At 37.9% G+C, this 144,179-nt stretch overlaps 6 protein-coding genes across 8 annotated transcripts in view; 4 read left to right on the plus strand and 2 right to left on the minus strand.

Moving 5' to 3' along the window:
- Positions 1-25,779: 25,779 nt before the first annotated feature.
- Positions 25,780-29,946, plus strand: arl1 (ADP-ribosylation factor-like 1). The gene is made up of 6 exons (XM_007252723.4): positions 25,780-25,888; positions 28,403-28,540; positions 28,634-28,715; positions 28,838-28,949; positions 29,039-29,217; positions 29,307-29,946. Exons 1-6 carry the CDS (start codon positions 25,885-25,887, stop codon positions 29,335-29,337), a joined length of 546 nt encoding a protein of 181 aa, XP_007252785.1. The 5' UTR covers positions 25,780-25,884; the 3' UTR covers positions 29,338-29,946.
- A 14-nt stretch (positions 29,947-29,960) lies between these two features.
- On the minus strand, positions 29,961-75,506 carry utp20 (UTP20 small subunit processome component). Its single transcript, XM_007252722.4, has 62 exons — positions 75,320-75,506; positions 74,954-75,034; positions 73,874-73,940; positions 73,638-73,770; positions 72,929-73,117; positions 71,762-71,843; positions 71,501-71,638; positions 70,510-70,665; positions 70,241-70,387; positions 68,634-68,768; positions 67,420-67,497; positions 66,519-66,697; positions 66,270-66,401; positions 64,611-64,699; positions 64,357-64,462; positions 64,082-64,232; positions 63,905-63,967; positions 63,248-63,406; positions 61,880-61,956; positions 61,672-61,751; positions 61,251-61,524; positions 60,664-60,858; positions 60,419-60,509; positions 58,073-58,158; positions 55,668-55,793; positions 55,393-55,559; positions 54,576-54,784; positions 53,471-53,614; positions 52,846-52,925; positions 50,634-50,857; positions 49,287-49,431; positions 49,089-49,173; positions 48,048-48,191; positions 47,901-47,954; positions 45,700-45,852; positions 45,332-45,487; positions 44,984-45,124; positions 44,723-44,860; positions 43,775-43,914; positions 43,594-43,682; positions 42,630-42,961; positions 41,859-41,998; positions 40,080-40,236; positions 39,898-39,996; positions 39,639-39,806; positions 38,920-39,086; positions 38,605-38,746; positions 37,975-38,091; positions 37,720-37,890; positions 36,837-36,965; positions 36,554-36,664; positions 35,812-35,891; positions 35,623-35,692; positions 35,332-35,514; positions 35,090-35,221; positions 33,743-33,875; positions 33,428-33,615; positions 32,535-32,606; positions 31,618-31,896; positions 31,113-31,239; positions 30,849-30,994; positions 29,961-30,408 (listed from the first exon to the last, which is right to left on the minus strand). The coding sequence occupies exons 1-62, from the start codon at positions 75,368-75,370 to the stop codon at positions 30,253-30,255; spliced, it is 8,433 nt and encodes a 2,810-aa protein (XP_007252784.3). The 5' UTR covers positions 75,371-75,506; the 3' UTR covers positions 29,961-30,252.
- Positions 75,507-76,799: 1,293 nt separating this feature from the next.
- Positions 76,800-86,882, plus strand: slc5a8 (solute carrier family 5 member 8). Its single transcript, XM_007252735.4, has 15 exons — positions 76,800-77,618; positions 78,825-78,890; positions 79,003-79,054; positions 79,502-79,569; positions 81,925-82,079; positions 82,657-82,797; positions 82,894-83,023; positions 84,084-84,172; positions 84,317-84,426; positions 84,520-84,587; positions 84,677-84,763; positions 85,548-85,762; positions 85,838-85,941; positions 86,280-86,368; positions 86,449-86,882. The coding sequence occupies exons 1-15, from the start codon at positions 77,259-77,261 to the stop codon at positions 86,575-86,577; spliced, it is 1,863 nt and encodes a 620-aa protein (XP_007252797.2). The 5' UTR covers positions 76,800-77,258; the 3' UTR covers positions 86,578-86,882.
- Positions 86,883-92,857: 5,975 nt separating this feature from the next.
- On the minus strand, positions 92,858-94,739 carry lyrm5a (LYR motif containing 5a). The gene is made up of 3 exons (XM_015606730.3): positions 94,638-94,739; positions 94,290-94,371; positions 92,858-93,471 (listed from the first exon to the last, which is right to left on the minus strand). The coding sequence occupies exons 2-3, from the start codon at positions 94,332-94,334 to the stop codon at positions 93,259-93,261; spliced, it is 258 nt and encodes an 85-aa protein (XP_015462216.1). The 5' UTR covers positions 94,335-94,371; positions 94,638-94,739; the 3' UTR covers positions 92,858-93,258.
- Positions 94,740-96,097: 1,358 nt separating this feature from the next.
- Positions 96,098-106,676, plus strand: tmem209 (transmembrane protein 209). The gene is made up of 15 exons (XM_007252724.4): positions 96,098-96,345; positions 98,193-98,339; positions 98,424-98,482; positions 98,566-98,697; positions 99,114-99,340; positions 99,433-99,637; positions 101,008-101,183; positions 101,955-102,026; positions 102,133-102,229; positions 102,315-102,440; positions 102,719-102,816; positions 103,604-103,718; positions 104,378-104,475; positions 104,578-104,651; positions 104,796-106,676. The coding sequence occupies exons 2-15, from the start codon at positions 98,203-98,205 to the stop codon at positions 104,848-104,850; spliced, it is 1,671 nt and encodes a 556-aa protein (XP_007252786.3). The 5' UTR covers positions 96,098-96,345; positions 98,193-98,202; the 3' UTR covers positions 104,851-106,676.
- Positions 106,677-108,703: 2,027 nt separating this feature from the next.
- Positions 108,704-144,179, plus strand: part of ahcyl2b (adenosylhomocysteinase like 2b) — a 51,637-nt gene continuing 16,161 nt past the window's right edge. The window contains exons 1-3 of one of the 3 annotated variants that reach the window (XM_007252727.4): positions 108,704-109,087; positions 141,669-141,777; positions 142,044-142,187. In XM_007252727.4, coding sequence (XP_007252789.1) covers positions 108,767-109,087; positions 141,669-141,777; positions 142,044-142,187 — 574 coding nt within the window. In that variant the 5' untranslated portion in view covers positions 108,704-108,766. Of the gene's footprint in view, positions 109,088-134,157; positions 134,446-141,668; positions 141,778-142,043; positions 142,188-144,179 lie in introns of those variants that run through there. The other 2 variants (XM_007252726.4, XM_022671289.2) reach the window with 2 other exon arrangements.

Below are 144,179 nucleotides of genomic sequence, written 5' to 3' on the forward strand. Positions count from 1 at the left end.
CTACTGTCTGTTTGCACAGACAATTCTAACAAGACACTGCTGGTCAAAAACCTTTCTATCCATTGTACTGTCCACTGCAAGTGGTAATGCCTTCTGTGAAATATTCACGTAAACATGTGGCACTATAGATCGAGAAATGTTCAATGTTACATCCATCTGTCACTCAAAACCAGGCCTTACCCGTACACCTGTATAATACACATTCCCTTGCCATGAGCATGCTGGCAAAAGTGTTCAACCTCACTACTTATACAGTCATCCCATGAGGCACCACTTTATGATCTGTTGGCATGTCTGTTGGCGTGTCACTGGAGGCTGACACGCCTTTGCCTGGTTCTTTGCCTGTGTAAATAGTTTTTCACACCTTAAACCTGAAACCTTTAGTATGTGGTTTTGAACAGCAACAAATAAGAGTTCCACTGTTGTTACAGGTCAAAGAAGGCATTTTGTTAAGAGTGTAGATAGATAGAAAGAGAGGAGATGAACTGTACTGAGATGTCTGGACTCCTCTCCTGTAATCCTGTTAGGACTACATGCTGGCTTGGCGTGTGAGGTCACTCAGCACTGCCCTCTGCATTCCTCATAACTGCTGACCCCGAAATATGGGTTATGCAGACTGTGACACCACTAGCTCAATATGGTTATGGGATACGTGCACATGTTTTCTTAACCCAGAAGTATTACTCTCACATAAATAAATATTAGCTAAAATACTTTAGAATCTGCAAAAGTGAACTGGTAAAACATAAAGTGCAGTTTTCACATTCAATATAATGACATATACTGTATTTAATACGCATGTAAATCTTTTAATAAGCTGAGAAGTTGCCGAAAGTTATGGGACAGGAGCTAGTACGTATCACACCCCATAACTTTTGCCATGTCCAGTAAAGGCTAAAGAATGCTGCACTAAACTGCGGAGATACGAGTATTGGATCTCCTGCATTAAATATGAAGGTGATTTCTAGCAGAGTTACTTATATATGTTCACATGGACAATTCTAATTAGACATGGGTAAAGTTTAGATTCTCTGCCCAGACCCGACCTGACTCGAGGCCGGACCCGAAATCGGGTCGGTTCGGGCTGAGATTTTCCACCACATTCCTCGGGCCGGGTCAGGTCGGGCTCCAGAAAATAGTCTGAGATGTAGGAATCTGTTTTTTAATTATATTTTTATTTTTAAATAAAGCTCTGGTGTAATAAGCACAATGTTGCTAAGCAACCAATGATTATTGTTAACGAAAACGAACCAAATAACGAAAACTGAAAGTGAAAAAAACGAATTTATTTTAAAGCGCTGTTTTCACTACCCCAGTTCTACAGCGGGGGGTGTTGTGCCGATTCTGTCCGCGAAGCGGGAGTCGGATTCGGCACAACAGCGGCGGCACCTCGTGGTCCGCGGTGTTAGTTGTAAGCGCTCGCGCTAGCCGCAAAATACGACAGCTGCAGAATTATGTATGAGACTAGAATATGAGCACGAGGAGATAAAAGAGAAACAGGAGATACAGTATGTGAGAACCTTTACCTGTGAGTAGCTCATACACCACAACACGCAAATCTCTCTCTCTCTCTCTCTCTCTCTCTCTCTGTGTCTCTCTCTCTGTGTCTCTCTCTCTCTCTCGCACGTGAACTCCTCTGCGTTTGACTTGCAGCACTGTGTGTAGCAGTTCTTAAAAATCATTTTAATTAAATAATAGTTCTATGCTTTTATGTTACAGTGTTATTTAACATATATCTGATCATATTTCGCTCATTCAAACAGCCCGAAAACAGGCAGTTTATGGGGCGGGGCGGGTCGGGCTCGGGTTCATAATGATAGTTTATGGTTCGGGTCGGGTCGGGCTCGGGCAAACGTGCACAGGCTCGGGCTGGGTCGGGTCAGATTTTTTGGGCCCAATCTAACCTCTAGACATGGGTCACAATTATTTCTTCCCACTGCTCTGTCCACTGTGTGTGGTAATCCCCTCTAATGTCTTTTTTTTTTTGGTGCAAATTGATGCTGCGGATCTAGTAAACGTCTGCACAATTTTGGTAATGAAATGTCCCATCCACCCCACACCCATTTTCTGGCCTCACTCCAAATTTGATAATTCCAAACATACTACATAGATAATTATTTGACTCTGTTACTCTAACTTTTTGAAGGCAAAAATGGCAGAAACAATGTAGCAAGAAATTATGTGATACTGATAAAATAATGTCTCTTTTAAGAATCTAAAAGAATCTGCACTTTCCACAAAACCTGTTGCACTTTTTAAGTGTGAAATAAGTAAACAAACCAATATAAACTAATAGGAATATTCAATTGTTGTTATTATTGATTAATGCATCGTATTCATTTATATGAGTCGTGAAGGGCTCAGGGGCTGCTGACTGTCTCTACCAGACAGGCAGAGAGGGGGTGTGTTTGTGTGTGTCTGGCCAGCACCCCTCTTGAGATCATCTCATGGCTGGAGAGGAGGAGTAGGAAGTGCTGAGAGCGGCGAATAGGGACAAGACAAGGCTTTCGGTGTCATCTATGATTGGTCAAGGGTGAGCGGCGCCTCACCTCCGGCTGAACCCTGTCCCCTGTGCTGATTGGACGAGGTCTAGCAGAGTCTCACTTGCGGCTGAACCCTGTGGTCGGTGAGACTGTCCAAAGCGTCCAGCCAGCCACCCTTATGCCAGCACTTTGGGTCTGGAGATCGTGGAGAGCTTCTTCATCAGCACATCGCTGTGATAGCACTCCACACAAGTGTAGCAGACCCCCCCCCCCCTCTACCCCACCCCCTGGAGCTGGCCCACCGTCAATGAGCCAATTCACATCTCCCTCCCTGTTATTAAGCAATAGGACATCTGAGCGTGAATTGTGGGATTTTGAGACCATGCCCTTTGTAAAATTTTTAGCGAATGGTCAACCTTCATTCTGGTCAAACTTAAAATGTGACCCTCAGTCGGGGGGATTACCGATGTTTTTCATAGGTTAATTTCAAAGGTTCTTTGAGCACTGGAATAGAATATGGATGTGTCACTTATCTCTTCTCATGGACACTGCTGGTCATAATCATTACCAGCCACTGAGCTGTCCACTGTGCGTGGTAATGCCATCTGTGTATTCTCAGTACATATGTGGTACTGTGGGTTAAGGCCTCACCAGGCCTTGAAATGAACATGCTGGCCAGTGTTCAGTCTCATTCACAAGATAACACCTCAAAACTTATACACGAGTGCAAGATGGCCTATTCCCAAGCCATTCCCTATAGAAACACTTCATCATGAATGTATTGGATACTGCTATCCCATGATTTCTGGCATGTCAGTGTAGCTCAGTCAAACAAAGTGCAGCTTCTTAATGTTCAAATTTATGATGAGGAGTTAAAAAATGTTTTTTATGCTAAAGGAGAGAACATCCCAGCAACATTTTTGCCACATTTCTGTTAATACGTACCACTGAAATCAAATTAAATATAAAACCACACTGAAAGCAAACGACAATAATCTGACCATCAATAAGAAACGCTCAAATGCTCAAATTCTTATTTTGATCACTAATTTAAAACCATCAGACACGTACAAGGATCTATCAGTATATTCCTCACTCATGGTGATGAAGTATATTATGTATATTATATTATTTTACTGCTATGCCATTTTTCTTGATGTCATCTTAAAAAATGATCTAAATAACTGTTTTCCACATACATTCTTCACTGCTGCCCACAGACTTCCCACAGCTTTGGTTAAATTTTATATTAACTGTGATTGCACAATAATCAGACCACAGACATTTTGTATCAACAACAATTCTCCAAAATTACAAAATCAATTCTTGTTAAATGAACTGAAAGTTATAAAGGCCTTTACCATCTCTTCCCAACCTTCTTCAGAGATTTGAGGTTTCATTAGACAGCATTATCATTGCTGACAAACAAAAATCTTATTTCTCCACAATGGCAACTTTACAGGAGAACGAAAAACATGTCTGTATTTCTATTGGCCAATTCAACATTAAAATACAATGTAATTGGTAGTAACCAGATTATTTAAAAAAAAGTAAGAACTGGAAAAAATGGAAATAAAGTGTGACAGCAACAATAATTAAATACAAAAGTACAAAGTTCAGGCATTACTTTTTACTTTTAAAATGTAATTACCAAAGATCTTTATGTATCTTTATGTTTTATATATTTTTCTTTAATTGTGCTTGTCATGCATACAAAATAATAAAAAGAACTGTCCTGTACATTGTTTAAAACAGTACTAATGGACCAAAAGGAAGTGTTCAAAATGACTTTCAATAAAACTATTTCATTTATTATAAAATTTGGACACAATTTAAAGGACAACTGCCAAATTCACATTATGTAAAAAAGTAAAAAAAAATAATAATAATAAAAAATAAAATAAATAAAAAAAAGTGGTGAGTAAATACTGAAGCTGTACTACTGTAGCCTGACTATAACAGTTAATAAATCACTGCAGTGACTCCACATTTGGTATATTAACTGTGAACATGTAATTGTACATATATATAGTTCATATAAAAACTGTAATGTAGGTATTTTTCCACACCATCCTCCAGGTTCCTAATGGCATTTTAATCTGGTGAGTGTTTGACATCACCTGAACTTCCTCATTCCTCAGCCTCTCACTCTTTATATAACTTTATTATATACTCAATAACTGATATACTTCTTCTGCATTTTGTTATTAGTTTAAGGGATGTTTGTATTTATTCAAGAGAAAAGAGGGGTAGATACCTCAAACTCATCTAGTACAGCTGCTGAAATTCAGTGTAGGATGTGTGAAATTGAGCTGAGCAATTTGTTACGTGTCAATTTTATTTACATTACATTTCTAATAAATCTATCATCTGCTGTACCTCAGCTGACCACCAGAGGTCACTTTTTCAAGTTTACACTATGTTTACTGTAAATAAAACAGGCAGTTATATTGTGATATTAAATACTTAATGCTTATCCTCCATAAACACACATTGTTAACAACTATAAACAACTATAAGACCGAATAAGTTAAACATAAATAAGAACTGACAATAAAAATTGTTTTAGTATTATAAACATACTATAGAGTATGTGCTAAAGATTATGTAATCAAATTTGCACTTTAAGCCAAAAGACTTTGAGAAAACAGTGACAGAGTTGTACACAGGATGCCAGTATATCCAAATATCCAGTATATCCACCTACATACAGCTCTAGAAAAAAAAATCAGTTATAATCTTTTTTTTTCTGATTTTGCTATTTTTAGGTATATGTTTGAGTCAAATTTACATTGTTGTTTTATTCTTTAAACTACGGACAACATTTTTCCCAAATTCCAAATAAAAATATTGCCATTTAGAGCATTTATTTGCAAAAAATGAGAAATGGCTGAAATAACAAAAAAAAGGATGCAGAGCTTTCAGACCTCAAATAATGCAAAGAAAGACAAGTTTTATATTTATTAAGTTTTAAGAGTTCTGAAATTAATATTTGGTGGAATAACCCTGTTTTTTTATGGAATAATCTCAGTTTTCATGCATCTTGGCAGGTTCTCCTCCACCAGTTTTACACACTGCTTTTGGATAACTTTATGCCTTTACTCCTGGTGCAAAAATTCAAGCAGTTCAGCTTGGTTTGATGGCTAATGATCATCCATCTTCCTCTTAATTATATTCCAGAGGTTTTCAGTTTGGTAAAATTAAAGAAAGTCATCATTTTTAGGAGTTCTCTTATTTTTTCCAGAGCTGTAAATATGTGCAAATCTGCATTTCCATAATAAGGCTTAAGAATAATAGTACCTGCTGTTGTGTGTGTGTGTGTTTGTGAGAGAGAGAGAGAGAGAGAGAGAGAGAGAGAGAGAGAGAGAGAGAAAGAGAGAGAGATTTCGTTAAGAATGGGAGGGTGTGAGGAAATTGTGTAATAATGCACTCGGCCAGGCTGATTCTCTTTATGGCACACGGCACCTCCTCTGCCCACGCCAAAACCCAGCTGCCACACGTCTCCTCCGGTTCACACGGTTCCCCCTCCAGCTCTACACACAGCCCCTTGCTCTGCACTCCACACACTGTGTGTTGTTGTACTGACACTTCTGTTGGGTGCATAAGGGATGTGTAGTTTAATATGGGTGGGGCAGGGGGTCTGCAGGACTGGAGTTTGGCACAATAAATGATATAATTGAATAAACTTGGGGAGGTGGTATTTATTAAGTCCTCAAAATAGTCTCAAATTGTGCTTATGTATCTGTTTGATCATAATATATGTTAGAAACGAAGAAATGACATATTGAAAGTTCCTAGTTTCCCTAAACACAATGTAAAAGTGTCAACGAGTGATGTGCAGAATGGGGTTTGATTATTGAAATGCTGATGAATTAAGAATATAGTTTTTTTTATTTGTGTTTTTGAAAAAAAAAAAATACCTTTGTCCACAGCAGCAGTGTTTTCACACAGATTCTGTAAATCTGGCTTAGACTAAAAATCCAGTATAGGTCTCTGTAATTCAGTAGTACTGCTTTTCAGTTCTTCTCTGTAAGTCAATCAATACATGTTGATTGTTGTGGATAATTTTTTTTTTAGTTAAATATATATATATATATATTTTAACATATTATAGGTATAGAGGTTGTGATGCATGAAATTACTTAACTTAACTTCAACATGTAATTCTAAACATTTGATTGATTTGATAAAAAATTAACAATAATAACAATAATAACAAAAATACAAAACTTACAAAAAACGTTTTTGATAAGGATGTGAAAGCCTCACATAAGGATCTGTAAGGGTTAAATCTGAAGGTCTAAAATGCTTTCAACACAAAGTTCCAGCACATCTTGCTGTTTCATTGCCTTTCCCACATCCCAATTCCCCTCCTTTTCCCACTTTTACAATAATATTTCTTTCTGTTTTCCAGTCAACCTCGTCTATCACATGTCTGTGGTTTTCCAGAACCACATCAAGCTGATTTAAAATGCCAAGAAAGCATACACAACTTCTGCTTTTACAAAATGTACACTTTAAACCACAATTTAAATAACTGTGTGTTCTTTAACTCTGTGCCTTTTTCGTATACTTCAGACACCCTGATCTTCTCTGTATTATATCTGTTATAATCAATAATAATGTCTGTGGTGTAATTTAATATGTTTAAATATCTGCTGGCGAGTCCGTAAACACGCTGGCTGTTGTTTTGCAAAGTCATGCCCTACGTGTCTCAGCGACAGTCATTCGGGTAGCCGGTCTAAATGCCACGCTCGTTTGTGTTTGCACACCTCCATCCGCACCGAGTGCAAAAGAGACCACATCCTCTCCCAAACAGCCCCCCGTATACATGCAAAAACCCCATGATCAGCACGATGCGTGATGGGTTTCCTGAACATATCAAACAAAATATCTGATGACCCTCAGAAAGAGGAAGTGTCTTTTATTGGAATCTTCTCTAGCTGTGTCATTCTGCGGTTCCTCACACAAAAACAAAAGAAGAATCTCTCACTTACAGAACTCACTGACTCACTGCAGGTGGGGCAGTCGCTGAGAGCTGCACTGATTTATATTACAGGTTAAAACCTAATCAGCAGATCAATACAAGAGAATCCTCATCCCATTCATCACCTGAGAAGCATGAACAAGTGCTGGACTTCAGATTAATTATTATTATCATTGCAATAAACAAGATGAGGAAGAGGAAGATCAATCACCACAACAACAAAAACATCAATAGCAACAATAGACCTAATAATCTCAGTGTCTGGCTTGGTGTTATGGATCTGTGTATATACAGAACATCTCAAAAATGAGGAAACACTTGTAAACAGTTTGGAAATTTAGATACTAGGAAACATGGCCTAATCTAAAAAATAATTATTATTATTATTGTTGTTCTTATGTCTTTTAGTATTATTTTGTTATTAGAGCCTTCAAAGTTCAGTGAAAACTGACATATTTATTTTTAATCATTTGAAACATCCCTGTAATAAATGAAGTATAAAGAAAGAAAGAAAGAAAGAAAGAAATATATAATAATTATGATCATCATCATTATCTTAATTTTTTTTAATCATTTAGGAGTATGTAACATTTTCTGCTCAGCTTAACTAGTGTATTAAATGTTATAACCACCATAAAATTAATTATTTTTATTTTTAGTAGCAGTAATTGTGAGGTTAAACATGATCTGTAATGAAAGAAACAATTGATTTCACTAAATATTATATTAATATATGAAAATAAATCAAGCTTAATATAATGTTTATGTATTAAGTTGCTATTTTTATATTTATGTATTATTGTATTGTTTTGGATCAATAAGCATTATTAAACACAGGTCAGTTTTTTTCTGGGAACATTACTCTTCCATAAAACAAAAATAATAACAGGAGGATTAAACTGGCAGCATATATCTAATATTTCCACTGAATTATTTACATTGTACATACGCTGTAGTTATTCATATAAATCCTTGTTGGAGCAGATAAACAGTGCTGTTGTTATGAGCAGATGAAGGATCTGTATGTAAGTGAGATTGCTATTAGTTATTTAGCAATTAGTTATTTAGTTATTTTACCTTCATTTAGAGCATAATGTATTTAACCCAAATATAAATGTTTGTTTTTCAGTCCTGGAGAGAATATGCAATACCATGCAGAATATTCCCTTGTTATTCATTATGAATGAGAAATGTATATGGATATGTTTATGACAGGAATCGTCTTGAGCTGTTTAATATCATTAGTTTAGCATGTCTAATATCACATTTCATTCAGGAATCTAATTAAACAAACAAACAAATAACTGAATTTGATTTGGTAACCAGAGTACAGCTGGAGGAGCTATAACGTAGTGTTTGGTAAGCATTATCTAAAATGACTGATACAATTAGTGCTCTGGAATGGGAAACGTAATATTTGTAGCCACCGATGAGCTGAAACCAAATCATTTGGTTGAACGAAAGTTACACAGAATTGTCTGTAGAAATGATGCCCAGTGTCTCAGCTACGTCCACCTGTATGCAACCTGTAAGCTCTATTTAATCATATTCTGTTCATAAACTATTTAAATACAGTCTGTTTTAAATAAGTCACTATCAAAATACTGTGTCTGTTTGCCCTGAAGATTTTTCATTCTTTAGACTTCACAGATTTCACAGACTACACAAAAATCATATTTTAAAGCTAAATGACTTTTTTTTAGTCATTAATTGAGCTTGGAAAACAGTTAGCATCGCAAGTTAGCTGTTTTTTGGCTTTATAATAAAACCCCCAGGGCAAAAAATATAAATGAAATGATTTCAATGACTTTATTAACTAAAATAATAAAGAACATCAAGTTTCTTTTTTATTTGGACTTTAATAAGTAAATATTTGACAAAAAATTATATATATACGTATATATATATAGTCAAATATGATTATTTTTTAAATATTTTATATTTTATTCTTTTCTACTTACAATCTCATTTTAAGTGTTTGAAGCAGGGCTGGTATATTTTATTATTACAGAGCAAGCTATTTCAGCTTGCTCTGTAATAATAAAGCTATTCATGTAAAACTGTTTAGAATCACCTGAAAATGACTTCTGGCATATGTGACAGTCTTTCCTATTAGCTTTGTAATGTTTAGGTGAATAAAGGTGAAGCTTTAAAAATTGGTCTAGTGTTATACAAGATTATTAGTCACTTTATAATAAAAAAGGCGTATTATACCAAAATGACAGAGTGGACATCTTGGACACTTTTTAATAGCTAGATTTATATTGCATTTATATAAATTTAATTTTTTAATGAAAATTGCTAAATAAGTAATTGATTTTTCTAAACATTCACAACCATAAGGAAAATATATTTTTGTTCCTGAACAAATTTAGTGTTATTAATCATTAAATCCCTCACTTATTACATGTGATATTAATCTCTTAATTGAAGCAGGCAGCACTTCAGACGTAGCAAAAAAGCAAAAATTAAAACTGTAAAACTGGTAAAAGGTGAACAATCCTCTATAATGCAAATCTCAAAGGAGGTATTGTTAGACAGTGTTTTTATGACATATAAACAGCTATGCTGAGGACACCACATGTTATAACGATATTGAACCTAATTAAAATAAACAAAAAAAATCTGTAGCAATTCAGTGTTAGTAGGGCCAATAGAAACCCCATGATTTGTGAACGTTATGATTATGTCTGATCTGAGTGGGATGACTGTTCTTACCTGTGTGTGGTGATAGATAGGACTGAAGGCTAGCGCTCGTCTCTGCTCACTGACGGATCCTGGTTCTCCTGGTCTCAGCGTTTGCCAGTAAGACGTCAGATATAAAGCTTTATCTGTTTCCTCTTTTCTCTGTCTATGGAACTGAGTGCAAAGGGAAGTTTCTACGCCAACATCTCCTACACTGGCCGACCTAAATATCAGACTTAGAAATCAGCATGTGATCATTTACGATTACATAAGATCGCACTCTATGTCATGATTTTCTGATGTGATGACTTGGTGAGTAATCACTGTATTGGTGAGATGGGAATATGGTGTTAATGGTAGGATATGGTTCAATTAGCTTCCATGTTTAAGCAGGGCACCTGTCTGTTCTGACTTTTCTCTGTATAAATACGTAAGCAATTGTGTTACAACGGCAATAACTCTCTTACTGCAATCTTTTGCCAATAACGTCCAGTACATGCGCCAAATGCACATAGACTCCACAGACTGAAATATGCACTCACTGAGCACTGCGTTCACAGAAAACTGCACTCACAGTTTGGTCAATGTTGACTTGACAGGATTTTTTTTTCTGTTATTGGTGCCAAATCCTACCATATGCTCCTACCATCTGTCAATAAGATTCATCAGAGGAGGCAAGAGTTGTCCAGCCTGATTTTTGGTACAGGCCAATAATGCTATTGCATTGGAACAACAGTATATACAATAGTCTTCAAACTGTTGTGCTGACAAGCTGTCTGGCAATAAAACTCATAGGCCACTGTTTTGACTATATTGGCCTGTTCACCATATTTCCATCTGGCAGGATGCATCTCTTATTATGAATGAAGTTCAACTTATATAGCGCCTTTCTAGAAATCAAGGAAGCTTTACAATTTACACGTTTTACACACAAGCACATTAAACATTAACACTCATCCACAGACCGGTGAGAAGCGGCAGCCAATAGCGCACAGCGTACTCTTAACCGGAAACGACCGTCCACCTGGAGGACTGCATCAGGCATAACAGCAATTACCCAGGACAGAGTCCCAATCCATATCTGGGCACAGTCATACACACACACTTACACAGGCACACCAGATCAATTTCAGAGCATTCAATTTTTCTGGGCAATTTAGAGTATCCAATTTACCTGATCTCCATGTTTGTTATTATGGGAAATATCACCAATTCAAAAAACCTTTGCACTATTCTGCAACTATTGCAGCTGTTGCTTTTATTCTTTTTTTTATTATTATATTTTGTGTAATTTATTTGTACAGAGAGTTTTTACTTTTTAAAAATGTTTGCAATGAAAGATGTTGGGGAAGATAGTCCATATAACACCTTAACCGATTCAGAGCAAACGCATAAATTGGCCTTGAGTCAGTGTCCACTGCAACCTCAGCTTTCTGTTCTTGACTAATAGAAATGTAACCCAGTGGAACTCTTCATCTGTTTTAGTTTATCCACCTTAAGAATGGAAATGTTGTACACAGTGGTTATTTGAGTAACTGTTGCCTTCTTGTCAGATCCAACTAGCCTGACCATTCTATGTTGATCTCTCTTTTTTTTCAACCTTTAATTTTGTAATTAAAAAACGTACGTGGAACGAAGAGTCCATACAATCCAAAAACTAAATAAATCTGACAATACAAAGTGAAACATCACCAACTGTACACAAGAGCAGCATTTGTAAAGAGATGATGCTCTGAAGGGGCACTGCTACAGTTCTCCTCAATGGAGCACTCTTCAGTACACATCTTTAGATTGAGGACATGATTGGCTGAAGGACGGCGTCCACTGTGATTCTCCAAGGCCTTCTTCTCCTGCTTTCATCTGCATAATGACAATAATGATTCATTCCTTCAGTGCCATCAGCATTTGATTTTCCATTTAATGGTAGACAGGAGTGTTTATTCACGACGTCGTGTTATCGTAGAAGTACAGAGTAGGTTGGGTGGCCACTCAGCTCTCACGCATAATGAGGAATAGACAAAGAAACAAACAGACACCCTAAAAATCAAGCTCATCTTCACAGCCATCCTCGGGAAGTGAGGCTCAAAAGCACTTCATTAATCTCTTCACTCTGCAATCTAGTGCTGGAGAGTCTGTGCTGAGAGAGTGATCATAACTCAAGCCTTCTTATAGAGGAGGAGAAGAGAGAAGAAGACAACTGAGCAGGAGAATAGAGAAGAGAGAAGAAAAGACAAGAAGAGAAAAGAACAAAAAGGCAAAAGACAAAAAAGAATAGAATAAGAAAAGAGAAAAGCAAGAATGAAAAGATAAATGAAAAGAAGAGAAAGGCAGAAAATAATAAATGAGAAGGTAATCTAAGAGAAGAAAAGGAAGGAGGAGAGACAATAAGTGAAAAGACAAGAAAAACAAATTAAATAAAGAAAAAAAGGAGAAGAGAAATTAAAAGATGAGCAGAGAGAAGCAAAAACAATAATGAAAGAAAACATAAAAGTGAAAGAACAGAAAGAAAATGCTTGAAGCAATCAGAAAAGAAAGGAAGAGATGAGACAGGAAGAGAAAATAAGTAAAGAGAAAGAAGAGGAATTGATGAGACAGGAGTAAGTGCAGACGGGGAGCCAGCCATCACATCCATGTCTGCGTCTGCTATACTGTCTAGTCTAGGTCAGTGGTGTAGTCGAGGGTGGAGCTTATAGGACATTAGTTTTAACATTGAGAAGGACAGGAAAACATCAACACTGCAGGAGGGAGTTATAGGAAAACCACATATATTGCAACAACATGGAAAATTAAAGCAGATAAAAACATTCAAGAGGAGTGAATTTCTCAAAAACACAAATGTTGAAATGTTGACATGAGCACACAATGTAAAAGCTTATAGGACCACAGGAACAGCGGCTTGATGACCAGAAATAGCTACGTTTTTATAGTGTGAATACACAGATATTGCGCTTGTTTAAAATGAGATGTCTGTTGATGGTACCTTTAGAATTTGTCTTAGACCTATGGGAATTTAGGATCTTTTTACCCCCACCTTGTTTGATGTGGAATTTTCAAACTATTGGACAAAAATAGTAGGTGTTAAAGGTACTGTAGACCATAGTCCAGACCAGTCCAAATTAACTGAGCCATGATGAACTGTCTGGATCGTTGCCAGGCATCTTTTTTTAGATGGTTCAAAGGAAGATAGGCAGTTCATCCTTATCTATTAAACAATTGAAGAAGAAAAAGAATATAACATGAGTATAACATTTTAGGGGGCCACACACTAAATGCTACTGGGCAGAGAAGTGACGCTGTTTACACCCTGACATCCATTTCTCCAAGATTCTCCAAGTATTTAACAATTCATCCCTTCAAACAAATAACCATATAATCAACAATTTCTCCCTTTTGGGAAAATTCCTATTTTTCTTATTTGCCTTTATGAATGAAGAAATATAAGTCTACATTAATAAAACTAAGTCCAGGGCAGCACCACGGCTAAAGAGTGAGAGTCTCTTAGTTTTAGAGGCTTTGTTAGGAGACTAAGGATTTCTAGGATGTTTATTATCTAATACATTCATCTTGTCGATCATCTCCTCACCCATAATCCACACAGATGTACAGAGCTGAGTCAGCCTCTTTTAAATGCCAGGTTTTTGTTTTCAGTTTTGTTTTGGTTTTATTTTACTGTGATAATGAAAACACTGTGTGGTGCCCTCTTGTGAGCAGAGGAACTGATCAATGCTCCTGAAGCACCGGCATGCATCTCCCGTGTGTGCACCTTCATTATAGCGTTTCCCGGTGCGTTTCGTGAGCGGCCTTTCTGGGTTAGAAATGTGATTGACAGCCGGCAGTTACATATGGCAGACTTAAAAATATACAGTGTGCTCTATTCCAGTCTGGATTTCCTGTAGGGTGTCTTGTTTATGATCACAATGGTGTGTCTGATCTGGAGAGAGGAAACAGCAGAACTTCCTTCAGCTCTCAGCCTGAAACCACGTGTTCTGCATGACTCACCAGTGTTTAAAATGCTAAAACACTGTTCATACCAGTGACACCTCTATCTGAACCAGTGTATTCACTTTATGAAAGGCTTCTCTACGTCGCGCTTCTTGTCCTCACACGGCTGTTTCTACGATCCTGTGAGCTCCTAAGACGTGTTCAGATGAATGAATAACCTACTGAATCTGAATTTTTTAGGAATTCACTCCTCCTAAGTTTTATTTTCATAAGGTATGATCTTACCACACTGTGGCATTATTATTAGGTGCTTTCCTATTGCTCATTCAGGCAGTGTTGATATTTTTCATGTCTTCCTCAATTCTACAGAATGCGAGAACAAGGCTGGGCTGCTGAAGGGAGGAGGTAGGGAATAGAAAGGAGGTCAAAGAGAATAAAAATGAAGAGCTCAGATTATTCCATCATTTCCTACTTCAATCCACTATAGTTTGGTATGCGTCATTATGTTTTTTGAGGTGGAGGCCCACTGCACATAGGAAATAAAAAATTGGCTTTTTAAAAGCAAAAAAGAAATAGACAAAATAATTAAAAATCCAAATTGGACGTTGTTTACACCTTGACTCCACATAAAAGTGTAAACGCACTCAAGATGCATTTAAAAGAAACGTACAATTCAATCACTCAAACCATTTCAGGAGCTAACCTAAGACACATTTCAGTCATGTTATATTAGTGTAAACACATCCTTTTCTCCAGAATGTATTTAACAATTCAGCGCTTCTAACAAATAACCATATATCAACAATTTTTCCCTTTTGGGAAAAATCTGTTATTTTCTCTACTTTTTTAAATCATTTTATTTTAAGTGCCTTTGTGAATGAAGACACACAAGTCTACATAAAGATTAATAAGATTAATATTAGCTTATACTAATAGTATCTCCCCAAAAAGGAGTAAGAATCAATACATATTTTTTAATGAAAGGCCTCAATTGAATTTATAACTGGAGTGCTGCTTGCAAATTTGCATAATACACACCACACCACACAGCAATTCATTTCAGTCTAACCAGAGACATGCTTGTCTTCCAAGTGTAAATGCATGTGTTTAAAGTATCATCAGGATACAATCCAGATACTAGTGATCATGAAGTGACCGGGTGTAAACAGAGTCTGTATGATACTGATAAATAACTTGTATGCTAAGTAAAATTGTACCAAAGAAAAACCCTGGCTCATAAGAATGAGGATATTAGTGAAGAAGTGCCTTCATTAATCTAAACATATAAACCTTAAGGTAACACATTAAACAAAGCAAAGGCTATTTTTAAAAAAGATTCTTTAGGGAATCAAATGTGTTTTTCTATGTTATCACTCACACAGGAGCACATTTATTATTAAGAGTGTGTGAGAACAGAAAAGTGCAAACAGAAATAGAACCACATGGCAGTGTCTGTACATGAAGAGATAAGAGACATTCTTTAAAGAACCAATTCACGGAAAGTTTTTTTAGGGAACCCAAAAAATCATTTTGGAGCACCTTATGGAGCACTTTAGGAACCAATAGGAGGTTGTTCCTATAACCATTCAAGCCAATAACCCTTCAAAACACTTATTTTTTATTTTTCAGTCACGCTGTTTAGACTGGCGAAGAGTTTTTGAGGTGGGGTTTGTTCTTAAAAAGAGAAATACCAAAGCTGATGAAATAGATGTGTTTAATGTGTGACGGTGAGAAGCTTAATTTTCAGAAGAAACTTGGTCAAAGAGAAGCAAGCAGCCTCTCTAAAATCAGCAGCCTTTAAACGGCTCTTTAAGCATCACCCTCACCTCCAGCCCGGCGCTTTCCCTTTGTCCGAAAGTTTCAGATAGGACAAACTTCTCGTCACATCTTCAAAACCCTGATCGCTTCGCTTTATTCTGATCGATGTGTTCCATTCACCAGCGCAGTGTCAGGATAGTTGTGAGGGGAGGGGGAGAACAAAAAAAAGGAACGTCTCACTCTTTGAGATGGCAATTGTATGTGGCTCTGTGTCTGCCTTACCTGTGTGTCTTTGATCATAGCAGAGCATGGGGTGGCGTTTGATTTCCAGGGATACTTTGACAGCTCACAGGCTGGCAAAAGCCTCTCGGATGACTGCGGGAAGATCAGAGGAGACAGGGTGGAAGGCAAAAGTCCAGCTGCGAGAAGATCAGAAGAGGCACAACTTCAACCACAGCCATTGTGCGAGAACACAGTCTCTGGCAGAACTTTTTTCCTTTTTTGTGTTAAAAAAAGGGGGGGAAACTTACCCTTCAGAATTTTGAACGGCTCAGTTTAAGGTCTGTGAGGTTTTGTCTAACTTTGACAAAAGAGCCATGTTTTCTCTTTTCCTACAGACATCTCAGGAGGCTTTTTCTTCAACCCACACTGCTTCAGTTCAAGCCCAACCACGAGTGTTCACGGTTGATCCGTGTCTTTGCTTCCCTTTCCACTGCGATTCACTCGAGTATTGCTGAAGTGCATAAAGCTCTACAGAGGAAAGAACTGAGGGATGCTGAAGAAAATGCAGTGCTGGATTAAAGCTTAATGCCGTATGACTTTTTTTCTTAAGACTTTCCTTAAGCCTTATGTGCTTGTTTTATTATGTTGCTCCCTTCATACAGTTCCTGAGGTTTCTTATTTCTGAATTGTACCACTATACCCCTAGCACTAAAGGCCTGTTAGAGTCCTTAGTCACCTTGGTACCAAAGGCTTTGCCTTAGTCAGTGCCCTTAGTAACCTTACAAAAAAGCTGAGAAATGCCCTTAGCTAACTTAGTTAGTGTACTTAGTACCCTTCGCACCAAAGGCTGGTTAATGCCCTTAGTAGCCCTAGCACCACAGGCCTGTTAGTGCCCTTAGTAGCCTTGGCAAAAAAAAAAATAAAATGTTGATGCCAGAGGCCTGTTAGTGCCATTTGCTGCTTTAGCAATAGTTGTGTTTAGTAACCTTAGCACCAAAGGCCTATGGTGCCCTTAGTAAACTTAGCACCCTGGTGGCCTTGGCACCAATGGCCTGTTGATGCGATATACCCTTTGAACTACACAAACTGCCAAAAAAATCCTTTCCTTAAGTTCTTCTTTTATTATGTTGCTTAATTCCTACAGTGTTTGAGGTAGTTCTCCAGTTCAGAACTGTAGACTGTCTTAACATACCCCATACAGTACAGCTACAGCTAAAAATAATGAACTTCCACATATGGGCTGAAATAGTTAAGTATTTTTTTAATATTACATTGTCAATGATGAATGACTCAATCAGTCCAAAATTTGTGGTCTAATCATTTATGCTGAGCTTTATGTAGCTATTAATATTCATTATTTAATTTATCTTGGAATCTTTAAGCAGTAAAGGAATTCAGAACTCCCAGTCGAGGACAGAAAATAATCTGTTGTACTGTGATTGAATGTCTCCCTCTAGTGGCACCTGTCAGTATATTTTAAGGCAGATTTAGAAAATGCATTTATAGACACATTCATCAAATAAAAAATGTACACTATTTACATATCACAAAGCATTTTTTGTAGTATTAGTATTCTAATTTGTTTGGTTCCAATGTTGTCAATGGTTGTTCCAATGTCACAAATAATTTCATACTTTCAACTATGAGCTTAAGAAAAGAAAATGTAACCATTAGCCAATTAGAGAAGATTGGCAACATTTTATAACTATTGTTACTGTAAACAGACACAATGGCAGATTTCAGATAAGGATACTCCTGCCATAGACCCTTTGTACCAAAGCCTATTCGTACCATAGTAGACCTTTAGAACTGTTAAGAAATAGTAAATATTAATATTAAATGTATTCTTTCAGCTGATCATACATAATGACATTCAATCCTAAAACCTTATTATAATTAAGAGAGTGAAGCGTCATATGAGTAATCTTGTTTGTGCTGACCCAAGTGTCTGAAACTAGTGAGTTGTTTCTGGATATTTGACCTGAACTGTGTATGTGGGTGAGTGTGCAAAGGACAGTTAGGCTGACACCTCAAAACTAAATGTCCAGTATGTAGTATAGAAATGCAGAAGTCAGCACCTAAGCAGCAGAGATAAGGCCAGAGAACAGGTAGAAAAAAGTAGTAATTAATAAATGTTTTAACTCAATCAGTTAGAAACAGTTGCTGAGGAACCGCTTAACTGATCTCTGCACAGTATGTTTGTATGGAGGACCAAAACTGCCAAAATTAAAAATAAATAAATAAATAAATAAATAAATAATAACTAGTAAATCACTCAATAAAAGTAATATGGTGGATAAAAACTGTAAAAAATTTAATTAATGTAAAAATAAAAACATATACTTAAAAAGAAATGTCTTAATAAATTGTTATTTATGGATTTCTTTATTAACATTGTTTAATTTTTCTTTAGCTTTATTTGTTTATTTATTTACATGACTATTTATCTCTGCATTCATTTATTTCCCGATTTATTTATTTCTGTATTCATTTATTTCCTGATTTATTTATTTCTGTTTTTCCTTGTGCTTATATTATAATGAGGGAGCTGTCCAGCAATGATGTCACACTGCCCTAGCATTACTATTGGTTGATCGATGTCAGATAAAGATCACTTAGATAGTAATACACACTCTGTATTTATTTTTACATTCATTAAATTTTTTACCGTTTTTATCCACCATATTACTTTTATTGAGTGATTTACTAGTTATTGTTTATTTATTTATTTATTTTTAATTTTGGCAGTTTTGGTCCTCCATATGTTTGGGTGGGGTTTTGGGGATATAAGGTCTTGCAACTGTAAGGATCGTCAAACTTCTTCTACTGAAACTCTGCGTGAGTGGAAGGGGTTCCCAGAGCTCTGTTGTAATAAATTGCTAATTTGCTGAAGATCTAAGTATCCTGTCTCTCTATCAACTCTACTTCGGGCTTCCATCAGAAGAATCAAGGGGAACGCACTGGAGCAGTTGAGGGTAGTGCGGATTTCCCAACAGAACCATCGAATAACTGACACTGCAAAACAACAACTTAACTGAATATCTCTGCTTTAAGGCCTGTGCCCTCAGTAGCCTTTCTACCAAAGGTCTGCTTATACTCTTAGTTATGTAAGGCCTACTAGTGCCCCTGGTCACCTTAGCACCAAAGGTATTGTGGCGGCTCTGGGTTGTGTGTGTGGCTGCCTGTAGGCATGGTTCTGTTCTCCTGTGTTGCGAGGATGACAGGGGTGGGGCATCTCCCTTGGGAGGGGTTATGCAGAGAGGGTGGGCACCACTCTGGATCTGCCATCTGGGAGACACACAGCTGGGTTGGTGGCCTTTGGGCTGTTTGAGCTCTGTGGGGTAATGGTTTTAGCTCTCCTAGTCTTGTTAAAGACTGTAAGTGGCAAGCCTGTTCAATAAAGGAGCTGTTGAGCATTCAGCATGAGTCTCACGGGTCTTCCTTCCTCTTCCACGCCACATTTGGTGTCAGAAGTGACCCTGCTGGAAGATATTGAGTTGCTGGCAGGGGAAATTGAACGGCTGAGGAGGAAGACAGCGGACCAACGGACTAGAGGCAAGGCTCTCCAGCGGAGTGGACTCGGACCTGACGGCGCCAGCGGGCTGTTCGGAGGTCGTGGCCGGGGAGAGGACGACGCGAGCACGGCGGTGCTGGCTCCCAGAGCGGATGGCGCGAGGACGGCGGCGCTGACTGCCAGAACGGATGGCGCGAGGACGGCGGCACTGGCTCACGGAGCAGATGGCGCAAGGACAGCGGCGCCGACTCGCGGAACGGACGGCGCGATGATGGCGGCGCAAGCCTCCGGGATGGCGGGCTTGACGGCTCAACCCCGCCTTACCCCCTACGACGGCAGCGCTGACTGGACAGCCTTCGAAGCTCAGCTTGAGATTGTGGCGGGCGGTGCGGGCTGGACGGACGCCGAGACGGCAGCCAACCTCTGCCTGGCGCTGCGGGGCGATGCGCTGAAGGTACTGATCGAGCTCCCCGCCGAGTGCCGCTGCGAGCTGCATGAACTGACGCGGGCGCTGAGAACACGTTTCAGCTGCCAACCGTCGGAGGCGGCTGCCAAAATGCTAGTGGCAGACAGACGCCGACAGCAGGGAGAGACACTGGGCATGCTGGCATCGGAGATGGCCCTGCTAACCCGCCAAGCTTACCAAAAGTTTCCGCGAGCGGCCCAGAGGAGGCTCGCGTTGGATCACTTTCTGCGCGCCCTCGAGCCGAGCGAGCTGCGCAAACACGTGAGGTTGGCCGACCCGCAGACCCTGGAGTCCGCGGTGGAGGTGTCGGAGCGGTCCGAGCTCATCCTCTCAAGCCATCCTGGACCGTGGGGGGCGTCGCCGGTTGCCCGTGATTCGCAGAGGTGGGGTCGGAGCCGGTCTGATGCCCAACTGGAGTGCTGGCGCTGCGGGGGGCGTGGCCACATGCGAGCGCACTGCAGCCGGCCGGGAAACGGAGCCGGGACCACCCAGTGAGGGTTACGGTGGCCCCAGGAACGCTATGCTTACCCTCGGGATCTGATTCCGGAACTGCCGGACTCAGCGGCTATTTCCTGAAATGCACATTGAATGGAGTGACGGTGAACGCGCTTGTGGACATGGGCTCGTCAGTCTCACTGATACGGCCCGAGCTTAGCGGCCGAGTTTGTGACTGACAACAGCCAGCGCATCGCTCTCTCTTCAGTCACCGGGGATCCTATAGGTCTCCTAGGATTAACGGAGTTGACGATTGATGTTGGCAAGGGGCCCTTTCAACAACAGTTCTGGGTAGGACACATCAACGACCCGTGCATTCTGGGCAAGGACCTGCTCTCACGCGTCGGAGCTATCATTGACTGTGCACGGGGCTCGGTGCTGGTGACTGGACTCCCCGTAGAGATACGCGACGAGTTAGGGGTAAGTGAACTGGTGGGAGGGAATGTGTGTGATTCGGTGCGTGATATGGCGAGGGTCCGCTGGATGCGGGGTTGAGTGTAGATCCGATAGAGGAGATGCTGGAGCGCAGTTGTGTGGGTTTATCAGGTCCCCAACAACTCCGTTTGCGCGAACTGATCGGCCGTTTTCGCACGAGTTTCGCTGTGTCTGGGCGCGAGTGTACTAAAACTAGCCTTGCGGTTCATTCGATAAACACGGTTGACGCCCAGCCCATCAGGCTGAGGCCGCACCGTCTGGCGTTAGCAAAGCGCGTAGCGGCGGAGCAGTTAGTCTGCGAGATGGCGAGTACGGGCATTATTGAGCCTTCGAGCAGCCCGTGGTCGGCCCCGGTGGTCCTTGCGAAACAGAAGGATGGAAATTGGCGCCTTTGCGTGGATTATCGGTGACTTAACGCTGTCACGAAGCTTGACTCCTACCCGCTCCCCAGGATAGACGATACGCTGGACCAGCTGTCTGGCTCAGCCTGGTTCAGCTCGTTAGACCTGAGGAGCGGATATTGGCAGGTGCCTCGCGGCAGGGGATAGGGAGAAAACCGCTTTCTCGCTCGGCTCAGCCCTATGGCATTTCACGGTGCTTCCGTTCGGATTGTGTAACTCGCCGGCTACTTTTGAGCGTCTTATGGAGCGTGTTTTATGCGGGGTTCCGCGGTCGTGCTGCGTCGTTTATTTGGATGATGTCTTGGCGCACGGAACCGACTTCGACTCCGCACTGTCTCACCTTGAAATGGTGCTCGGCGCGATTCAGGCGGCTAACCTGAAGCTCAATCCGGCAAAGTGTAATCTGCTAAGGCAGCGCGTGAGCTTCCTGGGCCACATAGTGAGCGGTGCTGGCGTGGAAACCGATCCCAAAAAGACGGAGGCGGTCCGTGACTGGCCCACGCCGCGAGACGCTAAAATGGTTTGCAGCTTCGTGGGGCTCGCCTCGTATTACAGGCGGTTTATTAGGGGGTTCGCGGACGTGGCAGCGCCGCTTCATGCTCTGACTAAGCCTGACTAATTCCGCTGGTCTGGCGAGGCGGAGCGGGCATTCGAGGAGCTAAAAAGCCGCCTGTGCAACTATTGCGTAACGCGCCGGGAACTACTCGCAGTGGTCGAAAGCCTTAAACATTTCCGAGCGTAGGTGTATGGGGTGCCCTTTCTGCTGCGCACTGACCACGCCTCGCTACAGTGGCTCATGCGTTTCCGCGAGCCCGAGGGCCAACTCGCGCGCTGGTTATCTAGACTGCAGGAGTTTCGTTTTGAGGTTGTGCACCGCCCGGGCCGTGGCCACAGTAACGCGGATGCTTTGTCGCGCCGGCCGTGTGTGGCCGCCGACTGCAAACATGTGCTCGTGCTGAGGAGAAATCTGCTGAGACTGCACGCTGCGCTGCAATCTCCGGGGTTGTTACTGGCGCTGTCGGGGTGGCTCAGGTGTCCGTAGAGCAGCTCCGCGATGCGCAACGGGCGGATCGCGAATTATCGTGGGCAGTACACGCGCTCAGTGCGAACGTCACACCGTCGTGGGGGGAGGTGGTGCCGCTGGGCCCGATTGCTAAGGCGTTGCGCTCCAACTGGGCTAGTTTTAGTTTGTCCGACGGCGTGCTGTGCCATACCTGGGAGGATCCGGCGAACGGGCGGCGCGTGTTTCAGGTGGTGGTACCGCGGGCGCTTAGGGGATCGGTCCTACGGGGAGTTCATGGGTCACCTGGGGCTGGGCACTTTGGTGTCACCAAGACTCTGAAGCACCTGAGGCAACGCTTCTATTGGCCTGGGTGTAGAACCGACGTGGAACTCTTCGTGCACTGCTGTGACGTGTGCGCTGCCAAGAAGGGCCCCTCGAGGACGCCCCGCGCCCCACTTCACCCTTACCAGTGCGGCAGCCCGATGGAGCGGCTGGCCGTGGACGTGCTGGGCCCCTTTCCGGTGACGGACTCTGGAAATCGCTTTGTTCTGGTGCCGGACCAAGGGGCGGTCACTACTGCGGATATCCTGGTGCGGGAGTTCTTTTGCAGATTCGGGGTTCCGGAAGAACTGCACAGCAACCAGGGGAGAAATTTCGAGTCGGAGGTCATGGCGGAGGTCTGCCGCATCCTGGGAATCCATAAGACCAGGACGACGCCCCTTCATCCGCAGAGTGACGGACTGGTGGAACGTTTTAACCGCACGCTGGCGGCGCAGTTGGCCATGGTGTCGGACAAGAACCAGCGTGACTGGGACAGGCACCTGCCGGTAGTGCTGCTGGCCTGTCGCTCCGCTGTGCAGGAGACGACGGGATTCACGCCGGCTCTGCTTATGTTCGGGCGCGAACTGAGGACGCCGGTCTCCCTGGCTTTTGGGGCGCCTCCTGACGGGACAGGTACATTTATTATGCAGTGAAATAAAATAGAATAAATTAGATATGTTTGGAAGTTTTATTACATTAAGCCAGGTTAAAATATGTGCTTATAATAGGTTTCAGTGGAAAAAGGGTTAAGGGTTTAACCTAGCTAGATTAGCTCTGTGGTTCTGGAGTAACTTTGTCCTGCTAGTTTTCCTGCTGTTCCACTCAGCTCTGATTAGTGAGGGCAGATTGTTAGTTGATTAGTTAGTTATTTTAGATTATTTGGATCAGCTATGTAGTAATTAGTATAAACCACTGACCGTAATCAAATATTAAACCCGTGGGGCAGCGCTGCTCCTGAACTGAGAACCACTAAGCAGCTAAAGCTCACTTTCTCTTATTATCTGCCTTTATCTGCCTGTCAGTGGTTAATACTAATTACAACACAGCTGATCCAAATAATTAACTAACAATTAACTAATCAACAAACTATCTGCCCTCACTGAGGGGAGCTGAGTGATGCAGTAGTAAACCTAGCAGGACAGTGTTACTCCAGAACCACAAAGCTAATTTAGCTAATCCAAGAACTCATCAAATCATAACCTGTCTTTATGTACTGAAACAAGGAGACAGAAACACCAAACATCTCTTATTTACTCCACTGCATAAAGAAAGTAAATGGTAAAACGTGCTACCTGGTTCTGGGGTAATTCTGTTCTCCTAGGTTAGTGTTGTCCTGCTGAGACACTCCCAGCTCCAGTAGAATTACAGTATATTTGAAAAACCCTGATTGAAGGTTGTCTGTTTTTTTCATTGAAACCTATGGGAATGGGTGGGGTTATACAGCTTTCTGAAACCGAACAGCAGGGGGCGCCCGACCTGTGGTGGCTTCACTTTTAAGAGACGATGCTCTGTCCAGCTATACACAGTCAATGCTTAAACCACAGAACCTCTAAACAGGAGAATACACACAATATAATCCATTCCCATTTCTTGACCACCAGAGGGCGCTCCTGGGTGAGCCCAAATAGAATAAATTGATATGGAGCAAAAATTTGAGTTTATAAATGTTTAATGTTCTCATTTCATCAACACAGAACAATATCACATGTTTTACTACCGCAGACATATATTTTTAAAGCTTTTAAACTCTAGTTATAAACCGCTTAAAACCTAGGGCTCTCATTGTAACGCCAGCATCAGATCACCAACCAGTCAGCTCATAGTAGCAGTAATGCAACACCTTTACTGCCTAAAATCCATTTACTGTAAAAGAAATATATATATAATAATAAATAAATAAAATATATGGAGGTTTCCTTTGTACATAATTCTAATTTCCAACATTAAAGGAATTTCCTGTTCAAATGGACAGGTGATATGTTTAATTAAAATTTTAGCTCCATTCACCCCATTCATTGAAGACTAACTCGCAGGCTCCCCTAGCAGTTAACAGTCATTTTTTATATGATGTTGGAGACAGAAAGTGGGCATTCTCCCCATAAACCAGCTCTGATATTACAGTTTTATTATCAAACTATTTTTAAGAACGACACCTAAACCATAGAACCTCTAAACAGGAGAATACACACAAAATAATCCATTCCCATTTTTTGACCACCAGAGGGCGCTCCTGGGTGAGCCCAAATAGAAAAAATTGATATGGAGCAAAAAATCTGAGTTTATAAGTGTTTAATGTTCTCATTTCATCAACACAGAACAATATCACATGGTTTAATACTGCAGACATATATATTTGTAAAGCTTTTAAACCATTTAAAACCCAGGGCTCTCATTGTAATGCCAGCATCAGTATAGTAGCAGTAACAGCAGTAGCATTTACTGTAAAAAAAAAAGCACAGCACTACAACAGTTGGGCGACATTGTCTGCACCACTTTAATATGAATTGATTTAAGCACTTTTTTTCAGTTTTAAAGTTATAAAATTATACTGGGCTGTCTAGTGTCTCTGTTTATATATGTTATGAATATGTCTATCAGCAGCAACACTTGCATCTGCATTGTTGTTACAAGGAATATTTATGGCCAGTAATAATGAGGCGTACAAGTGGGGTCATACATAGAAATATGCATATGTGCAAGAATATGTAAAGAAGTATATTTGGCTGTTTATATTTTTGTTATATTCTTACATTATTGTTGTAAAATTATTATTATTTTTTTTTTGCCTTTTAGCTTTTCACCATAAAGAAGTGGTGATTCAAATAATCAGCTTGTTATCCAAATGCCAAAAATTGTTTGAAAAAGTTCCAAAAGAAAAAAATCTCCAAAAAAGTGGTGTTTTTTTCCCAAAAATATAATTAATGCAATAGATCAGAGGTTTTTGTCATTTCATTCACTAAGGAATCGCTTGCAGGCTCCCTTCAGCGTTTTGTAGTTTTTTGCATTTTATTTACAGTCTATGGACTACATTTCCCATCGCCCTCTCCTGCCAGCGAGTCTGCGCAGATCAGTGGCAGCACGCTGACAAACGTGCCGTGGTTTGACACGTCATTTAAAACTTCGAAGACGGAAGCCGATCTCCTGCGCAGCGGCTGAGCTACAGTACAGTACAATGGGTAGGTTACGGGCTCCAGACTGTTTTTATTACATTAGAGCGAGGTGTTGAACCTTTTTCACAGGTTTACTGGGTTTAATACACAGTGTGCGCTGGGGAAACTGATTTGGCTATTTTCTAACGTTGTGTTACCATCAGTACAGCTAGGGGTAGCTTAGCACTCTGGCTAGCTGTTAGCTACAGTGTGCTGCTGAGAGTAAAGTGGGCTGCTATGGGCTTCTTTTAACTTTGAATAAAAAAAAATGAATGTTGCAGGATTTGTATTTAGAAATATATGTAGCTGGAAGCTTCTCTGTATTATTTAACGTTGTGTTGCTGTTAAAGTTTAGGTTAGCTCAGCTTGGCTTACCGTTTCCCTGTGTTGTTGATGCGAGAATGCTGTTTAGCAGAGAAAGCTTGGGTTGGCTTAATTCAGCTTAGTTTAGCTTAGCTTAGTTTATCGTAGCTTAGCTTAGCTAGGTTAACTAATTAGGTAGGTTAGCTATATCTCTGCATAATATAACTAGACTAGCTAAGCTATATTGCAAAAACAGGGGTTTAAAAGTATGGAATAATTTGAATAAGCTTAGCTCTTATTTTATTATCTTATTGTATATAAACTTAGTCTAATTCATGTTCAATGTGTCTGTCTATAGGCTAGGGTCCAGAAACTATGAGCCCCTAAATGATCAATTGTAAATTAATACTAATAAAAATAATAACAATAAGAGACTTTAAAACGTTTTCTTAAAAAAAATCCCTCGGTTTAGAGGAGACTCTTATTGTTAAATCTAATAGAACGTATAGTTATTAACCTAGTTTAACTAAGTCAATCTTTTGAACCTTTGATTCTAAATTCAAAACAAAGAAATGGGTGTAAAATGTTTTTTTTTTTTTTTTTTCGTTTATTTCAGTAAAACAAAAAAGATTGGTTCTGTTTTTTTCCAATTGTCAAGTATTTTACCATGCCTTAAGATCTGAATTTCATAACAATATAATCTGATTTTCTATTTTTGCTTCATCTGAACCTAGTTTTGTTACAAAAGTGGTAAAATTAGAGAAACAATTGTTTTCGCATTACATTTATTCCTGAAATTCAGATCGAGAGGGGCATTAAAACGTTTGTAGGGATTTACCGATGTGAGAATACTGAGTCGAGGCTGATATACAATAATATACTTGTGTACACATTCATAATTTACAGAGATACTAGACATCTCGGTATAACTCGGTAAACTGTGAGTACTATTAGCAAATTAGTAACAGTCTGTTACTAAATTTCAGTTTCTACTCAATCTGGAAAGAGACATCATCTCTAGATGTTGAATAATTTCTGTCAAGATTTGATTTCAGAGAACCACACAATTTCATGGTTCCACAACCCAATGCTAAGGGCCTTTTATATCTATGTGGCTGATACTTGTCTCATGTGCCACTACTTCAGATTGTCCCATTGTTTGTAGGCATTTGTATTTAATCAGAGACATGACAACAAGAGCTTTTGTTTATACTAATTGTGCCCTAAAGCAGACAAATATTTGTAAAAGATATGTGCGAGAGTAAGGAGACCTATATATAGGTATAAAGAAGGTATGAACATTTTTTTAAACCAATGTAAAACTTTTCACACTCACATTTCTGTTACAATCAAATTTCTTTATTGATTTATCACTTAAAGCACAATTTCAGACACTTATTTTTAGGAATGTACCTTAAAGTAAGAGACACCTGAGAACTCTTGATTCTGTTTAAAAATATGAGATAAATAGCTGATGTTGTGTTGATTGATTGATGATTAGTTGATTGTAGGTGTAAGGTTTTATTGGGCAGGTTTTATTAGAAAGACTGGTTTGCTGAGAATGTTGCTCAATGTCTTTTAGGTTTTCAGAGGTTTGCTTTGATTTGGTTCTGACGGGATTAAATTGCAGTTTATGAGTTCCGAACATGGAGGGTGTGAACCTACCTGTCCAGGTGAAAACTGGACTGACTGGAATGCTGGCTGGTCATTGTGTAAACTTATGCGCACAGCTTGCTCAGTTAAGCACACATTGATTCATATGAGTTCACAGGTTTAACTAAAGTGCAAAACCTTATATGGTCTTCATGTAAATGCACCTTTACTAACAACCACTTGGAGTGGATGTGCACAAATTTCCAACAATCCCCTAAAAATGATCATGTTTTTAGGGGCCAATCTTGTGTTTGGTATATCAGCTAATAGTAAGATTTGTTAATGCATGTTTATGTAGGGCTTCAGTACTGTTTTGCATTGTCTTTCAAGATGCATTTAATTTTTTTTAATCAAGCATATTTTAAGAAAAATGTTGAGCATTAGTTGTGAGAACCTTTCTCTTCAGACATTTCGTGTTTTTCACCACTATTGTGAGCAATTTAGAATAGATCCATATGATTTCACATAATGGTAAAGAAACTTGATTTTTTTTTGTAAATTATCAGGTGTTGGACAGCACAACACATGTTTTTATTTAGTAAGCTCTGCTCTTTACTAAAGATGTTTTTTTGTTTCTTAATTCAGGGGGCTTCTTCTCCAGCTTGTTTTCAGGCCTTTTTGGCACAAGAGAGATGAGAATCCTTATCTTGGGCCTGGATGGCGCTGGAAAAACAACCATACTCTACAGACTGCAAGTTGGAGAAGTTGTTACTACAATTCCCAGTATGTTTTAGCCACCCATCTTTCTTTCTCATCAATTGAAATCTAGTAAACATATTTTCTTTTCTAATAAATCTAAATTATTTCCAAACACAGCCATTGGTTTCAACGTTGAGACAGTGACTTATAAGAATCTGAAGTTCCAAGTATGGGATCTTGGTGGACAGACAAGTATCAGGTAAACAACCAGTTGTTTCATCCTTCTGTACTATATTTACTGTAGTCACCGAAGCTTTAGCATGCAGCTTTTTAGCCTTTTTTTTTTTTGACCAAGATTTCTATCACATTTGTTTTCTCTAGACCGTACTGGCGCTGCTACTACTCCAACACAGATGCTGTGATCTACGTTGTGGACAGCAGTGACCGTGATAGGATGGGTATCTCAAAGTCTGAGCTGGTGGCCATGTTGGAGGTAGGGCTAGTAGCTGGTTGGTGTTGCTCTATGAAGGCAGGCACATGCTATGCTGTTTTGACATTGAGGATGTTTACATTTTCCTACAGGAGGAAGAGTTGAAAAAGGCCATCCTAGTGGTGTTTGCCAATAAGCAGGATATGGAGCAGGCTATGACTCCCACAGAGGTGGCCAATTCATTAGGCTTGCCTGCACTTAAAGACAGAAAGTGGCAGATTTTCAAAACATCTGCTACCAAAGGAACAGGTCTAGATGAGGCCATGGAATGGTAAGGAATTTACAAAGAGATATCAGATCTTGTTTTTTCCCCTTTTTAGTTTGCTTTGTGTACATTTATTTATTTTTTTCTTTGTACAGGTTGGTGGAGTCACTGAAGAGCAGGCAGTAATTGCACAAACGTCACCCTGTAAATACTCTTGTCTTCTGAGCCCCTGTTGAAAGACTTGCTGGGTGCCCTTTGGACCAGTGGCTGCATTCTTCCCTACTGTGTGAAAGCTATATTACTTTCCTGGTCCTTCCAGTAAAGAGGAGACACTGCAGCAATGAAACAGACGGGTGGCAGTATGGCCAAATGAACTGAATGGCAGGCAAGAGGTCCCCAGTTCAAATGGAGACCCTGTACAAAAATTGTTAATGTTCTGGTGATTGTCTGTACTGACGCTCGCTTGACCTGTTTTTCTTTCCCTTTCTGTAAGACATATCCACTACATCAGTGTCTTGTAATTTTAGAGTTTTGCTTCTTGTATTTTCTCCTTTTTAAGGCCTGGTATCAGACTTCACCCCCGCCTTACAGTCGCGTCGTCCCCTTTGAATACTAATCAGCTTTGGTATCTGACTTTGGAATTTTAGTGGTTTGTTATTTAAGATGATTTGTCATTTGTATGCGATGGACTTGTCATTGCGTATTTATATACAAGCATGTACAGTGGACAGTACCATTGAGATCAGTTTTAACATTGAAATAAAGCTATGGTCAATAAACAAACTTCTTGTACAATCCATGTAGGTGTGTCGTTTTGTAATGCATCCATATACATTTATTTCCATAAAAAAATGTACATTGTACATTAAACTGCACAATTCCACACAACAACTGTATAGATGCTGGGCAACCTGACACCGACCACAAGTGATATCTTGCTTGCAAAGCATATCCTAGCTTGCCTGATTAGCAGTAAAATGATCAGTTACAGGATATCAGCCAGTTCTTCCCAAATCCATTTTTAGATATACATATACAGTTGCAACATTCATTTGACTGCTAGTTAATAATTCATATTCCATATCAGAAGTACTGGAATTATCACTGCACCATAGCCAAGTCTCTGATGGAGCTGCTTTTGTGCTTCTTTGGTTTGTGTCCTGGCTGCAAAACTGCAATTTTTCTCTTTTTAGCCACATCTTTCTTCTGGTGCTTCTTGATCTTCTTTCTAGCAGCAACGTCAGGATTGGAGACAGCCTGGGGGAACAAAAAGACTGCTTTTAACATCTACCATAATCCAAATTAAAACCAGTGTAATGAGAAGCTTTACAGTCTTCATGGTTTATATTACTATCTTTGGAATAATACAGAACAGTTTTCCTTTTGTCTCTTCTGAATGAATCTGATGCCAAGTTATAAGGCAAGAAGAAGGGTAGATATTTCAATTTACAGTGCATGCAAAGTAATTTCACAGTTAAACAATGCAGTACGTTCTATAATTTCCTGAATGTCTATGATTTCAAATATGTTGTCTATTGGTTAGTTTCACAAAAAACAAAACTGTTGCACAAATCAACCAATTGCAGATGAGGCAGACCCAAAACCCCCCTTACCTTTTATTACCACAAGTATATTAATAGAAACAGAATTTGACAGACTGGCATGTTCAACAACACAGAGGGCTAAGTAACACTCACCTGCAGGGCTCTGTGTTTCTTCCGTGAGGCTCGTCTCTGAGTGGCCTCCTTCTGTACAGCAGCAAAAGCAAGTGAGAAATTCTCCAGACCCACCACCTTCTTCAGCAGCTCGATGAGTTCCTGGGCCAGGTTCTTCAGTGTGGGATCTGCACAGAATTGGGTTAGATTTGATTTGATAAATAAATCAGCCATTTAGGGGTGTTGTGATTTGATAGAAAATGTTTAATCATATTAAACAGACTGAATAAAGGTGTAGGAGATTACCTTGGTCAGCATATGTGCTGTCCAGTTCTCTGAAGAGAGGAGCAAGGATGGTGGTGAGATAAGGACCAAGGCGCTCCTTGCCCAGGTCGACAGCCATGGCCCCCAAGAACTTGAACACGCATGTTCTCTGAGAAGAATGAAAGAAAATTAAGGACACTAAATTAATTACTTATTACTGACGAACACCACCCCGTCATCTCCAAGATGACTTTTTTAATAAATATCAATTTAATCTCTTATGAAAAACTACTTAAAACAGGACTGTCATAAAAAAAAAAAAAAAAATAAACGTCAGCTTAACGCAGATTCCAAGATGGGTTAAAAATATCTAAATATGTGTGGACAGGGCCTAAGTTGAAGATAGAATGTTAAAATATGGAAGCCACCAAAATGTGTAGAAAAGGGGACCTTAAACATAAGGGTTAAATTGGTGCAAACCACCAATTTAAACCACTAGAAAGATTAAGGTGTAAACCTAGTATTGTCCAGATTAACAACAACGCACCTTCAGTGGCACTTTAGGTGTAAGAGCTGCTTCTCTTTTAGCCAACAGCGTCAGCTTCTTCATCACCCAGAGCAGAGAGGGCGGCCGATTCTCATCTTGCTTCTCTGTATCCTGTTCCTGTTGCTGCTCCTCTTCATCTTTCTCATCCTCTTCTTCCTCCTCCTTCTCCCCTTGTTTATCGTCCTCTGTCTCTCCATTCTCTGCCCCATTCACTACAGAATCGGACTCAGGTGAGATAAGGTAGATCACCTTGGCCACGAAGAGCAGGTTCTTCACCACCTGTAGAAAAGATTATATTAAGCATTATCATGGCTGTAATGAAAGGAAAAATTCATATTTTTAAAAAGATAAATGTACAGGAGAAGCTTTCAAAACATGTCGATATGCAAGTGACTGCATGGTGCAATATATGGACACAAGAATGGGGACAATAAAAGTTTAATAGTATTATAAAGAGTTTGTCCTGCTTTTGTTGGAGTAACTGTCTCAACTGTCCAGGAAAGAATTCCTATAAGATTTTGGAGCACTGATGTGAAGATCTAAGAATGTTAATGTGGTCAGGATGTTAATGGTTGGTGGACGTTAGATTATCACCACCCCAATTTATCCACAACTCCCAAACTCCCAATAGTACTGGATGGAGCACCATTATTCCAGAGTACACAGTCAAGTTCCAGCGCTCCCCAGCTCAAAGCTATTCATGCCTGTCATCAGGCAAGATGTCAATAGGTTTATGGTTTTATCTGAATCAAGAGTCCTATTCTACTGGAAAACATTTCTACAAGAACTAGACAAACTGTGTGTGCAGTTCCACATCAGTGTCAACAATGGGTGCAACTTAAATTAGCTGGATACATTCATTAGAAGCAGATTTTTTAGGTGGTTTTTGCCTGCTTACTCTTAGGCACATTTCTTACCTGTTCACCAGCAGCAATGTCTAGATACTTCGACTGCAGCTGGTGACAGAATGACAAGACCAGCTCCCTCATCTGGAAACAGGTGGAAAGAGTGAAGAAAGAATTAAACACTGTTTAGGTTGGCTCAGACTGCACTGCACTTTATATGGGCATGTATTTATTATGTATCAAATCAAAGAGCACATATGGAAAAGTGTCATAAATGACAAAAAAAAAGATTAAATAGACTTTTATGTATTTTATGTATTTTAAAAGATAATAAAATGTGGGCCAAAAGTGAATGTGCATTACAAAAAAATATAAAAATCTTAATGGGTTGTGGAAATCACTGTGTTTATTTAGTAGAGATATTTTATTAATTAATATTTTTAATAATTAAAAATTGTTTAACTGCATTATTATGCTATTGTATATATTAATATATTATTATTTTATCCATGACAGTAAAATTCTTTATTGCAATTATTTTTTGGAACAATTTATTAATTAAAAATATTGTGAGGTATTTAATACAGTTTAAAACAAATTGTACTGTAGAAACATTGCAATTAAAGCATATGTTTAAACTTTTTAAACTGTTTAAACATCTAAAACAATATTATCCACTGCAATTTGCTGGTTCAGTGATATACTATAAAAAAATGTATTTAATTTTTTTTGTTTATTATAAATATATATAGCTCAGAGCCACAGGCAGATATTTACTGTATATATATACACAGCATGCTGTGTTTTGGTATTATATATATAAGTAAACATAGATTTATTAACATTACACTTTGGAAAGTTTTATTTAAAAACTTATAAATCATATTCTGTCATATATTTATCGTATATGTTTTAGCACCCAGCCCTATGCTCCACTTCAGCTCTGTCATGTTAGCATAGCTCACCTTTTTGTCCAGGTTGGTAGCCAGAAAAGAGAAGGCCACAGGCAGCTCAGGTTTAGGGGTCTTCTCATGAGGATGCCACAGAGCCAGCAGCTCCTCAGGTTTCTGTGCTGCAAACACCAGGCCAAAGACCTGAGAAGCGGTTAGCCACACCCAGGAGTGAGGGTGGCGCAGGTGAGCTTCAACATGTCCTGTGAGGAAAACATGAAAATCAACAACAGTACAGATAAAAAGAAATAATTCATTAAATAATTCATTCATTCATTCATTAATGTTCATTGTGTATGTGTATGTATTGATGTGTGAATTCATTTTTACCCCAGATTTTATTCAGCGTGTCGGCAGGTTTGTGGAGCTCCAAGAAGTCGCAGTCCTTAATAAGTTTGGTGATAAGCGTGAGATAACAGAAGAGCAACCTGTCGGCAGCTTTCTCATCTTCCTCTTCCTCGATCTGAACAGGATAATGCCATTAAAAACAAGTCACTTTCAGGAATTTATGAAATACAGCCTGGGAAACTAGCTAAGTCAATGTTATTTGTTGCTTTACTTGAGCCTCTGTATTTTATTTGAGGACAAATCATTTGTTGTACACAAATGATGCATGCAAAGTGTGTGTGAACAATTTCATAAATAAGTCACATCTTCAAAATGGCAACTTTATAGATGAAGGAAAACATGTTCTTAACTTTTAATGGAATTTAATGTGAATTTGGTACAATGTAGAAACAAATAAAAAAATGGAGATACAATATTTTTGCATTCAAGTGACAATATATGGCTTATTACTTTTAAAACATACCCAAACTATGTGCAATAATTTTTAAACTGAGTGCAATAATAATAATAATAATAATAATAATAATAATAATAATAATAATAATAATGTGCAATACCTCTCCTGCTGGACTCTTGTATATTGTATTTTTTAATTTATTTATTTATTTTCCTTGTGTATATTCATTGTTTACTGTAATGATGCTGCTGGAATTTTAATTTCCCTGAGGGAACCCTCCCAAAGGGATCAATAAAGATCTATCTATCTATCTATCTATCTATCTATCTATCTATCTATCTATCTATCTATCTATCTATCTATCTATCTATCAATCATATTATATTATCTACTATATATCTATATTATCTATCTATTTTGATATAATAAAAAACAGGAAAAGAAAACAAAGAAAAAGGAAAGAAACAAAGCTGCATGCACATAAAACGGCTCTGTGTTGATAAGAACCAGGAAACACGCTACGTATCATGATACAATATATCCAATATATATTGCAATACAGTAAGCTAGGTGATACACTGCTATTTTTTAATCGATTTTAATGAAAACATATTCAAAAATATTATTCACTATTTACTACTGTTCATAAAATCTGAGTGATTTTTTTTTTCTTTTGGAACAATCAGAACAGTGGGTCCCAATGACAGTAGAGTACAACACGGCTATCTAGTGGGCGGGGTTTAAGTACAACAAAAGTGAACCACTCTCACACACCAATCTTTACATGTAAACTTAATTTAAAATATGTACTGTGTTTTTAAGAATAGATACAGTATTGCAAAAGGTAATAATGCGATGTGATAAGATATCTGAATGTTTTTATACACTCCTAGCACATAATGACTTATTGTTAACATAAACACAATACTCACATCTTCAAAGTTAGCTGTGTTGATTTCTTTCTCTATGAGAAGAAGTAGGGAATCCAACCTGAGGTTAAATTTCTCTCCTTCCACTTCTACAAAAAGCCCACACACCTGAGCTCCCAGCCTTCTCAGAGCCATCTACACATACACAAACACACAAACACATAATACAATAGAGTGAAAAATAAATTAATAAATTAAATAATATTAACTCCTACACTGACAGTGTGTCCTGTAATTCTGCTCACCTTCTCTCCAGTTAACCAGCTGTTGACCAGAGTAAACATGGAGTTCCGATGCTTCACATCGAGCTTATCCAATAATGTTTTTATGGTGAGGGCGGCCATTTTCTTACAGCGGGCCGAGTCATCGTTGACCATAGCCAACGAGAGGGGCACAAAAAACAGACCACAGTGCTCCAGAAGAAGAGGCTGCCGAACATACAAACAAATTAGAGAACAACATAACATCATTACACCATAACAGTTGTTTGTTATGCTTAATAAATATCAAAAACGTCTCATGAGGAGATAAGATACCTGAGGAAATGTCTGGAAAATGAAGGTCATCATCTCGAGAGCGGACTGTCTTCCAGTATCGTACTCGTAACTGTAGGAATGAGAAAACTCTTGAGTATCTTTCAGACACATTCCAGAGGAAGTATGGCAACGTCTCAATTATAAAACTGTCTCTGTAAAGCTTAATATCTGCAATCTGCCTAAACTTACTTGAGCTGAGCAACAATGAAGTCAAAATGACTCCTCAGCTTCTTCCCCAGAGGATAGTCCATAAGATACTTTAGATAGATCTGAGAAAATAAAGAAAAAAAAAAACACAGTTTATTTAAAAGTGATTTAAAACATTTAAGAATTGATGATTGATTATTATTAACTCCACTTCCAACCAGATTTTGCTATGAATGTATCGTTCTTGTTTAATCTTAAGGTGCTTTCTCATTGACCTAGTTTGGTTCAAAACAAAACAACAGTACATGGTTCTAACTAAATGATCAAAATTTGGTCAGACAAAAAGAGGTTGACAAAAGAGCTGCAAGATAAAAAAAATGTATTTTTTTATTATCTGGTCTACTGTCCCCGTGTACACTGAAACAGAAAGAAATTATGGAAATGATATGTATATCATCACTATCAGTGAAATACAACATTACATTTCCCGATAGTATATACAATCTGTTCTTTCACCTCTAACCATTCTCCGCGACCGGCCAGTATAAGGGAAGCCCAGGAAGGTGCCCACACTCCCCATAGCATCCGCACAAAGACAAGGCTCACAGGTAAGTAACAAATGTGCACCATTTACAATTACATTCACTCACTGACCCCATCACACCGGGTGTGAGCTCACTAGTGTGTGTTCCCGGCACTGATGAGAAAACAAGGATACTAAATTCCACACATGTTCCAATACAAATGGTAAATGTGATCGTGTCCATCTCTGAACGTGACATACCTGTCTGCAGCGTACCCGCACTTCATCAGTTGATCCATTTACTGACAGTTTGGCCACCTTCTTCATCGCCTCCTCCATTTCTGGAACCACCAGTTTCCTGGACAAGATCGCCTAAAAAACAAATTACAACACACACATTCAAAGATATAGTAAACACTGATTAAAATCAGCAGGTTTCTGTATTAAACATGGTTACAGTATAAGCAGAATGTAGTAAGTAAAACTGCTTAAGTAATAATGAACAGTCATCAGTGCAGTGGTTTGAATCAGATGTTAAATCTACCCTAAGCAGTCCAAATGCAGTAGCTCGACGTGAATTATCATAGATGTCCTCCTCTGCATATCCGAGCAGCACTTGCAGCTGTGTGTCAGAGATGGAGTGTTTCACACTCTTCACCAGGACACTTATGGCCTACAAGACAAAAAGACAACATTTTCACAAAGTTAAGCATTCCCTGATGGTGTGAAATGGGGGTAAAATATTTACATTTCTGAGCATCATCTTGAAAATGGTAACATTCTGTAATGATCAGAAAGTTTTAAAACTTGCATCAAATAAAACGTGCCCCAGAACACCAAACCAAAGTTAAATAATCAGTGTTCCATACAAGGAAGTAACAAATACTGTGTGGAAAAAGTATTGGGATACCTTATCATTCATTCTTTTTTTTTTTAATTAAAAGGATTTTTGGGCCGTATCTTACACCCTTTGAAAGCCATGTTGCTATGCTCACTGCTATCTTACATCCCACGAACAGTCTATTTTCACACTCTGCGCCTGTACTGTTAAAACAGCAAAGGCGCTATACAAACAAATAAAAACAAATAAAAACATATCAGATATGGGCGAACGCTGAGTTAAAATACAAAGTCAGACCGCATTTTAAAGGGAATGGCAAGTGACACACTGATTGGTTCATTGCATATTACGCCCAAAACACTACCAAAGCCACACTGGTGCTCTAAATCAAGCTGGGTGTTGCAGTTGACGACTCACCAACAGATGGCTAAAAATAGGGCCCTTAGACTAAAGTAGTTTATCCTCCTTTTAATTAAGTAACCCCACAGACCATTTTCAAACATTTTAATCCTCAAACTCAACTGGACATTCACTAAAGCTTAACTGGCGAGTGATTTATTTAGTATCTATTTACAGTTCTACCAACCTTAAAGCAATTCTGAACAAGTTCAAAGTTCTCTCCTCGTCCTGCGCCTGCTTTAGCATAATCCTTCAGCAGGACAAAGAGCTGCTTGGTGAGCTCATCAGCTTTCTCGTTAATAGAAGGCAGAGGGAACTTCAGGACCCAGATAAAGGCCTGCAGAGCCTCCGTGATCACCTGCGCACACACACACCAAAAATTATTCACTTTAAAATACTGAAATCATTGTTTACTCTTTGATGAATGTTCTAACGCACAGACCTGGACATGCATGGAACTGAGGCAGTCCAGCAGAAGAGCGACAAATGGGTCCAACATCTCCAGAACTGATGAAACCGAGGAGTTGATCTTAGAACTTTTCAGACTAGAGTGGAGCAGCTGGACAAAAAAAAATAAAATAAAAAAAACCTTTGTGTAAGTTACACACACAACAATACGACATAAGCTAACAATCAAATTCTTAAAATACTGAGAAGAAGATAAGGCGAATTGCAACATAATTATTTAATTTTGTTTTTTGCTTTTGGGCTCCCCCTAACAGATGGAAGTATAACTGACTGTCACTCCACTGAAGTAAACACAAATCTGGCATATACAGTGAAATAATTATGTGGACTAAGGCTTTAGAATGATATTACAGGATTTTACACAAATATAATACAAACATGCATTACACAGTATTGCACTGTTATGGTCAAAGGGCTTGTGCAGTTCCACCAAAGTTACACAGTGCAGTAGCATAACATGGTTTCTGCCTAGCGTGACATTAACAGACGAACCATTTTCCCAAATTACAGTCAGTGGAGCAACAACATGATACGGAAACTGACATTTTTGAAGTTAGAACTCAGCAAATCAGTGTCTATGTGGTTAATCAGGTTCTATTCTTACATTAAGTCCAGTGTCCACCAGGATATGCATGTTGGTCTTGCTGCTAACAGCTGCTTTCTCGCCTCCTCTCTTTGGGGTTGGGGGTAACAGTAGACAGCTGGGTGGAGGCAGACGAGGGTCTGGAGGAGGGCGTTGCTTCTTTCTGTAACACAAGGGGTGCCATGTTTATTCAATGATTTTCTGCACTGTAACTTCCCAGAATGAGATCAAGCCTAGTTTTGAACTAAACAGCATTATGATTATATTATAAGATATATTATTATATTATCTTACTTTGTTCTCTATTGTGTGTGTGTGTGTGTGTGTTAAACATACTGGTTCTTGCTGGTGATGAGGGGCAGGCTCTGGCTGACCAGCCCATGGCTCAGCAGCAGAATGGTCTGAGGCGTCATGCTCTGGTTCTGCAGAAGACCTCCAACAATTTTCCTCAAAACACCGTTTACTCGTCTGGACACCTTCAGACTGACTGTTTTCTCCAGCACCTAGCAAACACACACACGGAGAGAAGAGAGAAAGACTTTAGTCCTCAGAGTGAGACTAGGCCTGTCACAACAATTAAAAGTTCCCCAGAACACCAAAAAAAAACCTGATCATTTATTGTTTTGTTTTTTTTAAATCAAAGGAATTCAGCAACATACACTAAATATTCCTTAAAATGTAAATACTCTTAACAAACTAGAAAGTAATTTGTAACTGCTTTATATTAGTTATTTTTCCTTGGGTTTACCTGCTTTGAAAATAACTGTTCTGCAACTGGGTTCAGTAACCCTCTGGACTGGAGAGCAACTTGTCTGTAGCACTCCATACCATTACACTTCATTTTTTAAAACAGATTTTTTTTTTGTGGTCCACCACATAATAGCTTGGAAAGTATCTGGCCCGCAGCCAAACTTAATTGCAGACCCCTCCCTGGTCTAGTGGGTACGCTTTGGCTAATCCTTTGGCCCAGCATGTCACTGACAAGACAATATATTGTCAAAAACTGGTTATTGAGACAGGCCTTACTAGGGCCACCCTTTTGATTGGCTGCTTACCCCTTTGAGTGGCACAATCAGTTTAGTGACATGGTCCTGACTGCAGAACTGGGCCAACAGTTCATAGGAGTCTGAGCTCTTGCTGTGACGGGCCTCCATCACCTTGGAGACAATGCCTCGGACACCTTTCTCCTCAGCAAGAGCACCAAAAAGTTCATTGTGGAAGATCTGAAAAGAGTTTTCTCAGCGTTAGCCAAATCATCACACACATTGACAGTCAATATTATATTTAAAAAGTCTAACAGGGAGTATGGCTTACCTCTGTTAGTATGTCCATGCAAGGATCAAGGTCTCCTGCGTTCAGGGATGGTTTCAGGATCATAAGCAGTTGAAACACAGTGTAGGTCAGCACATGGATCTGTTGAAGAAAAAAATTCTGAGTCACTACACGCCCTAGCAGAAGTTGCAAACTGGCTTATGCACATTTTTGTCCTGCTTTACCTGGTAACCATTTACAAGCACACCCTGCATCTCTTTCAGAAGATACTGCAGGTAGCGATGTCCCAAAGCCTCGATGATCTTGATCAGAGTGTTTCGGGCGACATCACGGATCTCCTGGAATCGGCTCCGGAGGTGGATACACACTTTGAGGAGCACACTGTATCATCAAACAACATGACAGTTAAGAGTGACATCAGTTATTTAAAGCAGGTCAATATAAGGTCATACCAGAGCACTGTGAAGTAAGATACGCAGAAAATCCTATGACATACACAAACACCAAGCACTTTATTAGTAAGATCTGGATGCCCACTCATATAGTGTATTCAAGTATCAGCCAATCACATGTCAGCAGTGCAATGCATACAAATCATGCACATGGGCAATCAGCCTTAGAATATGACATGATATGAAAAATCAAATATCAGTGTTTTTGAGCATGGCATAATTGTTGGTGCCATATGGACTGGTTTGAGTATGTATAGCCAAGCTGGAAAGTTCAGCTCAAGGTTTTATGAGTACAATGGAGTTTTATGAATATATGGAGTCCCCCTCCACTCAACATAATAAATGTTATTCTGCATTATTTAAATATCTGTTTGGAAAATGTATATTGTACTAGCCTGTGCTTCTTAAAGGAAAATAACTGGTCATTCAATATATTGATGGAAACTTTATATTCAAGACTATTTTTTTATTTACTCAAAGCAAAAACCTTTAAAATCACCAGTGCAAATATCAAATCACGCATGTATAAACCATGTGGCCTAACAGATTTTATTAAGCTTTTATTAATGGGTATTAAAATGTAAATTAAATAATCAGTTTTAGAAAAACAGTTTGGAAAATTTTAATTAGATTTTAGTGGTGTCAATCACTTACAAAACAGTTGTTTTAATCACTAAAATATTCTGTGATTAATCATAATTAAAATCATATATATATTTTTAAACATTTTGAAATGCTTGTACTTGCCTGTATTTTGGGAGGGAGACAATAATAATAATAATATAAGTAAATAAACGGCTAGACAGTTTGAGCAGATACAAAACACTCAAACTTGGGATAATCTGAGGGAAATGCAAGATAAAACAATATACGTACTATTATACAAACAACTATTACTAAGCCTATTACAGGTCAAAATGAAAATGCGTCCTTGTTGGAAGGTCTATGTATGTTGGATTTGGTTCTGGTGATGCTGGTCATGTTTAGTGTTGCTGGTCATCTAGCATGGTGATGCTGGTTATTCAGGTTCATCAGCTTGTTCTTGCTGATCATCCAGAACTACTTAACGATTCCAAATAAAAACTATATTAAACAGCTTTATTAGCTTGAGCTGATTAGGCTGTTTTTCCTTCTGGTATTTTTCGCACTGCAGTCTCTAGATTTTACTTTATTAGTATAATAAAGACAACACATCCAGTGAGGGGAGTTTTGCAGATGTAAACACCTTGTTGATTAGAGAGGTAAAAGAAAGCTCACACATGTATCAGAAATGCATCTCACAATTCACCTCAACCAAGAACAGAAAGCTGAGGCTGCAGTGGATACATGCTCATCAATACTGCACAGTTAAAGACATAACCTGTTCTAATAAATTTCAACTTTCCTACTACCTTACTCAATTTTCCTAATATGTTGCTTGGTGAGGGTGGACACATAGATGTGTTCTAAATGTGTTTATTCTCTACCTTTGTGCAAGTTCTGCGTTGATCAGATTCAAAAATATAATTCAGACCCTATACTTCACACACTGCTTCCAAAATGCACACACACCCAGGCAGGTTGGATTCCATGACCTCCACTGGAAGGGACTGCATGACTCGGACCATGGCAAAGGCTATAGGCACTCTAACCACCTCCTCGTCCTTCACGTCCTTCGACTTCACTGATTTATGTTCATCATCTTTCTTCACCTGCACATTAAAAACAGAGTTGCATTTTCAAAAAATGAATTGCTAACATAAGCAAGTCTAAATGCTATTAGGCCATATGTCTGTTCACATTTTAATTCCTCTTATTTATCAGTACATATTACAATGAGATATTTATCTCACAAATATTAACTGAAAAAGATGAACTAGCTAACATGCATTTTGTACATGGAATGTGGTAAGGTTTGACAGGTAAAGTTTTTTCCAATTCCAATGTAAGGCGTTGCTATATGGTTGCAATGATGTTACTAAGTGGTTGCTAGGGTGTTACTGAGTAGTACTTACTATGATGAAGTGGTTACTATGCTCTCCAAGATGGTTGCTACAGTGTTGCTAAGTGGAGAATAGAGGGATGCTACAGAGTAACAAGGTGATTGTCATGATATCCCTAATAACTATTAAGTTCTTGCTTAGTGGTTGCTAGGGTGTTGCTAGGTAGGCAGTTGCTATGACATCTCAGGTGGTTGCTTGTGTGTTGTATTTGTTTCATTTTTACATTTAACGTTTGCACCACATTGCAACAAAATGTCTACTGCGTGAAAACCATGCATCCAATAATTAAGCTGCACAATACACTTTTTCTACATCTAGAAAAAAAAAAGACTTCACTGACTTTGGCTGTGAGGCACTTGTGCAGCTTGGGCAGGACGCTCTGATTGACAGTGTTGTGGATGGTGGAGATGAGAGCCTCCAGATCCTCTTTGCTCTTCGGAAGGCCGCTGTTTGGGACAGGAGGTGCACTCTTTGTCTGACTCTTTTTGTCTTTGTCTTTGTCTTTTTTTGACTTGGCAGATTCAGTACCATCTGTATCCATGGTCTCTGTCTCTTCAACAGCTTTAGCATCAGCATCAGCTTCAGTGGTCTCCATGACATCCTCAGCATCACTCTCATCTGAATCCATGGCTGGATCCTCATCCTCTGCTCCTCCGTCCATAGCACTTGGGTCTGAAAGAGAAAAAAAAAAAAAACACATGAAGTCTGCCATTCCAGAGTACACCATAGAGACCTTAAAATGTCAAAATGTATTTTTCACTGATGGAGGTGTATAATTTTTTATTTTATCAGTTTATTTTTTATCCCATTTTCGCCCCAATTACCCAACCCACTCATTAGGACTCCCCCCGCCCCATCACTAGTGATGCCCCAACACCAGGGGGGTAAAGACTAGCACATGCATCCTCCAATACATGTAAAATCAGCCACCGCCTCTTTTTAAACTGCTGCTGATGCAGCATTGCCGAGTAGCATCACAGCACACTCGGGGGAATGCGCAGCGACTCAGTTCCGATACATCAGCTCACAGACGCCTTGTGCTGACCAACATCACCCTTTGGAGTGATGTAAGGAGAGAATGCCATCTACCCACCCAGAAAGAGAGCAAGGCCAATTGTGCTCTCTCAGGGCTCCGGTAGCCGATAGCAAGCTACATGAACAGGATTTTAACTGGCGATCTCCTGATCATAGTGGACGCTTTAGTCTGCTGGACCACTCGTAGCCCCCGATGGGGGTGAAACAGATGAACATGAATCTCAAACATGGTTTTAAAAAATGCCCAGTGGCATTTCAATATTTCTCACCATCTGCCTTTTTATTCTTTGCTGCCTCGACTTCTTTGCTCAGAGTCGCATGGTCAAAGTGGAAGGCTTCTAGAACAGTCACCAGCAAACTGTGGGGTGAAAAATTACAGCATAGTTTATTATAGAATATTTACACCCAGACAGAACTCATTAGACTCAAAGATATCAGACATGCGCACACCTCACAGCCAGTTTCTGCTCAACTAGACCCATCTGCAGCACATGGATGAAGTATTTGAGGTAGTAGAGGTACTTGGACCAGGTGAGGCGTTTGCACACTGCTCCCACAACATCTATTACTGCGGACACCATGGCTTCATTCTGCAAAATAAAACCAACAATTATTATTACTTTTATTTAAAGACTGCTTATTACCATAACAATAATCATGTTTATGTATACAGACTATGCTTTGATCATGAAGTACAAGATACAGAGCTTTACCCTATAGCTTGTATTTTTTTTATTGCAGCATAAATAGTAAATTACAAAATGCAGTAAAGCTGCAAGCTCTCCTTTTAGGTTCACAACAGGACAAGCTTTACACATACATTTGCTGATAAGCTGGGAGACACAGAGTTCTCATTGACAGTGGAAAAAGCATATGAACTGAGGTAGTAGACTAATCACAGAATTTTACAACATAGAACAGCAGTTATGACAAGATAAATGCATAGCAATGACACCCAGTGACTACAAGAGACAAAGACATCACTTAATATACATATAATTTTTTTATAATTATGCCTTAATGAATATTTATTATAATGGTAAATACATGTTTTTACAAGACTACCCCCAGTCTTAATCTTATGGTGTTGAAAGTATAGGTCTTTAATTAGTTGGTGACTTATTTTTTTTATAACCTATATAATATAGCCTATTATTAAGCACTGTTTCCTGTTGTGCATGTTATAACTAGTGATCACAAGGTTTGCATAAAAGGGTTACAAATCAAAATAATAACAAAAATAATACAGAGCATGACAGAACTAAAAACAAAAATTGCACAGCATTGCCACTTACTTTAAATATTCTGACATTTGATATTGACATGAATGATTAGCCCATGACTAAAACAGACACGTTAAAACTTGCCATTCAAATACATGTACATAAACAGGACTACCTTTAGCAGCTTGGGGTCAAACAGAGCGATCGTGGCATATGGCATGATGTAGTTCTGCATGGAGCGACAGGACATCACCACCGTGCCCTCAGTCAGCTGCTTGGCAATCTTCCGGAGTGCCCGTCCTCTCCTGTGGACCTGCACACCAGAGCAAGGAAGTGATGGTAAAGGGGTGAGATAAGAAAATTAAAAAGACATCATACTCGTTAACTTAAATTTACTTCAAAATCTAAAACAAATGAAGGTTATCTGTGCCTGTACCTGAATGTGCTTCATGTGTTCGAAGAAGTCGGACTCTGGGTCGGTGTAGTTGGTGAGCTGCACCAGCTCCCGGAACTCTGAGCGGGTGGGGAAGGTTTTAACCAGATCAGCCAGAACCGTGGTGTAATCGTTCCTCACACTCTGCAGGAGAAAGGAACAGGGTTACTCAAAGTGTACACATGTGTTTGTGTTTTAATCTCAATCTTAAAATTGGAACAAATAATTGGTTGAATTGTAAACCTTATATATCTTACTCTATTACTTACTCTACTAAAAATTAAAAATCTACTAAAATGCAGATACAAGGTTTTTGCAGGACAGCAATGATAAGATGATGTGTATGTATACCTCTGTCTTGCTTTTCAGCCCCCTCCTCACTGCATCCAGCACAGTCTGATGCACAATCTCCCTGTACTCCTGCTCAGGGCAGCCCACTGCAGCCAGCTGCTTAATTACAGCCGACAGACACAAGGTGGAGGTGTCTGCCAGAGACATGTCCCCAATCTACAGCAAAAAAAATAAAGAACCAAGTAAATAATACAGACTCTAGCAATCATACATAACATTAATTAATTTACAATCATACACACATGATGTTTTGGCACTGTAATGAACTGTCTTCAAACCCACACACACACACACTCATAAAAATAATACTTAAATACATACAAATGTACAAATACATAATACTACATAAAATACTCATTCCTACTCACCTGAAATGAGTGGAAGCAGTTGTGCATGACAGCTGTGAGGTATCTCATGTCCAGCACGCTCATCTGTCCGATGTGTTTAATGGCTTTCTGAAAAGCCAGCAGACGCACATCGAAGTGGATCTCATCCAGGTGACGGCTGTCAAATGAGTTGAGCTGAAAAAGCAGAGAGAGCAAGATCAGAGACAGAGAGAGAGAGAATGAGTTTCACTTTTTTTTTTTTTTACTATGACCATGATCCTATTTTAATACAATAAACAACAATGAACTACTGTATAGATTACAGTAACTATTATAGAGGATACTGTATGGTCATCTTCACATTATCAGCTTAAAATGGTTTCTTAAAAAGACCCAGATCAGATCGGATATTATTAGAGCTATTTGGTGGAAAAACCCTGGTTTTAATCACAATTTTCATGCATCTTGGCATGTTCTCCTCCACCAGTCTTACACACTGCTTTTGGATCATTTTATGCCACTCATGGTGCACAAATTCAAGCAGTTCACAGCTTGGTATGATGGCTTGTGATCATCCATCCTCCTCTTAAGGATTAATATTTTATATTATGTTTTCAATTAGGTAAGATCAAAGCAAAATATAATTTTCGATATCGTTATCGTTAATCAATATGTTTTACTTTATGATCTCTGATACATTTTTTTTGAGTGATTCATATGAAACAACCATGGGTAAAAATTCATATGTGCTGTGTTTACTTTGGCTGAGATGGAGGTTTCAAGACTTCTTCTCTGAGTTGGTAAGAAAAATGTCAATTGAATCAGTATTTTGTGGACCATCTGAGATATATGTGTGAGCTTTACAAGTGCTGACTATGTATCTTAACAGACAGAAGCCTATGGCACCTGTTTTAAGATTAGGGCAGGCTAATCAAACAGGTTGATATCAGTCATCATCTTGGGTCAGGTTGACCTCGAGGGTGTCCACCATTTACTTGTGATTGGTGGTCCGTTAGTTACGGCTAGGCCTGTCACGATAACAGCATTTTCAGGACGATATATTGTCCCAGAAATTATTGTGATAAACGATAAAAGTGTCATTTAAAAGCATCACTATAGAAAATGCTTTTTTTCCTGCTTCGGGGCTCCCAAAGGAGCTTTTAGACAGTCTGTCACAGTAATAATAAACTAGCATAATAATACTATTACACCATTTTTTATTATCAAGAACAGACATTGGGCTTCCAATATAAAAATATTTTAATATCCTAAATAAATAAAACAAATAAAGTACAACCTCTCTGGTACTCTGTGGGTTCTGAAAAAAAACTGCACTAAATATTAAACAGACCTTCATAAAAAAGGAAGTAAAATCAAATAGATAAAAGTAATATTTACATTGATTATTCTTTTCTTTTAACTCTAGATATAACACAAAGGCACTTGCAGATTCTTTTTTCTGATCATATATGCATATACTGTAAAACACACATTAGCTCAAAAATACACGTGTCTATATGACACAGATGGCTCCGCCATAGCTCTTGCTATAAATGTATTTTTAATGTAACTGTCAGACACTCGAATACGTTCGCCAGCTAACACATCTCCACACACTCTCCGCTGTGTGTGCATGTGCGCATGTGCGTAGGCACCGTTACTGGTGCAGCTCTGCGTGCACTACACTTATTAACCGATAGATGTCGCTGTCTGACAGATTTGACTTTGCCTCAGACAGAGTGCCGGCGAGAGAGCAGCACTAGAAATCTAGCGTTCTAATGTAAACAAACTTGTGCGGAGACCCGACGGCTGTTATCGATGTCGGCAAAAATTATCGGGGTTAAAAAAAACTTAATTATCGCGACAGGCCTAGTTCCGGATAAAGACTTGTCCAGAACAGACTGCAGTTTAGGGGGAGGCCGAGATATGTTGACTGAGACCATGGAAATACAGTCTGGTTATCTTGCATAGAATTCTGAAGCCTCACTTGTTTGGCTGTCCTTTTTCCCTTAAACTTTGATTCATTTTTTACAAAAACGTTTTGTCTGGAAGATTCATTGCAGAAACTTGCAAAGCTATTTTTGACTGGGACTCATTATTTGCTTATGTTGTATAACACCAGGCACAACCTAAATCAGGATCTTATTTGACAAAATTTTTCATTGGCATAGCATTTTCCTGTATAATCTAACACCAGTTAAAATGCATGGCTACTCAAAAATTTCTTATACATAATTGCTTACCTCCACCACAACATCGGTAATATACTTCAATTCACCATGCAGCTCTGCTAGAGTCTGTAAAAAATAAAAACAATAAGTGAGTAAATTATACAGGCAGGAGAGTAATTAGAGAGAGCTGTGAGATTAGTGATGAAACACTAAAATGACCTTGAAGATGTCGCACAGGGCCTGGCGGGGCAGCTTGCTGTGGATGACTGAGAAGAGTTTACTCAGAGGCTTCAGGAAGACTATGGGCTCTGAGCATTGCTTCAACAGATTGTGCACCGTGCCCAGGATGTCGATCTGCGTCTCCTGTAGAAAAGAACACGCAAACATACACAGTTCAGGAAACAGCAAAAAATAACTAAATATACGCTAATACAACGTGGCAGCTACGCAAAAAAAAAAATCAAATAATGATGATTTTTAATTATGGACATAACATGAATTTTGTAGCTGTTCTTCATAGAGCTATGGAAAAAATTAAGAGACCACTTCAGTTACTGAATTAGTTTCTCTGATTTTGCTATTTATAGGTACATGTAAATAAGTAAAATAAACATTGTTGTTTCATTCTATAAACTATGGACAATATTTTTCACAAATTTCAAATAAAAATAGTCATTTAGAGCATTCATTTGCAGAAAAAGATGCAAAGCTTTCAGACCTCAAATAATGCAAAGAAAACAAGTTCATATTCATAAAGTTTTAAGAAATCATTCAATAAATCAATATTTGGTGGAACAACCCTGTTTTTTAATCACAGTTTTCATGCATCTTGGCATGTTCTCCTCCACCAGTCTTACACACTGCTTTTGGATAACTTTATGCCATTCCAAAAATTCAAGCAGTTCAGCTTGGTTTGATGGCTTGTGATCATCCATCCTTCTCTTGATTATATTCTAGAGGTTTTGCAAATTTGGCAAAATCAAAGAAACTCAATTTTTAAGTGGTCACTTTTTTTAAGCTATATATAACATAATTTTTGCCACTGTTATAATGCTAGTACAATAGCATTGCATACAATTTTTTTTACTTTTATTAAGAATGTTCAGACACTAGATAAAACATACAAAAAACATAACCACTTTTTCTAAAAGCTGACCTATTGGCTCATTCACATTAATGGGTTCTCCTCGCTATGAAAAACATAATGGGCTGCAACAACATCAACAACAATAATAAAAATACAATGCATGAAGAGTATACCTCAACAATTTGTTTGTAGAGGTACGGGAGCAGCAGGGTGATGAGGGTCGAGCTCTGTTCTTTGTCACTGACAAACCTGCTAATCCTGGAACAGAAAATAATAACACCATGACTTTAGCATAAATCTCACTAGACTCCATTCAGAATCCTCCTGAAGTGTGACGACTGTGTGAGAAATCAAAAAGAAGCTGAACGCACTTGGACAGGATGTTGAGCTCCTTGCTGACTTGGACTCGGAGGTTCTTCTTTTTCATGCGATCCGAGTTCTGCACGGCTCCGCTGAGGTACCGCAGCAGGGTGGGAATGTGCGGTAGGAGCAGCTTCGAACCCACAGTCAAAGAGTCTGAGCACAGAAAACAATTGAGCAATTCAAAAGAAGGACCACTTTTGGTTTTATTCACCAAAATACTGATTTACATCAGATTCTTGATGTGCTCTTAAGCAGAACAACTGATCACAATATAACGATATAGGGCTGAGAGATTCAGCAAATTATATTGATTAACCAAATTACTGTTTTAATGCGATTTTCAAATGGGATAATGAAGATTGTTTATCTTTAGAGAACGTTAGTAACTTAAAAAAGTTAACTAAATGTAAAAACACAGCTTTCACATTACTTGGTGCTTTGGTGCTGTTTGTTTACAAAAGAAAAAAAACAATGAACAAAATCCTAATTGATAATCAATCATATATTTGAAGAATATATATATATATATATATATATATATATATATATATATATATTTATATATATATATATATATATATATATATATATATATATATTTTTTTTTTTTTTTATATATATATATATATTTTTTTTACGATAGCCTTATAAAAATAGATCCTATTGCCCTCATAAAGTCATAAAGTTTAAACTTGACCACTAGATGGAGGTATTTACTCTGGTTTTATAAATGATAGGTGTGTATTATACAATTTATATGACATTTTGCTTTATAGTATAACAATATATTGAAATATTATTAATTATAGAACATACAGTGTAGAACCAAAAATATATTTTGGCATTAAAACCTTTTAAAATTAAACCTTTATATACACTATACTGCCAAACGTATTTGTTCACCAATTTAAAAGCATTAAACTCAGGTTTCAATCAATTCCATGGTCACAGGTGTATACAATTAAGAACCTAGCCATGCTAGGCTAGACTGCTTTTACAAACATTAGTGAAAGAACTGGTGATAGGCTCTATGATAGGATCCGGTACTTGTGCAACAAGTCCAGTAGTGAAATTTACTCACTACCAAATATACTACAGCCAACTGTCAGTGCTATTATAGCAAAAAAAAAGTGGGAGACCATGATTAGGGTCAGCAGATGCTAAGGCACATGGTGCGTAGAGGTTGCCAAGTTTCTGTAAATCACTACAGACATCCATGTGGCATTAAGATTAGCTCAACAACAGTACAGAACAGAAGAAGAATACAGCATAGATACATGCATCTATCTATCCAAAATAAATAAGAATATATTCAAGATTGATCACATTTACTGAAATGCTCTACTTTTCCTTACCTGTTGTGATATCAGACTCTGGGATCACACACTGGTTAACACTCAGCTCTGTCTCAGCCTCAGATGGTACAAAGTCTGGCGTGTTCAGCAAGCTCTCGCAGATGTCCATCACCATAGATGCTGTGCTGGGAGAGACATTCTTGGCAGACAGCAGGGCGAAGACATTGAGCAAAACATCACACTCTGGGTGGTCAGGTCTCTGCTTGGCCAGCAAAGGGAAATATCTAACAGAGAGAAAAAAAAAATGATTATACAGAATTAATAAATAACATTATTAAAATGTTTCTAAATCATGTACAAAATCTACATCAAAGATCATCCATTATGTGATATTCAGGAATCAAGATCATTGTGGATAGGATTAACATTTTTAGCTACAGCACTAGGGCTGTCATGATTCTCTAAATCCTTGATTCGATTTTATTTCGATTTTGATTCGATTTTAGGGTCACGATTCGATTCGATTCTCGATTTTCTTTTTTTTTTTCTTTTACTTTTTTACTATTTTCTTTCTTTATTATATATATATATATATATATATATATATATATATATATATATATATATATATATATATAATATCAGAGTATATTAAAAAAAACAGAGTATAATAAAAAAAAAAACAGAATATAATAAACTCTTGCTTCCACAACTTTACACTGAAACTGTGATTTAGGCTTTACAAATATAGTACATGAACTTACTTGAAACATGCTCTAATATTGTGCTTTTTACCTTTAAATATACACATAAGAGTAGCACGATTTGACAGCGTAGCACAACTCGACAGAACACCTGTTGACTCGGCTCGCCGTGTGGGTGTATCCATGACGTTTTTTTTTTTATTCAAATGAAGCAACAGGTGTAGTCAATCATAAGTTTAAGGTCCGTGTACATTTTGTCAGTTTGATTCTTGAACTGAATAGAGATCTGAAGAAATGAAAAAACGGCTCGTTTTTTCGTTTTTTGGTTTGAACATACAAAAACAGAAACGGGAATTCAGTCCGAATATTGGTTTTCTCCTTTGGATCTACAAAACGAATTTACGGCTCATTATTTGGATTGCGAATTATGGGCGGCTTTAATCGTGCCTCCTACCACATTGGTTAGTCTGAGAGATCACGTGTTCGCAGCCGCTACGTTCCAATATAATAAAAGTCCCGAATTGTCAGACGTCAGTAATTATGACCGCAGGAATATTACCAGTGTCTAGATTTGCGTGCAAAGACTTTCTCCAGTCTGACTGAATTAATTCCGATTACAGAATCTGACTAAAGTGTTTGTACACGGTACTCATCTGAGGAAAAACGATATTTATATGTAACAGGAATGTACGCTGTAAAAGTAATAGAGCCCAAAATGATACACGTGTAGAGTACTACTGATTTTTCTATGTACCTTGAATTCATTATATTATTACATTCATACATTTAAATGTAATATGGTCAAACCATTGTTCATCTTCTGTACTACATACTCATGAACTAGGTACCAGTCCCACCATGCATGACAAAAAAAAACCTTTGGATGAAATTTACGTTTAAGATTTTTAATCAACCTCACTGTGATGTTCTATAATGTGATATAGTTCTATAAATCTGTTTTCAGCTTCTCCTCCGCAGTTGAAAGGCAGCTGTTCTATATGTGAGAGGCTCGTGTGTGTCTCTCTCTCACACACAGCGGAAGTTTTGGTCGGAGGGCGGGGCTGCGCTCATGCAGCCGCTCTCTGTTGAAAAACCCTGGGCTATAGTGTGCTGCGCCATTTGCGTAGCGTGCGCGCTTGCATAGCTTATTGGAGGGATAGTCGATCCTCTTTTTGACTTCGAGGCTCGAGACCATGCCATAATTTCGATCGATCTCGATAAAATATTGAAATCGTGACACCCCTATACAGCACCAGTCAAAGGATTGTGCACACCTTATCACAAATTTTCATCATTGTAAAATTTCCTGCATTGTAGAATAATACTTCAGGTATTCAAACTATGAAGAAAAAGAAATGTAATTATTTAGTAAACAAGATTATTTTAGATTCAAAGTAGCACCTCTTGCTTGTTGTAATTTTCGCAGTCAGCTTTCTGAGGTAGTCACCAGGGATGGCTTTCAGTTATTAGCTGTAAGAAGGTGTGTCTAAACTTTTGACTGGTACAGTATGTGCAAAAAAAAAGAACCTGTAGTGAGTTTTCTTTAGAATTGTATGTGGTAATTTCACCTGGAGTTCTGGCTCCAGACATGTACGAGTCTGAGGAGAGGTGTGGGAGCGTACGGGCTCTCTGTGGGCAAACGGCAAACCTGAAGAACATGAAAAACAAATAAACTTAATAACTGACCAGTAGTATGAGAAATCTAAGCATCTCATAGTAGAGGCGGGCAATAAAACAACAATTTTATCATATAACGATACATTTTCATGATCTATCTGCAGTCCACAGGGTGAGACTAAAATAGCAGAAAACACTTTTGTTTCAGAAACAAATATTGTGGCTTAAAAGATGGTAGTCCTGTTTTGGATACTTTCTATTGCCTATGGCCTTTTGTTTGCCTTTGGTTTCTGAAATAAAAGGTTTTCCTGCTACTCCTGGTGCTGTTTTCTAAGCATATCAAAGAAATAATCCATGACCAAACTGTTCATTTCATTACAAAGATTTGCCATCAATTTAATTGGGTGGATTACAAATATAAAAAGATTATGTTTCTAAGACTAATGACACACTTTAGATGCAATCACTTATTTTATAATATTATATTATAGAATTTACTATCATTTTGCCCTGCACTGTATTACAGTCATATAATAAAATAGATGTATTAAAAAACACACATGCATGTGTTCATACCTGAGGCCAGATCACAGAGTGGAACACAGCATCCAGTTCATCAGCAGTGAAGCTGTAGGAATCAAAGCTGTCAAAGAATTCCTGAATGCGCAGCAGACCCAGTCTTCTTAGGTTCTTCAGCGGGTTTATACAGCCAGCCTTCAGCTACACACACACACATCACAACACAACACAGTTAAAAGCTAAATTTGATAATTGACAAAGGCACATTCACTCTATGGATGAATATAATGGGACAAATAGAGTATTAAAAAGAGTAATTATGGGGCGTGTCTAAAACGGTCTAAAGCGCTGCCACTATGAGCGGGAGGTCGCAGGTTCAAACTGCGGCACTCGGAGGGACTAAAATTCGCCCTGCTCCCTCCAGGTGGGTAGATGGCGCTCTTTCCCCACATCACTCCTAGAGTGATGTCCACAGCACAGGGCATCTGTGAGCTGATGTATCAGAACCGAGTCGCTGCGCTTTCCTCCGAGCGCGCTGTGATGCTGCTCGGCAATACTGCATCAGCAAAAGCTCGAAAAGAAGCGGTATCAGATGTATCACATGTATCAGAGGAAGCATGTTTTCGTCTTCACCCTCCTGGTGTGTTGGGGCATTACTAGTGATAGGGGGAGTCCTAATGAGTGGGTTGGTTAATTGGCTGTGTAAATTGGGGAGAAAATAGAAAACAATTTAAATAAATTATAAAAAAAAAGAGAATTTATCTTGCTTGGATAACTGTCTCTATGGTCCAGGGATGGCTTTCCACTAAATCTAAAGAGAATTGCTGTAAGGATCTGACTGCATTTCAGCCACAAGAACATTAGTGACGTTAGGATATGGAGGCCGAGTCCCAGAAATATTGGATGAGTACCATCACTCCAGAGACACAGCTTCTTAGATCCACAGCTCAAAGCCTATAAGCATGGAGCCAAGATGTTAATGTCTCTTGGCAATAGATCAAGCTGTGTGTGCGTGCATTTGCACATCTGTGTCAGCAATAAACACAACCGAAAGTAGCTGAACCCATTTATTAGAAGGGATGTATAAAAACCCTTGTACATATACTGTATGTTAGGCCTGCATAGCATTATACACCATCTTCTTTACACGGCTGCAGCTCACCTGTTCTCTGTGGTCCAGCAGACAGGAAACGGAGGCAGTCACACACAGCACCATCTGCAGCAGTTTGGGCAGGTAAAAGCGGATGAGGTGGCCCAGTTTTTTGATCACCACGTCGATAACGTTCAGCAGGCCATGCTGGCGACCCAGAGGAAGAACAGCAGAGAGGTCTGTTTCAGCTACAGCCTTTTCTACTGCAGCCAGGCACGCTCCTGCAGAGAGAAATAAAGCAACAGGAGCACAATGAGGACATCCATTAAGTTTTCAAGCTTGTTTTATATACAAGGGTTGGACAATGAAACTGAAACACCTGGTTTTAGACCACAATAATTTATTGTCCCGATGGACAGTTCTGACGGAAACAGCACAGTTGAGGTGCACATTAAATTCTGCCGTGGTTTTATGTTTTTTGGATACAATTACTCTGGATAATGTGGCTCTTGATACATCACAAAGACTTGCTGTCTTGGTCACAGATGCGCCAGCAAGACGTGCACCAACAATTTGTTCTCTTTTGAACTCTGGTATGTCACCCATAATGTTTTGTGCATTGCAATATTTTGAGCAAAACTGTGCTCTTACCCTGCTAATTGAACCTTCACACTCTGCACTTTCTGGTGCAATGTGCAATTAATGAAGATTGGCCAACAGGCTGGTCCAATTTAGCCATAAAACCTCCCACAGTAAAATGGCCGGTGTTTCAGTTTCATTGTCCAACCCCTGTATATATATACACATGTAGAGGTGGGATGAGACCTTGTGCCATGAGATCTTACACTGAAGTATACTGTGAAGGAAAATATATTTTCTGTGCGATTACCTTGGCTGTAGTGGCAGACGGGTTCCAGTAACAGGTCCATAAACATGGCCAGCTCCTCCGGCTGGCAGCCTGCCAGGAAGCGCAGTACGATGGCAGATCGTGTGGCAGCCACAGCTTTACCCTGAAATTTATTACCAGCCTTGGTGCGCATCCGTCCATATAAGATCCTACACCGAACCAACCCACATCCTTCATTAATAACAATCTTAATAAAACACATTTAATTAAAAATATTACATATATTTTAACATAAAGTATTAGACCAGCAAACACACCTCATGAGCATAGGGATGAGTTTGGGGCGGTGTAATTCCAGCACTACTGATCCTTCCTCAGAGATGTTGAACTGAACGATCTCATCTTTGAAATGTCTGTCGTCCAGCAGTCTCTCCAGATTCTCTCTGAAAGAAATAGAAATTTGTAAAGAGTTAGTTCCTATAGTAGCACACATAGCAGATGATAAAACACTGCACTACAGATGTTTGGAAGGTATTAAGGTGTGAGTATTTTCATTAGTAGTATGTGACACTGTTTTGTTCTTGGTGAAGAACTGTAAAATGAGTCATTTTCAAAACCTCAAAACTGTTAATTAATCTGTATCTTCTTGACCAATTATATTTATGCCCCCCAAAATATTCATGGGCTTCTGATGAGGCTTCCTTTATGAATTACACACATGCATGCCATTCCTCTGGAGTGCATGCCATGTTGTGTCAGAGGAAACAATCACCCCAGTTCAGCTTTCTACCTGTTTAGATAACTTCAGTGAACTTACATAATGATTTTCTAAACCCTTCTTATTAGAAGACACTCCTGGGTGTTTAACATCCATGGATGGCCTGGTTGTTCCTGATATGGTTGCAGTTCACTCCACCTTCGTACAATTATTATGTTTACTTTTGCTACAGAACTATGATTAGTCAAGCTCAGACTACACAACATTTTTGTCCCTCACAAGGTTCACTATGTCAGATTAAGCAGTTATGTTCGTTTTGCATCGTTCTCGGGGGCAACATTACACGTTAGTCACCGACCAATCATCGTCCGCATCCTCGCGTGAGTTCGTAGGTCATCGCGGGGGAGAAGCACAGAATCTGAGAATCACGGCTACAGAAGCCCTTTTGTGCTGAAAAAAAAAAAAAAGGGGGAAAAGCGACTGTGGGCTCCTGGGTTCCTGGGTGACCCAAATGGACATTAGATGCTTTTTGTACTCCAGAGAGAACTTAAGGTATGGTAAAGATGAAGGTACTTAGGTTTCAGTGTCTGTAAACAGAATATTTAATGGATGAAGTAGATTATTAGATGATTATTAGATTATTCTTCTCTTTCTCTGCCTAAATCGTGTAGTCTGATCCAGGCATTAGTAAAACTTTGCTGATCTTTTGGTTGCCTTCACCTTTCTTGTGTAAAGAAATGATTTAATTTCTCAGGTCTTGTGACATGTCTTTTCCATGTGGATATTTACTTTTAACTAGTGTAAACAGAACTGCTTAAAAAGACACCTACCTATCTCGATTGTACCTTGCTGGTTGTTTTCCTCCATAGACAAATTCTAACCATTTGTATTTGTACTTAGCTCTGAGTTACTGGGCAAAGCATATAACCCTCTGATGTGTTATTTGCACAAATAACATAGGAATAAACTGCCATGTTGTTCCTAGCGCTGTTAGCTCCTGTCTGACGAGACGTGCCTGGCTGCAGGGCTTCAGCTCTGCCTGTGGGAGGTTTCGAGCCAAGGTAGGCAAGCCATGAATCACGGGTTGACGTAGAAACGAATGCTTTTCCTAATTGACTCGCTTTTCTGAATATTTTCTTTTACTAGCTACTGCAGTCAATGGAGGTTGAGAAAGAGTTTCATGTGCAACATGCACATACAACATAGAGAGACCTATTGTATAATTCACATAGAACAAGAAAAAGTGGATTTTAGCAGAAGGACACCTTTAAGTAATGTCCTTTAATATTTAACAGTTAATGAATAAATAGGTTAAATAGGTTAAATATTAGGTTTTGTAGTAAGTTAATTATAGCTTTGCTCCAAAGCATTTTTTATTGGGGTGTGCTTTTTTCATGAAAAGTAAAACTTTCTTTAAAACAAGTCTAGCTTGCAATCAATAACCCACATTTATGGGAGTATTTAACAATACTGTATCTCAACAAAATAAATTATTCTGAAAGCAAATTATAGATTTGGCAATTCTGTTGAAGTGTACAGTACACTATAAATCAAAAGTAAATTTAACTAATTACTTACTTTATGTAACCAAGTGTGAAATTACATTAAAACCAAAGCATGTTAAGGTTTAAGGTTTTAACAATAAAGTGCACACAAAATTCCTTTGCAGAAATCATATTCCAAGTAAAAGCCTGGAAAATAGGTCAGACTGATGAAACCAAGACGTACAGTAGAATGAGAATGTGAAATAAATCCTATAATAGAGTAATGATGGCTTTTTCCTCTGTCAGACTGCAGCTTTCCATCATTTCTCAGAGTGTACAGAAACATGAGCCACACAGGATGATATAATCAGCATCCGCTCTGGATACAAAGAGCTTTCTTCATGATCCACAGTGCAGTATGATACCCTATAACAGTGTCATTACTGAGCCAGCGGGGAAAGAGCAATGGCAGTGGAAACCGTGATGAAAGGTGAGCTGAGCGCTGAGGTAGTTCACTTACTTGTAAGGGACGATGTCCTGATCTTTGTAGGTCATCATACAGTCCAGGGCTGCTTTCTGGATCTGCTGGTCCTTGTGACACAACAGCTGAACAGAAGAAATGGAAGGTTTTGGTGTTAGTTGCATGCACACTTTAAAATAAGAATGTTACAAATGTTTTTTTCTAAGAACTTTATTTATAGAGTTTAAGGTACCACTTTAAAATAAGACTACCTTTATAAAAGGTTTATAAATGGTTCACAATTAGTTTATTAATGGTTACTAATTAGGTTGTAAATGCCTTAAAAATCATGAATAATCAGTTATAACACATATGTAGAAAGGGCAACAATACAGATGGCTGTAAGTTTACTATTTGGCAAACAAAAGGCCATTGTTGCCCTTTCCACGTACGTGTTATAACTGATTAATTATTTTTAAGGCATTTACAACCTAATTAGTAACCATTAATAAACTAATTATAAATCATTTATAAACCCTTTTTTAAGTGGTACCGAGTTTAATAAACAAGACAAGAAAAATAAGCCCTTAATTTAAAACCCACCCCAAGGTCATGCGCACCTATTCATGTATACATGTACACAGAAATGGATCTAAATACAAATACATATATATATATATATATATATATATATATAATGTATATCATCCGAAAACAAATGGTTACTTCAGAGTGTGGGGAAATCATAGAACAGTAAAAAAAAAAAAAAAAAAAAAAAAAAAAAAAAAAAATCATAATAATTAATAAATAAATAAATAAATAAATAAATAATGTTCCACATCAAGAGAAGGATCTTGATGCCCATCAGCAAATTACCCAGACTGGAAAAACAGTTAGCATCCTAACTAACCCTGATAATCCTGTTATTCTAGGGTTCATATCACAGGTTCAGAATATCCTGCAGACATGATACATGATACACAATCTCAGCAAACAGCCAGACTAACGCCGTCTCCACTGTGCATCCTCAATCAGTGCTCTCAGCACGCCATCAACTTTTTGTGAGTAATCCCGCTCAGAAAAACATGTCAGTATGTGAAACAACCAAAAAAAAAGTTTCACTAAAGCATCACAGCATTAAGAATGACCATCTGAGAATCATCATCCTTATACTAAGATGTATTAGGAAACTAGCTCCTGTTGTTTTTCTTTTTTTATTATTTTAACCCATTTTTCTCCACAAATGTTGCTTTGCCAATTACCCAACCCACTCATTAGAACTCCTCCATCCCTAGAAACACCACCAACACCAGAAGGGTGAAGACTAGCACATGCCTCCTCCAATACATGTGAAGTCATCCACTACCTCTTTTCCAACTGCCGCTGATGCAGCATCACTGGATAGCAGCATATGCACTCAGAGGAAAGCACCAGATCCCCAGCTCTGGCTGTTGATGCCAAGCAGCATGATTGGGATTTAAAGTTTCTGTTGTTAATTTGCATTCTTTTTCTTGTCTGGTGTCTTTGTTGACTTCATTTTGAATGAGAAATGTCCTGCTATGGTCCTGTGCAATTGCTTAATATTTAAGTGAGAAATAACTTGAAATAACTATGGTTTTAATCAAACCTGACGCTTCAAGCCTCTTCCACCTTGTGAGGTATACGATTTTTTCAATTTAACAATAGTCTAGACTTGACATAGCAATATTGCTATTAGAAATGAAAAAGAAAGTTTGGTGTGTCCCTAATACAAGCATGTTTTTTTTATTTGTTTGTTAATAATTTTATTTCTAATTTTTCCCATTTTCTGCCCAATGTACACAGCCAATTACCCAACCCACTCATTAGGACTCCTCCTATCACTAGTGATGCCCCAAAACACTGATGCAGCATTGTCGAGCAGCCAGCATGCTTGGAGGAAAGCGCACAGCTGGGTTTCGATACATCAGCTCACAGATGCCCTGTGCTGCAGACATCACCGTAGGAGTGATGTAGGGAGAGAGCGCCATCTACCCACCCAGAGGGAGCAGGGACAATTGTGTTCCCTCTGAGCGCCGGCAGCTGCATGAGCGGGGGTTCAAACCAGCGACCTCCCGTTCATAGTGGCAGCGCTTTAGACCGCTGGACCCCTCAGCGCCAAATGTTTTTTATGGAAACAAAGATAGTTCTTCCATGGCATCATTCATAAAGCTTTTCCACAAACGTGGAACAGGCTCTGTTCTAGTTTACACACCTAATTTTAACCGTTCTGTGCATTTCTACCAAAAAATATGTTCTAGAACCCAAAGTTCTCTTCCCAACTGGAAACCAAAGAACAGTAGAAAAGAGTAGGTTGGTACAAACTGAGAGCTGTTTTTTTATTGAGTAACATATGAATCAAATGAGCCACAATGTTGGAAAGCTCACCTGTGTGTAAAGATTATGTAGATCTGGTTCCAGGTACAAAGCTCTGGGGTTGGAGAATTTGGAGAAGACCTTCAGGTGTGCGATAAGTTGCCTGAAAAAAACATGCATTAAAACCTATGAGCACAAATTTTGTATTTGTATTGCATTTATTAAGCAAAATGACTTACAATATACTGAATTTTACATATAAAAAATAATAACTATAGGAATATTATAAAAACACCAATAATCAGAAAGAATCTCACTTTGCTGCAGCTCTTCTTGGTATTTTTTTCCGTTGTTTGGACTCCTCCTCCTGTTCTTCCTCATCTTCCTCTTCCTCTTTCATGTGCACATCTTCATTTTCTGCCTCAGGCTGGTCTTTGTCTGATGAAGAGCAGCGCCTCTTCGTCAGGTTTTGAGCAGGAGCCACCAAAAGGTCAGCTGGATAGAACTCATTCCTTAAAAAAATTAATCCCAAGATAGAACATATTAGTTAAACAGATTTATTCTTTTTTACCTTTAAGATTAATCAATAATGAATTGATAAATCAACTAGACTAAATGGGCTGCTTATTTCTACAGCTGAGTATTTTAATTATAAATTATTGAGTTTTCTGAAACTAAAAACCTGGTAGCTAAAAACCGTGCAGTAAAAAGACTTTCACTGGATGTAAGAATGCATGAATCCTGATAAAGGTTATATATATATATATATATATATATATATATATATATATATATATATATATATATATATATGGATAAAGAAGCAAAAGCCTGAACATTACCAGAAAAGGCATCCCATGTCTGCCCCAAATTAGAGCACAGACACACAGAGGTGTTCACACACCTGATAAAGCGAAGCAGCAGGGGGCTGAGGTCTCGGCTACGAGGTTCCACCCTGTCCGGAAACTTGGCCATAGCTTTCCACAGCAGGCTGCGGAAGTTGGTGAAGTCTGTGCGGTCGTTCGGACTGCTCGTCTGCTCCAACTGCTCCAGAAACAGAACTCCTACATCTCCACTCTCTATCACATCCATGCCCTGCTCCCGTGTCCCAAATGAGACTTTACTCTGATCACCAGCCTCATCATCATCCTCCTCATCCTCAGCCTGCAGCTCGTTCTCTGAGACACAGAGAGAAATGGATTTTAGGTCATTTGTAATTTTTGTTTTGTAAAATAGTTATCTACAGTGTACATTTACATCTAAAGTAAATAAGACAATTACTAAATTATGAAATTTGTTATGTGCTTTAATGAGAGAGAGCCCACCTGCCAGTCCAGCAACCAGCTCTAGATGTTCATAGAAGATCTTCCAGAACTCTTTGTTGTCCATGTCTCTGGCATAACTCCTGAACAAAAAAAAAAAAAGTTCATCAGAGAAAAAAGGGGGGGGAAAAAAGAGAGAGAAAAAAAAACAGGTTAAAAATGTTCTAGGATAATTTAAGAACAGGATGTCCTCCAGGTGTGCTAGACTTACGTGATTAGATCAATCACAGCTTCCCATAAAGGTTGAAAATTGATAAACAGCATAGCAATAAGATATCGCAGTGGAACCTGTGGAAAAAAAACAGATAATCATCAGGTAAATATATTTCTAGGGGTGAACCAAAATATCAACGTATATCAAATATGTCAAATGTACCAAACAATAATGTCTGCCAATATGGCTTTGATTCTCAAAAAACAGTATTTGAAACACAATAGATTTAAAAGGATTAGATTTGTTAAGATAGTTGTCATTGTTGTGTTGTGCTCCACCCGCTAGATTGCATTGTTGTACTTCAGCGTCTTCTGATTTTACTGTTCTGATTGTAGTCTTTTCGTTTTCTCATATTTTATGCATATTACTGTGTTTATATACTAGGTTCGAAAATTTGTTTAAAAAAGGTTGCAATTTGCCATCAAGCTGCCGGCGCTCAGAGGGAGCACAATTGGCCCTGCTCCCTCCGGGTGGGTAGATGGCGCTCTCTCCCCACATCAGTGATGTCCCCAGCACAGGGCGTCTGTGAGCTGATGTATCAGAACCGAGTCTCTGCGCTTTCCTCCGAGCGCGCTGTGATGCTACTCGGCAATGCTGCATCAGCAGCAGCTCGAAAAGAAGCGGTGGATGACTTCACATGTATCGGAGGAAGCATGTGTTAGTCTTCACCCTCCTGGTGTGTTGGGGCATTACTAGTGATAGGGGGAGTCTTAATGAGTGGGTTGGGTAATTGGCCATGTAAATTGGGGAGAAAATGGGAAAAATTTGAAATAAAATTATATTTAAAAAAAAAAAAAAAAAAAAAAAAAAAAAAAAAGGTCTCAATAAAGCACCTTGCATATGGAATTGCAATATTTTGGACTGTACCCCTGTATTATGATACTTTTTATATCTCCAGGTTCTTGGCAGTATGTAAGGACATGTACTATTTCTAATAAGGATGAAAATCAATCCTTTTGTTTTATTGAGATATATTCATATTTTGTATAGTTCGGCATGTCACAATAAATACATAATCATACAATATAAGGGCATACCCTAACATATTGTCATTTCTGTTAATATAGCCTTATGTAATGAGAAGTACCCATGAATGTGAATGAGCTAGTGTGTCTGCTTTGAAAGTTTAAAAGTTTATGTTCTTAACTATTTTTAACGTTCATAATTATTTAAAAGAAAAGTGGGTATGACTTTTTTATCCTCCTGGATTATCATCTCAGTGTCACAAAATGGTCCTAAATTACAATAATATAATGTATTACAATTACTTCTAGGACAGAATATAATTCAATAAAAACTGTTTCTGTAATGACAGGCCTATCTACAGATTAACAGCATTAATCATCCACATCATGCATGCTGTACCTGTTTAAAGGGTCCCTGTGGAAGGCAGGGCTGCACCAGGTCATAACGGAGTTTGCGCAGGTGCAGGAGCTTCTCTCTGTAGTCCTGCACCGTGGCTGGTATCTGCTCAGCCTGCAGGCAGATGGCAAATACAGTCTGCATACTTGAGCTATCCTCCCCCTGTGGAGAAAGGAAGAGTTTAGGAGCTTGAAACAAATACAATCATGGCTGAAATCATTTTTTGTTGACATTTTTCCACAATTATTTCTGTTCTCCATGCTTAGTGTGGAACTCACAGACACACAATGTCAAGATTGAGAACTTTTTTCCTTTCTATTTGGTTTCAGATGTGATTTTTACATTGTCCACACCAGTTACCTATCATAGGTGAGTTTAAAAGAGCATCACATGCTTGAAACAAAGTTATTTACCCACAAATTTCTATTTAGTCCAGCCCATTTATGGAGATCTATGTGAAATAATATAAATGTTGACTTTTTTACCTCTATTGTTTGTGTTGTTTCAATATACACAAAGGAAATAAACATATATGTATAACAAAAATTATAACTGCAATAAAAAAATACTTTATTCTCAGAAAAAAAATCAGGGTTGCCAATACTGTATAAATCGCGTGGAATCATTTAGATGACTAAAAGCTCATGAGATAAGAGATACCTCTGCTGGTTTGGGAAGCTCTGCTTCAAAGTGTGACATAATTCTCAGTGTCAGAAGGCGAATCTAAGGAAAATAAAAAGTAGAAAAAAAAAAAAAGCAAACATTTTATATAATTCAGATTCATTCATAATTAACAGAACAATAGCAATGAAAAAAGTACAACAGCTATAACTCTACCTTGGAGACATTGGAAGAGAAGTTGGTTTGCAAAATCTGATACAGTTCTAGCAAGGAACTGTGGGATAGCTGGGCGGAGCAGCCATTGAGTAACAGCCGAGTATAGTACAGGTCAAGCAGCAACAGTGCAGAGAGATCAGTAGGGAATTTCCTGTGGAAAAAACACACACACACACACACACACACACAAAACATATCACATTTTTAATCTTATTTATTCAACATTTAAATCAACCTCTCCACATTTTGTTACCTCACCAAAATAGTAAACGTACTCTATAATGCGCCTGATGAGCTCATCTGGGAGCAGAGATGATATTTCTGCAGTTTCCTTAAAGCTCAGCAGGGTACTCAGAGCTTGTCTGGCAACAAACAGCCCTCCTAAAGGAGAAAAAGAGCAAGGTAAGGGTCTCCAAAGAACCAGAACGCATACATCTAAAAGAGTACAGTGATGGAAACATGGCAAAAGAACGAATAAAACAGTCAGGTTTCCCTTTTAACACAATTTGAACACACACAGATTACTGACCTCTGCCCAGTTTTTCACTGAGCACTTCATTTAGAAGTCTGTTTAGGAGAGCGGCGAGAGGAGGGATCACACTCGTTTCCTCCAGGGGTCTGCAAAACAACATTCACTTTATTCCTACTGCACAAAACACATACTGAGGGAGATGTAGAGTAAGCATTTGTATTCCAACTAGAGCTGGGCGATTAATCGATTTTATCAGTTAAGGACGATGAGTTAAAAACTCACTGAATATAACTCACATAGTCTCAGTCAGTCACTCACCTCGTTCACCACGTAGCCTGTCACTCACCTCGTCCACAGTGTCTCCCTCTTTGTAAAAAGCTATTCAACAATTTGTCTTTAACGGTTTGAAAATAAAGAAAACTTAAGAAAGCTAAAAAAAAAAAAAAAAAAAATTATTAAAAAAAAAAACTGCTCTTATAATAACATTTAACAACACGGCAAAAAACTGATTTATGTAATTTACGTAAAAATCAAGTTATTTTGAGACGTGACTCCCTATTTAAAAAGCAACAGAAGTTGTTCATTTGTTGGAGTTCATTTGTATAATTTCTAACATATTTAGGGTGTTTTTTACTCTTTTTATCTCTCTCACAATGTTTATCCTAAACTGCATACGCCAACACCCCGGTTGCTGAGTATAATACAGTAATCAGCCTGACGTGAGTGCACATTAAGGGGAGAGGAATTCCTTCCCAACACCAGTTCATTTTTCTTTTTCTGTTGTTTAAAGGATAAAGATATCCTATCTCTGCTTGAATAGTGTGGAAGTAGTGTTTTAGGAGAGGAGCAGCAGCTGTGTGTGTGTGTGTGTATATATATATATATATATATATATATATATATATATATATATATATATATATATATATATATATATATATATACACACACACACAGCTGCTGCTCCATTGATTTTATACACACATATATATATATATATATATATATATATATATATATATATATATATATATATATATATATATATATATATAAAAATCAATGTTCTGAACTCAACGCTGTGTTTACACTGCTAAAAAAAAATGCTAATAAGACACCTGTCTTAATGTATTAAAATCTTACAAATCAATTACATGCACTAATGTTTTAAAGTTCAGCTCTTAAAAAAATAAAAGACCACCTTAAAATTATGAGTTTCTTTGATTTTACCAAATCGAAAACCTTTGAAATATAATCAAGAGAAAGATGGATGTTTTTCGAAAGCAGTGTGTAAAACTGGTGGAGGAGAACATGATGCCAAGTTGCATGAAAACTGTATTTAAAAACCAGGGTTATTCCACCAAATATTGATTTCTGAACTTTTAAAACTTTATCAATAAGAGCTTATTTCTTTGCATTATTTGAGGTCTGATCTTTTTTGTTATTTCAGCCATTTTTCATTTTCTGCAAATGAATGCTCTAAATGACAATATTTTTATATTGAATGTGGGAGAAATGATGTCCATAGTTTTATATAATAAAACAAAAATGTTTATTTTACTCAAATATATACCTATAAATAGCAAAATCAGAGAAAATGATTCAGAAACTGAAGTGGTCTCTTATTTTTTTTATATATATATAGGCCTGGGTAAAGTATAGCTGTATAGCTATTCTTTAACAGTTGAAGGCTATTATATGTGTAAGAGCTCTTGCCTGATGTGGGGCAGAAGCACCAGAGCTGCCCACAACTGAGAGAGATCAGACAGTGGCTTCTCCTCATCAACATCTATGAGAGAGAGGATGAGCTGAGGAACAGATCTGGTCTCGGTCTGGGCCTGATCCAAACTAAAAAACAAAATTACAGAGAGACAATGAGCGGCCATCATAAACCTGGACAGTATGTGTGAACGAACATGTGAAAGCATCGGTCATCTAATAAAACCTTTAAACATGTGCCCTCACCCTGCAGACTGTCCAGTAAAGACCAGTGGGTACTTCTCAAAAGCCATGGAGCCGTCAGTGGGCGGATGAGCTTTAGCCAGGATCAGTCTGACCAGCAGCTGAAGAGCACGTAGTCTGCTCACTGTGTGCATACTGCAGAACAGCTGCTCCACAAACTGCAGCAGACTCGGCAGAAACAGCTGCAGAGACGAGGTGCATTTGCATTATTTCTATACAAAGTCAAGGTACTGAGATCAGAACAACATTATTATACTATGGAACTGTAACTATACATACGAATAAAAAGAAAACAGATGATTATATGTATATTAGGGCACAGTTTAGTGTGCTATAATTGGGACAGCAGAGATGGTAAAAAGATAGAGGTAGCTTTAGCTTTTTGCCTAGAGCATATCTGTTTGTTTCCACTTGCTGTGGTCACGTGGCCTGGACCATGTAGACCCATATTGCCATTACTAGCATCCAAATGTGGATGTGGTAATGGCAGTATATAATATCAGCATTATTACCTGAGGTCACTGATGTGTTTTGCTAATTTGCTGATGTCACTAGGGCTTTCTCTAGTGAGTGTATATATAGTTGAAGGCTGTAAATATAACAAGTAAGAACTGTTAGTATGTCATAGTTTGGTTTCCACAGGCTGGATTATCTGATGCAGTAGGAATTTGTCTGATTTGTCAGTTCCATTTAATAAACTTTTAGTATTCAACTATTCCCAAAAAAATGACACTCTAAGGCCCTTAATTTGAATGTTTTTTGATAGCAGTTTTTGTCAAATTGTCTATTTTAACACTATGTCTTTTGTAAAAATATAATTTTTTTACCATCTTGCGCACTGTACCTTAAACTTTTCCTCCTCTCATGACAGCTATAAAAGTTTACATTTCACAGACAGACAAACCTGTTCAAACTGCTTCATATCAAACATCTCCTCAGAAAAATCCAAAATGAGATCCTGATCCATTCCGCTGATGAAGACCTGCAACAGCAAATTTTAAATAAATAAATAAATGTTGGGAAAACAAAACAAAATCAGAGTCATCAGCAAGCCTCTAGGCTAGATTTTGCACTGGATGCACTGCAGTTTTACAGGTTCACTTTTATTCTATTTATTTTTTTTAATCGGTCCACATTATTGACTTCTGGTCAACATAAAGATTTGTATTTGAATAATTCTTAAAGAACTCACTGTTGTGTTAGTGCTAGGGGTGGGCGATATGGCCCTAAAACAATATCACAATATTTTATGTTATTTTTGGGATAACGATACTCTTGGCGATATGACAAAACGCTTAAAAAAACATTGAAAAAATACACTATACACTGCAAGAAAAATATATACATATATTTACACACAATATAATACTGCACACCCTTAAGTGAGAGATTAAAAAATACAAGAATTTTGTAACAGAAGTCATCCAGTGATCCAGAATGTCATGATACTAATAATAATGCAATATCTTCATGTATCCAGGATTAAAGTAAAATAAATGATACTGTAAAGATATAATCTCTCTCTAGTAGATATATAATGGGAAATGGGATGGGTGATATGGCACAATATTTTAGAGTATAATACCGTTCACGATACGATAGGGCACACCCCTAGTTAGTGCTTAAAAAGCGTCAGTGAGCGGTCAATCTAATGCTAGCTAGATAAACAGACTGTTGGTGTTAATGGAAAAGGCTAACAGCTAAATAATGTTAACTGTATTCTTAATTAACTCTGTGGATAAACTGATGATACTTTGCTAGTTAGATAGAGTAAGTGCTGCTGTTTAATCTGATATATGTATTTTTTTTGTAGGTTACTTTTTCCGCTCATAATGTGAGAACATCAGCATGTAGTTACCCTGGTTAATTCTGAGTGATACTGAAAAATCTATTTCTTTCTCTGATTGGTTTAGACCAACATATGGGCCGATATTATTTGTTGTTAAACCACAAGAAGACTTTCAGAGTCGCAGGCGCTTTTTCCCCCAGGTCAAATGGCTTGGAGCACTGGTGCAACTTGAAATTTTTTTTGTTGCACCGTAGAGAAAATATATTGCACTCTAGAGCCCTGATCAGACTATTTTCACACATAAGACACGCCATGTTTGCTACACACACCTTTTTCACCAGCTCTTGAGCCAGACTGGCTGGAACAGACACATTCTCTCCCAGTAGAAATAAGGAGACCACTTGTAGCAGCAGCTGGCAGCAGGAGTAGGACATGCCTTTTGTCTGTACCAGTAACTCCAGCGTCTGTAAGACCAAAACAGAAAATAATAAAATGCTTTTATTATTGGGGCAATACAGATGACAGAGTCAGGTAGCAAACACGGGGAAAAGAAATATACATTGGGACAATTTTATGACCAAAAAACACAGAAGTAAATTGGAAGGCCACAACAAATTGCTCTATAATTATTTTTTGTATTAATCCTGATTCACACTAAAACACAAACATCTAAGAGTGTCAATCACTAATGTGCAAGTCTTGCTCTGGCCTTGATGACTGCATTCATATATAGAAAAATAAGGGTGCTACAAATGGTTCTTCAAGCAATGCTACAGAAGTATTGCTTTTGGTTCCATAAAGAACCAAAACAAGTGTGTAGTAGATATAGTTATGCGCAAAGAACCTCTAAATTGGCAAATAATCTTTATATCAAGTTAGTACTGGGCGATTATGGCCTAAAAAAATAAGATTTTCAATTATAATCGATTATTCCCCCCCTACTAAAAATCAAACTACAGATGACATGGCTCAAAACTAGGTTTACCTGTAAAAAAAAAAAAAAATGGTGTTTGGTGTTCAGACGCTTTGGGCTGAGTTGACTCACTGAGTGAATTGTTCAAAAGTACATGCGCTCATATCACACGCTGACCTCGTATCTACACAGCCGTGGAGAAACTCGCACACTAACAAACACTGGATTATACTTCAGAACGCGGATTTTTTGACTGTATAAAAAAAATAATGCACTAAACGAAACACAGCCACAGAAGAAACTTTGAAGGAGAGATTATTTTTATTATTGTTTTTTTTAACTATTTGTCGGAAATCCTCAACAGAGACCGATGACGCCTCAGTTTTCAGAAACTGTAGGCTTTATTCCACCCTGGAACAGTGCTGGAACTTTTTTCGGTACAAGCTCAGTCCTCGGCGGGATGTTTAAAAAAAAAGCATTAGTCTGTGGGAGGCACTGATAACCAAAGTAAGATGGATAAACACTTCAGAAATGAGTAGCGTTTTCGGACGTTTTAGATAAAGCAGATAAAATGTCTGTGTGTAAAATCGCGAATATTCCATTTTGAAAATCGCATTAAAAATGTAATTCAAATTAAACAAATAAAACGTGAAAAACGTCCAGCACATCAAGTGAAGGTTCTTTAAACCAAAGCATCTGCTAAAGATACCTGCTCATGCATTGCTTTATCTGTTTATCCAGATTTTGTTGGAGTAACTGTTTATAATGTCCAGGGATGGCATTCTATTATATAAGTGAGGTCAGGATTTGGATGATTACCAACACCACCTCATCTCTATACCCCTCCAACACCCCACAGCCATTAGACATGGTGCCAACAGATTCACGTGTATCTGCTCCAGAGACTCCTATTCCATTCTATAAGTAATACATCTCTACAGGGGCTAAACAAGCTGTGAGTGTGCATTTGCACATCAGTGTCAGCAATGTGTGCAACTTGAAGTAGCATATATGTGAGCATACCTCGCAGACAGACTCTGGCTTGGTGATCCTGGCTCCTTTTCGGTGATCTATTAATGTGTGGTAAATAAACAAGATCCTCTCCAAGTGTTCACTGGCCTGGCTTTGGTCACCTGCCTCTAGCTTTGGCAGCACATCCTTCATGCAGCTCTAATGAAAAAATAAAAAAAAGACATAAAAAAGACACCATCAACATGTGTGTTTATTTCTATTAATCCATTGTTGTGTATCCTATCCTATTTTGCTATGCACAGAGTAACACTCTCATCTACCTGTAAAGAATCCCAAAGGACCAAGAAGTTCTCTTTTTCAACATAGTTGGCTGAAGATTCAGCCATTTGATCTAGAGCTTCTTTAACAGCATCCCAGGGAAGATCAGCATCTCCATCCTCAGCTGGACCAAGCTTCCACAGAACCACTGGCAAAGCCTGAGGCAAAGAGTCACATGATCAAACCTCAAAACACAAATATATGTAAAGATTTAATTAGAACAAAATTGTGGTAAGTAAGATAGTTAGTATTACTAACAAGATATAATGGTAGATTACAATAACTGACTGTATCCACAATATATTGTTTGTTATTATTTTTATTATTTCAATAAATTATATTAGTCATTTTAAAATGGATAATGTTAATATAATGATATAATAATAATAATATTACATATAGTTAAACAATAATTAACTATTCTTAATTATTCTTAAAAATTAATTGCGAAATTCTAAATTAGTTAACATTAATAAACATAAATTGCCGTTTCTATCCATTAAAGACAATAGGGATGCTGAGGTCAGCAAAAATGATTACAAAAAACTGTAATTATCATGACAGGTAACAACTGCAAAACTAATATGTAAGTAATGTTAATACCAGCATGAACTAGTTCAGCAGCTTTTATTAGGATCTCAATCAGCTTCTATCGATCTATAGCTGCTATTCTTCCAGGGTCAGACAGAATGCAACAGTGGGATCAATGAAACAAACGTTTGCTCATTATTAATAAAATAAAAGATAAAATTAAATAAAAAGTAACAAATATGAAAAGTGAACAATTACAAATTAGAACACAACTAGAAACATAAAACACTGTAAAACAGCAGAAAAGACAATCTGAAAACAAAAACACCTTGCAGAAAAGGTCTCTGTGACAAACCCACTTTGACTACACCACTATCCCAAATGTAAATTGATTTGTGAATTCATTTCTTGGTCAATTAATTTTAAAGACTTAACCTACATCCAAGAAATGCATAGACTCACAGTATTGGCACAAGAGTGGAACATTTTGCGAACTCCTTTGCACATCTCGAAAATGAGCCTTCCCACTCCCTTCGCCTTCTGAGGATGCTGCTCCAGGTCTTTGAACATTAGTGTGAACAAAGCATCAAAATCTGGAACCTAAACAGCAAGATAGGAACATATAATTTACAGACAAACGTCAGAAACACCACAGAGGACCAGCCACAATATTCCCACTGTTCTTACTCTAAGCAGAGCCAGACATCTGGAACCTTTCTTTACCTTTCTCATCAAAAAGGAGAAACTCTCAGCAGCAAAGTTGCGGATGTGTTCTTTCTTGTGGGCCAGGAGTTTACTATAAAGACTGAAGACAAACATGAATGTTAAAGAAATGTTAAAGGAAGAGCAACTGAGACACCAATGTATTAATCACAAAGACCACAGTTACACCTGATCGATACTGAGTCTTGAATATCAGGAATATTCAGGAATAGGGGTGGGCGATATGCTTCTAAAATAATATCATTATATTTCATGGTATTATTGTGATAATGATACTCTTGGCGATATAATAATAAAAAAATACAATACTGAAACAAATCAAAACTTACATTTCATTATTGTATACAATATGATATGGCACACCTCTAGCTGAAATATTTAAAAAAAAAATACAAGAATTTTAGCAGATTTGTAACAGAAGTCAATGATTCAGAATGTCATGATACTAATAATAATAATGCACTCCAAATATCTTCATATATCCAATTTTAAAGTAAAGTAAATGATACTGGACAGATATAATCTGTCTCTAGTAGATATATAATAAGAAATCAGAAAAGTGTGAATTTGTACTTTGTCTAAAACAGCAAAAAAGTAGTACCCTGATGTGATAATAGGGGTGAGTGTTATAGCACGATATTTCAGGGTATAATATGTAACATGAAATTTCTATTAATAAATGTATAAAAAGTGTGTTTTCACACCTGAAAGTCTGCACCAAGGTTTGTGACTTTGCTGCATTGTGTATATTTGGTCCGGTTAGTTTTTGTTTCACACTGCAGTTTAGTGATCGGACTGAACTTTACTACATCCTGTCGTCATCAGCTTTGTGGGCTGCATCTCTCTAAACTTCATACTAATTTGTTTGTTGGTTTGGTTCTCAGGCTCTTTCACACTTGCTACTTTGGTTTGGACCCAAACTGAAAAGTCTGAAAGTTTGGACCAAACAAGGTAGGTGTGAAAACCTCCTAGAACAAGTTTGAGCCACAATATAGCAGTTTAAACACTTCTATGCTGAGATTTAAAAAATGGACTGCTTAAGTTTTTGCCTTTCCCTTAATGTTTAAGGTATCCTGGCTTCTTTAAATACTAATAATTAAACCATTCACCTAGGTACAGTGTCAGATTCAATATTAGAAATCGGTTTCCTTCTCATCTGTCTCTTACCCATATATCCTCTCCATATCTTTGACCATCAGTCTCCACAGGTACTTGTACAGGTAGGACAGACAGGTAAAGGACCATTCCAGCACCTCTGTGCTCTGTGTCTCCAGGATGGAGGTGATAATGATGAAGAAGTCAGGAAAGTGGGGGTAAAAGTCTGTCTGGAGGTCCCGGGCAAGCCGCACCACAAGACTATGGAGGTAAAAAGAGGTATTAATGCATTATTGTTCTTGTAATGGGGACAGTTGGCACAGAACTGCCAAACCTTTCATCTGAAACATAGCAACTTTATTGACAAACTCAGCCCAGACTTTACTGTGTGTATGATATATATATATATATATATATATATATATATATATATATATATATATATATATTTCTGTTTCAACTCATTTCTAGGCATAAGTAATAAAATATTTAGTTTAGAGGTGTAACAGTTCCACATGTTGCTTACACAGCCCTTTAGTTGTAAGCTATTAGCAAGTAACGTTTGGATCTGCATGGCATTGTGGGATTTGCACAATACCACAAAGCTAAAAGCAGATTTGTCATTTCACATTTTTACATGCTAAAATGTTGATGATCATGACAATGATAATAATGATTGTAAGAAGGGCTTAAATCATAGCATCAGCCCACAATTTCCAAATCTAATTCTAGTAAAATGAATGCTTTTAATTTGAAATAAGGAAATAAAAGGGACACTTACTCTAGAAGAGGCTCGAAAGCCAAGCTGTTCTTCACTGCCAAATGAGTCTTCAGACTCTCCACTATCGCATTTTGGTGAAAGACCAACATGTTGAAGGACTGGCTCTTGTTCATCACCTCCCTCCGAAACATTACTGTGGAGCAAATACATATGTGCACAATGAGCTCAACAAGCAACTGTAGAAAACATGTAAAATACTTTAAAAATAAAAATCGAAACAGAAAAACACCACTTACAGAAGTGTTGTGTTAAATTTAGGTCCTTCCATTTTGTTAAGCCTTCGAAAAAGTAAGTGTCTACTTCCTGTTAGGAGAACATAAACATGAACTGCATCTGGGTTTACAATAAGGTTGGATTCACCCCACAGAAAATAACAATTTTCTGTTTAAGTAAGAGTCACTGTATGCTGGTCATTGTAATTACATGGATGGATGGATGGAAGGGTGTAAAGATTGACAGACAGACACAGCAGAAAGAATAATTAATGGATGGATGGATGGATGGATGGATGGATGGATGTAAAAATAGATAAATAGACAGACGGACGGAAAAACAGACACACAAACAGATAAGACAGATCAATAGATGAATAGATGGGTGGGTGGGTGGATGGATGGATAAATTGTTTGATGGATAAAGGGATGAAAGGACAAATGGAGAGACAGCTCGATCGACAGAAGCATGGCTGTATGGATGAATAGAAAGATGAAGGATGGATGTAAACATATAATAGTAAATAGTCACAAAGAAAGTCAGACAGATGGATCAACAGAAGGATAGATGCATGGATGGATAAATGGATTAACAGATACATAGATAATTACATAAATAGATGCATAGATAGATAGATGGATGTAAAAATAGACAAACAGACATACACACAGACAGACCGAATAAAAGATAAATGATGAGTGGATGGATAGCTAAAGGGTTTGATGGATAAATAAATGGACAGATACATAAATACATACATAAATACATGCATAGATAGATAGATGGATGGATGAGTGTAACATAAAATAGACAAATAGACACACAGACAGACAGACAAAAAGAATAGAATAGTTAGATGGATGGATGGGTGTATGAAGAAATGGATGAATGAACAGATAGATAAATGGTTTGATGGATGGATGGACAAATAGACAGATCGATCGACAGAAGGATAATTGCATGGATGAATAAATGAATGTACAGACAGACAGACCGACCGACCGACCCATCGACCCCAATTATTAATTCCAAAGGAGTTTGCAGATGCAAATGCTGTATGTATCAGCATATTTACACCGGCATGTACACAACATAAAACTCACCTCTGCATAACTTCCCGTCCGATCAATGCGATGGATGACGTCTATGTTAACATTTGCGAGCCTCTCAGAAAAAGAACGAAACTGCAAAAATCGTGAGATAAGAAAAAATAATGATTTAAACACGTTAAAAACCACATCGTCTGCTAGTAAAACTGTATAACTAATGCATTAGCACATTTACATATATACATCAGATCAGTGAATTAATCCTTAAAGTCGCCTGATAACGAGTGACCTGGTTATTATAACTATAATATAATAAAATAAAATAGCCGCATAACCCTCTGTAACCACTGTCCACATATTTAGCCACATGTGAGCTCAGCCATTCTTACACACGCAGCTGTTTTTCACTCATAAACTCACCCGGAAAGTGTTCTCCGATTTGTGAGACAGAGGTTTTACTTTCAGCCTCATTTTGAGCTCTGTAGAGTAAATCCAAACAGGAGAACAGAAACTACAGAACTTCACAGATTAACTCTGTTTTACTCTGTCTGGATGGGAATTGTTGATACACATGCCGCTTCAGGGGGCCACCATTTTGAATGAAGCACTGAAATCTGGGGGTATATGTTTTTCAAAATAAGAGTTCCTGTATTTATTATTACTGATCTCTAACTTTAAATACATTTTGTTATATGATTTCAGTCTATACTAAGTACTAATTTTAAATGTATTTCCAAATAAAAAGCCGTTAGGAAGCAGTATATATTTATACAGTCAAGACGGTCGTTCTCTTGTTTGACGTGGTAAATGTAAATTCGGGCGTTTGTGATTTCAAAATAAAAGTCGGTACTTTGTACAGATTGTTTGTTACAGTTTGCACATTTTCTGTAACCTACATGTTTCTAAATGACAGAAGTAGAAAAACAAGACATAAAAGTATTCTCGTTTTAATATATTTTTCGTTATTTACAAATCAATTTCCTGGATTTAATAAATCGTTTAGTGCACTTATAAATTATGTATAATGTATTAAGTTGAGGTAAATCATTGTTAAATTAAAATAAACAAACTAATACATTAAAGGAATGATTTAAAACCATTGTCTCTAATATCCTGTTTCTACCTTGATACCTAAAGGGCTCTGTAGTATACAATATTGTGCACTTAAAATTTTAAGATTAATAGCAAAAAAAAACTGAAACTGTTACTGAAACCTGTTTAGAAGTTAGAAAGTTGGGAATTTTTATTTTGAATAAATTCTTACTGTTGTATTAATAAAGGATTAGCTCATTTTATCTCATCTTTTTTATCTCATTTTACTAAGTGCAATTGGGACACACTTTCAGTCAATTAATTGGCTATGCTAAATTTCCCCTTTTGTGTGATTGAATGGTCCAGTCTACATTACTACACATTATATTTACATTTTCTTGAACACATTGAATGTATAATTGCATTGAGCATGTGAAAGAGAACCTTTAATACAGTCAGTTAAGTTTTTGAGTATATTGTTTTGTTCATTTTGTTCATTTAAGAAATACTTTCAAAATTTAGAAAGCATTTATATCCAACAAACCAAGCAGACCGCTCTGTTTTTGGAATAAATAGTTTTAAATGGGGTGGTCATGCCAGCACACTGATACCATTGATTAAAATATTTTTCCCCTTCCAACTTTAGACATCCTATTGCTTTTAATGTAAAAGAAAATCTTAAAGAAACAGTCTGAAAAATGGGTAATTACACACAGCATGTGGAAGTATGCTTTTTCTGCTGACTAATCCTATGTTTTTCTCTATATTCAAATTTTGTCAAAATTATTAGAGCAATTTCATCCAACAAACTATACCAGACCACTCTGTTTTAAGAATGAATATATTAGACGCAGCGTGGTTGGTTGTGCCAGCACACTGAGACCATTTATTAGAATATCTTGCCGCCGACCAACAAAGGAACACAACACCTTTTAATGAAAAATAAAAACATATGTTAGGCACTGCTTATTTAAGAACTGCAGCTTTAATTTTTACCTGTTCTTTAATCTGGGAAGTCTATGTATCAAGCTGATACACTAAGTGGAAACCTGGGCAATTACTTTTGGAGTAAAAGCATGAGATATGCCTGGAATTTCAAGTACTGGGTTGAAACTCTTTGCCACACAGGCCAGAAAACAATTTGAGCTCTTGAGCTTGTGAAGAGGTGTGTTACCTGCTGGGGGCATGTTTCTGACTCTCAGTAAAACAAAGAAGTCTCAGAGGTCTCCACTGGCTGCTACTTTACCTGACTAGAGTTTCGGTCCATCCTTATTTTTTCTCAATTTTAGTTTGTAAAACATTTTGAGGAAACAACCTAGAGACAACAATGAAGAACCTGGAGAGCCCAACACCTCCAGCATCCTTTACTCTATGGGACTATGTGGTTTTTACTCTGATGCTGGTCATCTCAGCAGCTGTTGGGTTGTACTATGGCTTTGCCAAAGGAGGACAACACAGCTCCAGGGATTTTCTAGTTGGTGGTCGCAGTATGACAGCAGTGCCCGTGGCTCTGAGCCTGACTGCCAGTTTCATGTCAGCCATCACGGTGCTGGCCACCCCAGTAGAAGTGTACTGTTACGGGCTCAGCTTCATCCTCACCTGCCTTTCATTTATTCCCATGGTGTGGATCAGCTCAGAGATCTTTCTGCCAATCTTCTACAGACTGGGAATTACCAGTACTTATGAGGTGAGGCTCTTAGAAACTCTTAGAAATACAAGTGCTTCAAATGGTTGATTTATGCCATAGAAACATTATTTCATTTGAAAATAGAATCAGGTGTGAGGTAGAGATGGGCGATATGGCCCTGAAATAACATCACAATATTTTAGCATTTTTATGATAATTATATTGTTGGCAATTAAAAAAAAAACTAAAATATTTAATTAATTTAAAGAATATAAAACTGCCTCCTTTCTAAACAACAGTAACTTACTACGCAATAGATTTTGTTTAAAAATAATAATAATAATGTAACAAAATCAATATGGTTACATAAAAACAATGTACCAAAGAAAAACAAGCATAAACAATTAAACAAAATATAATTTATATTATTTGGTAAAGAATAATTAATGTATATAATAATTACTAACTTTACTATCTAAAGAACAGATGTATGCAGATAAGCAAAATATTTTATTGGAATACGAATAATACAGATATATCAAGTAAATTCAGTGCATCACTTTTTCTCCTTTTTAACACAATACTGGTACACTATTTGTTCAAATGTCATAGCATGTCAATGAATTCAATCAAATTAGTAGAGACAGTTGCTCCAGCAAAAGTTAGAAAAATATTTTTAATACCCTTGATTTTAGAAAAAAACAATGAAAGTGGTGTTCAAATTCTTGTCCATACAGTGTATAAATAAATGAAGTGTTATTGTCTAACCTATAAATGAACAAAAAGTACAAAAAGGAATGCATAGCTTCCTAAACTACAAACCCACAATATTTATATTTTTGTGAGCACTGTGTGCTGAAGTATATTGTTTAAATACACTATAATGAAATACAATATAGTTTTGGATTAATGCATTTACCCATGGATTGTATATGTATTATAAAATAGGTATTAAACAATACATGGACAGAAGTACTTGTACACCTGCTGGTTTATTGTTTCTTTTGAATTTAAGGATATTAAAATAAGTTTATTCTACTTTTGCTGGAGTAACTGTGTCTACTGTCCAGAACAGGCAAATTGCTGTGAGATTTGATTGCATTCAGTGACATGCCATTGCACCCTCACCACCATGTTTCACAGATGAGGTGGTATGCTTTGGATCAGGGTAGGCAAAAAACATCGGACACGACACTAGTTTATATCTTAATTTATTGCTAACTTTCTATTAAGCATTAATGAGTACCCGATATTGTTTCTTTGCAGTATCTGGAAATGCGGTTTAACAAAGCCACTCGGCTGTTTGGAACAGTGTTATTTATCATACAAACAGTAAGTATCTCTCAACTTACAACAATAATTCTTTATTTATACTTATACTAAAAAATGATATGTGGTTGCACTGAATAAATGTTTTTTTTTTTTTTTTTTTCTCATTTCTAAGTTACTTTACACTGGAATGGTTATCTACGCTCCAGCACTGGCTTTAAACCAAGGTGAGATTTCTTAATGCTACTATTTTACCTTAACTGTGTGTATTCAATGAACTTGATTTTTTTAAATCATGCTAGGTATTGCTGGTCATGCTTTTATGGTTGAGTTGTTGGAAATGCTGGTAATGCTGGTTTACTATGATGGTCACCCTGCTTGGTCTCACTGGTCATGCTGGTCAACTAGTATGGTCTTGCTTATCATGCTGATAACTTGATTAGGAAACAATAAAATAATTCTGCTGTAAAAGTAAATAGAACTAAATAAGCTAAACTTAACTAAATTAACCTTTTATAAATTAATTCAATCATTCATCTATTGAAGGTTCTACATTAGGAATAATGGAGAAAAAGAATCAGAGCATGGCAACATCTGGAATCACTAAGCGCACTTGAAAGATTACAGTTCACTTAGGGTCAAGTGAACTCATGTCCTGTTTGTTCATTTTGTAGTCACTGGCTTAGATCTCTGGGGAGCTGTGATATCGACTGGAGTGGTCTGTACCTTCTACTGCACCTTGGTAAGTACACTTAACCTCCTGAGACCTGGAGTTTTGCTAGATGTGAAGTTTAGTTTGGGATTAGTTGGACCTAACAAGTATAAAAACTAAACTTTGTACAGGAATTCGCTTTTGAAAAAACAATGTCCCAATTTTTTTAAAAATACCTTTCTTTTGATCAAAATCACCCAATTAGTCCAAAAACAAACTCTTAGCTTTCTACAGTGAGTAAATTAACTAGTATCAAACATAAAATTAGATGACAATTTTTACCTGTCCCCTGTTTCTGTCTGGACTGGCTGTAGAAACTTTTAACTGGGATTCCCACCATCTTCTTTTCAGTCAATTTGGTGTAATGTTGCCATGTGACCACTTGATAGTACAGGCAGTATCTCCATATAAGGCTAAAGGCTTAACATTTTTGAAAAGTAAATGTCAGAAGCATGGTGCAGAAAATCCAAAATGAAATGTATCCATATGTGTCATGGTAGGGGTGTGGGAGGAGATATAACGAAAAGGGTTTTACTATAATTGTGTGTGCATAAAAGAAAAAGGGGAAAATAAACAAGGGAACGCCCTTTCGGCGCAACAAAGCTAACTAAATAATGCCTCTGTTTGAAATAAAATAAAGACAGAAATAGAAACAGAAATCAAGAAAATAAAATTATTTTTTTCTCCTCAGCCTTGCAGGCTTTCCCTTATATTTTCTTTCTTGCCTTGCAAGCTTTCTTTTATTTTCTGTTCTCTTATTTTGTTTTTTTTTTTCCTTTTCTTTTTCCATTTTCAGCCTTGCAAGCTTCCTTTTATTAATTAATTTATTTATTGCTTCTTTTCAGCTTTGCAAGCTTTCTTTTAATTCTTTTCAGCCTTGCAGGCTTTCTTCTTTTATATATTTATTAATTATTTCTTTTCAGCTTTGCAAGCTTTCTTTTATTTCTTTTCTTTTCAACCTTGCAGGCTTTCTTTTATTTTTTCTTTTCAGCTCTGCTCCGTGGAGCTACAGTTTAAGGTGCTTGCACACTGAACGCGGTATGCCGCGCGGCATTCCGCTGTGCTGCCGCTCTGCTCTACGCTGGTCAGTTGCGGGTGCGTTGCGCTGCTGCTGACGCCAAGCGTCTCCTGCTGATAATAGGCGGAGTTTTCTAAAACCCATCACCTCTGTGAGCGGTGTTTTGTAGTTTTGAGTCTCTACAGCCTCTGTGGATCTGTATATCTTTCTCAGCCTCAGAACAAAGCTCTGATTCTTCTCTTCCTCCTGTTATCTCTATATGAGTGTAGGGAAGTGATGTACAGCTGAGGGGATTCACTAATCGCTATTATTAGTCTCTCGCGCACGTTTATTGTTGTTTGGACTACAGTTTCTCTCTAGTCGCGTGAGTTCACGTCATGCGTTTTCTGCCGAGGTACCGCTTGCCGCGAGGTCAAAGTTGAACCATGTTGAACTTTGCCCGCGGTAAGCGGTAGCGCGGTGGAGGCGTGGTTATGGGCGGGGAAACGCGCCGCTTTCCGCTCTGCTCCGCGGCAGCGACGCACCGCTCTACCGCTCTAGACACTATTGAATCCTATGGGGGTCAGCGTACCGCGCCGCACCTACCGCGTGCAGTGTGCAAGCACCTTTACCGGTCACAGGGCATGAAGTCTGCGACATCAGTCTGCTGGAGGCTCGCCTTTTTCAAGACGGTACCACAGCTGAGGCTGATGACGCGTTATTGGCTTCAGGTGGCCTTAATGATCCCTGTTCTTATGAACTCTCAGCCGGTTCCCTTCTTACCACCTTGGTGGGTTTATGGCGGCCTCTGGTGGCCACTGCGGGAACTGGCTGAGCCCTAAAAATAAGAGGATGCAGGGTCTCACTAACAACAACCCACCTTTTCTCCTCACCAGAAAATCTAAATTTCTCAAATTTGTCTGAAATATTAAAGTAGGTGCTGAACACACTGTTGGGAGATTAATCAGACTAAATTCTCAACAATCCTTCAGGCATCCAACATATTACCATCACCCAGCATTATATGATCCTAGTTAGTTATTGGGAATTTGACTAAATAACTACATTTGATGTTTTTAAATAGCTATTGTTTTGATGCTAATTGTAAGAAGTTGATTAGCTCAAACCTGTTTATTATTTGAAGGCTAATGCTTATAACATTTTGTGAAATGCCTACTGTAGGCCTAAATCACATATTTCTTTCAAAACTACATCAACCCCTTAATTTCATCATCTTTTCAAATTAGTATCATACTTTTTCTAACATAGCTTGTCAGTGTTGAAACATATTACCAATATAATAAGACTCCCTATGTAAGGATTTGTGTAACCTAGTATTTTTACATTGTTTACAGCAGCACTGTAAATCTGCTTCTTTGTTCTGAAAGGGTGGTCTGAAGGCTGTGGTGTGGACAGACGTGTTCCAGGTGCTCATCATGCTGACTGGGTTCTTGGCTGTCATAATTCAGTCTGTGCTGGTGCAGGGCGGAGTCTCCGTCATCTTCAGCGATGCTGCCCAGGGTGGCAGAATCAACATATTGGAGTGAGTTAAGCTATGACAGACACAACTGTCTAAGTGTTGTCCCTATCACTGTTGTTCAGAGATCAAGAGGTTTAATCCCTGATGATGGCACATTTATACATGGTAAGGAGTCCCAGGGATCTTAACTGCTTCCTCTCTCTGGCAAGGTTGGGTGGCCCTCCCTCTCCCCAATCAGTGTTAGCCAGTGGGGGTGCTTTTTCCCAGTGTAAGCATCATGTGGTAGAATATGAAAACCATAGGCTCTAAAGGAATCGTTGTTAGTGTATATATGTATATAAGTATATATATATATATATATATATATATATATATATATATATATATATATATATATATATATATATATATATATATATATATAAAATGCAAATGACAGGTTATAAGATAAAATAACTGTATCCATTTACCAAAATGAATATGCACATGTGCAAGTACACATATATAGATGCATATCCATCCATATGTGTGCATGAGTAAATGTTCCTGTTGTGTGACAGCATCCTATCCCTAAAGGGGAAAACTAACTAATGGGACAAAGTATCTCCTCAATCTTAGGTCTTTTTCTTCTGCTTTTCAGCTTTGATCCTAACCCTCTGAGGAGGCACACTTTCTGGACTATCCTAATCGGTGGTACATTTGTCTGGACCAGTACGTATGGTATTAACCAAGCTCAGGTGCAACGATATGTGTCTTGCAAGTCCCTGTTCCATGCCAAAATGTAAGCAATACTCAATACCCAGCAGTCTTCACATACCACTAGAACAAAAAAAATACACCATAAATTAACATTATGTCTCTTCATCTCTCTTTCTAGGTCTCTGTATGTGAACTTGGTGTCTCTCTGGGCTATTAATCTTTGTTCAGTTTTTTGTGGATTGTGTTTGTACTCTGTTTATAAGAATTGTGATCCATGGACAGCTAATAAGGTGTCTGCTCAAGACCAGGTATGATTTCCAGTGCTTTGTTACAAAACACTTATTATTAATATCCAGCAATATCATGTAGGACTGTAATGGACAAGGTCAGTAATATATTACAGATTGTATAGGGAAAGACAACATACACCCTAACACTATTGCTTTAAATGGTTCTTTGAACAGTGCCATAAAACAACCACTTTTGGTTCCAAAAAGAACCATGTTTAAGATTGAGGTTCCAAACATAGTTCTTGAATGATCACAAAGCAGTTCTTCTATGGCAGGGATGTCCAAACTATGGGCCTTTTTTTTTTGGAGCAGCCCGCGAGGTATTTTAGAAATAAAATGAAAGTTGGCCCACTGTTAAGCAGATTTTTATAATGTGAGATTCAAAGTTTGAACGCTAGGTGTCAGAAACAGGCCAAAGAGTCGAAGAGGGTGCGCATTTCTAGCGCAGAAAAACGGGGCAAATAGTCTAAAAGCGGAGAGGGTGCGCATTTCTAGAGCAGAAAAACGGGGCAAAATAGTATGAAAGAGCAGAGGGTGCGCATTTCTAGCGCAGAAAAACGGGCCAAAGGGTCTAAAAGCGGAGGGGGTGCGCTTTTCTAGCGCAGAAAAACGGACCAAAGAGTCTAAAAGCGGAGGGGGTGCGCTTTTCTAGCGCAGAAAAACGGACCAAAGAGTCTAAAAGCGGAGGGGGTGCGCTTTTCTAGCGCAGAAAAACGGGCCAAAGAGTTTAAAGGTTGCCGTAATTAAGGCGTTTTATATTAAGAGACAACATGAAATTAAACATCAATTTGAAAAATGTTAGTTTACACAACAGTGTCAAAGATAAAGATAGTAAGTCAAGTAAAATGGTGTGAAAATTAAATAATCAGGAAAAAAAGTATTATTTAAACTAAAGTGGTATATTTCATTATTTGTTTTATTACAGAGTGTGGCCCGTGACTTCAAATATATTTCTCCTTCTGGCCCCCAACAAAAAAAGTTTGGACACCCCTGTTCTATGGCATAACTTAAATAAGCTTGAACTGTACCATCAACTATCTAATCACTATCTACAATCTAACTTTTTTTTTATTTAAAGCTAATGCCATATCTGGTTCTGGATATCTTAAGGGATCACCCTGGACTTCCTGGCTTGTTTGTAGCAGCAGCATACAGTGGCACCCTGAGGTCAGGCTTCATAAGCTCACAACTGCACCTACCTACTGATCTAACCAGCCAGATAAGCACTGGATTAAATACCTCAATATGTTTAAATGGTGCTGTTGATGTGCATCTGATATTCTGTCTGTGTGCATCTACTGAATTATCCAGCACAGTGTCCTCCAGTGTGAACGCATTAGCCACAGTGACGGCTACTGACCTGATAAGTCCATACTTCAGCTTGTCGGAGCAGCAGCTCTCATGGGTATCGAAAGGCCTGAGTAAGTGAGAATAAAACGGTGAAGTGAGCCTGTCATTGCTATGGAGTTTATGATGTACACCAGTTATATTTCCAATCATTTATAATATTACAGACATTTTCTATGGAGCTATGTGCATTGGGATGGCTGGTGTTGCATCTCTGATGGGAGGGCTGCTACAGGTTGGTCATGTTTTAAGCGAATGCTATTGTTGCAGTGTGTTGAGTTGAAGGTACTTTTTAAAAAAAACGAAATCAACCTTTGTTTATAGGCAGCGATCAGCATTGTTGGCACGATTGGTGGACCTCTACTTGGCCTCTTCACTTTGGGAATCCTGTTCCCCTTTGTTAACTCAAAGGTCAGATGGATGAATATTGTTTTGTGTTAAAATGTACTCATTTCACAAGAATTATCACACAAAGCGTTTTATAAACAAATACAAACACGTGTTAATAGAATCTGACTTCATAGAGATCAGAGCCTGGTCCTGTGTGACTGGAAATAACTGCCTGTTATTTCCTTCAGAATCAATAAAGTATCTATCTATCTTTGCTGCATATGTCTGCATGAAATTTGATGTACCTGTTCAGCACTCATGTCACTCATGTCTATGAACTGTATTCATATGTGATCTAGGACCACATATGAAAATGACTTGACGCTTTGCTAATATTTAACTAAATACTCTAAACTGAAGGTCAAATTACGTTTTCAGAAAGATTCTATAATCACAGTTTTTCACATTTGGTTCAATAATGCACAGCATTTTTTTTTAGATTACTCTTCACATCTAGGGTAGTTGACCAGCAAGCTGATTGGCTCTTTTTGTTGAAGAGTGGGACATGCCTCTAGTAATTAACTGTTGGATAACCGAACATATACAGTGAAATTGAATTTCTAGGACTTTTACTGACATTATCCCCATCCTATTATTGTTTTTTATTTGATGAATACTGTCAGCAGTCTGTATTTTTTGGGCTGCTATACGATTCCAGTGGCACAATCACAATAAAAACTCATTAAAATACATTTCTAGTGTAGTAGAGTATACACTTAGAAAGATACAGCAGATCAACCAGAAGAGTATTATTATTGATTATATTTAATATGATCACATGCAGTATATCTGATATATTTTGCAGGGAGGACTGGCTGGTCTGGTCACTGGGCTATCTGTATCCTTCTGGGTGTGTATTGGGTCTCAGATCTATCGACCCCTACCTGAGAGTACCAGACCCCTCGCTCTGGAAACACATGGCTGCAACTTCACCATGGCTGAGAATGTCTTACAGAACTGGACCTACTCTACACAGACTGAACACATCACCTCTGCCCAGCAGCACAACACTCAGGACAGGTAGCTTTTCTACTAATGATTAGCCATGACTGAAACATCTGTCCATTCCTGTTAAATCCGTATTTTTCTCAACAGGCCTTGGCTGGCTGATAGTTGGTACTCCTTGTCCTACCTGTATTTCTGTCCTGTGGGGACTTTAGTTGCCATAGCTGTGGGGTTGATTGTAAGTTTGGTCTCAGGTAAGAATCACTTTAACATTATATATTAATGTTATATTAAACAATCAATGGACCTTATTTACCAACTATCCTAAAAATATAGATATGTAAAAGCCCTCCTTAACATAGTTGTCACAATGATTTAGACATTCATCAATATTTGGGATTTGTTCAATTTCAACTTTCCCGGCTAACTTAGGAAACTTAGACAATTGGGTAAAAATATATATAATTAAAAATTAACATAAATAATAATAAGAAAAGAAAGATTCTAAGGAATACATTGATTATTGAGGTCCAATGAGAGTATAAGTATAAAAACTCTCTGCTTATTTTTGTGCTGCATTTGCTATTCATAGGGGATAAAGCGCTAAAGCTGGAAGCAGGTCTGACAGTAATGAAGGAGGATTTAACTTGCTACAAGCTTTATAAGATACTAAAGCAAAAGGTAAATTTACTTTCATAGCCTTGAAAAAACTTTCTTTTACTATATTGGTATAATATGTCTTTCTTCTTTTTTATTTCCAGGCCATAGGAAATTCATTTAAACTTGACCTGGCTGGGGGGAAGGAGAAGAAATCTGGTGAAACTAACTTTGCCTTTCGTGATATTGAGCTTGATATCACACAAATGCAGTCTCAGAAATCTCTTACATAAGATGATTTGCTCATTTTTCTTCATTACATTTATCATCGCACATTTTCTTTTATGAATGCACCATACCATCTATGTTAGTAATAACAAAAACAACCAGACAGGATATTGTGACAAAATACACATTTATTATTCAGCGCCTCTCTGGACAAACAGAATTAACTATTAAAGCTTACTGAGCTTACTGGAGGGGAAAAGACGCAAGTTCTCCACTTAGCCACACTGTGCTATTTCTACATTAAACTTCTCAACACACACTGCTGACATTCCTCACATATAATAATCTTAATAAATGCTGAATGAATTAATGCTGGATGTAGTGTTTTTAATCACTAATTCATTTTTTATTTGATTTTAAACTGAACTCTGGTTTAGTTTCACTCAGTTTTTCACTTTTATTGATTTCCTTGTTAAAATAATATGTAATAAGCAGAGCTTTTCAGCTCTCTGGTGAGTGAGTTTAACTGAATCATTGGTGTATTTAGGAACGGGAAATAGCCTCAGATATTGATTAGAGCACACAACTGTTATTTATTTTTTAAAGAAAAATAAATCTGTGTCTTTGTTGATGTCCTTTAGTTAATAGTTATACTATGGTACTAAAATGCTAGTGTAATATAAGCTTATATTGGGTTTTCTCATTTCATGTCTGAATGTTGTCCATTTATTTCAACAAATTTACCAGAATCTATCATTTAAGATAACATAATATGTTGATATTGTTATGTATTTGTGTGTGGAAATTTAGCTTAATAAAGTTCAAATACAGCTACAGCTGGCTTAATATTATGACATAAATGCAGGACAAAGACATACTGTGTCGCAAATTAGATTTAATAAGAAATGTAAAACAAAATGGTTAAAATAATAGGTAGCAAGTTGTGACCAAAAGAAAACACAGATTAATAAATACTCATAAATAATAATAATACCCAAAAACTACCAGCCTGGACACGGAAAAAGAACAAATAAAAGAAAGGTCAGCTTCAAGCACACAGGTGAAAGCAGTGCTCCTAATGAGGTCTTCAGCCCCACCTATAACTCTAGCACCTATATAACACCTATAACAACTCTAGCTTTTTTATGTTTAGGACCCCGGCTCTCCAGCTTCTTCTTCTCTCAGGAGAACCGTCACTCCTTCTCAGACGAGAGCCAGTGCACCCAATTCAGTAACAGACGACTTTTGTGGCCGTAGAGGGCGCCATTTCTCCGTTTCTGTTCACATGCACGAGCGCTGTACGTAGACTACCTTCTGCTGCCTTCAGCATGCCTGAAATACTCTGTCATCTGTTAATTACACATTGTATGACAATTCAGAGCAGTCACATATTTTAACAGCAGCTTTTAGAATTGGTGACTTTTATGCCAAGTCCACTCTGTCCCCTACAATCATGAATGCTCTTTTTAGCTGAAATGTGAGGGATGGTGGCTAATCACCTGAAAACTTTGGCTGGATTTTAACTAATGCTTACCATACACTAGACGACTTTAAAATACTCTGAAAAGACATTTAAAGACTGACAGCCTCTCACATGTAAAGACTAGTCACGGACTCTTTAGTCACAGACTAAGATTTTGCAAAGAATAAGAATCTTGCAGAGTCACGTGTGCAAGACTGCACCTACATTCTTTCTGATATATATATATATATATATATATATATATAGATATATCATTAAATATTTATTTATTTATTTATTTTATTATTATCTTTTCCACTCTGTCGTGGTATAAATTGGAAGACACATAAAAGAAACACTCTTGTTAACTCCACAGCTCCACCAGTTTCTCCTTTTGTTCACATCAGGAGAACTGTGGTTTCCAGTCTCATTAATGGAGTGAATTTTGTCCCAAAACATTTTACATAAAAAATAAATCTGCAATCAAAATTTAAAAAATCAAAAGGAAAAATTGTATGTTGCAAATATATATTTTTAAAATATACTTGGTTACTTTATTATACTTTGCAGTTATTTTAAAATGATTTCAGTTTGGATTTTGTCAGTCATTGCTTTTTTATGTGTTTTTGTGAATTTTCTGTGAATCTTTTTGGATTGTTCTGTTAAAGACTTTTGCTTCTGGAATCTCTCCTTAGCTTCTGCTTCAGTTTTGCTGCTTCTACGTTTTGGCACACTTTTTACGGGTGGGCGGAGCTTAGAAGACAGCGTTTCCCTTTGAATCTCATTTGGTGAACTGACTTCTGGTACCTTGAACCCTCGTCTGGGACTGACCACACCCACCCCGCCAAATTCAAGCATTCTTCTAAACACGGAGAGCAAACAGGTTTTACTGCACAGCAGCAGCAGATACTTTTTCAGGTAAATTTTCATACAAACGTTATGTTTACTGTTAAATTTATTCTCTAAGCAAGTGTTTCACTCTATTAAAACGCTCACATTAGCAAGGTGTGCTAAATATTCATACGCAAAGTATGACAAGTAACCTGGTCAGTGTTAGCTAGTTACCTAGTCAGTGAACTAGTGAGTTACCTAGCCAGTGAGCTAGTGCGTTAGTTAGTTACCTAGTCAATGAGCTAGCGAGTTAGCTAGTCACCTGGTAAGTGAGTTAGTGCGTTAGTTAGTTACTTACCTAGTCAGTGAGCTAGTGCATTAGTTACTTACTTAGTTAGTGAGCCTAGTGCGTTAGTAACTATCATATTTTGCGCATTAATATTTAGCACACCTTGCTAATGTGAGCTTTTTATTTACATTTATTTAAATTAAATTTAACTGGAAAAAGTATCTGCTGCTGCTGTGCACTGGAGCCTGTTCACTCCCCGTGTTTAGAAGAACGATTGAAACCAGAGAATAAAAAAAGATGACGCCGTGTCTCCGTTCCCATTCATTCAATGAAAATGAAGCCAAAATCTTCCACCATGTTGGCGATCCTGCCACCTGATTCTGCGCAGTAGAGACCAGAGGAGGGAGAAAGTCTGTGGATAGCAACCTACTCATTTGAATAACCCCGCCCCTGAGGGCTGCCTCGCGGTAACAGGCTGCAGAGCGGGGCGGAGCTGACGGTCTGTTATTGGTCCCGCCCATAACAATAGGTCCCAGCCCTTTTACAATAACCACACCTTTTTTGAATAGGGCTGAATAACGTTTTAAAAACCGAATTCTGTGGGGATATAAAAATTTGACAATATAAGCAGAGGTTACACTAGCTGTTGCGTTTAAATAATGGAGGTAGAATTACAGCATATTAGAAAAAAACGTGATTGAATGTTGTCTGTTTTGCCATTGAAACCTATGGGGATGGGTGGAGTTACACAGCTTTCTGCAGCCGAACAGCAGGGGGCGCCCGACGTGTGGTGGCTTCACTTTTAAGAGACGATGCTCTGTCCAGCTATATACAGTCTATGGCTGTATTCGGAATGGCATACTACATACTACTCGCGTACTAAATCTGCCTAAAGCCAGTATGCAGTACACAGTATGTGACCAAACTGAGGATCTGTAGTGCACTACAGGTACCCGGATGGTGTACTACTCCGCTCCGATTTCGCAGTGTGCATGGAGAGCTATCTTCGCGGTGTACTGCATCCCAACATGCATTGCGACTGGCTTCTCCAGCTCGCTTCAGAAAAAAACAAGATGGAGGCGAGTGCGAGAGATTTTTAAATTTTATAAATAAATATATTTTTAAATTAAGGGAATTATTTTGGAAAGTATTGGCTCACCGCTGTCGAGCCCCCTCCGCTGCCGCGGCCGAGCGCTGTCCGCCGCCGGGACCCTCCGCTGCCGCGCGTTCTCCGCGGGTGGGGACCCTCCGCTGCCGCGGCCGCGCGTTCTCCGCGGGTGGGGACCCTCCGCTGCCGCGGCCGCGCGTTCTCCGCGGCGGGGACCCACCGCTGCCGCGACCGAGCGCTTTCCGCGGCCGGGACCCTCCGCTGCCGCGACCGAGCGCTTTCCGCGACCGGGACAGCGGAGGGTCTCGACAGCGGTGAGCCATTACTTTCCTTGCTGCAGTAAATTATTCCCTCAGTTTTAATAAATTATTCTGTTATTTTAATAAATGATTCCCTCAGTTTTAATAAATTATTCTGTTACTTTAATAAAAAAATTCCCTCAGTTTTAATAAATCGTTCTCTTTATTTAATAAATAATTACCTTTGTTTAATAAATCGTTCTGTTGATTTAATAAATAATTCCCTGTGTTTAAATACATATTTTTCTTTTAAATAAGGGAATTATTTGAATACAAATTAATAAAATTGTTTGATTTGTGTTGAGATTGTGTAAATATGAATGAGTGTGTAAATATGAACATTTTTTAAAATGTTTTCTTCTTGTTGGTACTTACATAAATGAAAATAGTAATCTACTAAAATAAATAGAAAAACATATTTAAATATAACTGGAACATACTTGGGTTGTGGGGGCTGCTGCTAATTGGTTGTTAGAATTGGGTTAGCTGCTAAACTCTAAAATAAAAGCAGCAATTGCTGTTCTGGACAGTATGCAGATCTCATTAGTTTTAATAATGAAAAGGTAGGACATTTTTCATGTTCTTTCTGTTTACAACTCACTCTAAGGAATTCGGAGCACTACAGAGCACTGATTGGTGTGTCAGGGACCGTGTAGGGTTCTACAATCAAAAGTGTTACAGTACCGAATACTACATACTGGGCAGTGTGTAGTATGCAGTACATACTAGTGCAGTATGCAGTACGCAGTATAGTAGTATGCCATTCCGAATACAGCCTATGATTGAAACTGGCGGGGTGGGCGTGGTTAGTCCAAAACCAGCTGACCAATGGAGATTCAAGGGGAACGCCTTCTTCTAAACTTAGCCCACTCGTGAAAACTGTGCCAAAACTCAGAAGCAAAAAACTGAAGCAGAAGCAAAAGTCTTTAACAAAATAATGCACAGAAAATTCACAAATACACACAAATAAAAGCAATGACTGGCAAAATCCAAAAAGAAAAATTTCAAATAACTGCAAATGGTGATAAAGTAACCATGTATATTTCAAAATATATATTTGTTAAATGTTTTTTTTTTGGTTTTGAAATTGCAATAGCAAATTTGCACAATTTTTCCTTTTGATTCTTAAATTTTTGATTGCAGATTTTATCTTTTACATAAAACCTTTGGCAAAAAAGTTACTCATACAATTTTCTAATAAACTAATATTTCTTTCAAACAAAGAGGCTGCATCTGTTTGGAACAGCTTCTTGAGTTTTTAACAGCATTTCTATTTATGAATTAATTAAATATATAATCTGTAATCATTCATAAAGTGTTGGCATAGATATTTAGCATATGCTGAACTGTGTCTCGCGCTATTGATTTTCAATGGGCCGCTATCAATGAACTTAAAATTCTGCGCATGCGCATTACATATCGAGCAGGCATCGATGAGCTCCGCTATGAGTCACCGATGAGCTCCGCGATGAGCCAATCGGTGAGCTCTGCGATGAGCTATCGATTACGTTAGCAATGAGCTCTGCCAATCAGTGAGCTCCGTGATGAGCTTTGGCAAATCCCCACATGGCCTGTTTGTTGACTAGAACGTTGAAAATGAATTAGAACGTTTATAAATTACTTAAAGAATAAAACCTTTTACTGCTCACTTTAGTTATTAAACGAAGTACACGGTTTACTAAACAAGAAATATTAATATTATAATATATTATTTTTATAAGTATAGCAAACTGTAGCCTGGTCCCATCAACACTTTTAAGTGCTCTGAAAAAAATCTCGGCGTTTGGGCTGAATTTTTCTTGTATGAATGATTGTTTCAAGCATGTTCTCAGACATTTTAAATAGATTTTATTAAATGTATTTATTTAATTAAAGCTTCCCTTTTTACTACAAACCCGCACAAGGCAGGTCAGAGAGTGAACACAGAAAAAATCAACTGTTAATTGTTGTGAGGGGAACTGGTTGACCCGTTCGTTTCGCAAATTCCCTTTCATCACCAGCAATAAGCAAGAAACAGGTCATATGCTTTCTTCAGTGACTTTCTGTGGAGGGAAATGTGTTGTACAGTTGATCACAATCTGTGGATTACTTGCCCGAGGAGTCAAATACTTCTGCAACTTATGAAGCTTATAAAGAACCATAACACTAAGGAGAAGCTTCAAATGAGTAAGTAAACAGAGAAAACTCTGATGTGTTTCCTTTTGTGAGGTCGACTCAGTACTATTATAAGGTTACTAATTTGTCTGAGAAATGATTTTGATGGCTAAAAAAATAATTTCTGCTAATATTTTACTAATTTTTATTATGTGAATATTATATGATATGGAGTTTTACACATTTAGCCAAACATCATATTTTAATAAAATACGCATTTATTTCTGTATTAGCTGCTGTCCACCAACATTCAAGACAAATATCTGGCAGTTATTTACAAGATACACAGCATAGCTGGCACCACAGAGGCCAGCTGGACATATTTAGATCAGTCTCCCCTGGGAACATCCATTGATTTGGTGCAAATATGAACACACTTAATGGATCAGTGAAACATATGATTTGGCTTACCACTCAATTTAACATAATATCCTAATTGGCCACATTAGTCAATACCTTTAAAACATACACTACATACACTTGATCATACTTGATCAAGTCTGTAACAATGGCACATGAAAGGTGCACTATCAAATCTGTGAAACATTATTTTTAATAATGGAGAACATATTTTTAACTGTCCCACATGCTGTCCAACGGTCATCAGTTCTCTGGGTCATAATAGCGCTTCTTCATGGCTCTGTATTTTCTAAGAAAATAAAGAGCTTCCAGTTCCTTGATCACAAAATCCCCTCGAGCAATGAGCTTTTGGATCTTCTCAGGGTCTGTTTCATCTTTGTTCTTCATAAAAGCTGTTTTTAAGCGCTCTCTGAAGTATGCAGTCCCTTTTGGGTATTCCCTTCCAAGATAAAGAAGCTTGAAAAAAGAAATAAAAAGGACATTAAAACCGTTAAAAACTTGAATAAATCTGACAGTACTGAATAATAACACTACTAGGCCAGCTGAAAAATCCAGCCTAAAACAGCATTTCATAATAAAATATTATTATGATTTGATGCCCGCGATAATGATGATACTTCACGTCATCTATTTTACTGAAGAGGATAAAACACTCCTAAATATTAGCCTTTTTGCTAAAAAAAAGAGATTTTATATTGTAGCCTTTCAGCTAACAAAAATATTGAGATTCCAAATAAAAATAGTCATTTAGAGCATTTATTTACAGAAATGGCTCCAATAACAAAAATAATGCAGAGCTTTCAGACCTCAAATAATGCAAAGAAAAAAAGTTTATATTCATAAAGTTTTAAGAGCTCAGAAAACATTATATGGTAGAATAACCCTGGTTTTAAGTCACAGTTTTCATGCATGTTGGTATGTTCTCCTCCACCAGTTTTACACACTGCTTTTAGATAACTTTATTCCACTCCTGGTGGAAAAATTCAAGCAGTTCAGCTTGGTTTGATGGCTTGTGATCAAACATCTTCCTCTTGATTATATTCCAGAGGTTTTCAATATGGTAAAATCAAAGAAACTCAAAATGTTTATATATAATATTATATTTATAAATATTATAATTTAGTTTTATATTTATATTTCATTATATTATTCATCGTTTTTATCACATTTTAACTAAAAAAAAAATATCGAGATTTTAGTTTTGATCCATATTGCCCAGCACTGGTAGCAATGTTAACAATGTTCATAAGAATAAAAAGATGAAGATCTCTCACATTCTTGTACAATCTGATAACTTCTCCCCTCAGTGGGTTGCTCATCTTCTTTCCACCTTTTTGTAGACAGTTATTGATCTTCCTTATAAAATAAGACAAAACAAATCAATATTTCAGGACACCAGTGTTTTTATTCTTCCCCCAGGATTTAACACTGTTTGTGTACATGCAGGGCTGCTGTTCTCTAGCTGAGCTAAAACAGAATCGCTGTGGATTTCTGAACTGAGCTGAACTGAACTAGTAGCTGTAAACAACTTTAGTAATCATATACAGAAATACAGCAGTATATTTGAAACAGCCCTTTATGCTCTTTGAAGCGGATCAGATCAGTAGGTCGTCAACACTCACCTTTACTCGCAGTTGGGTCTTGTCTCAGCTCCAGCGAGAGGCGGGGGTGTGGTCAGAGAAAATCTCTAATAGAGGAGAGAATGCCCACTTTAGAATCTGTTACGAGTTTGTTTGGCCACCAGGGGGCGCTTCAGGACGAGTCCAAAATAAATGGGTTCATATGCACACTGAAAAACAGACGTACAACATAATACTTTCTTGTACTCAAAAGTACGCTTTTTATAATTGTATCCTTAAAGGTATAATATTGGTCTTTACAGGGTCAGATGTGTTGTCTTTAAAGTACAAAGTCTTTCCTAACAGCAGGAAGTATTTGTACAATTTAACCAGCCAAAAGGTACATTTGGTATTCTGCATCACTGTTCTAATAAACAATATGTATTTTAATTGTACATTTTTTAATAAAGCCAGACAATTTTAGATAATTACGTTCTTGAGACATATTCGGTTGATGATAATGTTTATAATCTTTACTGGTACAAAAAACATGGGTACAAAAAAAGGCTTCCTCTGAAAGGTACTCTATTGTGCCTCAATATAAGGTATAGCGACAAGCTTTATACTCTTTTTAATTTTTTTCTTAATGTGTGGAGCAATTAAGCAAATTCAAAATTAAAAAAGTTTTAATATAGTTTATATTGAAAAAAAACTTGTTTTCTCAACAACAACATCACAGGTTTCACTATTGCAAACATGATTTTAAAGCTTTAGAACTTTTAAAGCTTTTAAACTGCTGTAGCAGTAACGCTAGTGCCTTTACTGCCTAAAATCTGTCTACTGAAAAAAAAATAAATAAAAATAGATACGTTTTCTTTTGCTTTTTTAACTAAATACATTATTCCACTTTCTACAATTAGATGACCATCATGGTCTAGTGGATAGTTAGTATTTTTAATTAGAGTCTTTAGCCGTTTAGCTCCATTCTCCCCCATTCATTTCGGTCTTATTCGCGGGCTCCCTCTAGCGGTTGCAGTCATTTGATATAACGGGGAGGGATGGGAAGTGGGTAGTCTCGCCTTAAACCATCTATGGTGGGGTTCACTCAGTCACGTGACATGCATGCGGCCATGAGAGTCTGACACTCTTCAAAATAAAAGTTTCAAATTAGCAGAAAAAAAATCATATGTTGAAGAGTATGTTTACACAACAGATATAGCTACATAAATAGCAGCACATCCTAGCTCATGGCCAATGTTACTGAATTGAGTTAAAAACAATAAATAAAGTAATGAAAATGTACATGAAAAGGTACAATCATACTAAATAAAGTTAAAAATTCAAATGAAAAATATGTAAATTACAGATATAATCAAATACATTTCAGTAAAAAAGAGGGAAATTCTTAAGGAAAATTTGTGGATTTTAGATACTTTTTTTTCAATATTTACACAAAAAAAACCTAGGACGTTTATTTTGTAAAGAACGTTTATTCTGTACAACTTTTTTCCTGCTCGTTTTTTTGTGCTGAGCATGCGCAGCTGCTTCTGAATTCACGCTGTTGATTTTGGCGCCTGGTTGGAGCTTGAGTTTCTGCTTGTTAGTTTAAAAATCGTTTTTTTCTGTTGTTAAATTCTTGTTAAAGGGGTCAGGGAAAGTGTATTTATCCCTGTTGGCTTTGAGAAGAAGTTGTGTATGCTTTTTATTTTATGTTTTTCGTTACTTCTCAAGGAGATTACGTTAGCATTGGCTAGCTAACAGCCTGAGGGAGGTAAGCAGTGCTGTTATTCAGATCTAAATATTAAAACAGAATATGAGTGAATGTGAACAGGGCTGCAACAAGCGGGGGAAATGTATTCTACTCTAGTGTCTTACACAGCTTTTGGAACGTTATTAGTGCCATTGTGTCCATGCTGAGTTAAGCAAGAGCTGTAAGTTATATGTGAATGGCTTTCTAGAAGTTGTAACGTAAATGTTCCTTTTGTAAAGTAATAAAACACGACGTTATTTATCCTCTTCGTTTGTGTTGCTAGTTTAGTGCTTCACTAGACTCTAGAGGAATCTAAACGTTGATTTATATAAGATAAGCTACTGCTTTTATTTTTGGACTAATAGGTACATTTTTTAAAAAGAATAAGCATATTTCAGATGCCAGACATGCCTTGGCTGAATAACCACATCTGTCCTTAAGGGAAAGGTGTATCTGTTTCACTTGTACATGTTCTGTAAACAAAATAATTAAAAAGCAACTAAACCCTAAACCATAGTTTTTCCATTAATAGCTGAAATGTGTTCTTTGGAAGTAAAGAAACATACCAGTCCTGTTTAAAATTTGTATAAACATTTCCTAACCATTAAAAAAACTCTTTTATTGTTGTAATTTCTGCCTCTGCAGCGCCCTCTCAGATTCAACTGTGCTATAGGCGTGAATGAAGTGTTTGTGTAACTTACTTTAGTACGCAGTCACATCACAATATGCAGATCAGTCAATCAATAATACCGTCCCCCTGCTGACGTCCAACCATCTGGGCCTCACCGCTATCAGCTCTCCCTCCTGCCCCGCCCCTAAACCCATACATCACTCAGTGTCCCTCCCATTTTTAGTCTTTTTCAAGTTTGAGCTGAGGGCAAAGTCAACAATAATCAGGGGGTTTAGTGCCCCTGTAAGTTTTGAGGAGGATGATAAACTTGTTCTGTTTTAGATGTGGTTCAGCTTCTCTCACTGAGTAAGGTTTAATACCGTGCACATCACATGCATTGGTAAATTGGTTTCTCAGAAGTTTATTGTTACTGGGTATCACATAGGTCTGGGTAAATTCGATAATGTAAAAAAAAATATTCTCAGTATACTTTAAGTACATGAGTGATTCTTGATTCCGATTTAGATTTGTAATTCTTACATACCTAACTTATTGTATTTGTAGAGAGGCAGCATCATTTAAATTTAACTTTTTTATTTAAAAAAGGTGCAAATATAAAGTCTTTTAAATTAAATTAAGGAAAAGTGTGAAATATGAAAATCACTGCCACATGAAATAATTCTTTAAAGGTTTATCTCAGAAGCAATCGACTGGGATTCACTATATAAAAATATGTAATATGTAAATATATGTAAAATCTTAATTATCCCATTTTAAAAATTGCATTAAAACGGTAACTGGATTAATCAAATTAATTCGATTAACATCCCTGCCCTAATATCTAGTTGCAATATTTTTTTTTGCAAAACTGTATCAATTCTCAAAAACTCACTGTTCTAAAAAATCTGACTGTTATTTATGTATACAACGTAAATTGTTTTTTATAAATGATGGTGTGCTTTTTATACTTTTATTTAAATCTGATTTGAAAAAAAAAAACGTTTTTGTGGCTTTTATATTGTTCTTGTCCATAGTAAATTTGTATTGCACTGACCAAAATTAGAAAATTTATTGTGACATAAATGCTTACAAATGTTATCCAGTCTATGTGATAAGACTTTATTTAAGTCTAAAGAAAAGTCTACTGTACTGTGTATTAAAGGGCATTTAAACAAAATCATCTTTTATGACAGAATAATTCTTAAATCTCATAGTTATAATATTTCTATTACATCACCTACTCCTATTTACTGTACAGAGCTTAAAACATGACACCGAGCCGAGAAGGCGTGCCCTCTCTCATCGACAAGACGATGAGGATGAGGAGGGAAGAACAGGAGCGACAGGTGGTCCTCGCTTGGGCAGTCCTGAACGTGTCTCTTGCTGGAATGATTTACACAGAAATGTGAGTGATCCTCATTCAAGATAAATAATGTCAATTTAATGTTTTTGGAAATCCACAACAAGATAATCCTGTTTTTTGTCTCAGGTCAGGAAAGCTGCTCAGTAGATACTACAACATTACCTACTGGCCGATCTGGTACATTGGTAAGTGTATATTAAGATTAAATCTGTTAAATTTGATGTGTATAGTTTATAGTAGGTCTTCTAACTGTAGAATTGTTTTACAGAGCTGGCCCTAGCTTCCCTCTTCAGCCTTAATGCAGTCTTTGATTTTTGGAAATACTTCAAGTACACCATGGCCCCTTCAACCATTGCTATCTCTCCTGAGCAACATCGTCTTCTTGGCCTGCGCAACTCTGGTAATTTTGACTGACCGTCATACAGATTTTTGTGTTAATAAATAGATTAAAGTACCGATACTGTGGGGGAAAATGCTTGTCAAAAGTTTTTTAAAATAGAAATTAAATTCACTATATAAAAACTATATAAATCTAGTCTTCTGTGAGTTATATATAAAATTAAGGTTAATTTATACTTAATTTTAAATGGCAAACTCCTTACTCTGTATGGATTTTGTTAGCGTTTGTGAGCGTTTTGGGAGAGCTTATGGTATGGATAGAATGGGGCACAAAAGCATTTTTTTTTTTTTTCTTCATTATCGTTCATTATAGTTCGAACAACGTCATGGGCCAGATGTTTCATGCATGCTTGTGGTCATTTTGTTGCAAATGAGCTCCATCTACAGTTTTGTGTGTACTCTCTGTGTTGTGTGCAGGAATTCATGCCTCTCCTCCCCAGAAGCCAGAGAAGAAGGAGATTCCAGTGTCGCCCCAGTCCTCTCCTCTGCAGGGACAGAATGTCCTGAGTTTTAGTCCTGCTCGGCCTCCCAGCACCAGCCCAAAGTTCTCTCCCGGCTGTGTGTCTGGGTACAGCCCACCTCTGAGCAACCCATCATCACCAGGTGGTGGAGGACCTTTTTCTCCGTCTGTGGCCTTTGGCAAAGTGTGTAAACATAAATAATTTAATTATATTCAAAGATGTCTTAAAGGGAAAGAGGATTTTACTGAAAAGTGTACTTGCATTCGTGATTTTAGGTGTTGAACTACAGTCCATCCACAAGCTCCTCACCTTACCCTAGTAACCTTGGCCCAGCAGAGGGCACCAGCTTGCGGGCTCGCTACCGTACATCCCCATCTGTATTCAGTTCTCCAGGAGGAAAGGAAGATTACATGGATGACCATAAGAGTCTGGAGAAGTTTCTTCGCTCTGAGGAGGAGAAGAGCCACCGAAGTCAGCTTGGTAATCCCACCATTATGTCTGACTCTTTTTCATTCACCCAAATCAGTTTTTCTAAACACTAGCCTTTCCGATTCCCTGTCCTGCACAGTTTTAACCAGTTGATAATTAGCTGCTGAGCTGGATCAGCTGTGTAGGATAGAGGCTCTCTAAGGCCAAGTTCATATTACCAGGCTGAAATCAGATTTCTTTTTTTTTTTTTTTATCCAAATGTGGCACAGATTGGATTTTTCACGACTATACTGGCGTTTCAAATTTGATCTTGTCAACTCAGATTTGAGTCACTTTTATATTGTGGCCCTTGCCAGATACGTATCCAATTTGTGGGCGATGAAAAAATGGGAACAGTCAGTTTAGATTTGAGTCGTTGCTCTTCAGCCCTCACTAGTGTAGTGCCAAGTTCTATCTCCTTGCCTAAATCTGACTCCCCTTTGGGTACAACGGATTTGTGTTTCCTGTTGCTTTTGTTGATTAGTAGCCAGTAATATTCAAATTAACTTTGCAACAAACATGAAAACATTGCTTAAGAGAGTTTGATTTTGTCAGGAAGTTGAAATTCAGAACAACACCAGCAGTGTGGCAAAACAGTAGAGATGATGTGCATTAATGTCCATTTAAGTTACAGACAAAGGTCACTTGCATTTATAAATGTGAACAGTGACAAGTTTGAGCAAAAATCTGAATTGATTAATAAGGCTTATAATGTGAATACAGTCTCAAATTAAAGTGTAGCACAACTTATGAAAAGATTTTGGATCTATACGTTTTAATGCAGCTGAAATGTATTAAATGGTTATTATCTCCAGCTTATACTAAAAGCCTTTGTAAATGTAAGGATGTGAAACCAAACTGATTGCAAATGATTGCAAACATGAATACAGAAAATGCTTTTTCACATTATTATTTTAGCCACCATTGCAGAAATGATACAGCCTAACTGTATTTTTTTTTTTTTTGCTTTTCAAAGAAAAGGCAATTACAAAACTACAATATATTTTTTGTCATACACTGAATATGTGTAAAGTCCCAGAAGACTTGGCAACAAAGCACAATGTACATTTCTTTGTGCCTACATAGCAAAGTGCTCTTTTTTTTTTTTAAGCCAAATATTTGGTGCGTCTCTACTTGAATCATCACACAATTAATTTAGTATTAATAATATTAGTAATACAATTTACTCATTTGTTGATGATAGCATATCTGTTAACGTGGACTCAATTCCATTATCTGTTGCTACTTTTTAGCTGTGCAGAATACTTTTGTCCCTTGTATAGAAAATGTCATGCAGAGTCAGAAACCACAAACAATAGTGTCTGACCTGACACTAGCAGTATTCATTTTTTGACGTGAATTTTTATGACTCTTTCCTTTAGGGAGTCCAGAATCAGCCTCTCCATCACACAGTCCAACGTTCTGGAACTACAATCGTTCTGTGGGAGACTATTCCCAGAGCCTAAGAAAATTCCAGTACCAGCCGGCCTGTCGCTCCCAGGCTCCCTCTGCCCACAAAGATGAAACTGAGCTGGGCTCCAAACAAGCAGCTGAGGAGGTAAGCCATTGGTCTCTCATTCCACAGTACAGTGTAGGGTTGTTTGAGGTTGGATAACTACTTATCCAATAAGTGTACTAGGGATATGTGCAGCTAATTCAACATGTGTATATTTCAACACAAGGTATTTAAATACTCAATGTTGTTGTTTTTTTGTGTATGCTGGAGCTGCAGTGCAATACACGGTGGAGTCTAAAAATTTATATTCTTCTGTATTTAAATGCCTTGAATTAAATTTATATTTAAAGTTTGAATTCAAAACTGGTTTATTTCAATAGTATTTTTATTCTGTTAATATTCTTTCCCTATGGTGTACATTCAGGCACCGTCCTATTAAAATAAACATTTAGTCTGTGACATGGAAGCAACTTGGAGGAGAATTCAAACATTATGCCAATTGAGCAGCTTGTACAAAAGAATCTGTTTCTTATAAAAACAATTCATTTTAAAGTATAAAACATTATAACATTTTTGTATTAAATGTTTATGGTCTATTCTATTTAAAGTGATAGGGAAAGCTGTAGTTGTAGGGTGGGCACAATTCATACCCACAGTACATTTAAAAATTGACCTTAAAACTTAACTAATAATTTTTTTTGTGTGAAAAAAGTGTGTTTGTTAACAGTAGCTTAATTTACTACAAACAAATATATGACAAATGCATGTAATTATACTGTGTTGTAATTACTAAATCTGTAGGTACAGTTTAGTATGGTGCACTCCTATATTTTAAAACCAGGCTTAAATCTGTCTTCTTATTGTGTTTCTCAGGTCTGGGCACGCATCACAACCAGTCGACTTGTTACTGACAGCATCGACAGCTGGACTGCCAAGCTAAGAAATGTGAGTTTATTTTCCAAGTTTCTACATCTTTAATTCTTTTTGGACATTTTATATGTATATATATATTTTACATTGGGGAGTAAATTAATTTTCTGTCTCATGGCAGTGGATAAATGACACTATTCTGGTGCATCTGGTAAAAGAGATTGATTCCATCAATAGCCAGCTGAGGAGGATGGGCTGCCCTGAGCTCCAGATCGGAGGTAGTATTCTAATGATACACTTGTTTTTTTCCTTTGTTCTGCTTTTTGAAGTTTAATTGTACTATTTATGTTCCTTCCTCTGAAGAGGCTAGCATCAGCAGTCTGAAACAGGCCGCTGTCGTCAAAGCTTGTGCCATACCCACCCTCAACGCCATAGTGCAGTACCTGGACATCACGCCCAACCAGGAGTATCTGGTGGAGAGGATCAAGGGTGAGTATTGGGGATGCACCAAAAATTTGCGAACCAAATACATTCGTCTGAAGGTGACATAGAAAGCACTCTCTATGTTTTGGAAAACGCTGAATAATTGATACAGAATCACGTTAATATGGAGGCTTAATATTGATTTTTATGTTCATACCGTGTTTTGTTAAACACCTGTCTCAGAAGGTTTTACGCTGGTAGTAGTTTCAGTTTGAATAACTTGAATAAGATTGTTGCACTGAATGGTTGTGCATGCTAAGACAGTAATATTCTTCAATCTCCAGAACTGGCCCACAGCGGCTGCATGAGCTCCTTCCGCTGGAATGGTGGTGGGAATCTGAAGAACAGGAAGTGGGACACAGACCTTCCAACTGATTCTGCTGTAAGTTTCATCTTCCTGTTCCTCTTGGAATGTTTTGTGAAAATTACTTTAGGTGTCTTTATATTATTTTTTTCTATGTCACCTACCACTACATATTAGAGTTGAACATATCATATCACTACATTTCAGTACTCTCAACTCATCTCACAATACTATATTATCACAATTTGTTACCCATGATAATGTTGACATTCCAATACTAATATTCTGCATTATGGCTAGACAATTCTCCACAGTACATCACAGCTGTTACTGTTATTAAATAAAATAAATTAATTCTAAATAAGCAAATAACAGGAATTATGGATTTATTGATTTGTCTGTTTCACAGAATTCATAACCGATATTCTTTACCGCAATTCATTTAAATAGCACCACCATGTGAGCATAATGAGAAAATAACTTGAAGTCATGTTGGGGGCAAGTCATAAGGAGTTTAGAGCACCTTTGTTTCAATAAAATATTGATATTTAACCCCTGCATGCGACAATAATATGGGATATTGCAATAACCTTTTGAGCCCCAGTCTCATTTTGAGTTGATAATGTTAAAACAGAATGTTCAGTACCTACTTTTAATTTGATTATGTACTGATTATTCACTCTAAAAGCAATACTTTAATAAGTAATAGTAATTGTTTAATATTATTGTCCGTATTAACATACTTTTAAAGAGCAAATATAAATAGTTATGTTTATCGTATAAATTCTACAGCTGTGCATTTCAACATTAGTCGTGTGTATTTTATTGTTCTGATTTAATGAGTGTTTGTCTTCTTCTTTTGCAGATCCTTATGCATATTCTGTGCACATACCTGGACTCCAGACTTCCTCCGCACCCTAAGTACCCAGATGGGAAAACCTTCACATCACAGCATTTTATTCAGACACCACACAAACCAGGTAAGTCAGTCAGACAGACAAAGTCTGTCCAATGTTATGTTATGTATATATGGTGACAAAGGTATGATATTTTTGTGTGCTATAATGGTATCTTTGAGCTTTTTTGATTTTACCAAATAAAAAACACTGCAATATAATCAAGAGAAAGATGGATGATCACAAGCCATTAAACCAAGCTGAACTGCTGGCATTTTTGCACTAGGAGTGGCATAACATTATCCTAAAGCAGTGTGTAAGACTGGTGGAGGAGAACTTGCCAAGATGCATGAAAACTGTAGTTAAAAACCAGGGTTATTCCACCAAATATTGATTTCTGCACTCTTAAAACTTTATGAATATGAACTTGTTTTCTTTGCATTATTTAAGGGCTGAAAGTTCTTCGTCTGTTTTGTTATTTCTCATTTTCTGCAAATGAAAGCTCTGAATGACAGTATTTTTGTTTGAAGTTTGTAATAAATGTTTTCTGTAGTTTATAGAATAAAACAACAATGTTCATTTTACTCAAACATCAACAAAATCAGAGAAATTGAATGTCATTATACTTTTTTTTTTGTTTTCCAATCCCGGTATTAAGCAAATGTTCACAGTGTCATCAAAAACTGCTGACAGTCAAGTTACATTTTTTTTATTTAAGCCCACTTTGTGTGTGTTTTAAACAGATCTTTCCAACGAGAACCTCTTCTGCATTCACCAAAGCAGCACCAACCCACCCCACTATCAGCTTATCTATCAGGGCCACATCTACAGCCTGCCTAAGGTACAGTGTGTTCTTACTTTACCTCTCGCAGTGCCTGCAATTGCAGCCGAGGAGAATTACCTTCATTCCTCTGACTCATTTTTGGTGTGCCTTTGTGTACAGGGAAGAAATAACTTGTTCCACACGGTCCTCATGTTCCTTTTCATCATCAAAACCAAGGAGTCGGGGATGCTGGGGTGAGTGTGATTTAAGTCCTCTCTGTTGGCACTCAACGTGAGTTGAGTAACTTTCTCAGTGCTCAGAGTTGTGAAATGATCATGAATCTCACAGCGCAGGATGGAAAAGATTTATTTAGCATGTTTCTTAATTTTTCTTTGCAGGAGAGTCAATCTGGGCCTTTCTGGAGTGAATGTTCTTTGGATATTTGGGAACTAATCTCATCACAAGTTACAGCTGAAGTAACTGGAACACTGACGGGGTCACTTGAAGAGCAATATGTTGCACAAGTCTGCACAAGCCTTTTTTTACTATTATTATTTACTTGTAGAATTTGTAGTGACGTTGCATGCTTTAAGGGGACATGCACAGTGCTTTGGTTCTTTAACCAGGAACTTTATCCCAGCTGTAGCCCAGCGTGAGACACTGAATAATTTTAAGTTCTGGGAAGAATGTGGTTTTAAATAGCAACACTCTTTACAGAAAACTAGCAGGAGCTTAGATTACAGAGTGGGTCGACAGAGAAACAGTTCTGTTCTGCCTTTGTATATAATTCTGCATGTTGCAGAACTTTCTTTCGAATGTGTGTAAAGTGGTGTATTTTTTATATATAAATATGGGAATGTGAATTGTTTACTCAGGCTTTGGCTTTAGCTTGGTGTGCATTGTATATGCTGTGCTGCATTTTTAATATAAAGGTGCTTTAGACGTTTCATATGCATATGCTATTGAAGAACCACTTTTGGATTTATAAATATAGATCTAGGAGTTTTTACATTAAGTTCTTTAGATCTTTTAAGGGAACATGAAAAGTGGTTCTTCTCTGGCATTGCTCACAGTGCCATTAAAACATTGGTTACCAATCCTGCTCTTGGAGATCAACTGTCTGAAGTGACTGTTCACAAATTATTTGAATGTGAACAGATTGGATTTGTGTGTCATTTTTGACACTCTTGTTGAATCCCTGCACTTCTGTCGCTCTTGATATGATGAGCTTGTTGTGTATCGTGTTGTAAGTTAAGCAAAATACACTTTGGAATCTGATTTAAGTGTCGAGAGCATCCAGACTCAGATGCATCTGTACAAATCTGATTGTAATCAGGTTTACGAAAGTTAGATTTCATGTGATTTTTAGCAGTCTAGACTATCAAAAGAATTTGGATACAGTCTAGATATGCGAAAGATTGGATTTGAACTTGCAGTTTGAACATAGTCCCACACATATCCTATATAACTATTCGGGCTCTCCTGAGGCTGTAATTTAGAGTGATTGTGTGGAACTGGTTAGTTTAAGGTTGGACCTGAACTCTCCAGGAGAAAAGTTGGTGACCCCTGCATCAGACAAGCAATTATTTTTTTCAGACACTTTCTGTTTTTAATATTTTTGCTCATATCTTTTACTTAAACCTCATATTAAAAAGTGGAACCACTTGACCCCATTCTGAATGATTGCACCATCTTCATCAGCTAAAGCTCTTTCCAGAGCAAGCAGTCAGCCCTAAACACTAGCCTGGAGATTTTGTTCCCAAAGGAGGCAATTGGTTTGTTTACAAAAGTACCCAAGTAGCTAACCATAGTTTTCCACAGACAAGGGCTGTTGGAGTGGGTAATTATTTTAATAACACCAAAGCTTCTGTTGTTGTGCATGTGATTGTGGTTTGCAGCAGCGATGTACTGTATGTTTTACTTTGTGTAATTTTGCACATGTGCAGTAGATAAGACCTGTAGTTACTTTTTAAAGCAGTGCCAAATAATACATTGTGATGCTAAAAGCTCTATACCATTTACCTCTTTAGGTTAAGGGAGTAAACATCTTCAAATGTTTGTCACAGTCTCTTTCACAGCTGGATTGTTACATGGCAGAGCACTGTTTGCTGCTCTTCACTTTAGCAAAAGGGCTTTTGTAAACACTTATAGGGCAGTGTACGTCAATGTTTTTTCCAACATCACCTGCTAAAAAACTATTTGTATCTTCAGCTCTTTAGGAAAAGCACAGCAACATTTTGATCTGAAATGAACTGTAATAAATTAAACTTTTCACATTGTCCAATATTCCATTGTCCTTTATTGTGAACATTTTTGTTGGTGCTCACTCTATACCATTTGCATTCATGGGATTCATCTAATGCATAGCTTATTCATTTTATTCATAGCAATTTACTTTTAATTAATGTTAGAGAGAGAAGAATGTACAGTTTTTTTATTGGTGTAGTATGGTCAGGTAATTGAACCATAGTGTATCACACAAAATTCTGCACCAATAAATAAAATAGAATACCTGTCACACATTTTATAATATATTGTCATTTTTAATGTGTAGTCATACAAGTTTGCCCAAGGGTTTAATTGGTGTAGCCTGGTCTGGGAATTGAAAAGTCTGCCATGGGTAGTGTGGTGCAGCTGATCTGAGATCATTTACACTCCTCACTTTTATCTCTTAAGAGAATTTATTGTTTTTGCATTACCAATATGTTTATCATGCTCTGTGATCTTGTGCAAAGAAATTAGGAAAAATAATGTCGGCATTTACTTCAGCAAAAAAAACATACTGTACTAAAGAAATTGGTGCATTGGTCGACCCTCATTCTGTGTCGTTCTAGGTTAGAAGCATGAATATTTTCTGTAATGCTGCGGGGTTGTTAGACTGCATTAATGTGTGTGCGTTTCTCCACTGGATGGCAGTATATTGTTCAGGAATACTTCACTCAGTGATCCATGTTAATGGCATTTTCTAGTGCTTTATATAAATAATATTTCTCCCATTTGACTTATGTTATTTAGTGGTTTTGAGACATTTTAAAGGTTACTGTGGGTATTTGTGCAATATGTGTCATATCTTGTTCTAACATTCCAGTTCTACATAGATTTTGGTTGCAATTGTGTTACAAAAAGGACAGCATAGAAAATTACAGCATCCTAAAAAGGTAAGACACAAAACATTTGTGATTGTGAAGATCAGTGTATAATTGCGTGTAAGTATGTGATCTCTTTTTAATTTGTGGTTATTTGAAATAAACAGATACATAGATAGATCATATTGATCAATTTAGGAGGGATTATTATAGTACACACAAAGAATAGAACAAAAATATAATAAAGTGAAATGTTTCAGCAAAAGAGGTATTGCACATAATTATTGCACTTTGTGTAATATTATTGCACATAGTCTGGTTTATGTTATGATCGGTCTACTGCTCCTTCCCATCTGTTCTCTTGTCCTACAGTCCAGTGGCTTTAGGGACAAAGAAGGTTTTTTTTTTTTTTTTATCACAGTAATCCTATTCAAGTTTTACAGATTGTACGTACTCTAGTAGAAAAGAATGTTTCCTTTATTTAAACCAGACTATCACATTAATAAAATGTTCCTTTGTTTAATAAATCATTCCCTTGTTTTAGTTAAAGTGTCCCTCTAAATTGGATGAACTAATTATCACATTTTTGTTCAGTAGAGTGAATTATTTCTTCCAGTAAGTGAAGTATTGTGTCTGGCTAAATATTACAGCTCTGGAAAAAAATAAGTGACCACTTAAAAGTGATGAGTTTCTGTGATTTTACCAAATTGAAAACCTCTGGGATATAAGCAGTGTGTAAGACTGGTGGAGGAGAACATGCCAAGATGCATGAAAACTGTGATTAAAAACCCAGGGTATTCCACTAAATGTTTCTAAACTCTTAAATCTTTATGAAAATGAACTTTGTTTTCTTTGCATTATTTGAGGTCTGAAAGCTAAATGACAACATTTTTATTTGGAATTTAGGATGAATGTTGTCCGTAGTCTATAGAATAAAAAAACAATGTTCATTTTACTCAAACATATACCTATAAATAGCACATGGTGTATAGTACTCTGGTGTACTGAATTGACAACATTGCTGGTTTATATATAAGGTGTTAGCCTTTCTTTTTATTCTAAATACCACTTGATGAGAAACAATTAAACTGTTTATTTATTTTAGTATAAATAAAAAAAATATTCTGTGGTGAATTATCGTGAGGAACCAGAGTGAGAGTTTTGCGAGTGAGAGTCGGTGAAGACTACATGTCCCACAGTGCTGTGCGGTTAATCTCTCAGCCAGTGGTGTCGGCTCGTGAGTCTCTTCGCTGTGCTGAGTGAGAAAGGACTGGATTGCAGCGATGTCAGTTCAGGTTGTAGCAGCGAAAATGGCCGAGGTCGAATTAAAAGACGTCCCGAATAAAGAGCTGAGCGCCGTGTCGCCGCGGACACCCATAGCCGAGGAGAAGGGTTTGTCTAACAGCGAGCTGAACGCCTCGGCTCCGTCCCCCACAGCGGACACCGCGGTGGTGAAGGGGGACCCGAGTCCGCTCAGCTCGACGCCGAACGCAGTGAAGATGCCCCAGGCGTCCGCGATGAAGCGGCCGGACCCGCAGCAGAACGGCGGAGAGGCGTTCGTTAACCGGGATGGCACGGTGGCGGAGGCTCCCCGGATGAAAAAGGTACGGCGGACATGTTTTTAGTTATATGTCAAGAGTTTATTTTATTTAAAACGGGACCTGTGGGGAAACATCCTGGCGTGTTGGTTAGGTTAGCTTGCCGAGCTAGCGCTAGCTATGTCATTGTGTGTGTGGAGACCACTGGCGTTAGTTTAGTAGTTAGCATGGATAGCTAACGGTCTGAATTAAAGGGCTGTCTGTCACCTTGCCAGGATTCAGACTCACTTGCTTTATTTAGTGTGTTTGACAACAGGGAACAGATGCGGAATAATTAACCTAACTAGCTAAATACCGAGTTTTTGGTCATTTAATAAAGGTGGCCAATTTAATAACGTAGTCCGCAGTGCGTTGTCGTGGCGCTGTGTGTTACATTACGTGTAAGGTAGGTTGACTAACGCAATAGCTTAGCGTTAGAGCTAGCTAGCTATATTTTTTGCTTTTGTATACGAACTAAATAATTATTATTTTTACTAAGGTATGACTTAAATTAGGTTTAAATAATTAGCTCTGGTGCGTGTCCACAATATTAAGTTTGTTATAACGCTCCTGAAGGTAAAATAACTTAACTTAACGTTTGCTAACCTAACGTTAGGTTATCTAGGTTATAACAGGAACCAGTCCTGAAAAACCTAGAAAAGTAATTTAATTTGAAAATAGCAAGTTCCAGGCCTGGATAAGCTTTGGAAAAATTATAATAGTTTTGGTAAAGTCATGGAAATGTACAGTCTGCAAATATAACGACTGAGAAAAGCTATTTTGAGCTAACAAATACATCAGCTCAGATTTAGTTCAGTAATATAGCCCTTTACAATGGCGATCTCACGATCTAACATATTTTATTATTGAAGATCGTGTCAACATTGCTTAAAGTTTTTTTTTATCTTTATAGTTTTAGTGTTTTTTGTTTTGTTTTATTGTCCATGTCTGCGCTGATGTTTTAACGTATTGTCATGAAAATTTGCCATGAAGACATGGAAAAAGTAGTGGAAATTTATTTGTCACAAAATGTATGAAGCCAGTTATAATAATTAAGTGAGAATTGATAGAAAAGATATCCTAATTAGCTAGCTCAAATAAGCTGAATTAAAGCTGATTTAAAGCCCGGTACCCTGGTTCTAATAATACCTGTGCGATGCAGTAGCCTCGTAATTTATAGCTGGCTTCATACAAGCTACATAAAGGTAGCAAATAAAGTTTCAACTAACGATTTTTTTGGTAGTCCACTAATCTGACGATTTTTTTTTATTATTATTCAACGATTATTTGTAATGCCCTCCATACCTATCTGCTTCCTGTTTTTGATTCATCTTGCTGTTTTATTCTCTGCCTTCACATAAATAAACATAGCATAGCATACATTCTAACATCAAACTAAATTGACACATTAAACACAAATATAAAGTGATAACATAATCAGATTGATTTTTTTTTATTTAATAACATCATGTTATCACAATAACAATGAAATAAATGAATTCAAAAAGCAACCTCTGCCCTAGCAGTAAGCTGTAGACACCTAAGTCATAAAGCTATGTAATGCAGTTTATCACAGGCTGGCTATGGTCAATTTTCTCATTACAAATTAACAAATAATTGACAATGAAATTTTTAGTCAGCAAATTATTACGATTATGCTAGCTTTTTGTTGTGCCAGGTTTGCTTCAGCCACTGACAGCCCTGATTTTTGCTTCTTTGTGGCCTTAAGCAACCATCTGCATCTCAAGCCATTCATAAATATATGTAATTACCAGCTATTATTTAGATTCATTTAGATACTGTATTAAAGTGTAAGTACAGTAGACTTCTTTAATAAAAGAATGCACTCCTGGCTTCTTAGCATGCAAGGCAGCAAGTGGCATCTGTACTCATCATCCATTGCATGGCTTACCATGGGGGAATCTTTAGCATCAGCCTACACACTGTTACAGCAAGGTCATTCAGATCGTTCTTGGGAACTGCTGGAACATTCAGTCTCCTCATCACTGTTTATGAGGGAGGGAAAAAAGCATAGAGACAGGAGGATGTTCCTTAGCTTGCTTACAGAGTACATCTTGTGAAATGTTCGCTCCTCCAGGCAGAGCAGCATTCATCCCTCAGATCTCACTGGAGGAAATTGTGTTCTGAAAAGCATTTCAGGTATTTTACTATTCGGAACATCTCATTTCTAAAACAGCAAATCCGTCCTGCTCCACCATTTTGTGCCAGTGATGCTGAGTCATTCCTAGCTGGTGACCACCAGCCATCCATAAAGCACAGCAGGGGCATAAGCACAGCATAAGCTGTGACCCTGCTGAATTTGTAACCTCTCTATCATAAGCTTTAAGCAGCCAGGGAGAAGACCATGTACTTAATGGAATTTTCACCCTGCTGGCTTTCCCTGCTGGGCTGCTCAAGGGAGTGTCTGTAACTGGGATGTGTGTTCAGATGCACAACTCTAGAAATATATTTCTGTGCAAATGCGTACTTATATGTCCTGCTACACTTGGTTGGCACTAGGTATGCACCTGCTTAGAAACTATTATTATTATTTTTATTATTCTGATTTGTTAAGAATCGTATATACATATTTTCCCCTTACTTGATCACACTGACATCTTTATTAAAAACGTTTTGTGAGGCTGGATTTTCCTGTATTAGCATTATAGAAATGGTGCATGTGATTAACAGTACTGCCTTCCCTGAGACAGATAATGGTCTTTTTTTATTCCTTATAAATTCTCTTTCTTATATTTTCGTATAATGCTTATGCTGGACTACAGTTTTCTGTAGCATGGATATGAGTATGGATATTTGCAGATTCCTTTCTCCATAGGAATGAATTGGATACAGCATTGTGGCACTTTGGAGTATAATGCTGATATAATACCCAAAGACCCAGCCATTCATATAGGGGGTACAACAGCCACTACCTGGGACACCACAGCAACCACTCTAGATGCACCAACTACAACAATCAGCTTGCCATGCTGTAGCATCCATCTAGCATCTGTTTTGCAACACCATGTCAACCACCTGATATACTGTATCACCTAGCTTACAACCATTTAGCAACAGCTGTGGTGACAGTCACCACCTCTAATACCATAGCACCCATACTGCAACCAATTAGCAACACCCTAGATACTTTCTGGAATTACGTAAGCAGCACAACCATTATTTCAACTTTTCTAGTTTCATAAATGTGTACGTCTTATTCGATATTTTTCAAACTGTCATTTAATACCAGTCCTGGTACACCTGCTCTGTCTACCATTGTGCTAAATAATGATGGGAGATTAGCACTAGCTGGAAACTATTCCAGCCACTCAAAGTGACAAAATCCAGTAATTCTTACATGGATGACCTGTGATCTCCTAAATGGCTGAGCAGTTATTGCGATGTAATCACACATTTGATATTGTTAAGCATCCACACCAGTCACTGGTGGTTCACAAAGACCTGATTAGGGATCCATAGTTCAAGGATATGCTTAAGAAGGGTTATTAATTGTTCTCTAATCAGCGGGCAAGATTTATAGCTGTGACAAATAGCTTAATTTCTTCTGTATCAAACAAACAGACCCAATCAGACTTCAAAGGAACACCCATACAAGGCTTGCTTATCTCTAACTGTAGATGATGGCAGTAAAATCGATTCATTCTCCTGACTACAAAGGTGGCAAATGGCGGGTACAACTAAACTATAACTAATGAGTTGTGAGCCTTGTGCAGTTTGTCCTGCCATAAGGTAGAGTGCCTGGCAGAGTGTAAGACTTGGATGCCCATGTGAGAGATGCTGTTATGTCCAGCTGATGGATTTTCTAAAGGACTATTGGCAATGTCCCAAAAATCCTCTTAACACTTACTCAGTTAACACCATTTAGCTCCATGTGTGTCTGGCATCAAGGTCTTTCACAACTGTGACCAACTCAGGCCTTTTTCTTTCAGTAAAACTAGGCTCTGGCCTGTGGCTCACAGCTCTTCTCGAATAGCCAGTTTGCTAAATATGTGTTATGTCATGGAGCTGTTGATCCTCCAGTGTGGGCGAGGGCGGGGGACTCATGTATTACATGGGTGGATGCCCCTAATCCATGCCTGCCCATGTAGCTGCGGCATTAAGCTGTCCTCCCTTCTTGACCGCAGGTGGGTACATGATGGCTCGAGTTTACAGCAAGTGGTGATTAGGACATTGACCCTACCATCTCCTGGCACTGGCATGAGCATTCCACACCTGGAGTTCACTGAGTGTGTGTGTCTTAGGTCAATAAGTGTGTGTGTCCCTATGGGAGATGGGGTGATAATAGGTAGTGACGCCTAACACTAAATTAGTGTTACTGTGTCACTGATTATAGCCTTAGACTCCTCTTCAAATACTGTGGTTATTTTTTTACACTTACTAGATTCTGCAGATAATAACATTTAAATAACCACTATAATATTAAAACCACCTGCACAATACCTGTTGTATAGGTCCTCCCAAGGGCTCCATATAACCTCGGAAGGTGTACTGTGGTATCTGGTACCAAGACTTTGTAAGGTGGGACCTCATATCAAAGAATCTTGAGTGTCTGTGACCCTCTCACTGGTGTACCGGGTGTCTCTCATTGGACATTGTGTAGTAGTTAAACTCCACTGCATACTGAGAACACTCCACAAGACAAAATGCACCAAGTATACGAAGAAGTTAGGTGTTTCAGGCAAAACATCTTGAGATGTGCAACAGTATGGGGTAATCTCATTCTTTTTATTCTTTTCTTTTCACACATTCTTTACTAAGGATAGTTCAGGACTACAGATATGCCAGTCCAGTATATGCCTCCTTCTTCCACAGATAAGCCTTTTGTAAGGTGTGCAGATTATGGTTCTGCATTGTCCTGTTCAAAAACATAGAAAACCTCGAGAATATGTTGCCATCACAGCTGTGGACTGATGTAGGTGAACTTGCACATTAACACAACCTCATACCATGACGGTCCCTGGCTTGTGGACTTGTTGTTGATAACAGTATTAACTGTCATTTTTGTCTTTGGCCCGAAGCACACTGCATCCATGTCCTCCAAAAAAATCTGAAATACTCATTCATCAGACTTCAGTGCACATTTCCACTGTGTTTTGGTCTATCCCAGATGCTTTAGACTCGTAGAAAAGTTGGCACCGCCTTTGGACAATATGAGGCTTCTATTTTGCACAGTAAAATGATATTTGTAAATGTAACTCTGTATTGTAGTGCCTGACACAGATTTGCCCAAAAGTAGTCTCTTGCCTATGTGGTCCATCAGCTATTATTAAATGAGGGATTGGAAGGATTCCAACACATCACTTTCAAAAACTGACTGCTCACTTGCTTCCTAATATGCAGATCCCTATATGGATCATGTTGTTTTTTAGGTTTACTGTATATTTACTGTTTTTTGAGCTCCAAAAGTGCAAAATAATTAGTTGACAATGGCATACTCGACTAAAATATCTGCATTGTGAATATAAATATAAACATAGATACTCAATGTGAATATAAATAATAACATGTTTTATTTTCATTATATTTTGATATTCAAATATATTAGAATCACAGCATTGGCCCAGATTTTCCATATTGGTGTACCCTTATCCTACATGCCTTGTCAGCTTCTAGTAATGTTATGTCATTAAGCCATGGTTCCCAGTATGGCTAACAGGCTTATGTTGTGATGTCAGCAGTGTTCAGAAAAGCCCTATAGTAAATGGATTGCAGGTAGGTAAATATGGGTAAATACTTTCACTATTAGAACAGACTTTCCCGAAGCAGGAATGTGTCTGCTGTTTGTGAACGTATACTGGAATGAAGCAGGCAGATGATTTGAAGCTAAGTAGCCTATTTTCAGGCCTGCTGGTGAGTAGTTTGTCATGGAAAGTAGGATATTCATGTTTACCATATATAGCCCAGTGGTCAACGCTAGCATCAGAAATGTAGGACACTTTTGGTTGTCCCATGAGCTGAGCTGAGAGGACATCTTACGTTTTTTCTTTTATGTAGTTGTGTTCCTTTTCTTGCATCTAGTGAAGTAAGGAGATCAGACTCGGCTTGGTGACGTAAGGGAGCATGCTCTGTCCTGCAGTAGTGAAACGTGTCAGGTTCCCATGACTCACTGTGCTCCACTGTGTTCGTGCTGGTCAGCAGCATCTACCCCTCAGGGGCCTCCCATGAGTCAAAGCCTCTGTGACACCAGAGTCTCCTCCATCAGCTCAACTGCCAGAACTTCCCTCTTTTATTTTCAGGGGTGTAACAGTGCACTGAAAAGTCATGAAATTGCAAACATAAGCATGGGCGTTGTATTTATTCTGATAACTAATGATCTCTAATGCAGTTTCATTGTTTGAGCATCAAAGTCTTTAAACATTCCACAACACTTCAGTATGGTGAGGTCATTCAGATCATTAATCTCGTCACAGTAAAGTGATACACAAAAACGTGGCTCTATTCTTCATTTACTACATTCCGATTTAGTTTAAAATGGTGAAAGTAGGGCTTGTAATGGCACACAGAAATTACAGATTGGTTTTCTTTATGGAATCAACAGACAGCAATAATTACAATTCGTGTTGAATATGGATTTAATTTGACGGGAGTTTGGCACCCCATGTGGCACACACACACACACACACACACACACACACACAGACAGAGACACACACACACACAGACAGACACACAGTAAGAACAGTGAACACATGTGCCTGAAGCGGTGGTGGGCAGCCATCACTGTTTGTGAGGATTGAGGGCCTTGTTCATGTGCCCAACAACCTTGCTTGAACCTACAACCCTGTTCTCATTGAGCCACCACTGCTCAAAAGTTGTACTGACACTCAGGATAGGAGAGAAATTATACTGACCTTACTGAGCCACAGGTGAGAATTCTTTAAGGCTTCAAACACCAGCTGGAAGAGCAGGACTCTTTATTGTACACTCTACAAGATTTATAAACCAGCTTTAATGTTATTATGCAGCTTTTTGCACAATAAACACTGCCAACACTGGTTGAAGTGGACATTTTAGCCTTGTGTGTTATTTGCATTTGCTACAATCAAACACGAGTCAGCTTTATGTAGGTTAAGCGTGGCATGATGCTAACTTTTTATAGCTCAAATTACATTAAGCTATCTTCATACATACTTGTAGGATACTGTGTTTTCTACATTTGACTGCATGCACAGAACTGTAGTGCTGAAACTGTGATGGTTCAGGGGAATTACACAAACACTTGCACTCCAGTTGTAAAATTATCTACCTAGTTTGTGGAATGTACGGTTACAACCATATTCCTTCTTAGAGATCATCTATCTTCTTAGAAAATAAACTGTTAGGAACCTTAATGCATGAGACTAAGGTGCTGCATTGATTTTAGTATGTTAAAGCTGCGTAGAATTTTTTTATATTTTGCTATTGTTCATAATTGTCCATTTTAAAAATATCCTTACAATACCTAAGCGTTTTTTTATTTATTAAAAATATTTGACTACTGTGTAAACATTGTCTGTCTCAGCAGCATTTGCAGATTCAGTACATTCTTTAATAAAAACTAAATTATATCTCACCCTAATCAAATCTTGGTAACATTTGAGATTTCATGATGCAATAAATTGTTCTTAAATAATCATAATGAAATCACTGGCACGGTCAGTGGTTTACACTTCTGTTAATTATTGGCGAAGCAAAAGTACACAATGCTTAACTGGAGTCATGCTTTGTGCCTGAATTTGCGTCGTCTGAATCGGTCAGGGCTTTTCTCCACTCCCAGGTGCTTCATTGTTCGCATGATCCCTGAGATTTCTTCAGCCTCTTTTCAGAGAGGGCGCAGTCGACAGGAAATATTTCTCACCATGGTGTGAGTCTGGCCACTTGAAGGAATGCAAGAACAGAACGAGAAAGCGAGAGCATAAATTTAATGGGTTCTCTGCCCCTTTTCTTTGGGAAGAAGTGTTCATGACTGAGGAGCATTACTCCATTACTTCTTCCTAATCATACACTGACATTTTTCATTCATGTCACACATCACAGCGGAAATGCTTGAAAGCTGATAACCAAGGGCACATGTGCAACCTGCTGATGGAAACGGAACTAGACACGCTTGGATGAAGCATAGAGAGTTGTACACGTGACCCAGTGTTTATTAATACGGTGACTGGTCAGAGAAAGAGTTGTGGTTGCAGCCTTAATGGGGGATGGTGCCCTCATAAGTGCACTGAAGTGTGCTGGCCTTTTAGTACTAAGGGATATAGAGAGCAAAATTATGAGGCAGATCTCTGAAATCCTGTGCTTTGATGGACCTCTCATTATGTCTTCACTCCAGCTGCTCTGTGGTTAAATGAGCTTCTCTGTAGTAGAGATCACAGGATTATGAAAGTAAGGTGAAAGCGAGGCCGAGCAACCAGCTTGGGGGGCAAATTAAAGAGTCTCAGTTAAACATAGAAAACGCGTTTTAGGACACCATTTAGGAATTACTGAGCTGTCTTCTGTGGATAGTAAGCACATCACAGAAAATTGTCAGAGGGGTAAAGAAGACGATCTGTTCACTTTCTTTAAGAAATCCAGCTGAAAAAAAGCACACCAGTAAGAATGCGAGATGGTTTTAGCACATAGAGAGCATTGCTGAGCCACCATCAACACATGTGACTGTGGATATCTGTGTGTGGTCTTATTTGATCAGTTGCAGATGCTACATTTCTGTCTGTTCCTTCGAACATTTCAAGGGTTTTATCAAAGCATGTGTAAAAATAACTGATCGAAACCAACATTCAGAAACTGTCACTGAATTAATTTTGCCCATAAAAGTTATATTACAGACATCCCAAACCGATCCACTGTAATCATATGGCTCTGCCTTGTCATATCTGTGATAGGGAAGAAACATTAAGATTAAGTGTGCATGATGTGGACAGAAAATCTGATGCATGATGACACTGTCGGATATCCTGATATTGTTGTAAAACACAATAAATAAAGATCCAAAATAAATTTGGTGTGGCTAATAAATTAGTTTCACTGTGAAGTTCCACCTTGCTCTGCCTCCAGCCTCGTTATGTTTTATAATTGCAGTCGGCAGTGTGAGGAGCTTGCTCTGTTGCTCCAAGTGGATAATACAGTTTTGAGCTTGCTCTTCATGATGTTATTGCACCTCATTTTTTATTACAAATTTACTAAAACATCTTGTTCTGCATTAATAAAGATCTAAAGTAGGAAATTAAAAGTATCCTATTTGCCACCTAAAAAGTTGCTTTTAGTTTTTGTCTTCAAATAGTTTTGTCTTACAATTTCACATTTGTTTTTATTAAGCAACCTTGACAGGGTGCAATAATGGTGCACTCTGACCATGCAAGTTGTAAAAGTGATATTAGACCTTCAGAGAAGCCTATGATTCTTCTCTGGTTTAATGGTTCTATACTTAATAGGTTGTGTGCCAGCAAACTAAACTACTCGCAAAAGCCTTGCCTCACTGTTTCCTGTTTGAGGATTTTCCTTCTTATTGGACTCTTTTAGGGTGCCAAGCCACTCTCTGTTTCATCCTGCTTTTTATGGCTTAATTGCACTACCAATGTTTTGTGCTTTGGGAGATTACTGTGTGTACTTTGTGCTGCTGGATTGTTCCCCTAGTCCAGCAGGTCATTGCAGGGTATTTGTCCCCACATTTGGGCTCAGTAAGCCGCTGGAGTGCTTTCTGTGACGTATTTGTGGTCTTTAGCTCAAGTAAGCTTAAAAGTAGAGAAGAGAGACCAAATTAAAAGAAACATCACTGATGGTTACAATTAGGGCTATGGATTGTCAAGGCAGTTTAATTTGTATCACTATACAGAGGATACAAGTGGATTTTATTGCTATTTATTATCAAATTATTTATTTGTCTAAAATTTTATGGAAAACATACCCTCAACTAGGAGTGTGCCATATCGCATATGAATATCGTGAACGATATTATACCCTGAAATATCGTGCCATAACACTCACCCCTAATTATCACATCAGGGTTCTACTTTTTTTCATGTTTTAAGCAAAAGACAAATTCATATATCTATACATATCTATTAGAAACAGATTATATCTGTCCAGTATCAATTAATCTTGGATACATGGAGATATTTGGAGTTCTGTAACAAATCTGCTAAAATTCTTGTATTTTTAAAAAATCTCAGTTAGAGGAATATCATATCATGTGCAATATCATATCCTATACAATAATAAAATGTAAATTTTGTTTTGTTGCAGTAGTGCATTTTTATTTTTTGTCATATCGCCAAGAGTATCGTTATCGCGATATTATCATGGAATATTGTGATATTTTAGGGCCATATCGCCCACCCCTACCCTCTACCCTTTATTTTGTTTTTGTCTTAGTTAAAGCACATTGTGCCCTTCTTTTATGTTTTTGTAGATATATTGCAGAAACACTAACAGTAAGCACTGTTGCCATTATGGCCATGTAAGTGATTTCCTGAAACAACTTGTGGGTGCGTTAATAAACATCAAGAGACCACCTGCAAGCCCCAGTTGAAAGGCTATGGAGTGGAGTTTTAAATGTAACACCAGATTGCTTTCTCAGAACCATTGTTTTTGTGGCTGTATATTCATTAACAAGTCTGCTTGGATTTTCCATGCGGCTGTCTGGCATGGTGATGAAATTATGCTTGGTATTCAGGTAGAATAAAACATTAACCAACTGTTACAGCACATTGACCAACAGTTACAACAGTGGTAGACATGGGAGTGGACGACATGTAATAATAAGTATAATTTCATGTTAACCTTGATCATTATTTCACCCACTGTGGATTTGCTCTGCAATTCCTGTATTTAGATCATTTCCAGTACAGAAAAATGCTCAGGATTTGCATCAAATGGGGGAAAAACAGCAGGGACAGTGGAATATTTTTCTGTGGTTACATGTGGGTAAAAAAAGCATTGTTTTGTGCCACACAGTGGCACACAAACAACGAAAGGACTGCATTGCCATGTCATTACTGGAACAGCTGTGGTGAGACTGAATGTATACGCGTGATGGCATTTACCACTATTTTATCCTGAGTGTTTTAAATGAAACCACAGACAAAATGTCAGCTCGTAAGTTCACAAAGGTCAGTTGGACCTGATTTAACCCCATTGAAGCCAGTTTGAAAACAGGTAGTGGAAGGCGGCTTCACATGTATGAAAGAAGAGATGTGCTGGCTTTTACTCTTTTGGTGTTGGGGGCATTATTAACAATAGGTGTCCTAATGAGTGGGTTGGGTAATTTGTCTTCCAAATAAAAGAGAATATGGTATAAAATGAGAGAGAGATTATTTTAAAAAGCAAGTGAAGGAGTTCCTGCTCTGAGTGCTGAATGTTTTGTTTTCTGTATCTAACTTGAACTCATATTTGTAGAATGTGTAAACACCATTTTTAATTGCTTTTAACTTTTTTTTTAGACACCATTAGTTTCTCAATAAGTTTCTAAATAGCATGGGGCCTTGCTTTTATGCCAGACTTTTGAGAAAGGTACAGCATGTCCATTGTTAATTCACTGGAAATTTACCTGCTAAGTTCACATTTGGGCTCACTTTGACTTTCCCTGGGCTTTGCATTGTAGGAGGCTTGCTTGATGAAGTGCAGTACAACTGATACACAAGTTGAAGGGCTTTGGAAAAAAGTATTTCCTTCATTCTAGGACTGATACTATCCAAGACACAATGGTTACGATACAAAATATTGCATTTCAATACTGTAAGGAAGGCGATATATTGTGATTAAATCAAATTATAGGAAAGCTGCCATAGTATAAATAACACATTGTCATGACACCAACCTTTACAAGAAAACTGATAATAATTAAAATTTTATTTTATTATTATTATTATTTTTTAAATACATTTTTTTTGCAAAACATAATATTGCAATACATTTGATATTCCTACTCACCAGTTTTCTATATAAATAAATTGTTTTGGCAGAAAAGTCATCACATTCAAACCAACCACACTGCACCTAAACCTCAGTAATTATTTTAAAACTATTTTTATTTTTAGCATGTTTATAATTAACAATACTAACTTTAGTGCAATAGAATTGCTAATTTTAAACAAATTAAAAATAAAAAAAGGGTTTAATGCAATGGTCCAGTTGATGTTGCTACTGCTGAAATACACTGACTTTTTGGCATACTGGTATAGAGATAGAGGCCTGGTCCTGCTGAATGTATAGCTAGATTGACAGACAGACCGTATTAGAAATAGTGAACCCTTGACTGTGAGGAATGTAGCTCATACCCTAACATTAGCTGTGGACAAAGGGCCCTCGTTGTATCCAAAAAGTGCTGTATCACAAAGACCTCTCACAAAAGAGCCACGGTCCTGTCTGGGCTGCTTCCTCTCCCCTGCCAGGGCTAAGAGACTCTAGCTATGGGAGATTATTGCCCAGGTCTGGCTGACTCTATACCCCTCCAGGGTCATTGAAGTTGCTGAGTTCTCATTCAACAAATGGAGCTTCAAGGACCCAACATATTTTATTTTATGTTTATTGTTTTTCCCTAAGATCTTGTTAATTTGAGGTGTTACAGCCAGCTGTGCGTGGTCTTGACTTGTGACTGCTAGTGTCACAGCTGGACTGTTCTTTCTCTCTATTAAACTGAAGTGCTGACCAAATGAAACGTCTAAAAATGACTTTTCCAGCACCATGTGTTTTACTTAATTGCAGCTCTGGGTGAAACAAAATGCTATTTCCAACGGCCTGCCCACGCAAAACCCATAATTTAACTATAACCCCAGCGCTCCGTCCTCAGCTTTGTAGTGGGGACATAACTTTCCAACTGCAGACTGAAGAAGAGTAGCCACTTTTTATTTGGTCTCTTGATGGTCACTTCTGCAACATGTTTTTCCTTCTGACTCCTTTGTAGGTCAGAAAATACTGAACATTCTCTGGTCTAGTGTGTTACACTTCTCCAAAGCTCCTTTACAAAATTGGTTCATACACTTGTGTAAATAGTCCAATTTACAGAAGTGTTCAAAGAAAAATCTTAAATGTTTTTTTTTTCCTTAAAACAAATTGTTATTCTTCTAAAAAATCTTTAAAAGTTCTGTATTTTTTCTTTTTATCTTAAAGCAGCAGTGCTTAATGTTTTTTTCCCTTTAAATTAAAAGTCGTAGTGTTGCTGAGGGGATAGAGGACAAAATATTATAATACGTTGCCTCGGTGGTGTTCTGCTACCATTCCTGCAAAGCCACATATATTAATATCTAACACAGGGTGTCTGGTAGGTCCAGGGACCTTGTTTTCTTTAAAAGCTTTTGCTGGTTACTAGAGGTGTGCCAAAAAATCGATTCACATAAGAATCTTGATTCTCATTTACTACGATTCAGAATCGATTTAAAATGTCCCAAAATCGATTCTGAGGGGCGGGTTTTAGACTGATTTTGGGCTGGGTATTTTTGTTGGACCTGGCAACCCTGGGGATAGCGCTTGTCCCTTCAAACGGAGATCTCCCAGACCCACACAGAGCGTAGGTGTTTGAGAATCACCGGTAAGATGGCAGAACAAGCATTATATTACCTTAGATTAACGTGTAGTTTCAATGTTTTATGGCAGAATGCTTCATAACAAGCATAAAAAAGATCGCTAGTAGTTAGTTTCAGTAACTGTTAGCTAGCTAACTAGCTAACTTTCCAGTTCCACCTTAAATAACGCTACAGGTGGCAGCGGGCTGCAGCATTTAAGGCGGAACGGAAAAATAACAATAAGCTAATCAGAGCTAATTTCAGCTCCTCATCACAGAGGAATTAAGGAATGGACAATATGAATTAATTTCTCCACCTCCTGCCCCCTTTCTGAAGAAATACAACGGCCTAAAATTAACTAGTTAATCAGCAGCTGCTCCTGAACTTTAGCGCTCCACTGCTATCATCACATCAGCCCAGCAGCGTCACCTACACACCACCGCTAGTAGCCTGGTAATAAAGCAGTGTTATTTATTATTTATTTATTGTTCATTAACGTCATTGTGATATCCCAGTGATTCCTCTGTCACTGAGGACCCACATTCCTGCACATTTTATTGTTTTTGTAACACATTACTTGCTCCAGGACCAGTGTATATTATGGAGGGTTTTTTTTTCAATACGATTCATAAGCCAGAAGCAGAAATTTTTATAAATCAAATAGTTTTGAATCAAAAATCGATTTTGAATCGAATCGTGGCCCCCAAAATCGGAATCGAATCGAATCGTGAGATAGTAATCGATTCCCACCCCTACTGGTTACCCACACCACTGTGACACTGCTAATGCTGTTGATACACAAGCTAAACCAAAGAAATGAAGAATTAGAACTGTTTAAGTGTGCACGCTAATATAATTTCCAGACAAGTAAAACAGCAGAATTGCGTAAGTAGCTTGTCATACAATTGTCTCAGCCTCTCTGTTTCCATTGAGTCAGCATATAGGTATGTGGTTTAGTCAGAATAATAGCTGAGACCTAACATTTGATGTTCATGGTTTTAGGTAAAACAATGTCTTGATACAGGAAAGAGTGATTACCTAAAGCTGCTATTCTCCATTGTGTAGTTGGAAAAGGCTGTATTGTCTGTAATTTGTGCTTGCATGATTTAACTGTGTTTTTAAGAGCACTTGTCTATGTGCATAAATCTGAATAGCAAGGATAAGTTTTCTTTATTTCACAGCTGGAGGGGCCAACATGTTCTGATCTGAGATTCTTCTTGTTGCCTTTATGGAGATAAGGATCATTTTTCACAGCTTCTAGGAATATATTTGAGATTGTCTGTCTTTTAAATGTTTCCTCATAGACTAGTAAAGGAATGAATGACAATATTTTAAAACTAGATTTCCTTATATGATTTTTTTATGAACAGTCTAGTATAACATGCTATACGTGTCTAAGGGACTCAAATGGGACATATTATACTTGTTTTTACATAAGTTAGAATAGGTCTATGGGCTATAAAACATGTTCTTGAAGTTCTTTGCACAAAATCACTCACATAGAGATCTCACCTGCTCTTTTCTTGCCAGTTCATGCCCTTTTAAAATGAAGAGTTTTAAAGGCTCTGTCACATTTATGCAAATAAGCTGTTGCTGACTACGCCATGTTAACGCTGAGCAAGCTAGTTCATGCTTAACTGTAATGAAAGTACAAAACGCATTATTTAAACACTTACATCTCCCTCCTCTACTGACTTGCTATGGACAATAGGTACAGATCCCTCTGTCAGACAAAGTCTGCTGGATTATCCTGCTGTGTACTGTCTGAGGATCTCAACCAAAATGATTAAAATGGAGCTTCTCCAACTGATGAAGTGGATGTCTGTTAGGGGTTGATGGGTAAGGGATGGTGCCAGGGTGGTTCTATGCAGATTTTCTTATTGTGATGTCACAATAAGAAAACGACTGTTTCAAAGTCATTTTTTGTTGTTTTTCTTACCATCAGCAAATCTGATAAAAAACCTAATGAATAGTTTGTAGTGATTGGCTCAGTAATGCAAAAAAAGCTTTTTATTTTAGCCTCTTCTATCACATATTGTGTTTCTCTGCCCTGTTTTTATGATTAAGTGTGGCACTTGGTGGAATAAACGGTGTGCACTTGCTTGCTCTTTCAGGGACAGATTGTATTTTTGTGAACAAAGAAGTAATTAATTAATTAATTAGTTAATTAATGGGGCTTGTAATGTAAATGTAGCCTTTTATTTTATTTTCTAGTCTTTAACTACATTTCTGATGTTCCTGTTAACTGCCATGTCCTAATTATATTACATACTGTACAAAATGGCAATGCATATGTATTATTTTAGGTATCTGTAATTGTTCAACTTTTGCTGGTAAACATTAATACAATTTAAATCTAAATTATAATTAAAGACAAATCTATGTTTGAATTGCTCAGGCATGGTAATAATAATTCTCCCCATTTGTCCTGTAGATACTGGAACTACTGATGTAGATTTCCTGCTTTTACCTTAGGTTACTCAAGGCTAGACAGTTCTTATAAATAAGGAATCAGGTACAGACTGGAGTAACAAGATCTCCTTCGGGTCTTGCTCTCTCTCTTTTGCTCTCTCACTTGCTCTCTCTCTCTCTGTCTGTTTCTGTTTATCTTCCTCAGTGAAGAACATGACTGTGTGACAGATGCATTGATGATTGCTGGAAGTCTGTCAGTGTGTTCAAAGTCCAAAATTAGCATGCAGGATCTTTTGACATGGAGACAGCCTTGAGACTCAGTTTGAGATGTGTATGAGCTGTGGGGTATAATTAATGGTGTGTTTGTTTGTTGTTGTATGTTGTACATTTAAAAATAATATCCCATGAAGGCTCCTTTGCATAAAGAACCACTATTGGAAAAGATCAAAAGAAATTCATTGAAAGGCTCTTCACACTCTCCATTTCTTTATGAAAATAAGTTTAATATCATTGCCCAGAGAACCATTTCTAGCATCCAAATTATATAGAATAATTGTTAAGAAAACATCAGTAGCAGAGATATTTACTCAGTTTTCTGACCCAACAAAGTGCTCTGCCATTAATGTGGCATGACTAACTTTGGCAGTGGCTTTCTATTCACTGAAGAAATGTTACATTCAGTGTTGTTTAAATAATAACATGGTGTGATTCCTGTGTTGCTGCAAGAGTATGATTCAAGGCTGTCAAATAATGCTGTTTGCAGTGTAAACATCTCACTACTTATCTTACTTCTTGTTGAGCAGTGTGTCAACTTTTTGATTCAGGATTCTGACCTTGCAGTTACGGTTTTCCATGAAGAATGAACCTATGGTTCTGAAAAGTCAATATCTCAGAAAATTTGAATTGTATATAAGACAAATTGGTACTTTTGGCAGTGTGGGCAATATGCCAAGTCCTGCTGGAAAATGAAATTTGCATCCCCATAAAGTTGTCAGCAGAGTGAAGCAGTGTGGACTTGATATAACACAAGGGACCAACACCAGCAAATAACATTTTGCGTTTCATTTGGAAATCAAGGGGCCAGAGTCTGGAGGAAGAGTGGGGAGAGGCACACAGTCCAATGCACAGGGTAGCGTATAGGGTTCTAAACATATTTATTTACCACAGAATGTGATAAAGGCTATTTTTTGTAAACTTCATTTACCTGAGAATAAAAATTGAAGTTATATGCTGAGTGCCAAATATGGGCATAACCAGATGGCGACTACAAATTGATGCCACAGTTGCAGTGGTCTTTTTGCAGGTCTGGAGTTCGTCCACCGGGTATCGTCTCCTCACCTTCCGTGCTGGAAACAAGGCTGATTTCTTATATGAACAATGGAACACATTAAACTATCAAGACCTATCATAAATTACTCTTATCCTTAATGGCACTTCTGCTTCTGGCCCTCCCTTAACAGTTGTTTGAACATTACAACATAAAGGACATTTTTGCCTTGTTTGCAGCTTTATATACTGTTACCCCAGTAGTAATCATAATCTATTGAGGATTCTGGAGAGTTTTTGCCATGAAAATAAACTGTTATAAAAAGTATCTGTTATTGCCTCGGAACACACTGTTATCCCCTCGCCCCTCCGCAGCAGACCTAGCATGATTTGTGAGGAGACATGTTCAGCGTTGGTGAGGGCCCCAATCCAGGCTGGCAGGAACATAGCACTCTTGCTGTTCAGTGCTTACTCAGTCTCAGAGGAACACCATCTGGCACATAAATAGATGCTTTTATCCACAAACATCAAGACAATGACTGCTTCTTTGACACAGTGTTCATCCCGGACGGAGATTTTTCACAACTGGCTCACAGGACCAGGTTTACTGCTGCTGAAGTGCACTCAGGGTTTTATTGAAGCAGCCGCCCGCCCGCCCGACCACACTCAAAGCATGGCCTTTGTCCTTTTCCACTGGGTATTAGAAACCAGAGTGGGTGGATCCATTCATTTGATACATTTGTACTTTGATGGTCAGCCTTGAACTCCTGGACTCTTTAATGAAGTCTACAAGCTTATTTACCCACACTGTATGAACAAAAGTATTGGGATACATGCTCATTCATTGTTTCTTCTGAAATCATAAGAATTAAAAAAGGAGTTACACCTGTTTTTGTTGAAGTAACCTTAACAATTTCCAGGGAGGAGTCTCTAATGGATTTTTTCAACATTGCTTTGAGTATTTGATTTTGTTCAGTGGCGAGAGCATTCTGTCTGAAGCATACTTTATGCAAGGACACAAAGGCAGACTCTTTGAGCTATGTAGACTGGGTCTCACGACACATTTCATAACACAAACTGCATTGTGAGTGTTGCCACAAGGGGCACTACAGCAACAGTCAAATGATCCTCACTAACCCATAAACGTATTCAATGCAAACGCACATTCAGAGCGCTGGCCAGGTGTTGGCAGTGCTTCATGTTGAGATCCCATATCAGGAGGCCCTGCTTCAATGTATTATGACACCTGTTGCTGACATTTCTGCTTGTTTTTTGTTTCAGCCCACAGCTGTAGCTCAGCATCCAGAGGTGCCTCTCTGCGTAAGCCAGTGCGAGTTTGTTTTATTAATGGCAGGGGATCGTATCAGATGGCTCCTATGAAAAGTTTTTTGATCGACCCATGTGGCACCCTCCTACTCTGCAGCTGAGCACAGAGTACACTTCACATGGAGAGAATCATGAGTATGAACACACATACTGGTACAGTGTACGGTCTTCTTAAAGGTCCATATGAAATAATAATTTAGTTTACTTATGATGTGTCTTAACAATCCCCTAATTTTGCTTGTAAAACATGTTTACATTTTCTAAAGGCATTGTTGATACAGAAAATGTATTACAGTTCGATGCAATATTGTTATATTGCTATTCACTAATCTCCCCATGTAAATCAATAATACAGAATTATAGTGTGCTTACAAAAATGGATACAGCATTACAAAAACAATTTTTTTGATAATTTAATATATTAATGTTTTCTTTCATCCCTAACCTCCAGTGCTCATAAGGTAGAAAGAAAAAGGAGAATGAAGTCAAAAGCTTGTCTGACCGGTGTGGAGTTAGATCCAGATGTAAAGTGAGAGGTCTTATCACATTCTATGACTGCTCTGCTGTACCATCTGGCTCAGTGACTTTCCACTGCAGCCCTTTGGAATGCCCTCTGTTTATGAATACTGGGCACGTTCACTGATCACCTACGTGCTCACCTTTTGTGTCTGTAGACGACAGAAAGAACACCAAAGTTCAGGCCTAGTTGAGTGCATGAGTGCTTTTTCAGTGCTTTATTGTTGGAAAGGTCAAGCTGGTTAGCAAGTCTGCTGATCTGGTGCTGTCCGTGAAGGAAGTGTCTCAAAGTGTGCAAACAGGTCAAGTTACGTAAAATAGAAAGAGTGCAGAAGGTTAGCAAAGTTTATTTCTTCTGCTTCACTATTTTAGCTTTGAGTGACGTACACTTATCTCAACAAAGCACAAGTCTTGTAAGGAAGTTGTGCGAAATTATCTTGTGAGTAAGGTTAAACACAGTAATTCAGTGTACTTGTTGCGAGTACACTGGCCAGGACTTGAAGGATGCCTAATAGTGGATACCAGATGAATCTACATTCCATTTCTGATTAACTAAATGTTCCCTGTTGCACATTGTTGTATTTGGAATACATCGTAGAAGGCATTACTACCCACCAGTGGTGGGTGGGTGGTCATCATCCCATCTGGCCTGCACAGTGTTTCATAGCTCTAAAACTTTCTTGTAGAAAGTGCTTTATTTATGACTGCTTCGTCCATGACTTTCTTAACATCCATACCAACATTAAGGACACATGGAAGCATTTGGGCAGTGATTAATACATTGTTTGAACTGACCATATAATTTTTCATGCATCAAAGAGATTAAATGACCCTTAATGGTGATCCCCAACCTTATTCCATTGCTAGTCATGGGGGCTTGATGTTAATTTCCAGCTGGTGTCACATGGAATGCTCCCAGTTCATCCTCTGCTCTGACTGTAAGGAAATTAGGTTGGAAATCTAATCAGAAAACATGAAGGCTTACGGACTCATTAGCCTTCACACAGCAACCATGGGCAGTGATGCTGTGGAGCCCACGCATGCCAAGATAATGGTGTCATTAGATTTCTTATAAGAATTTCATACGAAACACATTATGATTTAGGCTTTCAGAGCATGTTTTTTATATGTCTACACTTTTTTTGTCGGTTTAATAGTACTCTATTTTGTTTGGACAGGTGTGAAATCAGAAATCACACTCGGTCTGGTCTCCTTTCACCATGTGATGGTCTTTCACTTTTTCTTATTGTGAATGCATTGCATTTGGAGAAGGTCTGCCAGCCTATTCGGTTTATCAACAGCAGCTAGAGGAAAAACACAGTATGAATAAATGGAGAATGACCATGATGTTTTCCACAGCATGTTCCTCTAATGAATACATGAAGCCATTCATGGTACACTTCAACTGCTCAGGCTCACTGCTGAGCGATTTAGATGTGATTCATTACTGCTTTCTGATGTAGAAGGGGAGATTCATCAATTTCTTTCATTTCTGTCACTTAAGGCGGCCTGTTAGACATGCTGTCAATGCTTGGTATATTGCTGTTCTGATTCTCTGATGGTGGGGAAGTCAGAGGATGCTTACAGGATGTGTATTTTTGGCTTTCCCTTTGGGTTCATCAAGCCTGTTCCTTTTAGCCTGACATTTAAATACTCAACATGGAGGAGATTTGTTTGTACTGTTTTGGGTCTGGTCTGTTCTAACACAGTGTTTTCTGGCATTGGCATGTATGTTAAGCAATATATCCACTATGGGTGGGCGATATGGCTCTAAAATACTATCACAATATTTTATGGTATTTTCACGATAACGATACTTTTGGCGATACGACAAAACAATGAATTAGAAAAAATATTTAGAATTTTATTATTGCATGCAATATGATATGGCTAACATAAGTTAATAATCCAGAATGTCATGATACTAGTAATGCACTCCAAATATCTCCATATATCCAGGATTAAAGTAAAATAAATGATACTGGACAGATAAAATCAGTATCTAGTAGATATACAATGGGAAATGAGAACCATGTAAATTTTTCTTTTGCTAAAAACGGCCAAAAGTAGTACTATGATTTGATAACTAGGGGTGGATGATATGGCACGATACTTCAGGGTATAATATTGTTCACGATAATAAAAATTTCACGTACGATACGATATGGCACATCCCTAATATCCACTAAAATGCAGTTAAAAGTGAAGCATTCTGGACAACAGCAAATATGGTGATGGTGGTAGAGATCTTGATAAATTAACTTGTTTTAAAAGTCATTCTGTTTTCACATGCTCTTCATTTAGACCTAAAGACTAGTGTAGATGTAGAACTGCCACATCTACAGTGTTTAGATCCAGAATAGTAATTTGTGAGGTTCTCATTATCCTAACATGAAACTTCCACCACATGTGTACTGTTTATTATTTCTGACTGTGTCATGACTGTGGGAGATTTTTGAACTGTGTTGCACCTCGCCATGAATGTTAAGAATGTGCATGCTGTCTTTTACAAATTGGGAACTCAGCTTAAATTGACTTGCTGAAGTCTGAACCCCTGTTCAGAACCAGTTCTCTGAAAAGTCAATATTTGATGCCAGCAAAGCAGGTATAGGGGCCCATTTTGGGTGAAACAGACATAATTTTAGCCCTTTACAGGAGATCTTCCAGCCATTCCAGCCTGCTGGGAGCATATTACTGTATTGTATTTTTTGTTAAGTGCTTTGTATGTATGTTCCATCAGTTCTGATTACCGTATCTAATATTTGAATAGAAATACAAATACAAACAATAGAAGTCATGCTCCACTTTTGGCATTAAAGCTTTTAAGTGTTTGACTAGGATTTAAACCAAAATACTTTACCTGAGTGTTTGATTTTAGCTCTCTTTAGCTTTTCTAATCTTGGAGAACCCCGGTAAATTTGTGGTTTCCCTTTCACAAACCCAGCTTATTAAAACCTAAGTGATAATTAGCTGATGGTCTACAGTTTCAGGGGTGGGAACTCTGTAAAATTGTGTAAGCACCATTAAACTACGTTAAGCCAGTATGTCCCACTAAAAAGATAACAGCTTTACAATCAGTACTCTGTTAAACTATTAAATAGCATGTATCTGAATCTTCTTTGTGTGAATGAACAGTAGGTAACTCAGTCAATGCTGCTGGTATTTGTAACATAAAGGTGAACACTTTAAAATAACGGTCATTAGGGACTGTATTTGGCCTGGGTTTGTCCGACATGTGGCAGAGGCTCTCCTGCATAAATCTTTTAATATTTAATATTTTAACTGGTTCAACTTTAAACGGTGCAAAATGCCTTTAGATTGGCCCTGCCATGCAGGAAAGTTATTATACTGTTCTAGGGCACTCACCCAACTGTCCCTCAAATTCTGAGTAAAGCGTTTCCCTGGCATCCTGCCTGTATTCCTCACCGATGTTGTAGCACTCCAAAAGTGGCACCGCTTGGCTCTGGGTGAGCCTGCTTTGCTGGCTTGCCATTTGGCTTCTGTCCTGCACCCACACATCTACTTGATTTGATGTGATGATGGTGGCTTTTCACCCCACAGGGTGCATCACTTATTTAGGGCTCAGTGGCTTTACAGTTAGGATGACTCTGTGATTCATTACAGTATGTGGTTAATGTACAAGTTTATAGTCTGCTAATGTTATTTCACGTGACTGTAATTGTGTGATCAGTGTGTTGCAGTGTGGAGCCGGTCACGAATCAGTCATGCAGCTCAAATGACTGTCCTTGAGCAGCATCGACGAGTGATTCAGCATTAAATGGATGATGATGATGATGATGAATCATTTACGCCTTGGTTCACTCGTGCCACACGTGCTGCATTCACATCTCTTTCTCTCTGTGCTACCTTAAAACGTGTGATCAATTCTGATGCTCTGGATGAGCGTGACTGATATGATGGCCCGTGCACGCAGAATGTGTGTTCTTTCGTGGTTTGCCTGTTGTTCATCATCACAATTACCATGCTATTACAATGCTTTGTGTGGTTGCATGTGAACCTGTATCTCTGTGTATCCCACTCCCTCTCCCCCCCGTCACAGAACCCCTGAATCACCCTCTTATGTAAGATTTTGAAGCTTTGATGTGCTCAGGCCGGAGTATGTGCCCCTTTTCAGTAGCATATTGCCTCTCTCTCTCTTTTTTTATTCTCAGAAATTGAGCTTTTCTCCTGTAATCCATAAATCCACCCATATTATCTCTCAGATTAAAATACCTCACCCTCTGCACTTAGTGATCACTGTCATTCAAAAGGGAAACTGAGTGTGTGTGCTGGGTCTCAGCACTTAATTATCTGGTCTTATCTGGTTTTGTCCCTTCCTGCTTTACTTTAAGTGCATTCAGATAGAACATGCTTTTGGTCATTTATAAATTCAGACCGAAGCTTCTCAAGATTCTCCCACAAGGCTGTTTTATGTTTAAATATGCTTGTATCATTTTTATTATACAAAAATATAATAAAATACACAAGTCATGTGACTTATACCATACCCCATGGAAATTTTAAATTGCAAAATAGTGTCATTTATGATATGCCTGAAACACACAACAAACAACAGACAAACAAATCTAAACTTAACTTGCTGCTCCAACCAATACTTTTGGGATGAGTTTGGACTGATGAGGTGGGTTGTTGATCATCCATCATTCTGACCTTCATACTATCAGTTACTCCACCAACAGCAGTACAGGCTCCTTTTTTAAATACCCCTGATATAATTTGTAAAATAACCGGATTTAGGTGGAAAAGATCCAGATCACTGAGGTAACAAAAATATGTTAGTTTATTACTCCATGAGTTAAATAAAGGCTCTGCTGCACACATTTATCAATCAACCTTTGTTTTAACTTGGCAATACATTTAGGGTAACCTTCATTTTCAGTGCAGCTGAGCATTTACAACTTCAAATAGATTATAAAACAAACTAACATTAAACTTAAGTATTTAATCAGGTGAGCTAAAATAAGGAATTTAAAAGAATTCAACTGTCGAAATTAAATGCAATTAAAACATAAAAAATGATATAATATTTAATTAAGAAGAAATAAAAAAGGGTAAGTGGACAGGCTAAAATGTAAATCAATACAATTAAGAGATTAGAATATGGCAATAAAATATATAAAATAAAAAGAGGATAAAATAAATGAAATGGTAAAAGCCAAAAGTAAAACAAAGAAAACAACAAATAAAAGGATGAAATAAATATAATGAATAAAAAGGCTAAAAGGTAAAACAGAAAATTAGATAAGTAAAAAGACAAAATAAATTAATTAGTAAAAGTTGAAAGAAAAACACAACTAAAACAGTTACAAGCTGTCTGAAGGTGTTTAGAAACTGAAAGTTTAACATGTTTTAGTGACACCAGTGAGTTGGGTTTAAAGTTTTCTGTAGTGAATTCCGGCTTGCTGGTGCACTGTAGCTATAATGAGGTTTTCCCAGTTTAGTAAAAGCTTTAGGAACCTGACAGGTAATCCAGTCACAAGAACGGGTCTGATAATTACCGTTAATTATTAGAAATCATGCATTTCATATAAAACTATATAAGGAACCTTATATACCTATAAGGAAGGATCCTGCTGGTGTGAGTTCATACTGCATTTTATTTTCATTAAAGCAATTAGTAGAACTATTTAAGCACTAATAGCACCTCCTTGTGGAGAAGGAGTAGCCTGTTAGGAGTTTGAAACATTCTTACATCCAGTGTTTAACGTGAAGCTTAGAACACAATTAAATTTAATCTAATATATAATATAATACAATGATAACTTACTCAAGCCTCACTCAAGTCACACCTGGACTAATGACCTTTAACCTGCAGCATAGTCCTCCACCTCCTGCTCATGCTTCCTGCCTGTCCGAGCGTTCACGCACACACAATGAGCCCATTGTCAGGGCCAGCGGTGGCAGCGTGTGTCCTTGGCAAGATCTACTGTCCTAGGCCTGCAATACTGTAATCAGCTAGTAAACCCCAATCTAAAAAAAAAAAAATCCTGAACACACACAAACCTGCACATGCGAACACTGCAGCCCACACAGCGACCTGGTTAAAGCACTGGTCGGGCCAGGCCAGTGTTGGCCCTCGATTCAAACAGCTGTATTCATTCCAGACTCTGAACAATTAACAATTAAAGGAGTGATGGGAGAGGAATTTAAAAAAGGGAACAATTGCGCATTGTGCTTGACGGGCAGCGGGACCAGTCTGGACTGGCCTTGAGTAAAGCGGGTATAAAAAGAACCGACCCAGCACATGGATCCTGCTTTCTGTGCTTCTGTGTACTCCGTTTCCATCCTTCCAACATGCTGAAAAAAAAGAAGGATGGAGAGGGTGCTGGTGAGCCGTCTGTGAAGAAGGTAAGAGAGCTGCGAATGTCATGATGTAGGCTAACTCTGGAGTTTTAGGTTGGATTTTGGGCTGCATGTGAACTAGTGGAGCACTGATACATATGCATGTCTGTATAGTTTGTGACATTGTGTTAAAGGGCTAATATTCTCATGATATTATGACTACATTTGAATAAACATGATTGTATCCATGCTTTTGTCTATCCTGCTGATTATGATAAGACTAGACCTGGTTTGTTCTTGTGTGGCTTAGCTTAATTGTGGCTTTTAAACAATACAGTTGTGTAAGATGGCGTAATGGTTTTAACACAGTGGATATTAAACATACTTGTTTGTGTTTTGAATGGCACTATATTGTTCTAACGTCTTTGTTAAACGTAGATAACAGTGGTGTTACCACATGACAGTAATCATTGTTTAATGCAGGAGTTGATATATTAAATACGCTTTAAATAAAAAGGATTTCATGCTACAAAAAAAATGTCAAACAATACTGCATTAGCGTATTGTACTGTAGTGTACATTGTCAGTGCTATTATATTAGGATTTATAAACCAAAAAGATGTTTTTTTATTATTATAAAAAGTATAAAACATGACTAGTTGGTCACCACTGGGAATTGAGTAGCTCTCTTTTGGGAAATATGCCATAGATAAAGCTTTGATCATATCTTTATAATATGCACACAGATCCACTGGCCCATATCTCAATTTTGGGGCTTTTTATACTTTTTAATCCCTTGCCTGGTATTAGGCACAGTGCCAAAGGTTTCATTGTTGTTTATCCTCACCAGAGATTCTCGAGGTCAAGATAAGCTGTGTGTCTGCATTTGCCAAGGAGTCTCCGCAGTGGCTGCAACATAAAGCGGTGCATTCAATTGAAATGAAACGCTTTATATAGAGTATTGTTCTGGAACACCCACAATTCATACATAATTTATTTGAATGCAGGTGGTATCTTGTGCGTTTAAGTTAAGTATAAAAATCAGTGGTTCTAATTTTTGTTGATAATTCTGTATAATGAATTTGAAAATACATAAATGTTTTTAATGTTTTCATAGTCATCCCTTGGAGAAATGGTCAGGTATAAATTCCTGAGATACTTTGACAAGGGCTACTTTGTTATTGCCAGACAACTGAGTCCGAGCATCTAAAAAACTGCACGGTTTGTCGGAAGCTCTTGGTCAGCTGTGGTTGGAAACTACAGACCAGTGTTGTAGACCAGTGTTGTCTACAACAAATGTTGTAAATATTGAGTGATGGTCAATATGGTGGGAGGAATACCCTACATAGTGCATAACTACAGCCCATTATCAAAAGTGCTGAATTTAAGGAACTTGTATCTTATTCTTGTTTTGGCTCCTGTATTAAAGGTGGATGTGATCTCCCTTGCATTATTGCACTGACAGTTTTAGCCAGATACTGCTGGGCACATTCATTACCAGCCATTGCTCCCTTCAGTACTGTGGATTTAGAAAAATTAAGAAAGCCTGCACATCTTTGGAGCCTAGCAGGCCTTGCCATGAGCAGGCTGGCAAGTGGGGGTGTGCCATATCGTATTGTACGCAATAATATCGCCAACATTTTCGAATATCGGGATTGATATTGTACCCTGAAATATTGTGCCACATTTTAGGGCCATATCGCCCACCCCTACTAGGAAGTGTTCAAACCTGCAATGCAAGTAACAGGTGTCTGTGCTCCCAAGCCATCCCCTAATAGAACACTTCATTACAGCAAGTTGTACATGCATACACATGTTCAGGCAGTACCTTGGAGAAAAGGATGAAGATTGCCTGGTCTAATAAATCCTGTTTCCATGGAAATCACTTCCAAATTTTACCTAAGAGAAGTTTAAAAGATATGATGTTTTAGTTCAAATCTATATTAATTTGTGGGCTGTTTAGGTAGCACATGCAACAAGGCATGTGGTCCTAATTCTTCAGCTCATCAGTGTGTAGAAGAATTTAGTACATGGAGCTGAAGTCATCAGGTGTCAGCAAGGCTGTATGCTGTGTTCTGTAGCATGGATGTTGTCCAGAGTCTGGCGGCGCTTCTGACTTCCATCATCAACCCTGACCAGTCATCACCCTCCACATTAAAAGGCTGTATGCCAGAGTTACAAATTTAGTCTGAACCCGCCTGGATTAGTCTGACACTGGTGGAGGACACGTTCTGTGTGGCTTTGGGTGGCAGTAGCTGTTCTGTGGGGCTGTTGTAAAGTAGGTATGTACACATTCATTTTGGGTGTGTCTGTGTTCTGGCTACTGTTGTGTACACTTAGGAGAGTGTATGTTCGGATGTTAGGAGAGTGTTAGTTCTGTGTTTTCACACTTTGTTTGGTCCAGGTTATCTTTGGGAATCTTCCACATCTCTCAACTATACTCCTCATCACCCGATTACCCTGTTCTGTAACTTTACGTGGTTGGACACTTTGTGGTTGAGTTTCTGTGGTTATTAAATGCATACAATTATGGTTACAATTACAGTTGCTCATTGTGAACCAAGTATTTCATCTTGCATTTTGAGATATCAACACTTTTTCAACTCTTAATAAATCTGGTCTGCTTGTGTGATTGTTTGATGTGGGTTTCTGTACAGCTTTTGATTAGATATATGGTTTTCATATACACTAAATAGGGTGGAAAAGTTCTTGGCAATCTAATGTGCTTGTGCTCGCAAGGGGTGGGCAGTATGACCCCAAATATTATCACAATATTTCAGGGTCACTGTATGATAACAGTATTCTTGGCTATATAACAAAATCTAAGAATAAGCTGCTGCAACAAAATAAACATTAGAGTTTTATTAAGTATAAGTATAACAATTTTGTACATCCAGTAGAAACAAAAAAAAGTCTATAAACTTTCTATTTCATAAACAGTAACTTGCCAAGACCTTGATTTTGTATTAAATAATAATAGTGTACCAAACTAAAAATTGTTAGACATCTACCACAAAACTAAAATGCAGCATATTTATATAAACTGCAAACAAACAAGAAAAAGTAAATACAGTAAATAGCATGACGGATACAAAATGCAATTTTGGTATGAAGTTTGTTTATTTATTTATTTATTTATTTTAACACTATTATTGTGCACAGTACAATATGGCACATCCCTAGATCTCACTCTTCTAAACACCATTTTGGATGTACTTTTTCAGGACAGATCCTTAAGAACTGTAGTTTTGACCCTTGTTTCCTTTTATCCCTCTTTATTTCCATTCATTTTGCCCCTACCCAGTCCCAATCTCACCTTTGTCCGATGGCCACCATATTTCATGTTCTCAGTCAGTGCAGGTCCAGAGGTTCTTTGTACAGCCATGCTGACTTCTGCTCAACTCCTTTCATTATTTTAATTTCCTGTTTCCCCTTATTCACACCCATTCTTTTGCACTTATAGCCAAGGCCTGTAATTTAATATGTCTGACAGTCACAAAACTGTGTGTAAACCTTTATTGTAGGCCCCAAGATCCATTCTATGGACGTACTGACCTTCACATATCTCTTTGTTGTTGTTTTTTTTCATTCCTTGTTCCACCCATTCTAGTTTTACTTTGTGTAATTTGTGTATTTATTTGTGTTTAGGGAGTGTTTGTGTTTCTTGCTGCCTTGAGCGTCACAGAAGGATATTTTTATCAAGCTGTAGTTTGTTTTTGGAGGCTGTAGAGTACAGTGTGAACTTGTGGCGTAATAAAACTTAGCATTTTTGTAAAACATTGATAACGGGAGGTCAGACACAAGCACTTTGTTGCATGCAGTTCTCCTTTTCCCATATGAGTCAAGGCTCTCTCTGTTTAATCTGGGCTATTGTGTTACAAAAACCTCTTCACTCCGTGAGTCGAAACCAGTGCTTTGGGTGGTGTGCACAAAAGGCCTTGCATGATTCAAGGTTTTGTGTGTGTGTGTGTGTGTGTGATGGACGAAGAGACTGAGTCATGCCTGTATCCTGAGTGTGTTGCTCCGTGTGTGGGCTTTCTTTTGCATGACTCGGACTTTTGTTCTAAACCTAAGCTAAGCCTGCTCGGCTTAGAAACACCATTTCCCTTATAGCCTTTAAGCGGAACAAGAACTTTACTCTCATTGTTTTCACTGATTAAAAATATCATCTTCCAGAGTTATTTGTAGGTAATCCCGATTCAGCCTAATGACCCCAAAACTGATGTACCTGTGAATTATAGAACAGCTCATATCATACCTGAAATATTAAATTTGACGTGGCTGTGTTATAAGACAATATATGGACTAGTATTGGGACTTCACACCAGTGAGGAGATCTACAATTCTTGATTAGCACTGAACTTTTCTGCACTGTACCCAGTCATCCTACTCTGTTTTTGTGGTTCTAAAACGCTTCTATTTTTTTTAAATAATAACCACTCACATCTGGTTGTGGAATACCGAGTGAGGAATGAGAAATGTCTGCAGCAACCGGGTCATCCTTTTTTATTACCACACTGGAGTTCTGTGAGTGCTAAATGTCCACCTATTCTTTTACTAATGAATCTGGCTTAACATATAGATATTTGATTAAAAATATGCCTGGATTTGCCCTGAATCTCTTCCATTGGATTGGATCTAGACATTAATCCGTCAATCCGTCGTCTCCTACTTTTTTCTAGTCAGGGATGTGGTGGTACCTGTGCCTACCTAAAATGATTGCCTGTATGGCAAAAATACTTTGTGGGCAAGGTGGTAGTGTATATCTGTAATTGTAAGAATCCCATTCACTTGCACACTCCTGTTATTTTGAATTTCTTGTTTTTTATCAGGGCTATAATGTATTGTAGATTAACTTTACTAAGAACTAAGAATAGGTTCTGAGGGGCTGAGCAGACTAAGGCACTAGCAATATAGCCTGAGTACTGCGTTGCAGTCAGAGCCAGGGAAAGCACAGTTGACCAAACACTGTCTGGGTGAGTCGATGGCACTCTCTCTCCTCATCACTTCTGTTGTGATGCTGTCTGACTGGCACATGCGTTGGTTGGCTGATGTATCAGAGCTGGGGGTTCTTTCTATTTTTTTCCAGCAAGGTTTGCGTCCAATTGAGCGGGTTGTAGGGGTGCAGAAAAAAATGGATTTGAGCTTGAATCGCATTTCTAACATTGAACGATTCAGAATCGGAGCTCACCTACTGTCCTGCGAAGCTTTTTAACTGTATCGTGGAGCTCCGCAGGACAGTAGATTAATTCCCTGAGACCGTTTAAAAGCTCGGCGAGACAGTTAAAAAGCTCGGCGAGACAGTTAAAAAGCTCGGCGGGAGTGTCATGGGACAGCAGCAACAGGACAGGGAAAGTTTTTCCTCCTACTGCCTCTCCTTCTTAGGCTACAGAGGCGTGTAGTGTCGTGTTACAGTGTTTGTTGTTGCGCCGCTAAAGTATGGAGGATGAAGAAAAATAAATCTAACCGATTTGAAAGAATTCGAAAAAAATCAAATCGTGACCCCAAGAATCGATTCTGAATCGAATTGTGGGATTCCCAAAGATTCACAGCCCTAGCGGGTGGGTTAATTGACTAGGGTAGAAAATTGGGTTAAAATAATAAAATGGGCATGGTTTCTATTATGACTCAATACTTCTCTAATACAGATTGCTGATTGTGATCAGCTCTTGAAAACTGCTGCGCTTCATAATAACTTGCTTTTAATTAAAGTGCTTCAAGATGAGCATCCCCAAATGCTCTAATGTCCCTCTGGAAGATATACACTACTAATGATGTTGTGTGCGCGTGTGTGCCCCCATTCTATTTTAGGCAAGATGTATTAAAGGATTAGATTGTTTTGCTGATACTGTCCCAGTAGTGTCAGCCATCAAAAATGAGATCTAACTTCAAGTTGTTCTGGAATACTTGGCAGTTAAAATCTATATCGCAGTCTTCTAAGACCCAATCTTTTCAGCAGTGTGGAGTCTGAGACGCTTTGTTCTAGGCAGCAGAATAGGCTTAAGGAAGTATAGTGTCCAGAGAACAATATTGCACAGCCTGCTTGATCTTAATCTGCTGCATATTAAATAATGGCTCTAGAAATGCACACCTACAGTAGATCGTATATGTCATTAATCATCACCTATGATGTACTTTATGGTTGTTGATACTGCATGGCCTTATGTAAGAGCACTGCTTTAAAATCTCTTGATGGAACAGAGGATTTGAGAGCTGCTGTTCATTCAGATAATACCTTCAGCAGAGGCAGACCACGCTGTGCTTTAATCCTCACACAACTCTGACGCCGATCTCTTCCCAGCAGCTGCCACACCATGAATAACTTAGTTTACCAACAACTCTCTGCCAACAGTCTCCCTGTGGCTGCCACTGCTGCCTCTGGTTTAAGTAGGGTGGTGAAGTTGCAGACAGTATAATCTGTGTGGTTTTAGATGTTAGATTTCAAGTGGTTGACAGGATTAACTTCGTAGTAGCTATGTAATATTGATGGGTATTTGTTAACACATCAAAATCATCAAAATACTAGTGTTTACCTAATAGTCGCAAAGTGAAATTTATACTTTGAGCAACACCTCAAGAAGGACATGCTTACATGCATTTCTGAGCAAGCTGAGATACAAACCTATCATTGAAATTAAAAAAGGCCTGTGGAGAGAAGCTGTACACATAATAATAATATTACATGATTGTACTGGATTCTATCAGGTTATGTCTCAATTATGTAGTTCTCGCCAGGCAATGGCTCAAGTTCCTTGGATGTGTTCTAAGATATATTAAAAATGATTATCACTGTTATTTAAGTTTTCTATTGCAATTAATGCTAGTTTCAACCCCTACACCCAACTGTTTTGGCGCACCAAACCTTCAGTGACTGTAACAGACATAATACCAGATTAATCATTGCCATGTTTAGCTTTGTATGCCTTAAACTGTGTTGTGTAGCTCCAGTGAAGCAGGCAAAACAATGTAAGTCATGTTTGTGTAAAATACTGTAATAAATATGCTTCTCTTACTGGATTTCCCAGGTTGCCCACAAATGCATGTGTAAAGTGTGTATTTATCGTAAATTGCACTTTCTTACTGTAAGGGAGCCCTGGAGCATGTAATGCCAAATATCACTTAATGCTTTGAAGTATATGTTGGGCAGTCAGCCCCATCTTTTGTTGTTATGCTACATGTGTGACAATTAGAATTCCCTTCCATTTATAATGGTTATTTTTGTATTGTTTGAGGTGTTGCATCAGTACCATTTACCAAGCCTTTTTGTCTTTCTTCACTGTGCTTAACAGATCCAGTTTGCAGACCAGAAGCAGGAGTTTAACAAGAGGCCCACTAAGATTGGGCGCCGATCTCTGTCTCGCTCTATCTCCCAGTCCTCTACAGACAGCTACAGCTCAGGTACGAAAACCTGCACACCCCCACACTCTGGCTAAGACAGTGCTCTCGCCCACATTCTATGTCAATTGTTTTGAGAATTCTGGGATTTTTTTTTGTGGATCTCTGAGTGTCAAAGGGAATGAGTTTAATTGAAATCCTGAAGAGTCTTTTTTTGTAGATTTAGCCAGACACGCTTTTAAAAAGGAAAATGACACTCAATTTGTGGAGAAGATATTAGTTTTGAGTGTGGTTATGTTGGTCTCAAATGGGGATCTCTGTTCCTCCAGCTGCCTCCTACACTGACAGCTCAGATGACGAGACGTCTCCCCGTGACAAGCAGCAGAAGAACTCCAAGGGCAATGCAGACTTCTGCATCAAGAACATCAAACAGGCCGACTTCGGCCGCAGAGAGATTGAGATTGCTGAGCAAGGTATGATGCTGTTTTACAAGTATGTTATTTTTTTCAATTAAATACTAGCTGCTTTATTTTTTGTATTTTTTTTTGCATATTTCACATTGGTAAGAAAGAACTGTGTACGTGCGTGTATTTGTGTGTGAAACAGTGAGAGAGTGTCTTGAGAATCTTGACAGTTTGGAGGAAAATGAAGCATAGATGAAAGTAGTACATGGCTTGATGGGTAGCTTGCTAGATTAGCCTCTGTGCTAATGTGGGAAACATCAATAAAAAGTGCAATGGTGCGAGTGCCCACAAACACACACTCAAAACAGGCGAATTCGGGTAACATGAGAAACTTGTCTCTGCCAGTGTGAGCTCAGCATAGGCTTCAGATCTTTTCCAGCCGATTCTGATCCTTTCAAAATTAGGTGACAGATTCTCATTTTCGGTCACATGATCAGATCGGGCACATCTGTAATTTGAATTCTAATTAGGTAATGAATTATAAATGTTTAGTAACTTCCAAGTACAGTCTAGATTCAATTTAATGAAAGATTTGTTATTCAAATGTAAATTGAGATGCAATATTATCGTAATTGTCTGCAGACAATTTTGGGTTTGATACCTGAATTTGCCAAGATGTCACAGTCAGAGATGCGCACCACTCTAGGCATGTGCGCCTATGTGCAATTATAGTTGTTTTTTGCATTTGTTGTATCTCGTGAAAGGCTTTTCAATCCAAAAGCATCTGATTTGTTCTGTTTCTCATCACCATAACAATGAACAATAACACATTCAGTGATTTAGTTATAAGCTCATTTGCATATTGATATCAGTTCTCAGAAGACTGATGTCATAATATCAGTTAGCAAGTGAGTACTGTGTGTAAGTAACCGGAAGAGTGTTGTTTTTGGAAGATCCTCATGTCTTCGTGTTTATATGCACTGTATATTTAGAAGGGGTGGGTGGGGAGCTCTAGGGCTCTTCCTGGGCCACTGCGGAGCCCATATGCTCACTATGTACTGAGAGACTGCAGGGTGCTGCCTGTATCACCTCCTTAATAACCATCCAGCCAAACACTGACTAAGCTTACACACTGCATTATTTGGTACCATAAATGACTGTTATTAAAGAGGCTAATTTAATTGTGCTGCACAATATATTGTTTGAGCACACATGTATCACAATGTGCTTATGTGCAGTAGTGAAATTATTGCAAGTGCAATCCAAATTATTTGATTTGCATCATGCAAGAACTTTCTTGCTGCTTGATCCTTTTCCTAATTTACATTATATTACATCTGCAAGGTATCATTTATTTAAATTTTGAATTTATATTATTAATATCATGACATTTTGGATTATGGTTTTGTTGTGACCAGTTTGTTTTATGTAAAAGTTTTGTGTGTATGTGTGTTTAAGTTTTGGGTTATTATTAGTTCGGTCAAGATTACCATATTAAAGCATGTGATTGATCTGAAAACTTTAACATGTTAATTTTACGCAAATTATGTTTCCAAATTGTGATTATATCATATTTCCAGGTTTTCAGAGCCTGATGATGCACAAGGGTGTGTTTATTTAGTAATAAAACACAGTGCCACTACTGTTGTTTTATTTATTTTCTTAAATATGTTTTAAGTCTCGTAACTAACACTCCCTGTCCCTCCCTCTTTCTTCTCTCACAATAATGACATTATATTGTTTGAAATGATTTAAAAATCTTTTTTTACATGATTAATAACTTATATAATTTCATTTTGCATTCCTTATATTAGTTCTTTAGTTTATATTAAAAAAATATATTATGTCTATTATTAAACACTTAAGATTTCAGAAGTGCTGTTAATTAGAATATGGCAGTGGTTAATCCTATTATTTTTTTAATCAATTGACACCCCTACTTTTTTATGTATTATTGTATTTGTGTATGAATTCATGTAAATATCACAATATGTATTGCTGAATATGCGTTTTTTTAAACACATCAGGTTATCTTGCATATCATTTCCATAGAGCTCAAAA

The sequence above is a fragment of the Astyanax mexicanus genome, chromosome 2 (assembly GCF_023375975.1).
Source record: "Astyanax mexicanus isolate ESR-SI-001 chromosome 2, AstMex3_surface, whole genome shotgun sequence".
Classification (NCBI taxonomy): domain Eukaryota; kingdom Metazoa; phylum Chordata; class Actinopteri; order Characiformes; family Acestrorhamphidae; genus Astyanax; species Astyanax mexicanus.

What these genes read in the sequence shown, in the direction of transcription:
- arl1 (XM_007252723.4), top strand. An exon ending in AGCTGGTGGCCATGTTGGAG is followed by an intron (nt 28,950 to 29,038) that starts GTAGGGCTAGTA and finishes ATTTTCCTACAG; the next exon opens with GAGGAAGAGTTGAAAAAGGC. An exon ending in CTAGATGAGGCCATGGAATG is followed by an intron (nt 29,218 to 29,306) that starts GTAAGGAATTTA and finishes TTCTTTGTACAG; the next exon opens with GTTGGTGGAGTCACTGAAGA.
- utp20 (XM_007252722.4), bottom strand. Translation starts at nt 75,370, where the DNA reads ATGAGGCTGAAAGTAAAACCTCTGTCTCACAAATCGGAGAACACTTTC. An exon ending in TGCTTGTAAATGGTTACCAG is followed by an intron (nt 39,997 to 40,079) that starts GTAAAGCAGGAC and finishes TTTCTTCAACAG; the next exon opens with ATCCATGTGCTGACCTACAC. An exon ending in GCTGGTTAACTGGAGAGAAG is followed by an intron (nt 35,222 to 35,331) that starts GTGAGCAGAATT and finishes GTGTATGTGTAG; the next exon opens with ATGGCTCTGAGAAGGCTGGG.
- slc5a8 (XM_007252735.4), top strand. Translation starts at nt 77,259, where the DNA reads ATGAAGAACCTGGAGAGCCCAACACCTCCAGCATCCTTTACTCTATGG. An exon ending in AGCACTGGCTTTAAACCAAG is followed by an intron (nt 79,055 to 79,501) that starts GTGAGATTTCTT and finishes TTCATTTTGTAG; the next exon opens with TCACTGGCTTAGATCTCTGG. An exon ending in ATGGGTATCGAAAGGCCTGA is followed by an intron (nt 84,427 to 84,519) that starts GTAAGTGAGAAT and finishes ATAATATTACAG; the next exon opens with ACATTTTCTATGGAGCTATG.
- lyrm5a (XM_015606730.3), bottom strand. Translation starts at nt 94,334, where the DNA reads ATGAGCAACCCACTGAGGGGAGAAGTTATCAGATTGTACAAGAAT. An exon ending in TTATCAGATTGTACAAGAAT is followed by an intron (nt 93,472 to 94,289) that starts GTGAGAGATCTT and finishes TCTTTTTTCAAG; the next exon opens with CTTCTTTATCTTGGAAGGGA.
- tmem209 (XM_007252724.4), top strand. Translation starts at nt 98,203, where the DNA reads ATGACACCGAGCCGAGAAGGCGTGCCCTCTCTCATCGACAAGACGATG. An exon ending in TCTTGGCCTGCGCAACTCTG is followed by an intron (nt 98,698 to 99,113) that starts GTAATTTTGACT and finishes TGTTGTGTGCAG; the next exon opens with GAATTCATGCCTCTCCTCCC. An exon ending in ACCTTCCAACTGATTCTGCT is followed by an intron (nt 102,817 to 103,603) that starts GTAAGTTTCATC and finishes CTTCTTTTGCAG; the next exon opens with ATCCTTATGCATATTCTGTG.